Source organism: Misgurnus anguillicaudatus, chromosome 7 (genome assembly GCF_027580225.2).
Source record: "Misgurnus anguillicaudatus chromosome 7, ASM2758022v2, whole genome shotgun sequence".
Taxonomy (NCBI): Eukaryota; Metazoa; Chordata; class Actinopteri; order Cypriniformes; family Cobitidae; genus Misgurnus; species Misgurnus anguillicaudatus.
In genome coordinates this window covers 7,436,258-7,570,085 of record NC_073343.2, presented here as the reverse complement: position 1 = coordinate 7,570,085, position 133,828 = coordinate 7,436,258, and the positions used below count along the sequence as shown (strand labels likewise).

Genomic DNA, 133,828 nt, shown 5'->3' with positions numbered 1-133,828 from the left:
AAATGCATTAGTTTCTTTTAAGACATACAACAGTGAGTTTTCCCTCTTTGACCCAGAAAACACCATAATATTTTTATAAACATATCACTGAGCCCACTTGAGCATAAACACAAGACACTTTATTTAACAACCACACACAGCAACTTGTGGTGATGATAAAACCAAAATGAGTGAAATTGTTTATAAGCTATATGTTTATATAGTTTTTAGAATATACAAATTTGCAGAAAATTGCCACTTACTAACTAAATGCTCACCGTAGTTTTAAAATGTAAGAAGTTTTTTTTATGTATTTATTTTATTGCATGTTCACTAAACATTACATTAAAGAAAACATACAACATTACATAACATGTATAACAGGGGGAGACGCATTAAAAAAGTTAGTTTTGAAGTGAAAATGCATTAATGATAACAAAATATAAGTCTTTATAGACAGAATCTTGTTTATTAGGCTATTGAAGATATAGTATGCAGCGTATTAAGTATTTATGCAAAGTAAAACGAACAAGTATGAATATGCACAAAACAGACAGGGAACATACCTGTAAGGGAACATACCTGTATATAAGATCTTTTGTCGCTCTTTACTTTCTAGACTTGCACCTTTACCGTTACGTCGTCTTTCTAAACCAACAGAATGTGTGTACTGTGAGCTAACGTCGCATCAAACTAGATCTTTCTGCATGCCAGAGACTTACCTGCACGAGCACAGAGAGAGCGAGCGCACGCGCGAAAGAGAGAGAGACCTGCACCTCACTAGTGCTTATTATGAAATTCAGGAATGCCAAGTTGACAATGCGCATTTAATTGCATTGAAGTAAAACCTAAAAAATTGTGGATCCTAGACTTAAATACTCTAGGTTACAGAAGCTGAGTTAAAGCTGGTGTACCACATGGTTAAACACAATCAGCTATAAAAGTGCTGACTGCATTCACAAGCTCAACCAAAAAGAAAACCGTCTGCGCTTTTACTTGCTTACTATTATCATACCTGTGTCTATGCCAACCACTAGAGAAGTCTGTTGAGTTGGTTGACTCGATGCAACACTGATGCGCAGCAGTTACAGTAGGAACAATAGTGGTTATGCAACTAAATATTCGTAAATAAGTAGTTTAAAGTGAAGTTATTTCCTCAGTTTTGAAGACAATTTTGACACAGCTATTTAATATTCACTTTCTTTGCTTCCTTTAAAAGAACAAAACAGACATGATACATTGTGGTAATGCTTCGTTTAGAATGGAATGTGTAGTGTTTTAAATAAATTTTAAATTAGGAAATAAAATCTATTTATAACATTCCCAACTTTTTGAACTTTTATTAGTACACAGCTATTTTCTGAACACAACTGTACATTCAACATGATCTCACAAAGTTCCATGCGATAGTCACATAATTTTTTGCTCATTTTTCCGTGGCATTCTCACGGATCTCTGCATTTGTCCGTGGCCCTACCACAGACTGTATTTTTCCGTGGCATTCTCACGGATTGGGTACTCGACTGCTTTTTCCTATTTTCAAACCATTGTCGCTTCGGTCTAGGGTTAGATTTGGTGTTTGCGTTAGTAGTGTTGGTTGCTACTATTTTTTCTGCTTTATTCTTTTATATTTTCTAAACTTTAAACAATTGTCGCCTGGTGTTGGGGTTAGAGTTGGGTTTGGGTTTGGGTAAGGATGTAATTTTATGTAAATCTAACCCTAAACCGAAGCGACAATGGTTTGAAAATAGGAAAAAGCAGTCAAGTAACCAATCCGTGAGAATGCCACGGAAAGACACTTCGTGGCAGGGCCACGGAAAAATGTGGAGATCTGTGAGAATGCCACAGGAAAATTAGCAAAACATTCCGTGACTATCCCACGGAAATTCGTGAGTTGGAACATTCCTGGAATTAGCCTAGAGTAGACTCATGTCTTAGAAAGCCAATTACAGAAACAGCTCTTTCACATACAGTATTTATATCTGTAAATTACCATGAAATTACCAGAATTAGTTTACCAGTAAATACACAAATGTGTAGTTCACAAAAGCAATGACATTTCGCCTTTTACCAGTTAAAGAGTTCACACTTACAAATAAGTCAGATAGAACTAATGATATGCGTATTTGGCGTGCTGTCCGAGGAGAGGGCTCTGAGCTCGTTATTTGGCCCGAGCCCAGAGCACTCCCCCACAAAGAGAGGGCTCCGGGGCCTGTATTAGGTATTAGGCCCGAACCCAGAACACACCTTTGCGTGATTGTATATAGTGTGGCCATTAAAATACACATGTCAAATATAGCAATGAAAACTTAATTTTCTCTTTATTTGGAGTGACTGTTTATAGCGTCTGTTTCCCGAAGTCCTCTACAAGTGCGCAAAAACGCTGTTTGGAACTCAGCCTAAATGTGGAAGCTATGGCCAATGGTGACAGTCATGCAGTTCACTACAAAATAAGAGACTTTCTTACTTAGTTTTTGTCTTGTATTCTGTAGAATTATCAAAAAATTCTTAAATCAAGATGCATTTTCTTGATGATGAGATAAATGATTTAAGAAAATAAGTAGTTTTTAGACAAAAAATATCAAATTTAAGTGAACTTATGCTTAAAACGTATGCTTGCATGTTTCCTGGATTAAGTGTTTAAGAAAAAAGTTTACTTATTTCAAGATTTTTATTTTTGTTTTGCTTGTGTTATGCACAAGTTCACTTAAATTTTATATTTTTGTCTAAAAACTAGATTTATTTTCTTTGGGCATTTTGCTCATCAAGAAAATGTATCTTGATTTAAGAATTTTCAAATATTTGTACTGAAAACAAGACAGAAAGGCCAATAAAGTAATTTTTTGCAGTGTTGCTGTTAGTTCACTTACGAAAATTAGATGTGTTTTTGTTGTAACTATGGTTAATTTTCAGCAGAACAAGAGACAGCAAAGAACATGAAAGTAAAATATGATTAACAAAGCTGTCATTATGTAATAATATAACAAGACACATATCACAAATACAAACTAAATGAAACAAATTATCTTTCTATTTAAAGAGCAAAACAATCTTAAACCAGTTGTGTATTCCAGTCATAGGTTGCTCTTAAACACATAAAGGTAAAAAGTAAAGGTGCTTCACGATTCCATACCTTTTCTCTCTAAATGGTTCTTTAAAGCACCTTTAACATCGGAAGAACCTTTCTGATTCACAAAAGGTTCTTTACAGTGAAACTGGGTTCTTAAGATTATAAAAATGTATAAAAGAAATGGTTCTTTGAAAAACCAAAAAAGGTGAAGTATCTTTTAAAATTTTTAAGAGTGAAGTAAAATATAACTTACCAAAAGTACAGATTTTTACTTATATTCATTTGTGTTATTTCTTTTAGAAAAAAAGTATAGCTAAGTGTAGCTGATTTAGTTATTTATAATGGAATTTTAGAGGATCTCTAATATATTTGACCAGAGATTGAGAGAATAGGCTACTCACCTTCAATAGATGCAAAGTGAAAGTCCCAGTCCAAACACTGAAAAGTGTACTCTGCGAATCTGTCTTGTGGTTATATACTGTACAAGTACAGCTAGCTCCAAGCCTTGAATCTGATTGGACAAGAGTGTATTGGCAAAGTGTTTTGTCTTGTTTTTAGTACAAATATCAAAAAATTCAAGATGTATTTTCTAGATGAGAAAAAAATGACCTATAAACGTCTATTTTTTAAACAAAAAATATACAATTTAAGTGATTTGCCATTGGGGTAAGCATATTTTACTTGAATTTGTCTTGAATTAAGTGTTTAATATTTTTAACTTAAACCATTGGCAGATTATTATTATTATTTGCTTGATTTATGCACAAATTAATTTACATTTTATATTTTTGTGTTAAAACGAGGCTTATTCTCTTAGATCATTTTGCTCATCAAGAACACGCATCTTGATTTAAAAATGTGTAGATATTTGTACTTAAAAGAAGACAAAAATACTAAGTAAGAAAGTCATTTTTTGCAGTGTAAGATATTTACACTCTGTGAGAAAGTGGAAGTTTCCTCTAATCTCTCGTGCAGCGAAACCGGTGTTGTATTTGTAAGCAATGGTGGGTTTGTTGTTTTCACTTTTGTGGCTGACAGTCGTGCAGTTGTTCTTGACTTAACAACATTTTTTTAGATGTCTTCAAACTGTACTGTAGAGGAAAGAGTCGTTTTCTGCATCTAAAACAGCAGTAATGTTTACACATTACAATTTTCAGAGGGTGGGCGAATGAAGTAGGCAATTTGGCAAATAAATGGTAAGCTGATTTAAACAACTCTGGTAAAAATGTGGATGTTAACTTTAAGGGGCTCGCACACCAGGTGAATAAAGCCATGCAGGGCCGTAACCAAAACAGACATTTTAGGCAAGCACCAATGCTAACAAGACATGATCTGCCAATAAACAAGCAACTGTGCCGGTGTGTGTACAGATATAGTTCCCTTTCCGACGAATTGGGAACTCGCTTAGAGAGACCCATTTGATTCGTTTACTACTAAAACACCAATGAGGCATTGAGATATTTGCATAATGCTGGCGCCGCCCCGCCAGGTGCGAATATAAGCAGCAGGTGCAAAAAGTGAAATTAGTTTTTTTCACTTCGAAAGCCGGCAGTATCTGCTACTGAGAAGCTAATTTCTGCTCTTTGGGGAAACGATTGCTGAAGTTGGTTGGACAAGCAGTACCAGAGCGGACGCCGCAGTTTTTCCACTACTCTACAGCTTTTTTGTTTTGAGTTTTAGTGAGTGCGTTGCTGATCCCTGTGCGTATCATCAACTGAGCATCAAAGAGTGATTTCCTAAAAGAGTGATACGAGAGAGCTCTGTGTCTTGTTAAAGACAGCCACTCTCTTGTATATCCGGAGATCAGCGTCCTTTTCAGGATGGCTTTTCGTCCGTGCGATCTTGGGTGCGGCAAGTACATGGGTCCGAAGGACGGTCACGAGCGTTGTCTCTCATGCTTGGGCATCGAGCATGCGGAGGCTGCGTTTGCTGGGGGTGCATGTTCTCACTGCGAGGAGATGTCCCTTTTGGATTTGAGCAGACGGCTGTCGTTTCTCCGGGAATGGCGTCCTCGTCCGGTGAGTGCTGAATGCCGCCACGGTGCGGCTGCGAAGCTCTCTAAGGATGATCTGCGCTTAACTGTCTGAGCCGGTCGGGGGATTTGTCCTCCGGCTCTCAGCCTTCCCGTCCTCAGCCGGCAGAGGTACCAATGGATACTGCAGCGTTGTGTTCTATGATGGCTGCTGAATCCGTTGAGCCTCCCTTAGGATCCGCTTTGACCGCAACAACCGAGGGTGGGCCCCCTCTCTCCGAAGCTGACTTGGACGTCCTTCCTCCCTCTGGTCGGGTCGCGACGCCGGAGTTTGATCCAGAGATGGTGGCCGTGCTCGCTCGAGCAGCGGAGACCGTAGGGTTAGAGTGGGTTAACCCCCCTCAGCCCGAGCCGTCCCGCCTGGATGACTGGTTTTTCAGAGCTGCCCGGGCTTCACAGCCCTCTCCTCCAGTTCCTTTCTTCCCCGAGGTGCATGAGGAGCTGTCACGGACATGGAAGTCGCTGTACTCTACCAGGTTATGGCCGATTCAGCCCTCCCCCCTCACCTCCCTCACCAACGGAGCCTCTAAGGGTTACATGGGGATCCCTCCTGTGGAGCTTTAACAGCGTTTAACAGAGGTGCGCGTACAGTTGATCCTGACTTGCCTCGATTCATTTCGAGGGAAAAACGCGGTCCCTCTGAAACAATTTCAGAAGCTCCTGGGAAATATGGCAGCAGCCGCGGCTGTGACACCGCTCGGGCTGCTCCATATGAGACCGCTTCAGCGTTGGCTTCACGATCGAGTCCCGAGGAGAGCGTGGCGTGCTGGCATTCACTGTGTAACCATTACACCTGCGTGTTGTCTAACATTCACCCCGTGGTGTTGTGGATTTTTTTAGTGATTATGAAAAATAATTTTCAGCAGAGGGTTCCATTGCCAAAAGATGACTTTATTGCATACAACAATAAGGCCAAGTTGGTGGCCAATCAACTAAAGAGTATTTTTTCAGAATTCAACCTAATAGTTCTCTAAAAGTTGAAACTCCTCCCATGTAGTTGTTTTTAGCATGTTTTTATGTTTGACAGGTGTTGTGACTTCATTCCTTGCAAATGTCAGCCTATGAATTTTTAGCTCTGCTCTCAGTTACCCATATTTTAAACCCTGCATACATTTCAGTCTTTAAGACTGCTAGTCTTCAGCTTACAAACATGAGACATGTATACTTGCAAAACACATTTGAATCTGAATACCATGTTCACCAAATATATACCAAAAATCTTCTTCATTCCACCCTTTAAGACTTTCTAAGCCATCTTTCCCTTACCAATGACTAAATCATGCTACCGCACTTTGGTGAAGTGTGGAACAAACATCCTCTCCTTGGAGAAGTAAAAGAACCTGCTCCTTAATTTAACATAGCTTCATGATCCTGGAATATACTTCATTATGTCATTGTTGCTGTAAAATCAGAACTCAAAATTAAGAGTTTTGGTTCCAAAACGCAATAAATTCATTTTTACAAATTTTGGCAAAAACATGTTTTCTATACCAAGAAAGTGACAAGATGAAAACCACTATTTTCAAAACTTTCACATAGCATCTTTATGTTACGAAAACATAAAAAACTCAAATCCATAACTTGATTTTCATGAGACCGCTTCAGCGTCCCGAGGAAAGCGTTAGTTTGCATTCTGTCACTCATTGTTGCAAGAGGCAAAGCATCCAGTCAGTTCAGTTTCATGCTTTTGTCACAGGTTGGGGCGGACCCGAGATAGCTAAAGGGTCACGCCCCTTCCTAGGTTCCACCTTGAGGAGGTTCCCAAAGTCACCCCAATGACCAGACACACAAGGTGAGAGTAATATTAAAATATACTTTATTTAAAAGATAAATAGGGGAGGGAAAATGTGAGGCTTTCACGTTCGCTCTCTCTCTCTCCACAGGCTGCTGGCTGGGACACAGAAGATCGGTTATTTACACCGCTATTGGCTCGCTCACCTCTCCAGCTTGGGACAACGTACAGCCAGTACGGCACAGGTAAGATTTCCACATTCACTTTTTCTCTCTCCACAGGCTGCTGGCTGGGACACAGAAGATCGGTTATTTACACCGCTATTGACTCGCTCACCTCTCCAGCTTGGGACAACGTACAGCAAGTACGGCACAGGTAAGATTTCCACGTTCGCTCTTTCTCTCCACAGGCTGCCGACTATCACCACGGTAATATTCAGATGCAGGGACTCGCCCACAGCATATGCCAGGTACTAAAACGACTGGTACCGGCAGCACCAAACGAACTCCAAATAACAACTTCTTCGTGGTGGTCCTTTAAATGATCCACAGCATGCCTTTCTTTCGCCTCCTGCGGCTCTGTACTCTCTCCGCCCGCTTCCCAGTGATACCCGGATCAACAGAGCCTTCGGGCTCTTCAAAAGCTGCGTGTCTTCAGTCTGCCCTTGGCGGAAAAAGGAGCTTTCCCGAGTCAATCGCCCCCTTTTACTTGTGTTCCTGTAGAGCTATTTATGTGTCTCATCCACGCCCAGACTCCAATCACAGTTTGTTTCATTGATTCTTCGCACCTGTGTCTCGTAAGGCCCCGATTGTGTTGCCCTTGGAAACCAGGAAGTATTGGCCCGTGTTAAAATTTGGTCTGGGCGGAAACCATCTTCGGGCGGAACCAAGTTTCGCCATTCTCGGTTCCGCCCTATAAAAGTCACCCTGTGACACTTTCACATTTTTTGCTGAGTTTGACATTGAAAGGATGGTTTACTCTTTATGATTAAGGATGATATACACTATGGTCTTAGTCTTTCCTGAATTCTTTACTGTTGCAGTAATTGTTTTATCGTTTTTAAATGAATGCTGATACATTACCTAAAATGATTCCTAATAGTATTTTAAATCTAGGGATTACTTCTATCATTATTTTTATCATTACACTTGACACAAACTTTACCTGTTGAACAGAGATTTAACCAGTATTGCACTTAAATATGGAGACCCATTTACTCTTATTTTAATTTTAATTTTTTAATTTTTAATTAATACCTCTCCATATGCATCTGACATAAGAATATTTAATAGTGCAGCAAATGCAATGTTTTGTTTCTCATGTGAACATTTAATATTTTGTCTTTCTTTGCCCCCCTTTCAGTGCCACAAAATATTCATAACATCCTGCTTGTTCTTCTTTTTCTATCTTCTAATTAAGGCCTTTTTATTAGTTATATGAGTAATACTTCTGTTTGGCATTCTGAGGCTTCTTTAGCTTCCAAATCTGCTTTGTTGTTACCATTGATAACATTATCATTCAAGTTTAAAATTTTATTGCTTGACAATTACTTTGATAATATTGTAGCCAAAATTAAACCCCACTTGTTCAGTACTTTGAATATGTATTCCCTCATTCTTTTGAAAGCCTCTTTGTTCCTATACTGAATTGTATATTGTTTATTTTCATGAAAACATACAAATATTACTTCTGTTTGAATACTCAATATATAAAGCAAAGATCAATTACAGTATTTGTCATCTGGGAAAACATTTGTTAGCAATGCAGATTTGGATATCAACTTGTTATTCTTACAATGTCATTAATTGTATACTTCAGTTAGTACTTAGTTCCCTACATCCAGTCCCGGCGCCATGGGCGGGCTTTAGGGGGCCGGGCCCGCCCTGTGAGTCACTAGTGCCCGCCCTGGACGAACCTGCGGTCTCCCTTCACCTGTTCACCAGCTCCATGTTTTTATCAATAGGCCACTGTTAAAAGTTATTGTTTTGTACATATATAACTCATGAATAAAAATAAAAATGTGTTTGGTCTGATTAAAAAAAATATATATTTTAAACGAATTTGATTGGTTTGCCAGTAGTGAGCGCGGAAATGTTTGGTTGTTTGCTAAGCGCGCCACCGCTTAATGTAAGACACGATTGAGGGCTGCCTGCAGTGAGACTGACACGTTATGGTTCTGCTGTTATCTTTCACTATTTTCGCTGCTGAAACAACAAAAACAGTCAACATTGCGTCTAAAATGTAAGTGGCTTAATATTAATTACTTGTAGTGAACTGTCATTAAATCTGTCACATTTTCAACCGTGATGTGATGCTGCTTAACTGTATCATGTTATTAAAAAATCCACATTTTAACTGCAGTATGTTTAACTTACTTTGTTAACACACTTTGTGTTTGCTGTGCTTATTTGTTTAACTTTGCGTTTTTACATTATGCACTTTCGGTCGCTATTGATTAAAAGATGCAGAATCATCATCCTGTTTTGGTGATTTGTTATTGGCGTTTTTTTAATCAGACTAGACTACTTGTTCGGTCGAGCAAGTAAAATTCTCTTTCACTTGGCCTTTTAAAAAATCCACTTGTCTCTGATATTAACCGGACAAGCGTTGATGTCGAGCCCTGCGACGTGTTTTATTTGCGTTTAGATTGCTTCAGTAAGCTAGGTCCAATCTTTACGACTTCTCCGTATTGCGTTAATGGAGAGGTATGTTAGTTCTTCCTCGCTTTTTTGTCCACTTAATGCATAACTAATGATATTATGCATTGCAGTGACGTTGCTCTCATTTGTGCCCCCCCTAAAAAATGAAATGCCCGTCCGTGAATTTGTGTCTGGCGCCGGGTCTGCCTACATCTTTTTACAATTAATACACTTCTTAATCTTGCATGTTGTTAACATCTGCATTTATTATTTTTATAAAAACTCCTGTTTACTCCGCGACTGAAGCCTATTGGTTAACGTCTGTAGAAAATACAGACCAATGATGTTTGAGCCCGCGCGGGGCGTGGCACAGGTCCTTATATAAGCCCGGGGAAATACGTCAAGAGCTCATTATTTTCTCCTTCAGCGCGAACCTTCTCGCTGCTCCGAAGAAGAAGCCCTTACTCGACGTCGATCTGAGCACTGCAGCGGATTACTACACACCAGCGTGTTGCCCTGCCGCTTTCCGGTTGAGCATAAAAGAGCGAATTTCATCTAAAAGAGCAGAAGCGCGTTGAGATAATGTCGCTTTGGCATTGCGGCTCATGCCGAGTCCCTTTGCCAGTGGAGGATTTCCACAAAGAGTGCGTCATCAGTCTGGGTCCTGCTCACGCCTAGGCCGTACTCACCGAGGCGGGCTGCGCCCACTGCGAACGGCTTCCCATCGTGGTGCTGCGCTCCCGCCTCGATACTTTCAAGAGGAAGGCTTCCCGTGCCCTCCCGCCTAAACAGCAGCAGAGCCGTGAAGTCGAGAGGCACCCTGAGACCGAGTCCACGCTGGCTCATCCCCCGCATGCTCTGTCTCCCTGCCGTCGACCTGTCACCTTCGTCCATGAGGACCAACGCCCCCTGCCGAGTGCTAGCGGCATGGTTTCTTTTGGGTCCTGTGACACTGTTGAGATGATGTCATCCTCTGAGGAGTTAGAGGATTGGGCGGCTTCGGATGACGACGCCCACGCCGCCGCCACTGAAGAACCAACCGAGTCGCGTCCTCGCGACTCTGAGCTCATCCGCATTCTAACGAAAGCTACAGCGGAGCTCGACATTCAGTGGTCGCCGCCGTCAGAGCCTCAACTCAGCCAGCTGGATAAGTGGTAACTGTAGCCTGGGCGCCGTCAATCATCCCGCCAACGACAAGTGCCGTTCTTTCCGGAGGTTCACCAGGAGCTCACCAAAGCCTGGCGTGCTCCTCACTCCACCCGAGCGCAGAGCGCCATCTCCCACGTCCTCTCCGTAGTGGATGGCGCCGATGAACACGGCTACACTAAGATGCCACCGCTCAAGGAATCTGTGGCCGCCCACCTCTGCCCGTCTTCAGCCGGTGGATGAAGGGGAAAGATGAGCCATCTGTCAAAGCCCTGCCATCTGACATCAACCCTGGCGTCGAAGTCTTACACCGCCGACGGCAACGCCGCATTCGCTCTCCATACAATGCTGCAGGTATACCAGGCAAACTCCTCCGTGATATGGACGAGACAGGCCCGGACCCGTCAACCTTTAAAGATCTGCGCAGCGTGACTGACTTGGCCCTCCGCGCTAATAAAGTCGCCACTCAACCTGTAGGAAGAGCCATGGCCAGCCTGGTTGTTCTGGAGAGACATCTGTGGCTGAATCTGACGGAGATCAAGGATTCGGATCGGGTTGCCCTTCTTGACTCGCCCGTGTCGCCGTCGGGGCTCTTTGGCTCTGCTGTGGAGGGGTTCACCCAGCGCTTCACTGAGGCACAGAAATCGTCGCAGGCTATGCGGCATTTCCTTCCTAAAGGATCCGCCTCAGCGTCTGAGACCGGCCGCCCAAAACTGCCGCCAGCTCAATGCCCTAAGCCAGCGCCAGCTCAACCCCAGCAGAGAGCTGAACCGGAGGTCAAGCGCCAGCGTCCTGCACGATCGGCTGGTCCGCCTCAATGTCGCTGTCCCCGCCCTCGGATCACGCTGGACCCGGCACTGCCGCTGCCTCCCTGAAGAGAGTCTGAGGAGGAAAAGAGGCTCTGGTCCCGCTTGGGCCGGCCCGCCCTCAAAAGTTCTGCGTGTTTCAGTCCCCTCGGGCGCTGGACACCCCTGCTGTAACAGTGAAAAACTATTTTTTACCTTTTCACAAAAAGAGTTTTCTCGTTCCAAAGAAAGACGGCGGCCTCAGACCGATATTGGATCTACGCGTTTTGAATCGCGCTCTTGCCAAACGGCCATTCAAAATGCTTACAGCCAGACGAATCATGGCGCTAATTCGACTGGCCGATTGGTTCATATCAGTGGATCTGAAAGACGCTTACTTTCACATTCCGATAGCACCATGTCACAGGACGTTTCTAAGATTCGCGTTCGACGGCACAGCATACCAGTACAAAGTTCTGCCCTTCGGATTATCTCTGGCACCACGCACATTTACCAAATGTGCGGATACGGCTCTCGCCCCTCTCAGACAGAGCGGCATCTGCATATTGAATTACCTTGACGATTGGCTTATTCTAGCCCAGTCAGAGAGGGAAATTATTGTGCACAAGACCGTTGTACTCCAGCATTTGGAGAATTTAGGGTTCAAAATCAACCTCCAGAAGAATTTGCTTACCCCCACCCAGTGAATCGCGTTCTTAGGCATGACGCTCGACTCGTTAAAGATGCGGGCATGGCTTACACAGGAACTGCTGGGTCTGATGGCAGCAGCATCCCCACTAATACCGTTGGGAATGCTGTTCATGAGACCGCTTCAGTTTCGGTTGAAAGCAAAAGTTCCGCCCCGTGCTTGGTTGTCGGGCCGCTTATTATTCAAAATCACGTACAGCTGCGTGAAAGCGCTTTCAATACGGACATCCCCTCACCTTTTCCTCTCGGGCACGGAGCTCGGCTCCGGGAGCAGGAGGAAAGGGGTGACTACGGATGCGTCTGCGACGGGTTGGGGCACGCACTGCGACGGCGAACCCGCCTTCGGTACCATATCAACCACCTCGAGATGTGGGTGGTTATCTTAGCGCCATGACACAACTCCAACATCAATACGTTCTAGTGCGGTCGGCAGTATGACGGTGGTCTCATTCATAAACCACCAAGGAGGGCTGAGATCTCGCTCCCTATCCAGGCTGGCGAAACGGCTTTTATTATGGGCTCACGCGAACGTACGCTCGTTAAAGGCGACTCACAGACCGGGTGTAGCCAATACGGTCCGCCGCCGGGAGAATGGAGACTGCATCCTCAGACGGTCAAGAAAATATGGACCGTCTTCGGCCGGGCGGAGATCGATCTGTTTGCATCAGATGAGAATGCGCATTGCCCGATCTTCTTCTCGAGACACCACGATGCCCTGTCGCAAGCATGGCCGGCATGTCTTCTATATGCTTTTCCTCCGGTGGCTCTGTTACCACAGGTCCTGCGGAGGATAAGAGAGACGAAATGCGCGATAATTCTGACCGCCTCGCTTTGGCACAATCAACCGTGGCTCCCCGACCTATGGCAGCTGATAACATCAGCACCATGGCCAATACCGCTGAGGAAAGACCTCCTATCTCAGGCGAGAGGGACGATATGGCATCCACAGCCGGAGCTATGGAATCTACACGTTTGGTTTCTGAACGGCAATCGTCACGCCTTTCAGGACGAGTGTTAAATCAATCAATCAATCAATTTTATTTATATATAGCACACTTAAAACAACCATGGTTGACCAAGGTGCTTCACAGGTTCAATTTGACCAACAACAGATTACTACTACTACATTTACAACAACAAAACGTACGTAATATACATTAAATAAGATAAAATTCCCGGGAATTAACAAGCCTAACTCGAAGAAAAAGCCAAAGAAAAATAATAAGTTTTTAACAATGATTTAAAAGATTCCAGAGTTTGGCAAGTTCTAATATGGACTGGCAAGTTGTTCCATAAGTTAGGGGCAGCTACACTGAAGGCTCGATCACCTCTGGTTTTTTGTCTGCTTCTCGGTACATCCAAGAGGCCAAGATTAGCAGATCTAAGCGCTCTAGCCGGGATATGGGCGCACAAAAGCTCCGTTAAATATAGTGGAGCCAAGCCATTTAGACATTTAAAAGTTAATAATAAAATTTTAAAATCGATCCTATAATGAACAGGGAGCCAGTGAAGGTGGCGCAACACAGGTGTAATATGGTCCCTCTTTCTCGTTCCTGTCAAAAGACAAGCAGCCCCATTCTGGACTAATTGTAGACGCTGAATCGATGACTTATCTAATCCCACGTACAGCGAGTTACAGTAGTCAAGGCGAGATGTTATAAGGGCATTTATCACCCTTTCTAGATCTTTAGGCTGAAGATATGCCTTTACCTTGGCTATAGTTCTCAGCTGGAAAAAACATGATCTGACAGTGGCGGATATTTGTTTGTCAAACTTAAAAGCAGTATCTAACACAACACCAAGACTCCTCACAGTTGAACGGCTGTTTGAAGCCAAGGGGCCAAGATCATTTAAATCAAGAGGTTTAGGGTTTCCAAATACTATAATCTCTGTCTTGTCTTCATTTAAATTTAAAAAGTTTAAATTCATCCATGTTTTAATGTCTTTCATACAACCAAACAGAGACTGCAGGTTTTTTACATTCAAGGGCAGATAGATTTGAATGTCATCAGCATAACAGTGAAAGGAGACCTCGTACCTTTCAAAAATGGAGGCCAGGGGCAGCATATACAAAGAAAATAAAATAGGGCCTAAGACGGAACCTTGAGGGACACCTTATCGCCGGTCACACCGTGGCAAAACATGACCTTGTCATTAAATTTCTCTTCTCAGAGGCGCTCACAGATTAAACCCACCGCGACCTAACACGGTCCCGTCTTGGGATCTGTCCACGGTTCTGAAAGCGCTGCGCGGTCCCCCGTTCGAGCCCCTCGAGCAGGCTGACCTGCGCGCTCTCTCGTTTAAAACCGCTCTCCTCCTGGCGTTGGCATCGGTTCAACGAGTGGGTGATTTACATGCGTTTTCAATTGACTCGTTGTGTTTGGAATTCGGTCCTAACGATAGCAAAGTGATCCTTAGACCGAGAGCGGGATACATTCCTAAAGTTTTGACCACGCCATATAGAGTTCAGGTGGTTTCACTTCTCGCTCTCCCACTGGCGGATGGCGAACAAACCCTGAAACACGCTCTGCCCCGTCAGAGCACTAAGAATATACACGGACGGTTCTGCCTCATACCGCAAGTCAGATCAGCTGTTCGTAAGCTTCGCGCAACACTCTTTATGTATGCCGCTCACTAAACAGAGGCTATCTAAATGGATTGTCGAAACCATTGCTTTAGCTTACGCCTCCCTGAATGAACATTGTCCAGACGGTTTGAAGGCTCACTCCACACGTGGGATGGCTTCATCGTGGGCTTGGTCTGGATGTCCCTGCCTTACAAGCACAGGTCTTATTGGCTTAATGTTCACGCGACTGCGTTTCTGTATGCCTTCACTGTGCGCTGCGAGCTCACCGTCATAGCTACCTATTAATAAATCATGCACAGCTCGCGGCGCGCTCAGGGATCCCGCCGTCTCGTGCTCTGTTATATATGCATCATGATGCGTTTAGAAACTTCACTGTATGCGTATTTAATGTCTCATATATGGTGCTTTCACTTACGCTTGCTAGAGCTATGTATACGCTGGGTATAGGGCCACATGCAGTGTCTCTCCGGTAAGGGCACCTCAGCCCGTTGTGTATGCACGGCGGGATGGGATTACATTCCCCCATAGCGTCAGCAAACTGACGCAATGCGAAGTGAACCGTATTGAAAGGGAACGCTTAGGTTACTCACGTAACCCCGGTTCCCTGAAATAACGGGAACGAAGCATTGCGTCGCTGGCCATGCTACAAACGTCTATGCAGCGAGTGTTATTCGGCTGCGCGCTTCAGTCGAATAATAATGAGCTCTTGACATATTCCCCGGGCTTATATAAGGACGTGTGCCGTGCCACGCCCCGCGCGGGCTCAAACGTCATTGGTCTGTATTTTCTACAGACGTTAAAGAAATAGTCTACTCATTTTCAATATTAAACTATGTTACTACCTTAACTAAGAATTGTTGATACATCCCTTTGTCATCTGTGTGCGTGCACGTAAGCGCTGGAGCGCGCTGCGACACTTCGATAGCATTTAGCTTAGCCCCATTCATTCAATGGTATCAAACAGAGATAAAGTTAGAAGTGACCAAACACATCAACGTTTTTCCTATTTAAGACGAGTAGTTATAAGAGCAAGTTTGGTGGTACAAAATAAAACGTAGCGCTTTTCTAAGCGGATTTAAAAGTGGAAGTATATTGTATGCCGTAATAGCACTTATGGGAGTACTTCCACTCGGCGCAGTAACACCCTCCCTCTCCCATTATGAGAGGCAGAAGGGGAGCGGACTTTTCAGGCTAGTCGAAGTACTCCCAAAAGTGCTACTACGCCATAAAATATAGTTCCTCTTTTAAATCTGCTTAGAAAAGCGCTACGTGTTATTTTGTACCACCAAACTTGCTCGTATAACTACTCGTCTTAAATAGGAAAAATGTTGATGTGTTTGGTCACTTCCAACTTTATCTCCGATTGGCAGCATTGAATGAATGGGGCCAAGCCAAATGCCATCGAAGCGTCGCAGCGCGCCCCAACGCCCACGTGCACGCACACAGACGACAGAGGGATGCATCAACAATTCCTAGCCAAGGCAACAACATAGTTTAATATTGAAAATGAGTAGACTATTTCTTTAACCAATAGGCTTCAGTCGCGTAGTAAACAGGAGTTTCCCCCATAGCGTCAGCAAACTGACGCAATGCTTCGTTTCCCGTTATTTCAGGGAACTGGTACATGAACATAGTGAAAGTCTCTCTTGGCGTGGTCAGGCTTTTTGTAGTCCCCAGCATGTTTCTTTGTTTCTCCCAGTTCAAGTTGTTTTCTTTCTGCTTTCTGGGATGGTGATGCTGCATAGTCATTTATGATGGGTACAGGAGTCTGGTTTGCTTTTGGAGGAATTGCTGAAAGTAGCGGAACATGTATTCATAAGAATCATATGCAACTGGATTCTCTGTGTCTCCCAGTTTTCTCTCTGTGCTTTTAGAGTCCAAGCAGTGGCTGCCACACTGTTAGATGATATGTTCAAAAATAGTCCCTCATCATGTAACGTTAGTCCACAGGTCAGAGGTTTGGAGGATTTCTTTCATTTCTCCATTGCCACAACTTAGTCCTTTTCCCAGTCCCATGAATGCCTGAGGGTAAGTGATCAGCCTCCCAAGGTCCTTCATTTCATTGATTAAACTAATGAATTGTAAGGCCAGTAGCCAAGCCATCCTTTATCTTTTTCCCCATATCCACATTTCTCCATCAGATGACAACTCCTCTTTACTCTCCCTCTCTACTCTCTTCTTATTTAACTTCATTAATTCTTTTTAATGTTTTTTCTTATTTTTATTCTTTATGTATATCTTCCTACCTTATCCTACAATGCCTTTTGTCTTTTTACTCTACACTTTTTACTCTCATACACTTCCTAATAAAAAATGAAATTTCTTTTATTTAGTATCTTTCCTCATTTTTAAGTTAAACTCCCAAACCTGTTTTATTTACCTATTCTATATCTACTAATCCTTTCATTTACGTTTTACCTTTAATTTCCACAGTGCCCTTGACTATTGAAAATCAACCTTCTACAGTATGCATGATAAATATGTATTAACACACTTTCCTTTTGTTCCATTATCAACTTCCTTTAACATTTTTTCTATTCTATATTTGTTCCCCTTTAAATATGAATAATGCCAATGTTTTTTTCATCAAATCCATCCTTCTTTTCTTTCTTTTGATTTACTATAGATTTATTTACAATATCCATTTCTTTACAGATTGCCACATCAAATGTTCCCTTCATGACAATTTCTTAGACACATTCTATATCAGATCTCTGCCCAATAGATATTTCCACAAGAATAACAGCTATGACTTTACTCTACACCTGTTACTTCTCCATTCAATCTTTTCTATCATATTTAGCAATTTTTTAACTTTTTAACATTAGAAAATTAACAAATAAAAACACTTTTATTCCACTTAACTTTCAAGCTAAGTAAACGTCAAGCTTACCATTTTCTCTCCAATATTACTTTTTCTACACTGCAATGTTTTTTAAGCAGTTCCTTACTTAATTAATGTTTCTCTTTCAATTCAATTTGTTCTATTTGTCAAGTAATACTTTTTTTCTCCTTTACAATAGTATTAAACACAAATATTTTTTCATTGGATTAAGATATAAAATATAGATGTAAAAACCTGCTTTCAACCTATATATATCATTTACCTATAATTTTACCTATAATCTCTTATTACTTTATTATATAAATAATATATTATTATTATTATTTTACTTATATTAACCAGTATCTAACACCATCGCCGCTGCATGAGCGCCGTCTACTAGACACGCGTACGCGCTTAAATGGAACCTGTTCGTTGATTGGTGCTCTTCGCAACGCGAAGACCCCTGACAATGCCCTATTAATGTCGTGCTTACATACCTTCAACACCGGTTAGATGGTAAGCTGTCACCCTCCACCATTAAAGTTGATGTTGCCGCCATATCTGCAAATCACTCTTTAATAAACGGCAGATTGGTTGGCCAGCACGAATTATGAGATTTCTAAGAAGCGCACGAAGGCTGCATCCTTTGCGCCCTCCCTCTATTCCTCCTTGGGACCTGTACATGGTACTGAAATCACTGCAGGGACCCCTGTTCGATCCTTTGCAGTCTGGGAGTCTGAAATTTTTGTCAATGAAAACTCTGACCCTGCTCGCATTGGCCTCCGTTAAGAGGGTAGGTGACCTCCATGCATTCTCCATCGACGATTCGTGCCTTCAATTTGGTCCTGCTGTCTCGAGCGTAACACTCAGACCCAGACCAGGCTACGTGCCCAAAGTTCCCACCACTCCCTTCAGAGATCAGGTTGTGAGCTTGCAAGCGCTGCCCCCGGAGGAGGCAGACCCAACCATGGCTTAATTATGTCCCGTACGCACACTGCGCCTCTACGTGGATCGCACACAAAGCCTCAGGACCTCAGCTTCCGTCAGCAGAGCACTGCTTTTCTTACACAGCCACGGCTGTATATTACCTTAACTATGGCTGACTTTGCCCACCATCAGACCTTAACAGGGCGGTGGCTTCCGCAGCATTCCTATCCCACTCAGATAGGGCGCTTCCCAGTCGCTGGCACTACTGTGGGGTTAAAGGAACATCTAGTGCCCGGCCTTCAGCCTTAAATCCTATTCTCCATCTCCTTAAGTGGACCCGGAGGGCTTTTTGCAGACACTGGAAGAGGTCAGCCCCAGTGGCGTTTTGGTAGGGATTCCCAATTCGTCGGTCATGATGTGACGTTGTAGTGACCGACTGAAAGGGAACGTCTCGGTTACATATGTAACCCACGTTACCTGAAGGAAGGGAACAGAGACGTCACGTCCCGTCGCCACAGGGCTGCTCCCTGCTGTTTACGGCCGGGCACACTTTCCTGCTTTCTCAGCGAAATGAAGCTAATTTCCCTATTTGCACCTGCTGCTTATATATGCACCTGGCGGGGCGGCACCAGCATTATGCAAATATCTCAATGCCAAGGTCATTGGCGCTTTAGTAGTAAACTAAGCAGATTGGTTTCTCTAAGCGAGTTCCCAATTCGTCGGTCACAACGTGACGTCTCCATTCCCTTCCTTCAGGTAACGTGGGTTACATGCGTAACCGAGACGTTTCTTCAGCAGTATTTAACTCACTTACTTAAACTTAACCAATTATTACATTGAACAGAATAATATAACATAATAATATGAAACAATTTTATTTATAGTAAAAACATCCCCAAATTGCCCATATAATCCTATCGACTAAACTCAAGAAATAAAAATATATATAAAAATGTATAAAACAAAATGTTTTAAGACTCGTTTGCACTTGGGGTTTCCAATTGTCAACCCTAAGTACACATCCTTCAATATTTTTATATTTTGCTTTAGAAGTAGTTCTGTTTGAATATGCAGTTTGGTTGTAGTATGACATATCAGCCCAGTCTTACATGATTTTTTTTGAAAAAAAAAATTGGTGATAGTGTCACGAATGTCCGTGTTTTTTCGTGATCATATCACAAATTTCTGTTTAGCTGTTTTGTCCTATTTTCTTACCATTGTCGCTTCGGTTTAGGGTTAGATTTACATAAAATGACATTCTTACTCTAACCCTAACGCTAGGCGACAATGGTTTAAAAGTCAGAAAATAAAAAAAAATTTTTCGAAAAAATTGTATAAACCAATACTTAAAGTGACATCCTAATGCAAACACAAAATCTCTAAAACTCTAAACCGAAGCGACAAGGGTTTGAAAATAGAAAAAATCAGTTGAGTAACCAATGTGTGACAATTACACGTAAACAGAAATTCATAATACGATCCTGAAAAAACGCAGAAATTCGTGACAATATCACAAAAAAAGAATCAAAAAGTTACATGACTTTATCAAGAAAATGCATGCAGTCTTAAATTTTTGGCAGTTTTGTGATCATAATCAGCTCATAAAGCTTGCATTTGAGAAAATGTCATGAGCAAATGTATACATGAGTGGAAAGATGAAGCTCTAAGGAGAGACTTGCCGCTTTTAGCTATGGTATTTACACTTTAATATGGTACAGATGACGTACGTTTAATGCAATCTGGTATGTATTGATACATATAGCCCTGAATGTTTTGGTCGCACCAATATTCAAGCTGTGGTTACAACCTTTGTGAGAGAATTTGGGAGATTCATATTGCATTTATATTCTGTATTTGTTTTATTATCATATGGTTTTTTCATATGTGTTTTCATATTTTAAAGTTGAATATTAATAATGTGTCTTCTGTCACCTGAATAGAACTGTTTTGCTGTTAAGTTTTGGTTCATCAAAAGGACACTGAGTGCATTGCCCTTTTGAACTAAGTTCATTGCAAGTGCATGGTTAAGTTTCCAAGAAAAGTGCAGTTGCATTGAAACAAAAATAACTTGCTCTGTAGCAACGAAGCACACCTAATTGCTGATTGGTGGAAACTAAAAGGTTGAAAACTAAAAACCTGACAATTGGTCAGCTCAAATGACCAAAAGTGACAGACACAGAATTAGTAGCTGATGAAATGGAAAACACAGAGTCTGGTTTTAATAAGGTGTTAAAAAACAGGAAATCTGTGCGTTGCAAGCTTGCAATGAAACTATAAGAATATGAGTTGTGGTTTTGGGGAGGAAGTTCAGCTGTCATGTCTCTCTGATGATTATCAGGCTGAGCCAGTATGTGTTTATGATGTCTAGATACAATTCTTTAATAAAACAAATTACTTTACATATCTCTCTACTGCATCCATTATTCCATGTGGAAAATCCACGACACCTTGGTGCCGGCATTTAACATCTTTTAAATTAGAAGAACACATTACTTACCATGAATTTACAAACACAGTTGGCGTCTGTCCGCTAGGAAAACAATACGGTTAATGGGCTTTGATTTAAATGTGCCATACAATAAAAAACTGTATTTACATAGACACACCCTCATGAAATTTAATCATGGTTTTATTGTGGTAAAAGTGTAGTAACCATGTTTTCTGATGTATTGATTACAATCAGCAAAACCATGGTTTTACTACACTAACCATTTGGTTTTTAAAAACCATGGTTGGCAAAACTATGCTATCGCACGCGTGCAATAATGTGTACCTTACTTTACGAGGTACGTTTAAGTTTAGTCAGCTTTCACCCGTGACATTAGAGTTTCATTTGTGTTTTTTTCAGATAATCATATGTTTTAGTACTATTAAAATTGTATGAATTCATATAAAATGGTAATGCCATGTGAAAATGAGGCATGTTTGTTCCACAAGATTTGGTTGAAGAATACAGATGTTTTACTGTGTATCTAGCTGACTTTGATAAAGCTCTTTCATAGCGCTCTGAAAACAAAGGCACGATACACACACTTGGCACTGGCAGCTTCCATTTTCTGTCTCACTGAAAGTTCAATAAACAACAGCAAGATGAAAATGGTCTCTCCCACACATCTGCCTAACCTTATAGTCTATCTCATTGTGTTGATGGGCCAAACTGTGACAGCTAAGAAAGCAATTTTGTCCCATTTAAGAGTGAACTCCCCACCCAGCCCAGAGCCTTTGTTTCTGAAACACTTGCACACTGCAGTCCGAAGCCGCAGAAACATGCTGACGGGAAAGGTGGAAAACTTTCCTCCACCTTCTGCCGGTATGTTGCTCCCTAGCTGAACCAGAGTTATGAAAATGCTTTTAATTCCATTGAACAGCAAGCCCTATAAACGCCCTATATTCTATCAGAAGGTCTGCTGCTGTCCTGTCCCCACTGCACTCCAAAATAGGCAGGGAGTTTCTTAATAGAGAGCCTCAATAAAGCATCTTTTCATGCTTTGTAGTCCACAGCCTACATCTTTTCACATGGAACTTTGTTTTTACAATGTGGGGGCGCACAAAACATTGTTCGTTGATTCTTGCCTCTTTATTCTCTCGCTTACTTTGGACAAAGGTAAACATATTTGGCTACATGGGACTAATCCTCCACATATGGAGGGCTTTGATTGAGCCCCCGTGGTGGGTTCTCATAAGACATTGAACATTAGGCTCATTAGGTTGGATGATTGACAGGAATTCTGATTTACTGTGTTTGTTTCAACATTCCCCTATGCAGCAGCTCTGTGTGCTTGGAAGATAAAACCATATAAGATTTCTGAAGGACAAAAATCTTAAAGATAAAAACTAAAGCTTTGTGAATTTTGATGTTCATTTAATTGGACAGGATGGCGTAGAGCAAGGGTGGGGAACCCTGGTCCTGGAGGGCTAGTGCCTGCAGAGTTTAGTTCCAACCAACTGGTCTTTTTTAATATCCAGTTTGTCGTTCAGTTATCCACAAAAAAAAATTAAGGTTACAACAATCAAAAAGGCACAGATAAACGGTATAGTATTACCAGTTTTTTGAGCTGGATGATTTCCCAAAGTCCATGATGCTAGACAGGCCAAAACATTTTCACACTTGGTGAGTGCTTCACATTAAGATCCACAAACTTCTGCATAGATTAAGACAAAACACTCTTAATAAAGGCAAAGAACGCTGACAGACACAATGGGGACAAATCCACTCATCAATGTCTTGGATTAATTGGTGTGGATGCTGCCTACTGGCTTCTCTTTTACTGGCCTGTGTGGCTGAGAAAGAGAGGAATGACAAGGTTACTATTAAAAAGTTAATATATTTAAAATTTTTTAGCAAAAAACACCGCAGCAGATGTGTTGGCTACTAACCTAGAATTGCTTGTTCAAATTCAGACAAGATGATATCTTCCATTCCATGAGGTTTATGACCACATTACAGCGGTACTTGCAGAAGCTTTTGATTTGTGGATTTATTTCTGTGGTGAACGATGTTGCACATCACAAAGATATGCGTTGAGGGTGCCATGTTGATGAGAAAATAGTTGTTCTTCTGCAAGATTGCAATAAACTGCTCTACTGTTTGACTATTGAGCCAACCTTGTAGTTCAGGCTGATTCTTCGGAGTATGTGTTTGGGGTCTTGAGTTTGACTCATTAAGTTTGTCATAAAGCACATTGTGCTTGGAAGATCTGGTAAAATGGATGGCCTGTAGTATTCAAATTGTCTGTCTTTTCAAACAACCTGTCACGCAAGGGATGAAGACACTGAAGACAGATTACAAAGGACATATAACTTTAATGAAACTCAGGAACATTACATAACGTGCTCATAATAGACAATTCCAGAAAAAGACTGCAACTCAGGAGGGGGGGAAATACACAGGACTACAGGTGGAAACAATCATGGAAAAGGGATGTTGATTACAAACACAGGTGAGAACACTTTACACAATGAAAACTAACCAGAAGACAATAGTCCCTTTCACACATACAGTTTTTAGTGGTAATTTACTGGTAAATTGCCGTTAACATGTCATGTGTGAACAGAACCTTTCCGGTAAATCAGTGCTCCCAATTTACCAGTAAGACAGGTTGTAAGATTACCAGTAATTTACCGGTAAGCGCTGTGTGTGAACGAAAATTATAGGATTACCGGCATTTAGAATAGACGACGTCAGACCGTGCTGACAGCTTCGGGCCTATCATAGCGTTTTAATACAGATGACGCGTTTACCCCCGCAGTGTTTACTGACGTTTCCACACACATGCTGCTTGAAAGTTGAGCACACCTAAAGTTTACGTCCACATTTCTTCACCAAAGTTGTTTAAAACAGCTTACCGCCGAATTGCCGACGTCCTTAGCACGCCCTCTGTGAAGCCTAAAGTGCAAACTGTCACGATCGGGATGTAGAGACAGGACGCAAACGCAAAGTTCAAAATAAATAACATTTAATAATAAAGACACGAGGGCTGACATGGTGAATACAGGAACACAGGAAAACAGGAACATCCAACACAGGGAACAGACAGGGTAATGACAATAATCCGGCAACCGGTGTGACAGAAACAAGGCATATAAATACAAAGACAATTAAACATAAGACAGGTGTAGTGTATTGGCGTAATGAGTCAATGAGTGTCCAGGTGAGACGGATCAGTGCAATACACAAAACATGACACGGACTAGCCGTGACATAACCCCTCCCTCTACGAGTGGCTACCAGACACTCACATAAACACAAAACAAAAACAAAGTCTGGTAGCGAGAGTCCAAGGGAGGGGTGGAGGGCTTGGGGACCCTGGCAAAGCCGGCAGCCGCCGGGACGAAACCAACAGGACGGTGGGCCGGACTGCGCCAGGAGAACCGGAGCGATCGCTCCGAGACCCGAGGCAGACGAATTACCCCCCTTCTGGGAATCATCGACGATGAGGTGCCCCCCGGAAGTCATCTCCCGTCCCCTCGCGGAAATGGAGACCCTCACTCGGTAGCCACCCCGGGGAAATGATCGGGCGTGGTCCGTTCCGGATCCCCCTACGAGTGGGACGGTGGTCCTCCGAGGGACCGTCGACGACGACTCAACCGTTGGGGGACCGCCTGGGCCAATCCTCCTCCCACAGGCCCTCAGGAGCGAGCGATCGCTCACGGTGGTCCCCAAGAGACATCGGGGCTGATGGGGAATGAACCCCGATGTCACTACTCCCCCTCGACGAAACTCCTGGGGGAGCCGCCCTCCGTGAACTTGCTGCGTCCAGTTTGGCCGGATTATTCTGTCACGATCGGGATGTAGAGACAGGACGCAAACGCAAAGTTCAAAATAAATAACATTTAATAATAAAGACACGAGGGCTGACATGGTGAATACAGGAACACAGGAAAACAGGAACATCCAACACAGGGAACAGACAGGGTAATGACAATAATCCGGCAACCGGTGTGACAGAAACAAGGCATATAAATACAAAGACAATTAAACATAAGACAGGTGTAGTGTATTGGCGTAATGAGTCAATGAGTGTCCAGGTGAGACGGATCAGTGCAATACACAAAACATGACACGGACTAGCCGTGACACAAACAGTACTGTTGTTAAAAACGCATTTTCGGTTTGACGTCGTCTCATTCAATGTTGTATGGTCATGAGCAACTTTGCGATTGTTTACCACAGACGTGAAAACAAAAAAATACGGACCGTGGTTATGAACGACGTGGATTGTTTACAAATACAACACTGAGCTCGCCGCGTGCTACAGGCACTTCCGCTTTCTCAACGAATTTACCGGTATTTTGATACTGATGTGTGAATGATGTCTTACTGGTAAAATAACGGAACGCCACTGCGTGTGTGAACAGCACATTTTTGTATTTATTGGTAAATTCATTCTGGTAAATTCATTGTAATTTACCAGAATTACTGTGTGAAAGAGGCTAATGACAATCCTTAAAGTACTCTCCCCCTCCCAAGGCGCATCTCACGCCGTAACTAAAACATAGAAGAGGTGGGAGTGAGGGAACAAACAACAAAGTCTAAACAAATGAAGAAAGGGAGGAGCCAGGTGTAGGTCCCAGAGACCAGAGATGAAGAAGTCCTTGGGTGGAGGTGCTGGTGGGAGGAGCCCAGGTGATGAAGGCAATGCTAACCCATCATGGGGATGACCAACAGTGGCGGAGACCGACTGGGAGGGATCCAGGGTGGAGCCGCACGGAACAAGAGCCTGGGGGAACAGAGGATCCGGAGGGACGGGCGGAGCTGGTGGGTTTTCTGACTGTTGGTGGAGGAGAGGCTCTGGACCTCCGTAGTGGAGCCGGAGCAACCGAACCCCCAGGTGACATCGGGAGGCAGGAGGACACATGGGAAGCAAGGGAAATCCTTAGGCGAGGGCGGGACAACAAATGACCAGAGCAGAGCTGAGGGATGAGGAAGCCTGGTTGAGACTCAACGAAGGTAAGGGAGGAAAGACCCGAGGCAAGGCCGCTGGTCCGACGGGCCGAGACGACCTCCAGGTCTCGAGGGACAGAGGAGGAGAACAGGACAACTCCCCTGAAACAACTGGCAGAGAGCCACACCTTGGTTCGCACGAACCAGTGCTGCTAACGTGCTGAGGGTGAGCTGGGGGGAGTCTCTGTGCCATAAAGTATGGCATCTCTGTTGGTGTACTTTACTCCTCTAAGGCCCTCCAAAGTGTATATAGCCTTGAAAACTGATACATTATTCTGGAAAAGACATAATGGGAATCAATTAAATTATTTAAATAGCTTGACATGAACATGTGTTAGACACTGCACTACAAAGACAAGCATGTACACTGTGTCTTAAGAATAGACAAAGTTCAAGAATCAGGGGCATATGATTATTAAAGTTGTGGAGACCATCCTTTCATTCCTGGTACCTGTAAGCATGTTACACCCTAAGCATCTTCTGGCGTAAGTAGAAACGTCAAAAAAACATGAATGTATTTGGAAAAAAATTGTAATCCAGGAATATGAATAAATTACTTGCTCAGTTGTGAGATATGTATTTTAATGTGAATAATACTTACTGTCAATGACACTTTCCATGGTGACAATTTTAGCTTTTGGAGTAATCAGTAGTGGCTTGTTCAAGAGTGATTTCGTCACGGCCAGGGACTGGCTGTTCTAGGCTAAAGCCACGCCCCTTCTCAAATTCCACCTCAAGGAGGTCCCCAAAGCCAACCCAATGACCAAACAACACGAGAACAGGTAAGTATAAAACAATCTTTATTGAATTTAAATGTTTAAAATGTCTTGGGGAATGGGGAAAGGGGATTAAAACTAAATCTAGCTCTGCCCTCCAGGTGGGCCTCAGCCAGGGGATGACGGGAAGCAAGGGGCCAACGGGGGTCCGGGACGTGGGACTCAGGCTCCGGCCTGGCCTTAATAATCTGTGGCGCGCTCCTTCTTCCTCCTGGAGGCAGAATCAGAACCAGTATGAGTGTGGGGGATTATTTTATTGGTCGCGTACCTGAATCTTCCTCGGGGAGGCTCTCCCTTGTAGTTACACAATTTTCGTCAGGTTACTCACTACTCCTTTCCTTCTCTCCACAGGTATCGACTTGGACACAGAAGCACCGTTAGCTTGCTTTAAGATGGCTCTCACCTTTCAACTGGACTAGCGTACCGTAAGTACAGGTTTGGCTCGGCTTCTCCTCAGAATATTCACTCTTTCTCCCCTTCTCTCCACAGGTATCGACTTGGACACAGAAGCACAGTTAGTTTGCTTTAAGATGGCTCTCACCTCTCGACTGGACTCAGCGCACCGTAAGTACAGGCTCTTTGCTCAGTTTCTCCTCAGAATATTCACTCTCTCTCCTCTTCCCACAGGTATCGACTTGGACACAGAAGCACAGTTAATTTGCTTTGAAATGGCTCTCACCTTTCGACTGGACTCGGCGTACCGTAAGTCTAGGTTTTGCTCGGTTCCTCCTCAGATTCTTCCCCACAAGTCTACCGGATCCAGTGCATGCTCCGTCTCTATGGATTGACAGCGTAAGAGACTTAATAAGCACACAGGCAGCAGTGGTGGACTTACAGCATCGGCGCGACGTGCGATGGGGTAGGTAGTTCCTAGGTGGCGTCGGGGGCGAACCCTCACGACCGCTAGATGGTGGCAGAGGGGTGGAATATCCCAACGTCTCACCGGGCCGAGCGCTGCCCTTTCCTTGTTACCGTCAGGCCTTCGAACTCTGGAAAGGGGCGCCCCTTTGTAGAGGCCACGGGACGATGGATTTACGTCACCTCTCTCTCTGCGACAACAATGTTTATGCAATAGAAAATGTCAATAATAATAGCCCCAAATCGTACTCACACCTCTACTGTTTCCTCGGCTCTTCACTGCCACTTTTCACATCCGCCTGAGGTCTAGACGGGGGAAAATCGTTTCTGGGCACCGTACTATTTCTGGAGGCCCGAAGCACGCTCACAACGTATGCTGTAATGAACTGAGCTAAAGCCAGCAGCCTCTTTGTCTTCTCTCGACGAAGTACGTGAAGGCGGGGGTTGATCTGACAAGACACACAGCAATACACAGCAACCCACAGCAATATACAGCACCACGCCAAAAATAAAGGTTTCCACAGCACAAAGACTCACCCACCACTCCAAGTGTACGAAAAAGACGCCCGTCTTCCCTCACTTCGCTTAGTTCAGATATGGCGATGGAAATATGTGGCCCAGCTAGTGGTGTCGTTGTTGTGTCTGCTTGGGTAAGTATTTCCTCGGCTCACCCACCACGCTCTATGAGGGGTAGGGCCATCCTCCTTCTCCTGGAGGGAGTTAACATAAGCCAGGTTAATACACAAGACACTTTCAGCTAGATCTAGGTACTCACAGCGATGCCGTTTCAATCCCCTTTTTCACTTCGTCTCAATCCGTCATGTGTTCGTTCTCCTCACAACCTTTAAGGTTCGCGATGTCTTCACAATCATATAATTCCAGCCTGAGAGAGAGAGAGAGTTAAACAGCCACCAGCAGCGTACCAACTGGCACAACACAGTGCTTCCACACACACCAAAAAGGTCTGGTGCAGTGCTCCTTTAACTGTCTTGGCTACCGCACTCTTTCCTCGTGCTATAAGCGCTCCCATGGATCAACGGCGCCCTCCGGCTCCTCTAAGGACGGAGCGTGTGATTTTCTGCCCTAGGCAACAATGGAGCTCGTGCCCCAAACAACTCTCCTCCTGTGTGCTGCTACAGCTCCATTTATGTGGCCCGTCCTCATTTCTTCCTCTAATCAGAGCTGCTACATAAATTGGCTGCACCTGTGGCTCGTTTCTTCCTGATTTGTGTTGCCAGGGAGACTGGGAAGTGAAAGGTGCTTTTAAAAATTCTGTCCGGGCGGAACCTCTCCTCTCTCTTTTTGGTTCCGCCCTAAGTCACCCTGTGACAATTTCACCATGGCAGATCATGCAAGTTGCAAGTTCTTCTTATCATATATGTATTCCAGAGTATTTTTAGGTTGGTTGGGGACATGAAGATTTGCTCATCAGGCTGTGGACACAAAATATCACTTAATTCAGATGCCTTTTCTGTTTTAAATAAGCTTCTCTTCGTCTGAAACAAGTGCCATTTGGCAATGTTTTTGTGCACACAAGGCTTTACACAAGGGCAGTCCTAAGTACTAACAGTAGAATTGAATGTGACCATTAGTCTCCCAAGGCAATTATAGTGGTGAATAATAGGCTAATGTATAGACAGGGTGATCTGCTTTTGAGATTCACCAAGTTTCACCAACACTGAAAATGGAACATGTGCCGCCAGTGCTTGTTTTTGCCGCTAAAAACAAACTGCCTAGGTGATCCTCAAATGCGATGTCACCGTTGCAGAACACGTCAAAAATCTTGGGACTGCTTTTGCAGCCCACTGTTAGGCAGACAGCAAAGTACAATTTTTGGGCAATGGGCATCAATTTGAACGTGCAGGTGATGTCAACTTTTGCGAGCCAATCGTTGTGCTCAAAGGTTTTGATTAGGTTTATGGCTTGGTCAATGGTGTGGTAATGGAAAAAAAAATCTGGTTAAAACCGTATTTGAGCCCTGTCAAAAGATTAGTTAAAAAAGTTAGTGTCGGGTGTTGAGACATTTTTGCAGACAGATGGGAAATATTCACAAGAGTTGACAAATAATGCATTTTTATTTTGTGACTTTTATACAAGGCATATGATGCAGAATGGTGCATAAATCAGCAGTGTTGTCTTGTGCAATATCCTGTGTTGAAGTTATTACAGACTTGATTAGTGTAGGCGTGATTCTTTTTGGAGCTTGGGGATTTGAAGTTGGTGTTTGCTGCGAGCGGGACATAGCTGGTTGACTTTTATTAAGGGGAGTTTGGGCATGGGGGAATTGAAGGGTAATGAGCGTTCAGCTTGTTTTGGAGTAGGCAGATGACCTGCAGACCACACATGTTATGCCATCCTTAAAAGACTGTTGTGCAGATCCAAGTCTATTGCACTCCAGTACAGGCATTGGTACCATTGGGAAACAGGGACAGCGCATTTGGCTGATAAAAACTGGTGGTAAGTGTAGAAATGATAATTATTCATTTCCTGTCTTCTTTGGGGAAAGGCGGAGCAAATAATTTTGCTGTATTTATTTATTTAAGTTTATTTGAATAGGGACAAGTACATAAGCTCATGTTACATTCTACAACATTTTAGCCAAAGCTAATTCTCAATGTCAGTCCCTAGTGGGCCTTTACAACATTTAACAATATATAATTAAAATTAACCTTATAATGCAGTATTACACAATATCATCCAAAACGACAGTCAATGTTCACATTTTTGACCTCTAATTAAAAAGTCTTTGAGTTTATATTTAAAAAGGACCCAGTTTGATTCTCCTTTCAGTTCAGTGGGTAAACTATTCCATGCGTTTGTGCCTTGTACAGAGAAAATTGTCCAAATGAAGTATTACGTTTCGGGATCTGACAATTCCCGTTCAGAGCTCCCTTAGTCCTTGAACCTACAGTTCTAAGAGCAACTATACAATCACTCAAGACCAGTGGGGCTTGCTGATTTAAACATTTTACATCAGCTTCATTAAAGAAAATGTAATAAAATTTACAAACGATAAAATATTTAACTTCCTTAAACTAACACAATGATGTGACCTAATAGGTTTCCTATCTAGGATTTTAACAGCTCTGTTATAAATCATTTGGACTGGCTTAACTATAGTGGCAGTGGCCTGTGACCATGTGCAAATGCAGTAACCTATGTGCGAGAAGATCATAGCGTGCATGAAAGTGAAAGCAGCATGAAACGGCAGGCATTCTCTAATCTGTCTGAATGTATAAAGATTCGCTTTGGCAACTCGACATATTCGTTTAATATGACTTTCAAATGTAAGTCCAGAATCAAGTACAAGGCCCAGATATTTAACTTCTGAGACCTGCTGTATCTTATACCCATTTATCCATAAATTTAATTCTTCTGTTATGGACTTAAATCTTGAATTAAAGCAAATAGACATGGTCTTTTTAACATTCAATATCAGACCTGCGTTTTGAAACCACACCACCACATTTTGCAGATGTGTTGCAAGTTCTTCAGAAACAGCCTGCACATTTTTCCCTCGCACATAAACCACTGCATCATCTGCATACATTTGAAGTCCTGCTGTAGGACAAGAGTCCGGCAAATCATTAATATACAATGTAAAAAGCAATGGCCCAAGAATGGACCCTTGCGGTACTCCTGTATTTACTTTTAAAAATGTAGACATTTCATTATTAACCACCACACACTGATCTCTCTGTTTGAGATATGATTTTAGCCACTGCAAAGTTACTGGTGAAAAGTTAAAATTGCACAGTTTATGTATAAGAATGTCATGATTTAAGGTATCAAATGCCTTTTTAAGATCTAAAAAGACGGCGCCAACAATTTCTCCACTATCTATTGCAGATTTAAATTGTTCTACAAGAAAACAATTTGCCGTTTCGGTGGAATATTGTGGACGAAAGCCAAATTGTAATGGGTGTAGAATGTTATTAGATTGTATAAAAGTCATAAGCTGACCATACACAATTTTTTCCAACACCTTTGAAAATACTGGTAAAATGCTTACTGTAGCAGTTGAAAGTGAAACCCCTTTAAATTGAACATTACTTTCTTGTGTAATTTATATCATGAAACCTTTTGATCTGTACTTTCCAAAGAAAATCATGTAATTGGTGCAGGACTGTTTCCGCCCACTACAGGGCAGTTGAATTTTAGTCTAGATGAAAAAGCCAGCTGGACATGCACCCATGAGGTCAGAGTGATGTTCCAAAAAAATCACTTAATCTTGATATTTTTTATATTAAAATGTGTTAATCCTCTGCTTAATGATGTAACAAATCATTCAGGTTGGAAATGCATCCTAGCTCTGGTGAAAGATTTAACATGCGTTTCTTTATGAGAACTCTGATTGGGTTTTTATGTTTGGATTCTGATTCTGCATCGCGACCTACTTTTGATTGAGCCCTTTTTGATCTACACATGTGGAGTGAACCCACGCCCCCTTCTGGATTTACGGGATATAAAAGCTAAGCTGTGATCTCACACACTCTGTACACACTACCTGGGTAGAAAATATTAACAACGAGGCCTTTACACACATTCACGTTGAGAACTATAGTGAGGAGTATTTAAAAGCTCACCGCATGCAACTGTAAAAAATTGACTTTTGTGACTGACACACTTCTTGGCGCTATGACCATGACTCACAATAGCTACATCAATGTGATCAGGCCTCATGGTCAAACATACACCCCGCATTTCACTACAATCAGACAATGTATGCAATAGATTTGACACATTTCCTGTTTCTTGGATTTTGCCAAAACTTTGTTGTCTCGCCATGACAACAGCGTTCGAGATATCAAAATTCCGTTCACAATTCAGCATCTGCAATGTCTTGGCATCATGTGGACCAAGTTTTGGTGTCAATTGATGAATTCCCTAGGAGGAGTATTTAAAAGCTATCTGCATGCACTTTTTGCAAAATCCAAAATGTCCGACTTGCTGTTGGGTGGAGCTAATGGATGTCAGTTCAAAAGTTGTTTGGGGTCGATGAGAACTATATATTTATCAACTTTCAGACATGTGCGTACATGTATGCATGATCTGTGTATCAATTTTACTTTTTGCATAATAGGGGGTGCTACAGAGACCCCCTGCCATGCCTAGGTGCCAGCCTTAGCCTGGTCCTAATTAAAGCTTAGCCTGGTCCTAATTAGACCCTGCGGGCTGAGTCGGGCCAATATTTCCCACTATAGCCTTCCCCCTGTAGCCTAAAAATCGAGCACATCACCACCTGCGTTAAAATATCTGGAGCCACCCCTGGTTATAATGGCCTACATATGAAAAATGGTCAGGTTTAAATCTGGCTCGGGCTCATAATTACAGCGATGGTGTCAGGCCGGGCTCGAACACAACGTGCTCGGGTAGGGTCGGGCTTGATTTGTTGGGCCCGATCTAACATCTAGTCCTAATGGCCAACAATTTTGACATGTTTGCCAATTTTTAAGAGTTTCTTAGCATGTTTAAGGCCTTAAAACCTTTAAAAAAGTCTTATGAAAAATAATAGTACTTCCAATAGGGCATACGTACAATAGAGTAAATGGACCCCCAACAAAACAAAATAAATTGACAAATGCTCTTATTTTAATTCAGGTGTTAACATCAATAAAACATATATCCATACACTGTTGACATAGTGAGGGATTAAATAACTTTTCTGGATAGACATTTAAAGCAAATACTAAAAGATCCCACTGTTCCAATGACTTTTGTGATTTTGTTAGCCAGCTTCATTGAAGGACATTAACTTTTTATTTGGATTTTCTCTTAACTGCTTGGTTCAACGTTTTCAAAATGACATCTTTGTTGTTTAGGATGTTGTAGGAAGTGAGGTTAATTAACTTGTCGTAGTCCTCTGGTGTGTATGTAATTTTGCGAGTGACGTAAGGGGAGGAGTCACTGGTGAAGTTAACATTAACAGCTCCCTCCTTCAGTTCTTTTTCGCCAACTCTTTTCACACCTGCATCAAACACATGATTTTACTTATTGCAGAGGGGTTTTCAAGCAAGGCCTTAATCAGAATGTTTGAGGAATAATCAATATAGTGCTGCCTTACAAAAGCTGCATTATGAATCTGGATGGGATGCCCAAAGTGTTGGCAGTGCTTACCAGGAGCCTTGAATTGTTTGTATGTGATGTTGACAAAGGGAAAGTGAATCACTATAGGAGCCTCTGGATTTTCTTGATCCTCAAACACATAAACTTCCTTCATCGGCTCTGACTCCGCCTTTTTGAAATCAATCTTTGGAAATGGAATCTTGCGATCAATACAGTAGTCATATGTTTGCTTCAGGACCTGTTGGGTACATTCAAACATTACAAAACATTAACAACAAACAAATATAGAATTTTTATATTTTATCTTAAACCAAACATTTACCAGGCTTACAGCTATCACTTACTTTAAACTGGTCTGGGGTCCAGGAGTAGTTTAGAGAAAGAATGACATCTGCATGTCTTTGAGAGCCTAACACAGGGATGAATCCTGAATTTATGGCAAATCCACCATCAACTAAGCTAAGCAGGGAATCCACTGGAGTCAATGTGTTAGGAAAGGCATCTGCGTGTTTTTCTGCAGGTAAACCAGTAAGGTTGTGTTAGACTACTGTATGCCAAAACCAACATGATCTCACAGAAAGTCGTGTTATAGTCACAAAAAATTTGATTAATTTATTAGTGTCCATGGCACGAAATTCAGTGTCAGGATCCTGCCAAGGAGTCTCGTTTTGTATTTATATCTAGTTATGATGGCAGGGTTCTGGCAGTCCCATGCTCTATGTGGAGGTTCATGGCCTTGTTTATTGGGTCATGTGCCTCCGGTGTCTAGTCTCTTGTCCCCGCCCCCTCATTCTCCTGCTTATTAGTAATCATTGGTTTTCTCCCATCACCTGTTCTCCCTCGTTATCTTGTTTGTTTTTTTCTATTTAATGTCATTTTGTCCTTAGTTCTGTGCAGGTTCATTTTGTAATGTTCTTGTGTTTATGTGGTTTTCCAATCAAGTTATCTTGTCAAGTTTAGTGTTATCTGTCTGCATACCGTGTTTCATGTCATGTACCCCTTCGTGGGTTTTTGTTTTTTGTCAGTTAATAAAGTCCTTTCTGTTTTCCCCGATATCATCTGCGATTGGGTTCATCTGTCCCCTGACCTTGACATTCAACTTTTTTTTGCCTTGAGCAAGAATGTCTTTTTTGTGTCACCCGCCATTTCTATAAATAGTTTTTCGGGTCCGTGGCACTACTTTCTTTTTCTTGTTATTTTTTGTCTGATTTCCAGGTGCAAAAAGAATATATTTCATGTAATGCTAGCAACACTAAATGGCATTTACATGATCTAACAGACATGCTGCAACTTCACTGTATTATTAAATTATTATAGTAAATCTATGAGTGCTTAATAACTGGAAATTAATGACAAGTCATCAGTCTGCTTTGAATGTAATGGATTATTGTAAGCAAAGACTTGTCATTCCAACTAGGTAATTTCTTTGTGCAAAAATGAATTATAATGTTATGTGGGCATCAGTTGTAAAAAAGCTTACATATTCAGAACCTTTAGGATGCAAACATAACTGAAAGATATGCAGAAGTCACTTTCCAAGTAAATCTTACAATGCATTGGCTTTATTCACTTTAAAATGTTACTAAATCATTACGTTTATTTGAATTGAATTAACTCTATTTTTGTTAAACACCTGTTATAAGATCATTCTCAAAAAATTAGTACTTTGTTCCTCAAATATTGTTTTTAACATGTGACTTGACCTTTCCATGTGACGAAGGCAGAGTTCTGGCTGTAATCCCGGTGTAGCTGCAGACCCCTCAGGAAGTTGGACACCTGGCTGATGATTGGGCGACTGTTCATAAAACTGCTTACCATTTTAGCTGAGTCAGCCACTGGGCTCACCACAGACGTGCTGATTGTTTTTGGCTTATTATCAGTTTCTTTAAAAGATGCAGAGTGACAGATAATTGATACATAATCATTAACTCACCGTGTATAATCATGAACAACTGAAAAATAACATGTATACATTTTTTGGTTGGCATGGCAGCTAATTGTAAATTAAACCTACCTAATACTCAGTTACAAACTCTTACTTGTGTTACTCGCTTCCTTTTCAGCCACAGGGGTCCATGAGGGGGTGATGCCAGTTGCGGCACCCCAGATATTTGTCAGATTCAGAGAGAAAACACTGCTCCATATTCCTACATGTGCAAAAAAAAAAAAAAAAAAAAACATTTATGTGCATATTTGTACATTAACAGTGTATAGATAGCACAACATGCAGTTTTTAAATGAAGGTTTTTTTATTGTGAAAAGAAAACAAAATCCAAACCCAAATGGCCTTGTTTGAAAAAGTGCTTGCCCCCTAAACCTAATAACTGGTGATAACTTGCAATGAGTCTGTTTCTGCGCTGTAGAGGAATTTTGGCTTACTCATCTTTGCAGAATTGTTGTAATTCAGCCACATTGGAGGGTTTTCGAGCATGAACTGCCTTTCAAGGTTTAAGGTAGGATTCAGGTCAGGACTTTGACTAGGCCACTCCAGAGTCTTCATTTTGTTTTCTTCAGCCATTCAGATGTGTACTTGCTTGTGTGTTTTGAATCATTGTCCTGCTGCAGAACCCAAGTTCACTTCAACTTGAGGTCACGAACAGATGGCCGGACATTGTTCTTTAGGATTTTTTGGTAGACAGCAGAATTCATAGTTCCATTTATCACAGCAAGTCTTCCAGGTCCTGAAGCAGCAAAAGCCCAAGACCATCACACTACCACCACCATATTTTACTGTTGGTATGATCTTCTTTTTCTGAAATGATGTGTTACTGAGACATTACCTTCCAAAAATTTAAACTTTTGTCTCATCAGTCCACAGAGTATTTTCCCAAAAATCTTGGGGATGATCAAGATGCAAAACTAGCAAAACTAAAACGAACCTTTGTGTTCTTTTTGCTCCGCAGCGAGTTTTCGTCTTGGAACTCTGCCATACAGGCCATTTTTGCCATGTCTCTTATGGTGGATTCATGAACACTGACCTTAACTGAGGCAAGTAAGGCCTGCAGTTCTTTGAATGTTGTTGTGGGGTCTTCTTGGATGAGGCGTTGCTGTTCCACTGTTCCATGTTTTTGCCATTTGTGGATAATGGCTCTAACTGTGATTCACTGGAGTCCCAAACTTAAGAAATGGCTTCATAACATTTTCCATAGTAATAGATCTCAATTTCTTTCTCATTTGTTCCTGAATTTCTTTGGATCTCAACATGATGAGTAGCTTTTGAGGATCTTTTGGTCTACTTTAGTTTGTCAGGCATGTCCTATTTAAGTGATTTCTTGATTGCAAACCAGGGGCCTCATGTATAAAACTTTGCGTAGATTCCATCCTTAAAGTGTGCGTATGCACATAAGGCAGAATTTGCGTACACACAAAAGTTTTCAGATTTATAAAACCATACGTACTCCAGAAACAAAATTCCATTCATGAATCCCAGTGAGCGGAAGATTGTGGGTACGTGCGTCCCGCCCCCATCTCCTCCCCTAAACAACCATATATGGAGCGTACAAATCTTAGTTTTACTGGGCATAATGTGGTCTGCATGTCATTTTAATATGGATTGACGTTACAAAACGCAAGGAAAATATCGTCGCTGTCCGATTGAACCCTGCATTTCCAAAAACCGCTATTTACTCATACGGCAAAAAAGTATATTTATATATATATATATATATATATATATATATATATATATATATATATATGTTTAAATATATAAAATGCATTTTAAAGCATTAAAAAATATATTTAGCCCTTCATATATTTGAATATAAGGAAATATATTCACGTCGCATTGGAAGCAAAACTTTATGTTATGAACCTGTAAACAAAACAGTTTTAAAAAGGTTAAAATTAGTTTAAACTTAAAAAAAACTTTATAAAATTAACTTATTTTGCATATATTTAAAATATACTTTTGGCCAGAGAAATAAAAAATTTTGCCTTATGGGTTTTTATGAAATTATAAAAACAAACACTGGCATTGTCAAAGTTGATACTGGTTTCACATATGGCCAGACATATTCATAACATTTTAATGGAAAACAAACTCAGAGGGAGAGGAAATGTTTTTCACCAGCGGATGGCGGAGATCGTTTTGGGTCATGTTTGTCTTTATCTGAGGCGGCAAGTGCATCAATATACCACTGAACGCGACTTAATGCATTAAGACTGCAATATTATACCTTATAGAGAATAGGCTGCTATAGGCAAGTGGATGAGCCCAGTATATAAAAGTTTCGCGTAAAGTGTTTTCGCGTTAAAGGCTCTCTAAGCGAATCGGTGTGTTGATTTTTGAAATGTGTTTTTCAAACAAAATGAGCGTAGTTAACTCCTCCCCCTCCCTTCCGTACTTTTATGAATGCGCCCAAACTCAACCCCCAAATCCTTCTTGGCGTTTATTGGCTGGAACACTTTGTTTTGTTTTGTGGTGCAGGTTTGGCCATTGTGTTTATATTGAAGTTTGTAGAGCCGGGGCTGTCTACAGAGATCGTGTTTTTTTACAGCTTGATCAGCGGACAGGAAGCAAGCAGATAGTGAGAAGATGTTTGCTGTATGTAACAAAAAATGTTTTATGGTCTAAATTGCGTGAATTCGCTTAGAGAGCCTTTAAGTGTTTCCCATAATAAAACATAAAGACAATGATGTATTAAGCGGCGCAGCCAAGGCATTAAGATATATAAAAAAAGTTCAGTACAAACGAAAAGTTCAGTACAAACTTAAAAAAGCATATTTACAGGTAAGCAGATGAAACCAGAGTATGAAAACCAATGAGCTTAAATACTTGTTAGTGTTTTTCTTATATAAACCCGCATTGTAAGAACGTCTCTTTATTTTAGGCTAAACTTTAAATGGGCTACGTTATTAAATGTCCTAGTACATCACATTATTTTTCATCATCTTACAGGTTATAAAGTTTATTGTAGCAATGAAGGCACTCGGGTTTGTTTCTGTCATTTGGTCTAAGAAAATTAAAACTATTATTTTTTTTTATTTTTGTCTATGATTAGATGATAAAGACTAACAAACTACTTATCATTCCTCAAATACATGAAACATTAGCCTTTAGTGTTTGAGTGAAGAAAAGACTTATTCATATAGTTATTTTGCGTTTCAAACATGACAGATGTGTGTGGCACTCCATTCACCGACGTAGAGGCTTCGTCTTTTCAATACTTTTCATCTGTTAAATATTTGCAACTCAAAGGCAGGTGCGACTGCCTAGATGCAATTGGAGTGCTGATCTTCATGAATGAAACAAGAATATTACAACTAAATGTGTATAAAAACAAGAACAGAGTTTGTATTCTTTCACTCTGCTCAAAAAGAGTGCGTACGCACAGTGGAGAGCATCCGTACGGTGCGCACTTATTTACGCCAAGTTTATTTTTTATAAATCCCGATATGTGCGTGGAAAATTGCGTACGCATATTTCTTTGCCCATTTTGTGCGTACGCAACGTTTATACATCAGGCCCCAGGTGTTATAGTAATCAGGCCTGAGTGTGGCTAGAGAAACTGAAGTCAGCTGTTAAACCACAGTTATGTACACATTCAAACTCACCCAACAGAAAGGACACCCTAGTTTCAGGAAGTTTCTTGACCAGGTGACCAAGATAATATTCACTCCCAAAGTTCTGAGCAGGTACAAACCCACCATACTTAGAAATGCCAACTTCATATGGGGTGAACTCACACCATTCTAAATGTGTTAAAAACAAAAAACAAATGGGCACTGGGTTATACTGTAGGTTAAATACAATCCCATTCAAGTCAGAATGTTCCAGTAGATTATATTTGTGAACTGGGTGTGCTGGCAGTGCTCAAGTCATGGTTTCAATTCCCAGGAATACACATACTGGGAAAATTTATAAATTACACACTATATGTCGCTTTGGATAGAATCACCTTTAAAATCAGTTGAAGTTACATTTATATTTTTATACTTTATTTTATTCTATTCTAATTTTTGTTTGTTTTAAAGATATAAACTACCAGGTCATTTCTCCAAACAGGGTAGTATTCAATTTTCCAATAATTTTATAATTTTACATTTTTGAAATAAACATTTTTGTGTGCAATACGCTGTCAGATAAAAATTTTCCCAAGCTGTCAATGGGGCGGCACCCCTTTAAAAAGTACACTTTTTTTGAAAGAGTTCAAATTTGTACTGTACCTTAAAGGAAAATATCGGTAACAGATGTATTTATATCGGTACTTAAATAGAATATATTAGGGCCTTTTCAAAGGGTGCTGCACTGTAACAGTAACCATGGATGTGCCCTAGACTACAAAAAGAATGACAATTTTCTAGTATTTAGTGTATCTGTCCCTTACTGTACAATGTTATAATACATTGTACAGTATATAATATAGTACAGTACATACCGGCCTCTGCTGCACATTCTGAATTGCCGTCCTTCATATTAACAGCTGTGAAGATGGGTAAAGGGTTTTGGCCTTCTGACACTGCCTTTTGCATTTCTGTCAGTGTACCCAAGGGTTTCTATGAAAGAAATGTATTAAATCATCTACAGTAGTTATTTTCACTCTAAAATCATTCTTATAGATGTAACAGACTTACTATATCACTGACACATTTAACATTTTAGATAATGCCCCAATTCAAAAACTATTGCTATCCAACATCATAGTTCAACATAGCTACAAAATCATCCTTCTGTATTCAGTACCTTTCCTTGAATAAGATACTCTATAGCTAGACCCCACATGTCAATAAGAGAGACGGTATGCCCTTCTTTTTCTCTTTCATCCATCTGCTTTTTGTAGTATGACAGCTGCTCACGGGAAAATATACTGAATGTACTTTTAGAGATTTCTTTCTTTGAAGACTCTATGAACTTAATGATGTCACTTTTAGACCAGTTAGAGTCACCATAAAGAGAAGCTAAAGTCCTGAAAAACAGACAAAAAGGCTCTTAACAACAGATCTGCCAGATTCTTTGGAATAACTCAGATTCATACTATAGTGTGACCCATTGGCTTCTTTTGTTTTAAAATTAAGGTAATAATGCATATCTTTTTAGCACTCTTTTTTTACAATATATGTTTTCAGGATTTACACTGGCACACATCCCTGTAGCTTTTTTTTGCTTACCAGGTGGAGCCAGAAAGCCCTGTGATGTAGCTGACAGCATCAAGGAGTTGGAGCTTCTGCAGACCTCTAAGAGCACCATAGGTGCCCGTCATTGCTCGAGTCCCACCTCCTGTAGACACCACAGCTATAACAGGAACCTGAGGAGTCAAACACAAACATTAATCAAAATAACATCAGACTAATCAGACCAAATGTGCAATACAATTGGGCTTTTCAAGTAAATGGGACAGGGGGCATTGGGGTTTTCAATGTCATGGGATTGAGTTTACATGGAAATGCTGCACTTATGAAAGGTTACACTACTTAATAAATGTAGTATACTGTAGGCCTATTTAAACCATCTGATTACTCTGTAATACCTTGCTGGGTTCAGGTGTAGTGGTGAGATTCAGAACTTTCTGAAGTGCCTGTGAAACAACTTTACTCCTTTTTACCAAAAAAGTTTTTTCTTCCTTTGGTATATCAAAACCTAGACGTACATCGAGCTCTTCAGGAGAACTAAAACACACATAAACATTATAACTATAAGAACAGGATAGATTGAAACTAAAAGATGCTGTAACACAAAATCTGGTATCACATTGTTCAAGTCGGTCATTACGACGTCACGTCGTGACCGACAAATTGGGAACTCACTTAGAGAGACCGATCTGGTTCGAGTACTACTAAAACGCCAATGAACTTGGCATTGAGGTATTTGCAGAATGCCGGCGCTGCCCCGCCAGGTGCGTATATAAGCCGCACGTGCAGAATACGAAATTAGCTGGCAGTATCTGCTACTGAGAAGCTACTCTTCTGGGAATGGTTGCTGAAGTTGGTTTGACAAGCTATACCACAGCGGATGCCGCACTTCCACTGCTCTTCTTTATTGTTTTGAGTTTCAGTGTGTGCGTTGCCTCTCCCTGTGCGCATCATCAGCTGAGCACCTATAGATTTCCCTGAAAGAGTGATGCGGGAGAGCTTTGTGTCTTTTTAAAGACAGCCACTCTCTCGTATATATACGGAGATCAGTGTCCTTTTCAGGATGGCTTTTTGTCCGTGCGATCTTGGATGCGAGAAGTACAGGGGTTCCAGAGACGGTCATGAGCGCTGTCTTCATGCTTGGGCATCGAGCACTCCGAGGCAGCGGTCGTGGAGGGGTTTTGTTCTCTCTGTGAGAGCATGACCCTCTTGTATTGCGGAGACGACTGTCGTTTCTACGGGAACAACGCCCGCACCCTTGCAGTGCTGAACACTGCCATGGTGTGGCTGCGAAGCGCTCGGAGGACGCTCTTCGCATCACTGCCCAGCCTCCTCGTCCTCAGCCGGTTGAGGTCCCGATGGAGACCGCAGAGTCGTATTCTACGATTTTTGGCCGATCCATCAGACCTCCTTCTGGTCCTGCCACTTCAGCAGCATCAGAGGGGGGGCCCTTTCCCTCCGAGGCAGAGTTCGACCCGGAGATGGCGGCCATGCCCGCTCTAGTGGCGGAAGCGGTAGGGATGTCCACCATAGTGGTCCAAGAACGCCACCTCTGGCTGTGTCTGGCTGACATGACGGACGCAGACAAGAACAAGTTCCTGGATGCTCCAATCTCACAGACCGGCCTCTTCGGCGAGTCTGTGGAGTCATTGCCCAGCAATTCTCTGCGACGCAACTGAGGCGATCTCCAAGGTTATGCCCCGGCGGAGGGCCGGGTGGAAAATCCTTGGTTTCATTTTGCTGTTTCACCGGCTGTTCAGCCGGTACCCACATAACCACACTAAGAGTGCATTCCTCTTCCCTCTCCAGATCTCCTGAGGATCGAGAGAGCCGTGAGCGGGCACACACCAGCTCACCCTCCTCATCATCTATCCCCAGCGGGTGTTTTCCAGAGTCTGCGCAGTCTGTCTCTGAAACCAGACGACCATCACACCCCTTCAGCGTTCTCAGGTTAGACATCTGCAGTGCTGCTGGTTGGGCGACACCTAATACGTTAATTAGATTTTATAGTGTTCGTGTCGAGTAGGTTTCCTCTCGTGTTGTCACCTCACCTGGGGGAACACTGAGCACCGGCTCGCGTGTCGGCTTGCAGCCTCCGACTGACGCTACACGATAAGTGTCAGTATGGAAGGCCATCCGGTCAAAAATGCGTAATGGTTTGATTTGACCCTCCACCGCTGCCTTGGCAGCTGATGTTGCGGAGCATCGGCTGTCAGCCTCTCACTAGCTGCATCCTCGCAAACTTGCGTGTTAGGCTCGGGCCTCCACATTGCGTCCTCTACGCGGGGTTCCTTTCTGAGTATTTTTCCGTGGGGTTAATCCTACCAGCCCACGTTTTCCCTCCAGCAGAACCTGCTCTGCTTACACAGCTACGGCTGTCTATTACATCAACCACGGTTGACTATTATCCACCATTAACGCCTAATGGAGCGGTGGCTTCCGCAGCGTTCCTATTCTGCTCAGATAGGGTGCTTCCCAGTCACTGGCACTACTATGGAGGTTAATGGAACATGTAGTGTCCGGCCTTCTGCCTTAAATCCTATTCTCCATCTCTTTAAGTGGACCCAGAGCGCTTTTTGCAGACACTGAAAGAGGTCAGCTCCAGTTTTGGTAGGGATTCCCAATTCGTCGGTCACAACGTGACGTATGTAACCCTCGTATGTAACCCTCGTTCCCTGAAGGAAGGGAACAGAGACGTCACGTCCTGCTGCCACAGGTGCTGCTCCCTGCTGATTATGGCTGGACACTGATTCCCAGCTTTCTCAACGAAAAGAAGCTAATTTCGTATTCTGCACATGCGGCTTATATACGCACCAGGCAGGGTGGTGCCGGCATTATGCAAATACCTCAATGCCAAGTTCATGGGCGTTTTAGTAGTACTCGAAGCAGATTGGTCTCTCTAAGCGAGTTCCCAATTTGTCGGTCACTACGTGACGTCTCCGTTCTCTTCCTTCAGGGAACGAGGGTTACATATGTAACCAATTGTTTTACTAAATAACATAATTCATTAATATTATTAATTTAAGGTTTGTTACCGATCGTCCACTTTTAGCTCCACAACAACTTTTTCCTTTAAAAAAAACATTTTCCAATTTAGAAAAGTTTGTTTACATGCACACAACAACACCTATAATATGTCCACAAATGTAAACAATGATCTTGCTAGTTCTCACCTGTGCCAGGGGCAAAGACACTGTCATTTGGTAATTGGATGGTAGTGATTTTAAAGGGATAGTCTCAGTGTCTTTACTCTTTTGATTTGCATCATCAACTTGATTTTTCTTAGACTGGACAAACAACACAACAAGAAGTGCAGAACAAGAACAAAACATTAAACGTTTTTAAAAATCATTTCACATACTGAGTCTTGCATACTGATTCCAGGCTACTGTTAAAAGCAAAAGAATAAATGTAAACAAGGCATTTTTATTGTTATTACACTGTAAAAAAATTCTGTAGAAATTACAATATTGGTATTACTGGCAACTTGATGCAAGTAACTTACTGTAGATTTTACATTTATGTTATTTACTTGCACCAGTATGTTCAAAATTAAATGAACATGAAACATTTTTAGTCTTTATCTTCTACAGTAAGTTACTGGCAACCAGCTGCATAAGTACAGCAATTTTTTACAGTGTACTTATAGCAGCAAAAATGAAAAATACACAATTGTCACATGTGTAAACAATGCCTGTTGGGGTCGATGACGTACATTTTCACCAAAGATTACACCTGTTAGATTAAGTTCAGTTTCCAGGTTTCGGTTGATGTAATAACATAATGTCTTTAAGAATTTCTGATTCTCCTCTTGTGAGATGACATGATCCTCTTTATATGCCCCTTTCAGGTTCAACACCATATTACGTATCGCTGAAGGATACAAAACAAAGATCCACTTAAACCCAGGATCATATCATTAAAGTGAAAAATGCTCTGTTAACTTCATCCATTTTGTTTATTTTTATTCAATGACTATGCTGTGAATATCATTTATTTAATAAAGCTCAATACTTTTGCTTGTTTTCTATTACATTGTCTTTAGACTAACAAATATCTAGTCATTAATTGAATAATTTATGTGAAAATATTTGCATAGTAGTTTGCATGCAAATATCTGCATTTACCTCCAGAGTTCTTAAGAAGCTTGTCTACCCCCACCGTCAGCTCACAAAAAGGACCTGCCTGGTTTCACAGGATTACATAAAGCTTATAAGATTATCTATCCTGTATTTTCTGTTTGTATCTTAATACAAGAGATTGAGAAATAAATATGTATGGACATTAAAACTTCTAAAACAACAAGTCTGGTGGTGCTGGCCGAAGATTTTTGCACAGTACTGTATGTCTTATAAAAGCATTATATTATTGTAAAGATTCTGTAACACTTAAAACAGGTAATAAAACTGCAATATGGGTTCTTACCACCAACACCCCATTAGACATGCATGGGCTCGGCACCTCAGAGCTGCAATGGGCAGACAGAGGCAAGAACACTACTAAGTTCATATTTATGTTCATGTTTATTGAGAAAAACAGGGCATTGCTCCAAAAGTGCACTGTGCAAGCTGTGAAACACCACTCATTTTGCAAATAAAATCCAATTAAAGGCAGTCCTTACCTCTTTGTCATCTCAAACTCCACCCACAGCTCATCTTTGGTCTATGAGAAAAGGTGAAACATATACACATGTTAAATATCATTGAAGTTTTCTTTTCAATTGTATGCCATGATGTCTCCACATAGCACTGACCTTATCATTTAAAATGAAACATTTCTTCTCCTTCTTCTCTGGTGTGAGGTTATCAATGTCAAACAGGACAGTGGCAATAAGATCATCTCTCATATACGGGTCATTGTCATAGACTTGGAACTCCAATATATTCTGTTTAGTGGAGAAAAGAGGTGACATTAAACTCAATGTGTATCTTAAAGAGGAATGTACTTTTAAAAACAACTGTGCTTCATGCTTCATGCTTCATGATTACACAGAAGAACCATTTTTGCCTGAATTTTACTTTAACCAGATGGCATTCCACTAGACATAAGAAGAGATACAAACAGCTGCCTGTTGTTACCTTGACATTGCTCTGCAGCCTGAAGTGAAAGGTTTCATTCCATACAGGTTTGTTGTTATTATCAATTGTCTTGGTGCGATATGTACGGGCAGATGCCGTGGGTAAGTTCAAGATAACATAGCAGTCAGCTTCAGAAACTAAGAAAAAATTGGGATAGGCTTAGAAATATTAGGGTGTTGGCAAGAAGATTTAACTCCTTTCATTCACTTGACCCAATGCACATAAAGTAAGCTGAAATTGAAGAAGCAACATAAAGTACAAGGTCTCTCACAAACATAGAGCAAGTCGAAATGATAGCACAGCGGAAAACGTCTCAGTTACATATGTAACCCTCGTTCCCTGAAGGAAGGGAACGGAGACGTCACGTCGTGACCGACGAATTGGGAACCGCTTCGCGGGTGACCTATCTGCTTCGAGAAACCTTTAAAACGCCAATGAACTTGGCATGCAGATAATTGCATCTGCCGGCGCCGCCCCGCCGCACAGGTATTTAATGAGCGGCAGGTGCAGTTATCAAATCAGCTATTTTTTGCTGAGAAAGCTGGACAGAAAGAAAAGTGTCCGGCCGATATCAGCAGTGGAACAGCAAACTGTGGCGACGGGACGTGACGTCTCCGTTCCCTTCCTTCAGGGAACGAGGGTTACATATGTAACCGAGACGTTCCCTTTCAGTCGGTCACTACGACGTCACGTCGTGACCGACGAATTGGGAATCCCTACCAAAGCGCCACTGAAGCTGACCCTTCCAGTGCCTGCGTAAACCCTCCGACTCTCCTCTTTTAGGGAACGGAAAAGGGGTTGAAGCAGAGGCCGGTCACTACTTGTTCCTTAACCCACGATAGTGACTAGGCGAACTGGGAAGCGAACTCGTCAGGCGGGACTAAGATCGCTGCGGAAAGAAAACCCTCTAGGGGTCTACCACTAAGGTGATGGATAAAAAGACACGAGGTCTAAAATATACACTCTCTTAGCAACACTAGAGAGGCGCGGAACGAACTCCGCTAAGGGAAACGTGGTAAATCAGAAACTTTCCACGGAGATACTCACAAAGAAACCACTAGGGGGCGCAATGTGGGCGCTAACCTCACCCAGATTGTCAAGGGTACATCTAGTGAGAGGCTGGCAGCCGATGCTCCGCAACATCGACCACCAAGCGGTGGAGGAGACAAAAAACAGTTTTTGTAACGTTTTTGCCTTAACTGCCTTCCATACTGGTGCGGTTGCGCAGCACCGAAAAGAAAGGCTCCAAGCCGACACAGGAGCCGTTCCTCGATGTTCTCACTGATGTTCTCACGAGAGAACTCGAGAGGATACCGGCTCAACACGAACACTGTAGAATCTAGTGAATGTATTAGGTGTCGCCCAGCCAGCAGCTCTGTATATGTCAGTTAGAGAGGAACCACGAGCCAATGCCCAAGATGATGCTACACTTCTCGTAGAATGTGCACGCAGATTAAACGGGCAAGAAATACCCTGCTTTTCATAAGCAAGGGTAATAGTGTCCACAATCCAATGGGACATCCTCTGCTTGGTGACAGCATTCCCCTTCTGCTGACCACCGTAACAAACAAAGAGCTGTTCTGAGGTTCTAAAGCTTTGCGTCCGAGTTACATACACACGTAGCGCACGCACCGGACATAATAAAGCCACGGCTGGGTCTGCCACCTCCGGGGGCAGCGCTTGCGAATTCACCACTTAGTCTCTGAATGGAGTAGTGGGAATTTTGGGCACGTAGCCGGGCCGGGGTCTCAATATTAAAATGAATTCAGCGGGCCCGAACTGTAGGCACGAATCGTTGAACGAAAATGCATGAAGATCCCCTATCCTTTTTATCGAAGCCAAAGCAAGGAGTGTTAAAAATTTTGAAAGTTAGAAAGTCTACACTCACAGAATGCAGAGGCTCAAAGAGGCTGTTTACACTTGGCATTAACATGTGTTTTCGTCGATCAGATCACAAGTGGACGACGTTAATGCCAGGTGTAAACGGTGTTCAAAACGTTTTGAGCTCGTCCACTTTCGACCACTTTCAACCACATCCAGAGGTGGTCGAAACCACTTTCGATCGGATCGCTTTGGAGTTGCGGAACGCGCATGTGGTTGAATGCGTTCGAACAGCCACACGCGACCGCCTTCTCTCCACCCATTTATCTAATCTGAGGTATTAACACATGTTTTACGTCTTTTTTGACTTCTGGAATGAACATTCGGTGAACAGCGCTATTTTTAGCCTTTCGTTGATAAAACTAAGCGGCTGATCTCCGTAGTTTCGTTTTGAAAGCGTGTGAAAGTTGCGCGATCCTGTTTCATCAATTGCGCTGAAAATTCAAAGAAAGTACATACTCATGTACAAAACACTGTGCAGCATGTTTACTTGCTAAACAAGCAGTGCACAGCGACATAATATTAGTTTGCGTCCATATAAACTCATAATTACTCCCGCTCGGGTTTGAATGACAGCAGAGAGACTCGCCCACCGTCTCACAGACCACCCCCTCATAGTATTCAGCATATAAGCGGTCGAAAGTGGACAAAAGAGACGGATTTTTAAATACCAGGTGTAAACGTAATGTGTCTCTCTCGTCCACTTGTGATCCGATCGATGAAAACACATCTTAATACCAAGTGTAAACAGCCTCAAAGTGGATGTCCTGTATAAGCTTTCAGCACCACGGACAGGTCCCAAGGAGGAATAGAGGGAGGACGAGAAGGATGCAGCCTTTGTTCGCCTCTTAAAAACTTAACAACCAGGTCGTGCTGACCCACTGTCAGACTGTTTATCGGAGCGTGGTGTGCGGATATCGCAGTGATATCCATTTTAATGATATAGGGAGACAGCCTTCTGTCCAAGCAAAGGAGATAAATAAGCACGAGTCTGATCGAGCATTTTTGGATGTCTTCTCGTGAGAAGCACACCAATCAACGAACAGATTCCATTTTAGCGAGTACGCCTGTCTCGTAGACGGGGCTCGCACTGCAGAGATGGTGTTAGATACCGAGTGTGGTAAATCACCTAAAACCTCCACGCCCCGTCCAGAGACCACACATGGGGGTTCCACAGATCGGGGCGCGAGTGCCATAATGTGCCAGGGAATCAGCCAGGGAGGGACTGACGCGAGGAGAGTGACTCTGTAAAACCAATTCCTAGTTGTCCGATACGGCGCAACTAATAGAATGCGCTCCTCGTCCTCCCTGACTTACACAGTGTCTGCGCAATAAAGCTTACTGGGGGGGAAACCCCGCGGCCAGCTGTGTTACAGTGCCTTCACGCCGAGTGTTCCCTCGGATAATGAATAAAAAAGGCGACAATGGGTTGTCTCTGAAACAGCAAACAGATTTAACTGCGCTCTGCCGAAACATTTCCAACTCAGCTGCACCGCGGGGGGGGAATCGCCACTCGCCAGGGCACGCTGCTCGTGAGAGCGCGTCTGCCGCTGTGTTCAGCGACCCTGACATGTGAATGGCACGAAGAGACCTCAGATACTTCTGACTCCAGAAGAGGAGAGACGGGCGAGATGCGACAGGTGACGAGAGCGCAGACCGCCTTTGCGATAGATATACGCTACAGCCGCAGTTTGTCGGTGCGCACTACATCTTAAGCATCGAATCACGTTGATGAAACGGACGAGCGCAAGATATACAGTGCACAGCTCGAGGCAATTTATGCTAGTTTCGCTGGAATGTCGACCAGACCCCCGAAGCGACGAGCACGCCGTACGTGGCTCCCCACCCCGTGGTAGAGGCATCTTTGCCAACAATAGCATGCCTGGAGACCTATCTCAGTGGCATCCGCACAGTAAGAAACGCTGGGTCTGACCACGGGGTGAAAGTGTGACGGCACCTTGATGTAATTTTAATACTGTGAAAGCTGGTGAGCCACGCTCTCCTCGGGACTTGGTCATAAAGCCAACACTGAAGCGGTCTCATATGGAGCAGCCCGAGCGGTGTCACAGCCGCAGCTACTGCCATATGCCCCAGAAGTTTCTAAAATTAATTTCAGTGGAACCGCAACCCTGCCTTTAAATGTTGAGGCAAGCCAGAATTTACTGAACACGCGCTTCTATGAGACGTGTTGTTAAATCGACCAAATCCCGTTACATTCCAAGAAAAGAGATCCTCTGCATGGGGCAAAGTTTACTCTTTCCCCAGTTGACCTGAAGACCGAGACGAGCGAGGTGTTTAAGTACACGATCTATGTGTGTGCACAGCATCTGACGAAACTGAGCTATTATGAGCCAATACGCCAAAACGCGAACACCGCTCTCTCTCTCTCTCAAGGGCTGCAGTGCGCCATCCGCAACTTTCATGAAGACACAGGGGGAGAGAGAGAAAGCCCGAACGGTGAGACTTTGTACTGATATGCCCTCCCCTCGAACACAACGCGGAGAAACGCCTGTGTCGGGGGAGTATGGAAACATGAAAAGTACGCGTCCTTCAGGTTGAAGGCTGCGAACCAATCCTATGGGCGGATGCATTAAAATATGTTCCGTAAACATTTTGAACAGCATTCTGTGAATGTGAATTCTGTGAATTCTCGATTCAGTACGCTCAGATCTAGGATCGGACGCAACCCGCCACTCTTCTTGGGTACAATGAAGGGCTGTAAAGCCCCGAATTTATCTCGGCTGGAGGGACCGGCTCAATCGCGTCTTCGCCAATAGGACGGTAATCTCCGCACGCAGTACGTGCGCATCGACAGCCTTCACCGTGGTGAAGCGAATGCCTGAATATTTGGAAGGTAGCCGGGCAAATGAATGCGTAACCGAGACGGATCGTGCGTAAAAGCCAACGCGACGGGCTGGGAAGCTCTTTCCCAGGCCCCCAGATACCGAGCGAGAGGAAATTAACGGCACGATATGTGTACCCGTGGCGAGCGGAGACGGGGAACTCAACGACGCATGCTCTTTGGCCGCATTGTGAGATGATGTGTGTAATGAAACACTCACCTGAAACCGCTGATGGATGCTGAGCAAAGGCTCCTTTGTAGATGTCCCGCTCGATACATCCGCTGGCTAATGAGGAAGAGGAGAACGTAGGGTTTTGAGCCCGTCCGAAACTCCTGTATGCCTCCGGGGATCTGGAGAAAGAAGAGGAATTCGCTCTTTGAGGTTAGTGGGTGCCGATTGAAGTCGGTGGAACACAAAAACGAAACCAAGGATTCTTCACCCGGCCCTCCTCCGGGGTGGGGGGGGAGAATGATGTTTTCACCATCTCCTGAAGAGCGATCCCCTCCATCTTCAGATCGCCCGACTCAGAGCCGCTAAGTTTCATTTTCCACCTCTGTAGCAGGCTGAGTGGGCGGGTGTACTGCTTACGAGGAACCTGCCGGGATGAAGGAACAAAAAAGCCGTAGCAGGACGCCCTCGGCGAAAAGCAGACCAATATACTGACGTAACGGAGGGGGCAGCTAGGCTCCGACGTGGCATGATGCCTCAGTCTGCTCTAAAGCGGCCGATCATTGTTGGACACTCTCAGCCGCGTCGCCGAAATGGCTGGTCTAAAATGGAACATTAGGACGATTACTAACGACCTACTTAATGCCCGCAAGACGCAACCAGAGATGGCGTTCCTGGACCACCGGGGGTGGGCATAGCACGTCCGGGGGCCTGTGGGGTGAACCCAGTCGCTCGTAGCGCTAGGTCAGAGCCACACAGGATTCTTTAGTTGCCGGACCGTGACCTCGCCTGTGCAGATCCTTCAGTGCCTTAGCCTGGCGGACCTGCATTACGCCATGGCGCGCACGGCAGAGGCCGCCTCTCACAAGCCCGTGGGTCTGTGAGGGGAGGGAGGCTGGTCTCTTGGAGCAGCATAACCCTTAGCGGCCCCGCCGTCAGGAGAGGTGAGAGGTGATGGCTGAACGGTCGGTTCCGGGAGGAAAACGAGTTTTCCATGACCGTGTCAACCAACATGCACCCCGGGAAGAAAGGCACAGAAGGTTGGGGCTGTTCTTGCAGTCCTGAAGTGCCAATCATCTAGGCGGGACGGTGCGGTGGGGGAGGAGCTCTCTGCTCCACACAGACCGTCTCTGCGCTCCCGAGCGTACATGGCCGCCACTCGGGGTCGAGCACGGGAGCCCCTACCCAACCCGAAGGCGGGAGTGGGTCCGAGTCGGCGACCGAATAGACGACCCTTTCTCCGATGCTGTGACAGACATAGAATCCTCGTGAGGACTGAAAGAGGACGAGAGCGCGTAGAACACGCGCCACCCGTCTCTCACCGCACCTCTGGCTGTGGATGGGGGTGCTGAGAGTCACTGGACGCACCAGCTAACCGATTCAGCACCGTTTATACGGAGATAAGATTTCCGGAGTTTTGCCACCGCACCTTTAACGGGGCTCCGCAACGGAAAAAAAGGGGGTGACGTTCCCGGAGGTACGAAACCCGTCTCCGCCATCCAAAAGGGTTCATGCTCTCTTAGGAGTATGAACCCTCCACGATCGCAGCCTCAGCATGCACTCTTGCGCACGAGAGAAAACGATCGTTGCCACCCGGGGACCCATACATTTGCCGCATCCAGAAACACGGACGGAAAGACATCTTTAAAAAGACGCTCCCGTCTCAGTGCAAGTGAAATGCTGTCTTTAAAAGACGCAGAACACCGCAATACTCTTTTAGAGGAAATACTCTTTTAATGTGCTGATGTTGATGAAGCACACAGGGGAACGGCTACGCACACACTCAACTAAGAGTGAGAAAAAGTCAAAAAATTAAAAAAAGAGGTGGAACACCCGCGAGCCTCCGCTGAAATGCCTTTGCCCAACCAAATCGAACACGCAGAGTTCTCCAAAGAGCAGAGAGTAGCTTCTCGTGAGCAGTCAGTCTGCCAGCTTTCGAAGCTAAAAAGCTGATTTGATAACTGCACCTGCCGCTCATTAAATACCTGTGCGGCGGGGCGGCGCCGGCAGATGCAATTATCTGCATGCCAAGTTCATTGGCGTTTTAAAGGTTTCTCGAAGCAGATAGGTCACCCGCGAAGCGGTTCCCAATTCGTCGGTCACGACGTGACGTCGTAGAGACCGTCTGAAAGGGAACTGTAAACACATAAGTTTGAACCTGTTGTAATAATATTTTTCAAAAATAAAGTTAAAGGCGGAGTCCATGATGTTTGAAAGCCAATGCTGATATTTGAAATCACCTAAACAAACACGCCCCTACTCCAATAGAATCTGGACCTTCTGTTGATAGACCCGCCCCACACATATGCAACCCGGCATTTGATTTGATTTGATTGGCTATAAGTGTGTTTTGGTAGTCGGCCCGTCTCCTTTTCCAACGCGTTTTTCAAACATCGTGGACTCCGCCTTTAAGGCAACACAAATTAAGTTAATATGTTGTCGTTTGGATGCCGATAAAAGGGTTCTTGACTTACAGTAGTCGCATTTCATTTTGATATTCCCATGTAAAACTTTGACTGAAAGATTCCAGTAAGGCTTGACTTCTTTCTGTTGAACAAATACACAGTTTAGAAATAAGCAGTAATTATAATTCCCATGCTTGAGAGAGCTTTTGCAATAGTGCAAATATTTATCTATTACAATAAATACTTTTATTTCAGAGAGGAAACATCATTAGCTTACCTTAAGCATCGTTGGATCCAGATATCTCTTGAACCAGCAACTGGTGATGTTGAGGAGAGTGCTACAGTATATGGCAAACTATGCAAAATGTCGAATGTTGACAGCTTGACAAGCTAGTTTTCCCTCTTGTCATACTGTATTATACATTTGTAGAATTAGTCCTTATCTTATGAAAACCAACCAGAAAACTTTTCATATGGATGTCTTTTTTCTTATAGTAACTGTAAATGATGATACCGGATTAAGAGACAAAACAGAATGCTCAATACGTACTTATATATGATAAACAAAGCTGTGAGTTTATATAACAATAAAAAAACAAGACACGTATAACAAATACACAGAGGTGTAATAAAGTACTTAAGTAATTTTTGGGCTACTTTGTACTTGTACTATCAAAAATATAAGCAACTTTTACACTCTACTCAATTACATTTTTGATTGAGTTTTTGTACTCTTTCCTCCACTACATTTGAACTGACACTTACCGTTACTCGCTACATTGTTTATTCGTCAACAAATAAAAATGAGACGAAAATGTCAGTGAGTGAGGTACAGAATCTTTGTGTGGTCGCGAGGTTACGCACACACACAACTGAGGGACTTCATGTGGCGCTACGCAGGGCAATCGTATGAAATCAAAGTACTACGAGAGCAAATCAAATGCATATGGAGAAGTCTGGTCTCACGGTACTTTGATGTCAAACACCGAATGGCTTGCATTGAGCTACCGTAGCGCAAAATATAACACAAAAATCTACTTGACGGGACATCAGCTTGCTGCGTATGTTATAAACTGTAAGTTAGTGTCTGGTCTGAGAGAAGAGATAGAGCAGACATATGGATGCATATCACATTTGATTCTGTCAAGGGACCCTTTGTTAAACTTGTGATGCTACAATTAAATCAAAAGTGAAGCGCGATTACAGGAGAGTCAACCCGCAACTCAAAGGCAAGCACAACTGTTTTATATACTGATGTTTATTAGCTAACCTAAGCTGGTAGATAACTTGATATAACTTACTATATAAGCCAAAATAAACCAGCGATGTCCTGTACTAATTGCCTGAGTAACTTAAGTACATCATAAGATTGATAATAAGTGTACAATTTCACTGTCCTCACATTTAATCAAGTATGCTGTAGTGCATTTACTGTATAGAGGGATGCACGACTGAAGAAATGTAGTGCACTTAATAGGGGTTTTCACACTGCGCTTAACCCTGGGTTATCTTCATTCTAAACCCTGCTTTTAACCCTGGGTTAAGGAGCGTTTCACACCTGTAATTTGAAAGCGGTGTTAGCACCGCTTTTTACCCAGGGTTATGAAACCCTGCTCTGGAGCAGGGTTAGCACCGCATTTGTGGTGTTAACCCCGCATTGTGGTGCCAAACGCATGCAGTGTGAAACGAAGCAGGGTTAGAATGTTATGACCCTAATTAAACACAGCTGAAGTAGCTAATCAAGGCTTGATAATTACAGACAGGTGTGTTGAAACTGGGTTGGAGACTCCTGACCCAGGGTTTAGGAATGCACAGTGTGAAACGTCAAATTATGAATACCCAGGGTTATCTCTTAACCCCTGGTTAAGTTTGAACAGTGTGAAACATGAAAAAAATAACCCAGGATTCCGTTAACCCTGGGTTTAGAATAACCCAGGGTTAACAATTTCAGGTGTGAAAAGCCCTACTGTGAGATAGTGGTGTTACGTCTACTACATGTGTTTTCAATTAATCTTTCAAATGAACAACTTTATGTTTTAAATATGCATTATCATATTTCTGTTACTGTATATTAACTGTAACAACCTACTGGATTCTAATACTGGAATTTTTGAAATATTAAGATTATAACTTTTTTTGGATAGGCCTATATAAGAATGTTTATATCACAACAGTTAGGCTACATATTTGTCAGCATGACACATTCAAGTACACAATAGGGGTTTTCACACTGCGCTTAACCCTGGGTTATCTTCATTCTAAACCCTGCTTTTAACCCTGGGTTAAGGAGCGTTTCACACCTGTAATTTGAAAGCGGTGTTAGCACCGCTTTTTACCCAGGGTTATGAAACCCTGCTCTGGAGCAGGGTTAGCACTGCATTTGTGGTGTTAACCCCGGATTGTGGTGCCAAACGCATGCAGTGTGAAACGAAGCAGGGTTAGAATGTTATGACCCTAATTAAACACAGCTGAAGTAGCTAATCAAGGCTTGATAATTACAGACAGGTGTGTTGAAACTGGGTTGGAGACTCCTGACCCAGGGTTTAGGAATGCACAGTGTGAAACGTCAAATTATGAATACCCAGGGTTATCTCTTAACCCCTGGTTAAGTTTGAACAGTGTGAAACATGAAAAAAATAACCCAGGATTCCGTTAACCCTGGTTTTACAATAACCCAGGGTTAACAATTTCAGGTGTGAAAAGCCCTAATAGGGGTTTTCACACTGCGCTTAACCCTGGGTTATCTTCATTCTAAACCCTGCTTTTAACCCTGGGTTAAGGAGCGTTTCACACCTGTTATTTGAAAGCGGTGTTAGCACCGCTTTTTACCCAGGGTTATGAAACCCTGCTCTGGAGCAGGGTTAGCACCGCATTTGTGGTGTTAACCCCGGATTGTGGTGCCAAACGCATGCAGTGTGAAACGAAGCAGGGTTAGAATGTTATGACCCTAATTAAACACAGCTGAAGTAGCTAATCAAGGCTTGATAATTACAGACAGGTGTGTTGAAACTGGGTTGGAGACTCCTGACCCAGGGTTTAGGAATGCACAGTGTGAAACGTCAAATTATGAATACCCAGGGTTATCTCTTAACCCCTGGTTAAGTTTGAACAGTGTGAAATAACCCAGGATTCCGTTAACCCTGGGTTTAGAATAACCCACCCACCCAGCAAAATCTGGTTGAAAAGACGTCGAAACGACGACTTCTCCAGACGTCTTAATGACGTGAAATTCTGGTTGAAAAGTGAAAGGTGAAAAGACGTGTTTTTCATGCCGTTGAAAAGACGCCTATAACTCGACGTCTAGAAAAAGGCTAAATTTGGTTGAAAAGTGAAAGGCTAAAAGACGTGTTTTTCATGCCGTTGAAAAGACGCCTATAACTCCACGTCTAGAAAAAGGCTAAATTTGGTTGAAAAGTGAAAGGCTAAAAGACGTCTTTTCATGGTCGTTGAAAAGACGTCTATAAAAGGGCTAAATTTCTATATTATTTCCTAAGTCTTTCCAAGGGTTTATCCTCATTTTAAGAATGTATTATATAATATTAATTATACTAATATTATTATTATTAGGCTAATACGCATCTCAAAATAGGACAGCTAACAAAAAGTTAATACGAATTTATATGTCAAATACAGATATGACATGAATATTTCATTAATTGGTTTGTTTTTTCAGCCATAATATATCCCTCACCTGGCATGGTTAAGGTTCTTACCTTCATGATCAGTTATCCTTGTTGTCCCACTTTTTGACTGCATTTCTAATGACACAGAAAACCTTTTGTGTTCTGCTATTTATACCAGAAACTGCCTTTTAAATGCATATGATCTGAGAGAGGCATACACGCATATATGGAATTGTTTTAAAATTCAAATACAAAATACTATCACAAATTTACAGAAATCACAAATACAAAATACTGTGTGGAAAAATGTATTTAAATACAAATACGTGGGAAAAATGTGGGCACAATGGATAAAGTGTGGGCATACTGAGGGAAAATTGTGGGACCACTGGGCATTCTATGGGCGAATTCTGAGCACATATCAGGGTCTTAAAACCCATAAAAGCTGTTCATTTCTTAAAGTACAAAATAAGGTTGGCTGAATAATTAGACTTGTTGAAAGTAGCAGTAACAAAAAATGGCAAACAAAAATATTCAACATACATTTCTTTTACCCCTGGGTATAAAAATGTTAGAGGGGTAGTTCACCCCAAAGTGAAAATTCTGTCATAATTTACACACTCTCATGTTGTTACAAACCCGCATAAATTTCTTTAGTCTGATAAACACTAAGGAAGATATTGTGAAAAATGTTTGTAACCAAACTGTTTGTGTAAATGACAGAATTTTCCTTTTTGGGTGAACTACCCCTTTAAGAAAATGTAGGAAATTTAGCTTGTGGGTTGAATATTAAATTACTTTTATTTAACCACATAAAACCACTTATTACTAAACAGAAAAAGCAGGTCCAAGAACAATGTCTCCTCATGGGCACCAGTTGATATTTTCTCGTCCGATTCTTTCTTGATCCTGCTCTTGGTCACTCCAGGTGTGTTGTCCTGGTTGCTTTATGGTTACAACATCTAAGTGAGAACATAAAAAAATTAAATGTTAACATTAAAAACAGGGGTTGTCTTAACAAAAAGTAAAGCATGATCAATCCAATTAGGTACACTAATATTAAAAGGAATTTATATTTTATTTTACCTTTGTTATTTAGTCCCAATTATGTATTGCTATACTCCATTTAAATACTTAAAACGATATTTCAGACCGATTTTAAAATTATCCCATGATGTACTCACACTCAGTAACTCGAGATACACGTGTTCAGACGAACACATTTGGAGAAATTTGAGTCATTTTAGTAAATGTCCAAGCTTTTCCGAGCTTAATATGGGAAAAAACATGGATCAGGGTACATTTTCTGATTTCCCAAAGAAGTGCAGCCTTTAAAGAAGTAATCCACATCGCTACAAGGGGTTAATAAAGGTCTTCTGTGGATAATCGAAGCTATATAGTAAGAAAAGATAATGTTTTACACTTTATAAACTAAAATAACTAGTTTCCGGCAAGATGTCTTGGAGTCATACGATTCAATGCGCAATGAGTAAGGTTGGGTACCAAAACGAAGCCTATATGGGCGGTACCTTCCGGATAGGGCTGGGCGGTATATCGGATTTAGGGGATATATCGATATGGGTTCCCGACGCGATGCGGAATTAGCCAATACCGTTCATATCGATATGGTTTAATGCAACTCAAGCGCGCACACACGCGCTCTGCGCGAGCCCGACCGTCACAGCAAGTACGCGACATGAAGAAGCACGCAGAAACTCTGTGACGCTAGGATGCGCCTCATGAATGTGGACATTCAAAAACTGCGGCTGCATGCACTCGGAGGATTGTAATAAATGAGTTAAGACTAAAATAAAATGTCTCCTCAACCTGCTTTTACTGAGAGATCATTGGAATTAAGTTACCGCTGCATATGTGTGCTTTCATCCCAACAACATGTCTGACGCTCCATCACAACACCTATTTATCTAATACACTATTGCAGTTATTCCTCATCATTATTATAGCAATATCAGGTGAGTGATACTGCGTTTATACTTTAGTTCGACGGGACAAGCGCGTAGATAAAACAGAAACTCCGAAGGAGTTTTATTTTGTGGTGAACTTTCTCCTCAGATTGAAAGCCCAGTATAACAGCCACAAACAAGTCTCCGTTATTTAATTTTAAAACGTCACTTTAGAATTAGTAACGAATGATTGTGCTGCTTCAGTGAAGCTATTAGTGTGAATTAATGAGATTATTATTAAGAAATAATAAGGGAGGATGTGTGTGAATGAAACAAAGACAAACGTGCTGAATGTGTGCGCGTTATAGTTTCAGTTTGCACTTAGCCAATCAGATTCCAGAACCACATCTGTTCTATAAACTTAATTATTTTGGATCATATGTTTTTAAGTTTTGTCCATTTTTGTGACTGAATACACTGTAAGGACAAATGGACTGTGACACCCCCTTCTAATGAAGAGGTTTGACTACTTTAGTAAATTCTGTGAACACAAATCTTAATGCTACAGACAGTTCAGTATATTCATGAGAATTGTGTGTTTCTAATTTTATGGATAATAATTTCAATAGTATGGGCAAGACAATTTTCTATAAGTATATTATAGATTAAAGATCATATTACATGATAATGCCCATGTGCACAAAACAAAGTAAAAAAAAGAAATGATTAAGAACTTCACTGGTTTGTATATAAAGTTAACTAAACCCAGCTAAACAACTTTGGTATGACAAACATTTACCACCCGCCAAGGACATGAGCATACAGCCATTTCGGGGTAAGATAAAGGCTCTAACAAAGATGATTTTTTTAATATGGTACTGCATGGTATATAATTTTTGTTTTGATTTGAGATGGAACAGATAGTTTATTAGGGAGTGTTTACAACTTTATGGTACAACAACTTCAGCCACAAAGATTATAAAGGCTTTGACTTTCAAGTAACATTTTTATCCTTTTTGTAAGAAATACCGGATATATATCGGATACCGGCATTCCAAAAAAAAAATACTGGGATATGAATTTTTGCTCATACCGCCCAGCCCTACTTCCGGACCGAATCAGAACACAGATTTCGGTGCCTCATTTCGGTGCCTCTTAATGCATGAACGGTTGACTGAAGTATTTTGCTCTCTGTAGCGCAAAAAGCATAATCACACAAGCACAGCACAATCGCTAGTTAAATTATACTGCACTCATATGGTGTAAATAATTTCCTCACTTACAAAATTCACGTGAATGTAAAAGTCGGAAAGATTTGATAATACAGAGGATTCAAGTTTGATTTCTTCTCTTAACTTAGGTGAGTTTGTTCATATTTTACATTATTGTAGTTTTATATTGATTAAAAAACGGAAACCAATCATTTGTTTTGAAAAATCTAAGGATCTTAGATTTATTTATGTTATAGGGCGGATAAAATGTTTACCGTCTATTCGTTTTTGTTAAACGTTAAGCGAGTCATTTTACATTTTTATTGTTGTTCTGTTTTAATAAAAAATAATAATGAACAAATAAGCATTCGTAGTAATGAAAATTATGTCAATTACATCTTTCATTTATTTGTGTTTTAACGCAGATACCATCCGTCGAATTCGTTTTATTAATAAACAAGCAATAGGTATAAGCAAGTTTGTCATTGGAGCTAATATTTTATTGGAGTTGAGTTTTTCGTTAAGAGTAATAATGAACAAACATTTTAAAAATTAATTTTATTAATAAATGGAAATATTAAATAATCTAATGTTAAACATTAAATAGCCAACTTTAAACTTCTTTGCCAAATATATTTTCATTTAAAATATGCGCTGTGTTTAATAAGTTTAAAATGTAAAAAAAATCCTCATCTGCACATCCCTAATAATACAAATCGAACAAATTTTGTAAGAATATATGTCCAGGTTATTTTTATATTCTGACTTAAAAGAACAATTTGGAAAATGAGATCCTCAGAGGAGCGCGTGAATGCCGCAATTGATCTGACGGCAGCTTATTTTATATTTTATATGGTTTATAAAAAAGGGAATATCCCGCACACTATTAACTTGCAAAAAGCATAATTTTGCAAGTTAATAGTGTGCGGGATATTCCCTTTTTTTTTTAAATGTTTGGTGGACTTCATTGTCTCTTCATCCAACGCACCTAACCGGAACTAACAGGTGTGCGACATTGTTCTTCTATTAAATATTTTATATGGTAACATTCCTTCAGAAAATTTGCTAAAACGTATTACCTCACTAATGTTTTTATTAGTACTTCGGCTGATATTGGCCTGAGATGAGCCGCGGCAGTCACGAGTGTCAAGTTCATCGGAGACAAGCAGAAAGCGTCAAAACGTGAATGGTTTTACAAGCCGATAAGAAAATATTTTGGGTGAATTCCAAATGCCGTTTTGCGCCATTGAAGGGCACTTCACGAAGAGGATTTCGCATGAACAGTCGATCCAAATAAAGAGAAAAAGACGCTGTATTTTATTGCTCTATTTGCCAAGTGTGTTCAATTAGCCACACTATCAGGCCCGGCGCCACGAGGGGGCAAAAGGGGGCATTGACCCCTCAGATCTGATTTGTGCCCCCTCTGTTTAATTTTTGTATTTATGATTACAAATAAAATGTTCAACCTTTTGAGTTAAATAATAATTTAACCTTATCCCCATATGGGATTTAGAATGTTAAGTGACGTGATATTACTGCCAGATTCAAACGTCTTTCGCGTTGATTGGCGCTGAGCCAGACGGACGAGCTCAGCGCTGTCATATATCAATGCAGTGTTTTCAACCTCATAATGTTTATTTTAGATTTCAGGCATTTAAATACACATGCACTGGTAAAACAATAGTCTATATTTAGTTTGTAAAACTAATGATGTCTACACCCTGATGTCTGTGGACGCAGCAATAAAAATCTATTCAAATAAGATAATAATCTGCAAATAATAAATAAATATTATTTTCAAATAATAATTAGTGTGTTATTCATATCAGACAAACACAGTGGAAGCAACTATAAAGTTTACTCTTTTGTTATAAAGGTTATAATAATATCTGTTTGAAAGACCGAGATGCGCACCTGTCAAGCAGCTATTACATAACAGAGCCAGGCCAGAGACGAACGTGCTCTTAAACAGGAATTAATATATGGAATAATTTGTGCATCTTTGAATAACTGTAAGAATACATTTTCTTTAAATATAATGTTTGTCATATAAAGTTTTAAGAGATAATAATGTTTTATCCACCTTTATTGCTTATTTAAACTTGCGTTTAACAACAGCACGTTTGGCGCATTTAGCCTACCTCAGAGTTTATTTCAGTAATATTGCTGTTTTTCCGGTAATAATAATACAATTTACATGTCAATCATGCTTCCTTCTCTGTTTATTCATTTCATTGTGCTGTTATGTTAAGTTATATGTGGAAATGTATTGCAATATAAGACGTCCATTGCTGTTATATAAATAACTTTTGTCAACGTTTTGAGAAATAATGTTAGGATATTTATTGCAGACGTTTTGTGCCGTTGAATAGCCTACTCTCGTCTATAATGGAAATCACATAGGACATATATAATGTGGTATACTGAACAGTAGGGATGTGCCCGAAGCGCCCAATACGTTATTCGGAAGGGCACGGATAATGGCTTCAAAACGAATAACGAATTCATCCGAATAACAGAGAAAATATTCGGCCGGGCATAATCACGTGTTTACTGGAACAGCTGTAAATTATAAACCCCTTAAGGCGGGCGTACACGGTGCGATTTTTGCTGTCGTAGGAGCTCGCATGCGATTTTTTTTTCTCAGGACCAAATCGTTCATGCTCGTATGGTCGCGGCTCGCACCGTGTGAGAGGAATTACGAGCCGAGCCGAGCAGGTTACGAGCACCTTACGACCTCCCGATAATTTTTAAACATGTCAAAAAAGTTCGGGAGCTGTCGGTATAAATTCGTAGTGTTGGTGCGGGTGAACGAGACGATCTGGCAAAGCACTTGAAGTTGACCAATCAGAATGTACAAAACACAGAAGAAGAAAGACAAATGTGGCACTGCTACCTCAAATCTGGACGACAACTCTATAGCTGGCTATATGTTTCGCGCACACACACACTCCGGTGACCGGACATCATGACAAATATGACAGGTCCTTCAGTGACGACCTCTTGATCAGCTTCTTTGCCTGAAAAACCTGTCATACGTGTTTTTGTGATGTCCGGTCACAGCTTTGGACGTGTGCGGAAACAGGAGAGAGTGTAGATTAAGCTATAAAACGAGGGTTACTTTTTGATATTAAAACTTTTTTGTTTTACTTTGTAATACTGTTGATTTTTCTTTACTTGTTAATATGTTTATCATTATTTACAATCTAAACATAAAATAAGCCAACTAAAATATGTAATAAATAAATATAAAAATTATTAGACTCCGTGCAGAGACCACTGGTTTAAACAGTATAGGATGGACAAAGAATGTCGCAATTTTGTGTAATCCAAGCTGTGCCAAAGTCGCTGTAGTACAGTTTCATAAATGAATGGATATTAAAAGGGCTGGCGTGACAGAGAATAAAAAGCAACGGAATGTCCATGTTTAATAGGCTATAAGATATGCATTTATTGTTTTACACTTTTTACTCATATAATAAATGCAAAATAAATTGTCAATGAATAAGAGACTATATTAAACATGATGATCATACGCGGAGACGACGTTTTCCAGATTATTATGGAGCTTCTGCTTTAACAAGAGCTTAAACGTTTTTGTTCGGTGTTTTTTACCCATATATATATTTTTTACATATTTTCGACCAAAGGAACACATGATATAGCCCAATGTACGTTGTTATGGTAGCCTAAGCTTGTTCTGAAATGATGAGAATATTTAAATGACTAAAAATGTAGGCTATCTCTGAAACTTTATTTAAATAATGATTAATTTGTTTTCATACTATATTGGTATTGCTATGTATTAATTTACATAGGCCTACTGAGAAAATGCCATATATTAATATGCAATGCCTTCTGTATGGCATTTATTTTGTACATTTACATGAGCACAAATGCTGCGTGCTCACTTTTACTTCAAGACCCCGCATTGACCGAGGGTCCGCGTACATTTGCACTAGACAATGCAAACAAGCCTAGACAATGTGCTTAATATTACATTAAATGATTTTCGTTTTACAAATTAATATTTGGCTGTAGATGTATTGTCTAAATAATTTAATCATAAAGGGAAAGACGTGTTACGTTATCTTACCTTGCGTTTTACCTCAATTGCTCCTCATTCTGCATTTACAAATAAATAAATATGCCCACTGAATTTGTTTTTAAACGGTCATATTTATAAAAAAGCAACAATATATGTAACATTAATAATACCAATATAGATATTTACTTGGCACTACAATCATGATATATTAAGAAGATAAAACCGCATATGCGCTAGCAAGAAAAACCACTGCCAGAGAAATTCCTTCACCGCCACAGCACTAGACCTATATTGCAATTTCGGAATGCATAAATAGAAATACAAAAAAAACAGAAACAGTTTTCTGCACAAAGGCCAATATCTTTGCCGTATTATTCTTGTTTTATTTTTTGTACATTCTGCCACTCACAGGTGCGAAATTGCTTACGTCAGAATTCCTCAAGTCCTACAGTAAAATCTTGTCGTGTGTGACTGCGTACGAATTATTTTCGCATAAACTCACTCGTGTCGTGTGCGAGAGCTCACGACGTTCCGACCGTCAGAATTCGCACCGTGTGCGCCCAGCTTTAAAGCACGAATAATGTGAGTGTGAAGTGAATGAGTGCAATCTATAAAATGACATGAATGACATTTTCGGCGCAACCCTTATTTAGAAACGCGAGTTGTTTTGGAATTAGTTTAAAATCGTAAAAACGCTGTTGTATCAAACTTCTTTAAACCCAGCTTTAAAAAAAAATGACCCTTTTAGTTTCTTTTCGTTTTATCTAATTACACAACACCAAAAAAGCTTAATAAAATGCTGAACTCTAATAATAAAATATTCGTTAATAACTCCGTGTCTCTGACTCCGATATGATCTTTTAATTATTTCTAGTCCAAGCAAGCTTTATTGTCAATCTTGGTGAATATAAAATAAATAAGTAAATAGCTTAAAATATGAAAATAACATTTTAAAAGCAAAATTTAAACTGAAGATTACTATGACTTGAATTGCAATTAACATAAAAATAAGCAAATAACAACTGCATTTGAATTAAATCTTTCTAAATTACCTTATTGTTTAAAATCATGTTGCTTGTTTTGAACTAAGTCAAAACTGCATACTGTTATTTGAAATACTGTTATTTGAAAATTTAAACGAATATCTGATTATTTATTTATTTAGATGAAGATTAATAATGAGAGAGTTTTTTTTAAACAATTCGTTATGTTCGCGCAAATGCTATATGGGCATAGATAATAACTCAGTAAGTTTGTTGTAATGGTTATATGCTTTCATAAATTCTTGTCAAAACAGATGTTTTTGAACTATTCTATATAGTGCGGCGCACTTGCGTGTCTCTGCGTTGCATTTCGGATCTGTCAGTCAGCGCGAGTTTGTCGATCTTAATAACTTTTTAACATAAATCAGTTCCCGAACTTTATCTCCCTTAATAACTCTTTAAACATCAAACAAGTCTTGCATTTTATTTTCAAATTCCTGCATGTTTTTAAACCGAAACCAAGATGTCAGACATGTGGATGTATGAGTAGTATTAGGTTATATTTCACTCAGCAAACTTACAAATAACGATCATTTTAGATGTTTAATTATTTGAATCGCTAGACAAGGGATTAATGTAGGCTACTTTTTTTTCTGAAAAATATCACACTCATTTAGACAGAATCTCAAGGAACTGTGCTGACAGGCACAAAAACGTTTAAAGGTGATGTAGCCTACAGTTTTGTCAATGTGCTCTCAAGTTTGTTATTTTAATGCTACAATACAATGATGCATAGCACATAGGCACAAGCTGGATAAGGCTTTGGAAATAAGATGTTTGCTTTCCATGTGTATTAGTAACAAGAATCAAGTTATTTGTCTTTTTGATTAAAATTTTGTATTATTATTATTAATAAATATTTACAGTTATTTAAGTTATACAGATACAGATAATTTTAAGACTGTTACAGATACAAATACAGATACAAATACTGACTCTGCTGAACACCCCTACTGAACAGTTACCCTGCTAATTTTAATTTATGTGTGGAGAAATAAACCTTTGCAAATATGCTGATTTAATCCATTCATGTCCTGATTACCAGCCTAGAGATTTTAAACATCCTTAATCCACATTTACTTGTCTATCAAATAATATCTCATGATCTATCATCATTAGTGAGTTTCTGGTTACCTGTGCTGTGCAGTTGCATATGGAGTGTTTTATTGAGTGCTGCATTTAAAAATATGTCTTTCCAAAGCAAGATCTCAGTGTATCATTGTTGGTATAAAGTTAAGCCCCCTCAACAATTTCACATGCCCCCTCAGTCATTTCATCCTGCAGCCGGGCCTGCACACTATGAGACACACAATTGCGCAACTTTCTCTAGAGTTCAAGAGATCTGATCTTCGAAGGGAATAGGACATTGATCACTTTCGATTAGAACTCGCCGTTTATCTTTTTGTGAGCGGCAGCCGCGTAGGCTTTAACCAATCATTGAACAGATTATTAACAACCAATCATAGAACATTTTTCTGAGCTCAAAGTGGAGTGTTGAGAAGATTTTATTTAATTCACAAATCAAAAATTTCATAAAAAAGAAATGAAGAATGCAGGTTTTAAAAGATGATGGTGCTTTAGGCAAATCATTAATAAACAAATGACAAACAGAGAAGAATTTTCATAGTGTTTTATGCTGTACTTTCATCTACCATCTTTATGTGACTCTTTTTTTCAAAGTACCGCTTTAGGCACCGGAACCGTTTTAAAAGTATCGATTTGGCACCGGTATCGAAAAAAACCCCAAACAATACCCATCCCTAGCAATGAGTGGCAATATTTGAGTATGGATTACCTCTGTGAAGGATGAATGCACTTTATTGAGGTTTAAAGTCAGAAGTTGTTCCCTAACTGTTGTTTTCTACCATTATAAAGCTTGGAAGCGCAAGTAAAAAAAGGGCTATTTACACTTGGTATTAAGATGTGATGTTGTCGATCGGATCACAAGTAGACGATGCTAAAGACAGGTGCAAATGATGTTCAAAACATCTTGAGCTCGTCCACTTTTGACCACATTCAGAGGTAGTTGAAAACACTTTTGATCGGATTGCTTTTGTAGTGTAAGCGCGCATGTGGTTGAATGTGTTCCAACAGCCGTAAGAGAATATCAAAGAACGCTTTTACATATAAATGTACAAAACACTGTGCAGCATGTTTACTTAAAAGCAGCAGACTCTGGCATAATATTAGTTGTGTCCATTTAAACCCGTCATTACTCCTGCTCATGTTTAAATGACAGCAGAAGGAATCGCCCACAGTCTCCACAGACCATCCCGTAAAAGTATTCAGGACAGAAGAGGTTGAAAGTGGACAAAACTGACGGATTTAAAATGTGTCCTTCTCATCCACTTATGATCCGATCGACAAAAAAAACACATCTTAATACAAAGTTTAAACAGCCCCAAAAACACAATCACTTCACCAAAGTGTGTCATTCTGCTTATAAAAGAAATGTGCATGCAGTGAGCAAAGACGTCTCTCATGATGATGACGACTCACCTTCATTGATTCAGTCTTGCATAAGCCATGTGACACGGAACAGGAATTTGAAGAAATACTGATAGGAAAGGAAAGAAACTGAAGTTAGTTTAAAGTTAGACAACTGTTCCCATATTTATCAAGCTTCTGAAAGTGCCATTTTTGTCTTAAGTACGAAGAATTTATGAAATATATTCCTACTTTCAATCTTAAGTATAAAAGCAAGTTGTCAACTTTCTTAAAGCTAAGAATCACTCTTAGGGGCCAATCACACCAAACGCATTTATGGCAGTTGCAGGCGGTTTTTTGAATGATATTCTATGGTCAGAGAGCGTTTGCGTGCTGTTTATGCGCGCCGAAACCCTTTCATTTTTTGCCACCAGCCGCAGCACACGCTTTTGAAGGAGCGCTGAGTGCGGAAAAGCAGCCGACGTCATGCGCACCTTTCCATTGTCCAAACGAATGGGGGGAGAGGCGGGCCTTACGGTGTGATGAGTGAAGTTTAAAATTGCTTTGAAGAACCGTATTCCACTCACTCACCCTCTCCAGCGTGTTTCTGCACCTCTCACCCTCAAACAAGGTCAGAGCAAGCGTCCTCTTTTTAAAGTTTCTGCTAATATGACAGTTAATAGCAAAATAATATCACGCTTCAATATTTGATTGACAAGACAGCTGACTCGTTGGCTGCTAGCAATATGAAAAGCCGCGTCACACTCCTCTTTTTTTAAAAACGCAGTGCGTCGCGCCTTGCATTTCCAAGCATTTAAAGCGCGTTTGGTGTGATTATTCGAGAAAAATAAAACTGAATTCGGGACAAATTAAATAGACTTCATAGGGTCCTACTAGATGCCGCTCCTCCACGGCTTTAAAGAATGATTCTACAGCCCTAGAAATATGACATCAAACACGGAACAGGAAAGGAGATTCCTGTGGCAGACACCCTCTCCAAAAAGTCCATAGCAACAAAACATGACAATCTCATCAAAGATATGGACATGTAGATTCACTTAAAGGAATAGTCTACCCTTTTGCCATATTAATCTATGTTATTACCTCAACCTAGATGAATTAATACATACCTATCTTTTTTCAATGCGTGCACTGTACAGCGCGTTGTGAATGTGTTAGCATTTAGCTTACCCCATTCATTCCTATGGTACCAAAAAAAAGTTGTATTTTGTGGCACCATACTTACTAGTATAACTCCTCATGTAACAGTCTTTAAATAGGGAAAACACGGAAGTGTTTGGTGGCTTCCCTGTTTGGTACCATAGGAATGAATGGGGCTAAGCTAAATGCTAACACATTCACAACGTGCTGTACAGTGCACGCATTGAAAAAAGATAGATATGTATTAATTCGTCTAAGTTGAGGTAATAACATAGATTAATATGGCAAAAGGGTAGACTATTCCTTTAATTATAAAAACTTACCAGTCAGTGACACAAAGCTCCAACAGATCCGTACCGAGGCAGTTTTCAGCAGCTCAGATAGATGATCTTGGATGGATGGCCTGCAAAGAGGAGACAATTTCCCACATACATTATTAACTTTTAAGACAAACTTTCATTGACCAGTGAAGATAAGAAAATAGTCATATCTGACCTGAGATATGCGCACACGCTGAGAAGTCTAAGCTAAGAGCACGAAATGTTATTCTGGCTAGGAATGTGTAAGTAGATAGAACACATGATCGAAAGATGGAGTACTTGCCTGGTTCAACATAATTCAAATACCAAGGAACCCATGATTCCTCATGAAATACCAATCAGACCGTGGCAGGTATTAGCTTCAGACCTCTTCACCTCGGACAATGAATAAATGGTTAATGTAGATGTACCATTTACCATTTCTTCCAATTAGACAAACTCAACACTACTATGTCTGCCACTGTCATCAGCAAGCGTAGTCACTTTCGCGAGACATGACATACCAGTGAATTTAAAAGGTCCACAAAATCAACACAAAGAGTTTAAAGACTTTGCAAAAACATTAAGTTTCACACACATTGGCCCACATGACTGATCCCTCTCTCATTTTGGTAGAGTATAGGAACACACCTGTTGACAACCTCTTCATGTCTCCAGACCAGCTCCTCATGAATCGCAGACCGTGATCCATACTGCCAACCACAAGCCAGCAGCTCCTACCTGAGATTGTCAGTTTCACAGAGACATGCTACAATGGAGTAAACAGCAGCATCAGAAAAAGTATTATTATCGTAGTTATACGAGCAAGTTTGGTGGTACAAAATAAAACGTAGCGCTTTTCTATTTCTTTCAAACGAATAGCGATGTAATATTCACGTCAGTACTAAAAGCTCAATTTGTACTTACTCTAAGTCTCCTTATTTGCACTACAAAAAATGAAGAACAAGACAGAAGCAATAAGAGAAGTGCTTAGGATACCATAATTCATATCTACACTGTACTAGTTTTTCTTACCCCATAACAAGTATGTTTACTGCTGTAACTGTAGATGTTTTACTGGCTCCTGAAAGATTATCTTATAGTTGTCTTTGCTTTATATATCTCTATGCTTTTATTGCTACACTGTAAAAAATTTCTGTAAATTTACATGGAAATTCAACAGCAAAATGCTGTTTTCATGTAATAACAGTAAGTTGCTGTTTTTTACAGTGCATTGTGGGTAGACTTTCTCACTTCAGGTCGGTTGTCGAGCAACAACAGAATGTCACTGTTATTTAACAGTATTATAGCATATTTTTCGTTGTGCACGCCATTTTGGATTGTCTGCATGAGGTAGGTCTGCAACTTTACCGATGCTTGTGCTATTTTAAAATTACATATTACTTTTAAATATTGCATTTTATTCAGTAAAGCTTTTAAAAAAATAAATCAGATTCCATTTCCTATTTTAATCAGGCAAAGCAGGTACTCTACCATCACATCAGTTACACTCACATTAGATCACAGGTAAGAATTCACCAAAGTTTTATCCAACCTGTTTATTTTACTAAAATCTGTGTAAAAGATGAATGAGGAACGATCAAAATCAGTTATGGGTTTTGTGTCTTTACATTTTTAATGTGTGCATTCTGTCTATGCAAGTGAAAGATACACTTGTGTTATCTGCAAATTCGCCTGTTTTTTGTATTATCTTAAAATCCTTTTAAAATCCTTTGTTACCAAATATATCTACAAATAACACTAAAAAGATCTGGTATTTATAAATTCATTACATGCTCGTTAGCTGGTTGAAACATCCTGTTGTATGTGGCACGCTTTTTTTGGTGGTAAGACACATTAAGTTTATAAAATGGACATATCCTGGCTTCATTGTATACAGTAAGTTAAGGTAGGTGGGGTATATGAATTCGTAGTCTGATTACACAAAAATTAAACAAAGGCACCCTAATTCATAAGACTTGAGCAGTCAAAATGGTTCTTGGTGAAAAACTGTAACTCATTTCATTCACTGTGCATCTAGAAGTCTTTGTTGCAAACATGATTTCAAACTTGTTAAGTCATTATGCATCAAGTACAAGAAAGTGCAGTCAAACTTGAATTTATGATTATGGTTAGAAACTGATGTACATTAAAAAGTGTTACAGTTTTGTATGTTGCAAAACCAATTGAATCGCATCAAAAGATTACTACTTGACTTATCTGAATTACTTTTATCCTCCATGTAGGGTTATTTTGGTGCTTTGGTGCTATTTTGGTCCCTATTCCCTTTTCGTGCATTGTATAGACCAACAAATATTACAGATTAAGGTGAGTAAAAGGTGAGAGAGTATCATTTTTTATAACCATTCATGTTGTGAGTAAAATGTCTTTGTTGCCTCTGTAAAATATCTTTTGTCTTTTTGCAGATGTTAATTATCATAAATTATTATCTTTGCTAATAGATGTGTGCCACTCCTGCTGACTTTGAGAAGACTTGTGACACCTCGTTTGATCCTGTTTGGTAAATATATGAAATTTGACATTTTTTACTAAACAAGGCCCACACTCCAGGCTGACACAACCATTTACTATCTTTCTTTCTTTCTTATTCTTTATGCCATTCCAGTATCTTTGGCTATATTCATGGTGAGAACTGGTTAATCCATACACAAGTTTTTAGTCACACAAGTCAATCCAGACACTGGTTGGGGTAGAGACAATTTGGCATCTATGGGTACCCAGAGTAAACCCACGCTGACACAGGGAGAACATGCAAACTCCACAAAAAAAGGCCACCTGACCTAGCCGGGGCTCGAACCGGGGACCTTCTTGCTGTGCCTATTACTATCAGGAGAACATCAAGCTTTATGTGCCTCATTCTGGAGGCCACTGTATTTGAGAACACTGAAACTGAGAACACTTTTAATATCAGACTTTACACGGACACTAAATGAATTTGTGATTTTCAGTTTACCTTTAGAAACATTAGTGGCCCTCAATTACTATTCCTTTAATTGTATCATGACAATGGCCTCTGAAAATAACATACTGTTAGGTTGAAGGACATGGCACTTTGTGTCTTTGCCAGTGCTTGCATATTCTTCTCACTGCCTTTTCTACACTTAGCTCTCCAGATATTAAGGATTATACATTAATCTATACATTCATTTGGTCCAGGTGATTCTCAGGGACAATGGATTAAACAATGGATGATCAGCCTGAAAGCCAAAAGGGTGTTCAGCCAACGTGTCTCACTGGACTTGCTGCATTGTTTTCTTTGTATTACATCTTCATCTTGCAAAAAGTGAAAGCAGCATCCACACTGAAAGTCCTTCAAAGGTAACAAGTTATTTTAAAAAAAAAATTAAAAGGAATGGTTCCACATAAAATAATGATTTCATTAACGTAACTTAATTTTAACTTGTGACTGTCTTTAAAGGTTGAATTTGTAACTTTTGAGGAGGCAATTTTGGTAAGGCTTCACAATAAGGTCTCATTTGTTAAACGGGATAGTTCACCCAAAAATGAAAATTCTTTCCTCATTTACCCTCATGTGGTTCTAAGCATGTGAGTTTATTTTGTTGAACGCAAACTGAGATATTTTGATAAATGATGGTAACCACACTGATGACAGTACCCAAGTCAAGGGGCAGTGCCAACCTTGTGCTTACCATCATTTATCAAAATATCGTCTTTGGTATTTAACAGAATAAAGAAACTCATACAGGTTTAGAACTTATGAAATAATTAGTAAATAATAGAGTAAATAATGAAATAATTTTCATTTTTGGTTAAACTATCACTTTAACATTAGTCAATGTATTAGCTAACATGAACTAACAATAAGCAGTACACAGAAGTATTTAGTAATTTTTGTTAATAATAGTTTATAAAAAGTAATTTGTTGTGTTCGTTAGTTCACAGTTCATTAATGTGAACAATTCCAACTTTTAATAATGTCTTAGTAAGTGTTAAATTAACTCAAAAGGGCTGTGTAAGTATTGTTTATGTTAATTCATGTTCACTAAAATAGTTAACTTATGTTAACTAATGACACATTTTTGTAAAGTTTTACTGGAAGTTTGATTAGCTAAGTCAGAGTTTTAAATCATTGTTCACTGAAAATATTCTCTTTTTATTTTCCAGATGCTTGATTAAAATCAAACCGGGAAACAAGGGTGCAAAGGGAAAAGTGACCTCTAAAACAGGAAAACTGCAAAAGAAGACCATCAACAGTCAGTCTCAAACTATCAAATCTTTTAAAAAAGACTTTTGGACTTTGAGTGGTACTTCATTTAAAATGTAGCTGACACTTCCCACCAATACAGTTTTTTTTAAATATGGTGGGCTGCAGTGATGGCAGGTGACTTCTCCGAGGAGGCACGAATACAAAGCTACCCAAAACATTGTCATGTGTGTGGCTCGTCACTTCAAAATGTGTGTTTGGCGCGTCATGTGAACCTGTGCATGGCGTGTCGTGTCAAAGTGCGTGCCTGCTCCAGACGCTTTGAAGGGGATTATAATAAAAGAGATGCTCGCTTTTGCCATACTAGCTTGTCTAATCTCATGTGTAATCAGAGTTTAGTGTTAAATGAGTGTCTTGCGGGTATCATGTGAATGTCTCTTTTATTCTTTGTCATATTCGGGGCGTTTGCGGGAGGCACGTGTTTTGACATGATGTGCAATGCATATAGATTCACGAATCGCATTACACCCCAAACACATATTTTGCATCCTGGCCACCACTGGTGGGTGGTGTTTTTTTATACTGGTTTGTATATTATAGACCATGTTTTCATATTTAAAATTGGGCTGGTGTCTGTTAAAGAATAAGCAAATTAATGTTTTATTGAATCCTTTTAAAAATGTGCTGTTTTTACAGTTGTGAAACTTTTGTGCTTTTTTTGAAATCTAAATTTTAAACTACATTTGTATTTTAAGTAAAGATAAGGCATCTCAATATTGTTCTTTGTTTGTTTGATTTTTTTGTATTTTAGTATGTTATTGGTGCGTTTTTGTTGCACCACAGTTTATGCACTGAATATTAAAATATATCTGCTTGTATTTCTGCCTGTTTTATGGCATAACAAACATAGCATAACAGTCAATCTGGTGTTGAATAGAATAAAGAATAAAAAATTCATAACCTGGCCTTTTTTGTTCTATGTTATCCACTTTGACAAATATAAAATGCAGGGTATAATAGCTATTAAATTAAAAAATAATGGAGTTGTGACTAATATGTACTGTAAATTAACAGGTATATAATGCTTAATAACAGTTTTATGCTGTAGATAACAAAAACAGTATCATGCTATTAAATAACAGCTGTATTCTGTAGGTGACACAAACAGTACCATGCTGTTAAAATAACAGTTGACTGCTGTAGGTAACAAAACAGTATCATGCTGTTTTTTCTAATAACAGTATCCCGCTGTAAATTAACAGTGCAATGCTGGCAACCACAGCTTCCAGCATAATACCGTTTTTTTACAGGGAAATTTTTTACAGTGTATAAAAAAAAAGCAGACATGTCACTGTTTGATTTGTATGAATGAGCTGTGTTTTGACCTCGAGCAAACTGTACATAAAGTCAAAGTGAGATGTGACTATTTCATTAGTTATACCTATTTTATCATTAGTTATACCTATTTTATTTATCATTACATTTAAGAGACCAACATGCTATTTCACTTTTGAGCACTTACTTCTGATTCTGGTGGCTGTGAAAATATGAACAAAGTAATACTTACTCTTTAGCCAATAGAAACACAGGGTATCTGCACATTTTTTAACAGCAAATGTAATGACTTTTAAGACCTTTTTAAGTCCTCTAAAAAAAAAATTTAAGACTATCATAAAAAACAGGAAAATGTTCAGCGCGACACGACACAGAATTTTGTGTTTAAGCAAAGCACCGCACAGCCCGCCTGAACCAAACTCAAGACACATCACAGGGAAACAACAACTTTTATACTAAGTGCTAATTCGCCTAACAATTCTGACATGGTTGACTGTGTATGTAAAAATCTGCCTTTAAGGTACTTCAGTTAATTTCTAAATTCTGGCCCCTCTTAGCATTTTGAAAAAGACATGGAGGACAGCCCAGAACATTACAAAATAGGGGTGTGACGGATCACAAAACTCATGGTTCAGATCACATAACGGTTTTTGAGGCACAGATCTGATCATTTTTCAGATCAGCAAAAAAGGGGTGGGAAAAATTTAGTATCAAATTAAGAAATTACAAACATTTATAAAAAGAACAAAGTTGCACATTAGGTAAAGTCTTTGTATAAATTAAATATGATAATTTTTTAGAGCTACAGAAGTGATTTTCTCTTTGTCTTGGTTTGTTTGATTAACATTAATGACAAAGACTTAAGTAGGTTAATTGAGTTATATTGTATTTTAACACAACTTAATTATATTTTTACATAATCTGTTTTGTTGTCGGACATGGATATCAGGGCTCTCAAGTTTTACCAAAAGTTTGGAGTGAGATTTCAGGAGAGGGGTATTTGCAACAGTGACCCCTCGGCCCCACCCAATTCTCCGGTTTTTGCTAACTGTTTAATTTTACCTAATGTTAGTAAACAAACCGTTAATGGGCCCCATTGAATTTCATATTATACTTTATCCTACTATGGAAGTGAATGGGGCTCACTTCCCTTTAAAGTGCCCTATTTTCACAAAATAGTTTTGTACATAATACAAAGTTTATACTTTAGTACTTAAGATAATCTTAAAAACATCTAAGTGTCATTATCAGTGTTATTTTGAGATTACATTAATATGAACTGAAATGCATTTAACATATCTCGTATTACAAAAATGTACCACTTGAAGTTAACGTGTACTCATCTTTCATACAAAGATAGGTTCACATTTACTACAAGTGGTACCTAAATACATTTTTAAATTACATTTTAGCATATTTCATATTAATGTACTAAAGAACAAAAACATGTAGGCTATATTAGGCTAAGTACAAAATTAGTACATGAAAATAGAGCACTTTAAGTGGATTATAGAATTGTACTCTTTTAACTTGAGCTTACTGTACACATACAGTATTGCAGAACATTTAATGATGAAAGGGCCATAATAATGAAATGCATCTCTATTACATTTTATATATTTTAAGAAGCCTCTAGTACTTTTCTTAATTCCAGGTAACTAAAGCTTCTGGTTGCAAAGCTGTTGGAGTTTTTGACTGAATCAATAATAATTTAGCACGAATTTGGCTTTATTCCCCAATATTAGCTTTCATTGTCTTTGATCAAAGGCAAGGATTTCGTCCAGGAATCGTGAAATCAAAATGCTTAAAAAGTGGGTTATATCTACCGGATTCATCGGATCTTGCTCATCCAACTTCCACTCCGTTAAATCCATGTTAGTAATGAACGTGCTAGCAGCGGGATAACATCACCAGAAACAACTTCTCGTTTATTTTTGATTGCCTGGTAGGATGCATTGTGTGAACGACTTCATTAGGCGCTGCAAAAAAACGACAAGTGGATGACATCACAGTAACGCGAGAGCGATTTGAAATCAGCCTCCTTCGCAAGATTTCTCGCGGTACCCTGATGTCATCTGCGTGTCGGTTTTGTGGCGCTCGAAGGATGCAGCTAAACTCGAATGAACTGCCATGCGCCTCGTCCATTTATTGAATATAGCAGGGCAATTTATCTCTTACTTCTCAGCGTGATAAATACAAGGTGTGGCCTGTGAGTGTGCGAACTGACTGAAATGCGTGGGTCTCACGGTCAATGCGTGAGACTTGAGAGCCTGTGTATATAAATACGGTTACTGACTAAAAAATAGTAACTAAACACGACCCAATAAGTTAACACGACCCTCGTGTTTAATCCAGCTACGTTACTTACTGCTTAAATCCTGATTTATAGCTAAACGCTTCTGACAATATCCCCATATATTTACATTTAAGAGCTGATATAACATTACGAGGTGATTTTGGCTACATTACCTGTGTCTCATGCAGTGCAGAGCTTTACCGTTGCTCTTCCCCAACAAACATTTGGACGTGTGATGACCGTTGAAAAGACGTCCGTTCGTCACGTCCCGTCCGCGTTGAAAAATATATCCAAAATGAAAGTTGAGCCGACGTCTTTGACGTCATCTGGCCGTGAATTACACGTCTTTTCTGCACGTCCCTGGACGTCTAAATGCGCCGTATTTTGGATGTTTAAATGTGTTCCTGCATAGTTTAAATATATGTTTTAAGCCCTCATATAGCAAACATGTGGACGTTTTATGACCGTTGAAAAGACGACCCTTCGTCACGTCCCATCGCGGTTGAAAAATACCCTAAATTAAAGTTGAGCGGACGTCTTTGACGTCATTTGGCCGTGAATTACACGTCTTTTCTGCCCGTCCCTGGACGTCTAAATGTGCCGTCTTCTAGATGTTTAAATGTGTTGCTGCATAGTTTAAATGTATGCATATGAAATGAATATACACCCATTGTGTAACATCGTGAAAGGCAATCAATTGTATTGAGGTTTAACACATATTCACAAAGGTTCAAAATCAGTTCAAAATTGGTCCAGTCAGACCTGAACGTCCATAAACCGTTTTAACCACGTGTACTTCACAAACACATTAAAGAATACATTATTTGTGGCCATAACAAAAAAAGAAGCATGTTCTGATATAGCACTTTTTATTTTTTTTAACCATTTAACTATAATAACAACTTCAAAACACTTTCTATAAAGGGATAGTTCACCCAAAAATTAATATTTAGTAATTTATTCCCTCTCATGTTTCAAACCTGTATACCCTTCTATGTTCTGCTGAACACAAAGATTTGTGAAAGAATGTTTTTAACAAAGCAGATCCCAAAACCCATTACTACAATTGTAAAAAAAATATTGACAGTTAATTGGTTGTGAAGTTACAAACATTCTTCAATCTTTGTGTTCAGCAGAAAATATAAAGGTATACAGGTTTGAAACATGTGGATAAGAAAATTATAACAATTTTCCTTTTTTGGTGAACTCTCTCTTTAACACATCACAGCTGTTTGGCTTTTTTGTATCCACCACCCCCAGCTCTTCCTGGAGCGTGCTTGAGGTGGTCTGCCATAGCTGCATCTATTTCCGAGTCTGTGGCATTTGGGCTCCACCTCTTCACAGCATCTGAAGGAAGAGAAGAATATGTTTCTTTTTCAAATAAATACAATTAAAATTTTGAGGTAAATGACATGCACTTACTTTCAAAATCTTTATGGTCTACAGCTAAAATGATATATTAATATTATATATATTATTGTACAAAATATGCTCTGCTTTAAATAAGTGTTAGATCAGTTGTGGGGGATACAGCATTTGTCCCCTCCCTCTACAAAACCACTGTGGTGCCCTTGAGAAAGACCCTTAACTAGGTGTGTCAAAAAATGAACAGGATATTTCTGATAAAGTCAGGTGAGCTGTGATGTCCCCTGAAGAGATCAAGCATAACAAGAAACTTACAATCAATATACAAGAACAAGTTTTTTTAGATCAACATTCCCCAAATTACCTTGAATAACATAATACAAAGGTGTGCCTTTAAAAGACTTATTTTCCAGATGTCCACCACCCCTCATATTGAACTTTGCTATAAGACAATTTGACATCATTCTGTGAAAGAAATGTAAGATTACTTCACCTTAGACAAATAACCTAAAAGGTCAATAAATCACAATTAACAGTAATAAGCAATTGCATACAATGTTTAAACATACACTATGTATTAACACTTCACAACTTCACTTGTTTCATCTACCATGTAACAAGTGCTATGAACTATATCCTCATCCCTAACTTTGGGTGACAAGTAATGGCTTACACTGAAATTATGTTTTGATTTCTTGTTTTCAGTATGGCTGACTGTTTAAGTCATTACGAACATTAAAACTTCTCAACAAGTGATGTGTGACGGATTAAATCCTGAATTGAAGTAATATAAATAGCTGGGTTAATTATGGTGGTAATCAATATATATTCCTTAAATATTATGCAGGATTACACAAATCAAGAGAAATACATACCTGTTCATAACGTTGTTCACGCAGTCTCTGACAGAATATCCACCAACTCAGACAGTTGCTGGACTTAAATGTGAAAACAATTGAAATAATGTTATAGAAAGATAGATGGAAATATATATACATATTCTTTATGTCACAACTTACGCAGATCACCTTGTTATCAACATATTTGATGTATTCATAATGCACAATACACAGTCATATAGCATTTCTTACATGTTGCATTTGAAGCTGAGGCCATAGGTGAAGAATCAGGTAGTCTCCATCCGATAATTTTTTCGTTGTGTTACCTCACCTGTACAAATAGAGTTAATTATATGGTAGTGTAAAATATTAACAGTAAATCACTTCACAGTGTAATACTGCATTAGTTATGAAATCAGCTGGCTGTACTTTTAGGTCTTTGTGGTTGAGCAATGACAGACATTATAAGCTCTGTATTTGTAACTATTAACTCAGATTCAGAGAAATGTAAATATGTTTATACTCTTAGCTTTGTTGTCACTAATGTAAAATCTTGCATGACACCTTGCATGTAATTTCATTAAGTACAATAAACATACACATGCACAATGTATTTTAAAAAATACATAGTAGTGTAAAATATTAAAATAAATCACTTTTTATATCAAAGTTTTTGGATATTATGTTGACATTCAGGCAAAACCCTGACTCATGGAATACATTTTTACCTAAAAATGAGAATGACATTATAAAAGGCAAAAGTGTATGCACTTAGGAGCCAAGCAATGTGTTTGTATAGTGTGGGAATGCACCAAAAAAAAGCATCAGTAGCACGTACGTCTCATAGTGTCACAGCTTATTCTAGGGTATAGATCAGGGATGGGCAACTTCGGTCCTGGAGGGCCGGTGTCCTGCAGAGTTTAGCTCCAACCATAATTAAACCCACCTGAAGCAGACAATTAAGGTCTTTCTAGGCATACTAGAAACTTTTAGGCAGGTGTGCCGAGGCAAGTTGGAGCTAAACTCTGCAGGACACCGGCCCACCAGGACCGACGTTGCCCATCCCTGGTATAGATCAATCACACCATTGTGATACCGATGTTTACTGTCATGAAGTGTGCCTGTGTAAACAAAATACACCAAAACAATTTATATACATTTTTGAGTTTCATATCAAAATATATAAAAGTCATTTTTGAAAGAATCATGTTTTTTCATAGTATTAAGCAAAAGCAGTCAAAAACTTACAACTTAATGTAGGGTAGACAAAGTCAGGGGTCGGGCACGCCTCATCTAAGTGTGGTGGACACAAAACTTGATCTTTAGCACAAACAAGGACATATGAAACATTAGAACATTAACAAATGTGTAGACTGTTTAAGTCATATTTACAAAAATTCATATCTACAGTTTCCATACCTTTTTTTATTGTTTGTAGAATGCACATCTTTATTTGATTTTTCAGATAATTTACTTTCTGAAAGAGACTTTCAAGAGGCTACATTAATAAGTTACTTTGACTGTATCCTTAAACATACTTTATACCATGTATAAGCTCAAAGTACGTTAGCTTTTAGCCTTCTAGCTAATTATTGCAATACTCAGTGTGGACAATTCTGGCAACGTTTATTTCGGAGCCTTCGTGTCAAACAAGTAAAACTTAAGCACGATAATCAAATAATACACAATGTACTTACCCAACAGTAGATTTTGAATGATATATAGACAAAACTCCCTCGTAATCGCTCCTCGTGTTTGAATGTGAACTTCCGGAAGAACGCGTGACGTCACCACTATCTCGCGAGATAATCTGTTCTATCGCGGGATTTTGTAATATCCCCAGATTTATTACTATATTTCTTAAATTAATAGCACAGTTTTTGAAATTACATCCAACTCAGACCTAAATGGTGACCGGATATGTATCTGTTTTACATTTATATGCATACATTCAATAATAAAACAGGTTGGAATAATGACTAAAATGCAGTGTGGCTTTGCAATCACACCGGGCACTTTTTGATTATAATTTATTTAAACAAGATAAAGTTAATATATTTACTTTGTATACAAATCGTGTATTTCATAAAGATTATCCTGTTTTTTCCTACTAGTCTAGTCTAGACGTGTAAAAGACGTCAGTGGACGTCTATTCACAACCTCTTAAAAACCTACTTTTTGCACTTAAATTAATTATTGCAGTATTAACCAAGGTGTAAGCACAGCATTTGCATATTTCACAATGACTTTATAGAAGGTTTATGATTTTTATAGAGGGTCATGATGGACTATAAATGCACGTGTAAAAGACGTCACCTAGTGACGTCCTCTTACAACCGATTCACAACAGGGTATAAATATTGAAGCACGCGTAGTAAAAGTCAAAGTAACAATTATACATGCAACCCCATAGAACTATAGACATGTACAAATGTATCTGAATGCATTTTTATGAAATGTTCTGTGTTACATATTTTCACCGATTTGTGCCGTCATACCGCAACTATTTTTGGCCAGGGACACGACGTTGCGGTCGGACCAATGTTTGCTGGGTCTCGTCTTGTTGTGTTATAAGCGCTTTTAAAAGTAAAAGTATTATTGTAGATCGCGTATATATAAAATATGAGAGAATAAACACTGCCAACTTTTAATTCCTTCCCCCACGTGTCATGTGTGAGGTGAGGTGCTACACACGACGCAGCATGAGAGAGAGAGAGAGAGAAGCACGCGCACATGAGAGAGGCGCCGCTGAGCGCTCGAAACAATGAATTAAGCCGTTTGAATACTTAAATATTACAATTATAATACTACAAATACATGTAAAAAATCTATGAAATATAACAATGTATGGGAAACACTGGATGATGAGTCTGATATGAAATTTAAGACCTTCTTAGTGGAAATTCCAGATTTTAAGACATTTTAAGACCTTAAAATAGGTATGTTGCTAAAATTTTCAAAATGGTTAAATGCTAAAACGAGTTGTTCAGATAGAAAGAGCTTGAAAAAAGCTTTTAAATGAGACCAAGATTATGTATATGGGTTAAAGAATAACAAAATACTGGCCATTTGAAACTCGAAAATCATCACTTTATTTGGTCCCATGTTTTCCATTAAAATTCAAGAAAATGTGTGACCGAATCATGAAAATTATGAAGTTTTTAGCTATAACTTTTTAAATCGTTAAGATATTGACCTGAATCTTTCAGGATAAGCTGTTTGATATATCCTCTACATATTCCACTTCTGAAAAGTCAGATATATAAAAAAACAAACCACTAATTACACCAAATAACACTCTTTATTCAGTCTATATATACAGATATCATCTACATGGCTATACGGCTGCGTCCCATTCTTTACCATTCAAGCAGATTTTGGTAGAGGTAAAACCACCTTTGGTAGTCGGTCAAATTTCTTAAAATTTCGTTCACTTGTAGTTTAGCAATTAAACTAAATGTCTTTACAATTTCAAGAATGTCTTTACTCAACTTCAGCAAAAACAACGACTATTTTTCAAACAACCGACTTTGGCGAGCTCGCACGGCCAGTGGTTAAACATGAAAGGTTGTGACTGAAAACGAGAAGGTACCTATGGTTCTTCCGGTGGTGTTAACAATAAAAACTCAGAAATTTCGCCATCAACAAACCAACAGAAGCATTATTTTCAACAGCACCGCGCGCCGCCTGAGAAAATCTTGAGTTTCGCTGAGTGGAACCAAAACGTCAGCCGCGACAGCGGAGTTAGCAACATGCCTACTTAAAAATCGAAAATTTTATTTAAGACGTTTTAAGACTTTTTAAGGACCCGCGGGGACCCTGAAACATCAAGACACACCAAGAAAATGATCTGAAAGAAGTAACAATAAATATACAACAGTTATTTATTCAGAATGGCCTTTTAACATTTTAAAGTAGACTAGTTAACGTAATTTTGATAGGGAGCTGAACAAAGCACACATACATTGCAATACATGGAGTAAACTTGCGATATAATTTGTTTAATACATTTAAGAAAAAAGCACAACACGTTTTTATAAAAGATATAAAACAAATATCCATTAACGTTAACTGCTAGCTCACAGCTGTGCCACGCTCAATCAGGCTAACTGTTAGCCGTAAGCTGAAAAAAGCCCACACTACAATACTTGGAGTAAACTTGCATTATAATTAACTAAACAATTTACAGTACATTTAAAAACAAGCATAACACGATTATATAGAAGATATAAAGACAAATAAAAGATTTCTATAAACTGACCTGCTCGTCACCTGCGCGACGAGCTCAGTCAAGCTGACAGCGCTCGAGCTAACATTACTAACAAACGATAAACATTCAAATTGATCATTTATTAGTCGTATCGACATATACTGACAACTGAATTAACATCCATGTGAACTAATTTCAATAAAGTAACCACGAATTTAAGGAAACTTACCCCAGAATCGACCACAAAACAGAAACACTTGTCTGAGGAGAAAATCGATAAATCCAGGACGCGCGTCTCCCCGTTGAATAATCACGTGATCACAAAGCACGAGACGGACGCGCGCCTCTGCCAATAATATCATATTAAAAGAAAATAAAGATATTTGTTAAAAGATGAAAATGAAGTGCTTCTATCAGTGCTGTACAGGACCGAAATGACCTGTTTAGAGCACATTTAACATGTTTATTTAATTAAAATAAACAGAAATATTAATAGACTTTAAACAAAGCATGTGTTCCATTATCGTTCAATGTGCTCAGTATTTATACATTCATGCATATTTTGTCAGGATTATTATTGAATGGAGACACGTTGAAAAGTGGTCCGAAAAAGACGTCTAATTTTAGGCTAAATTTGGACTGAATTGGACGGACCAAACAAAGACCAGTTTTCAACGTCGTTTTTTGGACTAAACGAAGGTCATGACGGGCCGACGTGATTTAGCCCAAAAAACAACGTCTAAATGACGTCTTGTGCTGGGTGGGCAGGGTTAACAATTTCAGGTGTGAAAAGCCCTAATGACACTATACTAAAAAGGGTTTAAATTTAATTTAATGTAGATTTCCTCGACTAAAATGTCATGGCATTTAGTTGACTAAAACTAGACTACAACTAAATCAATTCAGATGACTAAAATATGACTAAAACTTAATTAAATTTAAGTCAAAAGACTATGACTATGTTTAATTTATGTTTGTTCTGCCATGTCAAAATATTGAGTTGTTTGATTTCTGTTTGAGTTGTTTCTCATGAATAAACTTTCTTGTTTTTCACTGACCTACAATATCCCTTTGTGTTGAGGACTAGTGCATCTTTGAGCCAACATTTAGTACGAGTAAAATACTTAAGTACTTTTAAATTGGGTTACTTTAAAACTTTTACTCAAGTCGTATTTAAATTGGTGACTTGCAACTTGTAGTGGAGTAATGTTTACAGTATAGTATCTGTACTTTTACTCAAGTATGGCTTTCAGATACTCTTTACACCTCTGCAAATACAAATGTAACTACTTTTCTCTGCAAGTAAAACCGCATGAGAAGAAACAAACTATTTTAGTATTAAGAAAATTTATAGAACTCATGGATTAGCCATTACACAACTATTACAGTCAGTAATAGTCAGTAACTCATACAGTTTGGGCAGTGCATTAAAGTCTCCACAGTTACATTTGCATTTTGGCAGACACTTTTATCCAAATGTTCAAATGTTTGTATTACACAAAACATACACTGTAAAATGCTGGGTTATTTTTGGGTGTAGCATATGATACAGTTTAGTTTTTGACAGTTTAAAACCATTAAAAAAGACTTAACATGCTTCCTCTAGGCCTTGCTGGATCATTTACAAGTGGTTTGCTGGCTGCTGTCAGCGACTACTGAGAGGGGCCCCCTTGAGGGGGATCCCGATAACAGTGTCATTGCACTTTACTGCATTGACTATTAATGGGGTGCTCACACAGTTTGTCGTTTGCATTTTATTCTTAACCAGTCGTTGTCTGTTTGCTTTGTTTGCTTGGCTTGTTGCGACATGCCTGTCCTTGCCATGCCCAGGTGCCAGCATTAGCCTGGTTCTAATGGCCAACAATTTTGACGTGTGTGCCGATTTTCAAGAGGGTTTTTTTTGCATGTTTAAGGCCCTAAAACCTTAAAAAACTCTTATGAAAAATAATAGGACTTCTCAATGGACTCCCAACAAAACAATATAAATTGACCAACGCACTTATTTTTATTTAGGTGTTAACATCAATAAACCGTATATGCATACACTGTCATATGGCAAAAAAACATTTAAAGGGGCCATGGCATAAAAACTTCAGCCCTGCCACTCTGTAGGTGCGAGCAAAAATGTGTAGTTTTGAGTGTGTCCTTTAACATGCAAATTAACGGATGAAGTGCAAACACTGATCACAATGATGGTTTAATGCAATTCAAACTCAATTTTGCTGTCAATTATTTTTTCTCTCTCTCTCTTTCTCTCTTGACTTAATGGCAGTGCTGTGGTTGGATAGTGCAGATTAATGGGTGGTATTATTATAATAAGATCTCCTTGTGACATCATAAAGAGAGCCATATTTCAATGACCAAATTTTTGCTCACACCTACAAAGTGGCAAAGCCAAAATGTTCATGCCATGGCCCCTTCAATACATTTAAACACTGTTGACATAGTGAGGGATTAAATTACTTTTTCTGGATGGACATTTAAAAGCAAATACTAAAAAGATCCAGATCACTGTTCATATGACTTTTGTGATTTTGCTAGCCAGCTTCATTGAAGGACATGACCTTTTTATTTGGATTTTCTCTTAACTGCTTGGTTCAGCATTTTCAAAATGACATCTTTGTTGTTTAGGATGTTGTAGGAAGTGAGGTTAATTAACTTGTCGTAGTCCTCCGGTGTGTATGTAACTTTGTGAGTGATGTAAGGGGAGGAGTCACCAGTGAGGTTAACATTAACATCTCCCGCCTTCAGTTCCTTTTCACCAACTCTTTTCACACCTGCATCAAACACATGATTATTATACTTATTGCAGAGGGGTTTTTGAGCAAGGCCTTAATCAGAAAGTTTGAGGAATATCAATTTAGTGCTGCCTCACAAAAGCTGTATTATGAATCTGGATGGGATGCCCAAAGTGTTGGCAGTCCTTACCTGGAGCTTTGAATTGTTTGTATGTGATGTTGACAAAGGGAAAGTGAATCACTATTGGAGCCTCTGGATTTTCTTGATCCTCAAACACATAAACTTCCTGTATCGGCTCTGACTCCACCTTTTTGAAATCAATCTTTGGAAATGGAATCTTGCGATCAGTACAGTAGTCATACGTTTGCTTCAGGACCTGGAGGGTACATTCAAACATTACAAAACATTAACAACAAACAAATATTGCATTTTCATATTTTATCTTAAACCAAACATTTACCAAGCTTACAGCTATCACTTACTTTAAACTGGTCTTGGTCCCAGGAGTAGTTTAAAGAAAGAATGACATCTGCATGTCTTTGAGAGCCTAACACTGGGATGAATCCTGAATTTATGGCAAATCCACCATCAACTAAGCTAAGCAGGGAATCCACTGGAGTCATTGTGTTAGGAAAGGCATCTGCATGTTTTTCTGCAAATAAACCAGTAAGGTTGTGTTAGACTACTGTATGCCAAAACCAACATGATCTCACAAAAAGCCGTGTTATAGTGACAAAAAAATGTGATTAATTTTGTTTGTGTCCATGGCACGAAATTCAGTGTCAGGATGCTGCCAAGGAGTCTTGTTTTGTATTTATATCTAGTCATGATGGCAGGGTTCTGGCAGTCCCATGCTCTATGTGGAGGTTCATGGCCTTGTTTATTGGGTCATGTGCCTCCGATGTCTAGTCTCTTGTCCCCACCCCCTCGTTCTCCTGCTAACACTCTAAAAAAATATTTAACCCAGGGCTGGGCAACCACAGCACAGAACACATCTCCGGGCCAAAACAACCCATTATTTTAGTCACTCTAACCCAGAAATGTGTTCTGTCCTATAGTTACCCAGCCCGGGGTTAAAAACAACCCATTTCTTTTGAGTGTATTATTAATCATTTTCTCCCATAACCTGTTCCCCCTTGTTATCTTGTTTGATTTTTTCTATATAATGTCATTGTGTCCTTAGTCCTGTGCAGGTTCATTTTGTATTGTTCTTGTGTTCATGTGGTTTTCCAATCAAGTTATCTTGTCAAGTTTAGTGTTATCTGTCTGCATACCGTGTTTCATGTCGTGTACCCCCTCGTGGGTTTTTGTTTTATGTCAGTTAATAAAGTCCTTTCTGTTTTCCCCGACATTGTCTGCAATTGGGTTCATCCATCCCCTGACCTTGACATTCAGCTTTTCGTGCCTTGAGCATGAATGTCTTTTTCGTGTCACCCACACAAATTTCTATAAATAGTTTGTCGGGTCTGTGGCACAACTCTTCCTCGTGTCACCTTATCGTCTTCTAATTTTTCCCCCATCTCTATATCATTGTTGCTTGGGGTTGGGGTTAGATTTGGGTTAGGATGTACTGTTATGTATTGGTTTCTACATTTCTTTTTCGCTTTTAAAACTATTCTTGCCTGCAGTTGGAGTTAGAGTTGAAGTTTTGGTTAGGATGTCTAAACATGTAACAGAAAGTGATTCTAACCCCAATCCCAGGGGATAATGGTAAGAAATAGGAAAAAACAATGAGAAAACAATACATAAAAAGAAACAAAAAAGAAAGTTGTGCAACGGACCAGAAACTAGAAATGTGTGTGAGTGACACGAAAAAGACATTTGTGCTCAAGGCAAGAATAAAAAACATTCGTGATCAAGGCACAAAAAAATTTGAATTTCGTGCCATGGAAACGAATAAATGAATAAAATTTTGCATGACTATAACACGACTTTCCGTGAGTCTGGCCAAAACAGAATCCGATTTCCAGGTGCAAAAAAATTATATTTCATGTAATGCCAGACAGCACTAAATGGCATTTACATCATTTAACAGACATGCTGCAACTTCACTGTATTATTAAATAATTATAGTAAATCTATGAGTGCTTAATAACTGGTAATTAATGACAACTCATCAGTCTGCTTTGAATGTAATGGATTAGTGTAAGCAAAGACTCCAGCTGGGTAATTTCTTTGTGCAAAAATTAATTACACTGTTATGTGGGCATCAGTTGTAAAAAATGATAAAGCAAACATATTCAGAACCTTTATGAAGCAAACATAACTGAAATATATGCAGAAGTCACTTTCCAAGTAAAGCTTACAATCCATTGGCTTTATTCACTTCAAAATGTTACCAAATTATTGTTTATTTGCATAGAATTAACTCAATTTTTGTTAAACATCTCTAATAAGATCATTCTCAAAATATTAGTACTTTATTCCTCAAATATTGTTTTTAACATGGGACTTAAATACTTTAACACTTGTGTTCAGTGATATGTATGCTCTTGACCTTTCCATGCGACGAAGGCAGAGTTCTGGCTGTAATCCCGGTGTAGCTGCAGACCCCTCAGGAAGTTGGACATCTGGCTGATGATTGGGCGACTGTTCATAAAACTGCTCACCATTTTAGCTGAGTCGGCCACTGGGCTCACCACAGACGTGCTGATTGTTTTTGGCTTATTATCAGTCTCTTTAAAAGATGCAGAGTGACAGATAATTGATACATAATCATTAACTCACTGTAAATAATCATGAACAACTGAAATATAACATGTATTATCCTGAAATCTGAATTTGTAAATATTTTTGGTTGGCATGGCAGCTAATTGTAAATTAAACCTACCTAATACTCAATTACAAATTCTTACTTGTGTTACTCCCTTCCTTTTCAGCCTCTGGGCTCCATGAGGGGGTGATGCCAGTTGCGGCATCCCAGATATTTGTCAGATTCAGAGAGAAAACACTGCTCCATATTCCTACATGTGCAAAAACATACATTTATGTGCATATTTATACATTCACAGTGTAGATAACACAACATGCAGTTTTTAAATGAAGTTTTTATTGTGAAAAGAAAACAAAATCCAAACCCAAATGGCCTTGTGTGAAAAAGTGCTTGCCCCATTAGCAGCAACAATTGCAATCAAGCATTTGCAATAACTTGCAATGAGTCTGTTATAGTGCTGTGGAGGAATTGTGGCCAACTCATCTTTGCAGAATTGCTATAATTCAGCCACATTGGAGGGTTTTCGAACATGAACCGCCTTTTCCAGGTTTAAGGTAGGATTGAGGTCAGGACATTGACTAGGCCACTCCAGAGTCCTCATTTTGTTTTCTTCAGCCATTCAGGTGGACTTGCTGGTGTGTTTTGGATCATTGTCCTGCTGCAGAACCCAAGTTTGCTTTAACTTGAGGTCATGAACAGATGGCCAAACATTGTCCTTCAGGATTTTTTGGTAGACAGCTAAATTCATAGTTCCATTTATCACAGCAAGTCTTCCAGGTCTTGAAGCAGCAAAAGCCCAAGACCATCACACTACCACCACCATATTTTGCTGTTGGTATGATCTTCTTTCTCTGAAATGTTGTGTTACTGAGACATTACCTTCCAAAAATGTACAATTTTGTCTCATCAGTCCACAGAGTATTTTCCCAAAAAAATTTGGGGATGATCAAGATGCACAACTGGCAAAACTGAAACAAGCCTTTATGTTCTTTTTGTTCAGCAGTGGTTTTCGTCTTGGAACTCTGCCATGCTGGCCATTTATGCCTTGTCTCTTTCTCTTATGGTGGATTCATGAACACTGACCTTAACTGAGGCAAGTAAGGCCTGCAGTTCTTTGAATGTTGTTGTGGGGTCTTCTTGGATGAGGTGTTGCTGTTCCACTGTTCTGTGTTTTTGCCATTTGTGGATAATGGCTCTAACTGTGATTCACTGGAGCTTCATAACATTTTCCATAGTAATAGATCTCAATTTCTTTCTTATTTGTTCCTGAATTTCTTTGGATCTCAACATGATGAGTAGCTTTTGAGGATCTTTTGGTCTACTTTAGTTTGTCAGGCAGGTCCTATTTAAGTAATTTCTTGATTGCAAACCGGGTGTTGCAGTAATCAGCCCTCATTGTGGCTAGAGAAACTGAGGTCAGCTGTTATAAACCACAGTTAAGTTATGTACACATTCAAACTCACCCAACAGAAAGGACACCCCAGTTTCAGGAAGTTTCTTGACAAGGTGACCAAGATAATATTCACTCCCAAAGTTCTGAGCAGGTACAAACCCACCATACTTAGAAATGCCAACTTCATAAGGGGTGAACTCACACCATTCTAAATATATAAAAAACAAACAAATGGGCACTGGGTTAAAAAATACTATACTGTAGGTACAGTACTTTAAATACAATCCCATTCAAGTCAGAATGTTCCAGTAGATTATATTAGTGAACTGGGTGTGCTGGCAGTGCTCAAGTCATGGTTTCATATACACATACTGGAAAAATGTATAAATTACACACTATATGTCGCTTTCTATAGAATCACCTGCCAAATTTGATGGTTACTTTTATACAGACTACAAACAGAACGACAATTTTTTTTTTTAGTGTATCTACTGTATACCTTAATTCAAATGTTACAATACATTGTACAGTATATAATATAGTACAGTACATACCAGCCTCTGCTGCACATTCTGAATTGCCGTCCTTCATATTAACAGCTGTAAAGATGGGTAAAGGGTTCTGGCCTTCTGACACTGCCTTTTGCATTTCTGTCAGTGTACTGAAGGGTTTCTATGAAAGAAATGTATTAATTTATCTACAGTAGTTATTTTCACTCTAACTCATTCTTATAGATGTAATAGACTTGTTTACTTTATCACTGCCATTCAGTGTTGTGCCTGAACGATTTCATTGAACGAAAGTTCATGAACTAGTTCATATTTCTCGCCCGGAAAACCCCCTTGAAGCACGTGGCTAGCCTTTCAAGGTATGTGCAAGCAAATACAAAAATTAAAAGACAGTCAATGCTCGTAAACCCTGGTTGGATAAGGGTTTAAAGTTGGATATGAAGATGAAATCTGATGCTTCAGTGTTAAAACTGATAAAATAATTCCTGTCTGTGGTTCTATATGGGCTATAATGGCAATATTTTTTTTTAAAATAATATGGGGGAAAAGAACTATAAATTAGTTCATTTTTGGAACTGTGAACTAGTTCAAAATTTGGAAATATGAACTATGAACTGAACTAGTTCATTTTAAAATTTGTGAACTGTGAACTGAACTAGTTCATGTAGAAAGTGAACTTTCCCAACACTGCTGCCATTTACACATTTAACACTTTAGATAATGCCCCAATTCAAAAACTATTGCTATCCAAGATCATATTTCAACATAGCTACAAAATAATCTTTCTTTATTCAGTACCTGTCCTTGAATAAGATACTCTATAGCTAGACCCCACATGTCAATAAGAGAGACGGTATGCCCTTCTTTTCCTCTTTCCTCCATCTTCTTTTTGTAGTACAACAGCTGCTCATGGGAAAATATACTGAATGTACTTTTAGAGATTTCTTTCCTTGAAGACTCTATGAACTTAATGATGTCACTTTTAGACCAGTTAGGGTCGCCATAAAGAGAAGCTAAAACCCTGAAAAACAGAGAAAAAGGTTCTTAACAACAGATCTGCCAGAGTGTTGTTATAGTGGTTCAATTTAATTATTTAGAAAAACTGAAATTCATATTACTGAATCATATCAGGGTGACCCATTGGCTTCTTTTATTTAAAAAATAATCTTATAATCCATTATAGATATCTTTTTAGCAATCTTTATTTTACAATGTATGTTTTCAGCTTTTTAACCTGCACATTGTTGTTGTGCATGTAGCTTACCAGGTGGAGCCAGAAAGCCCTGTGATGTAGCTGACAGCATCAAGGAGTTGGAGCTTCTGCAGACCTCTAAGAGCTCCATAGGTGCCCGTCATTGCTCGAGTCCCACCTCCTGAAGACACCACAGCTATAACAGGAACCTTAGGAGTCAAACACAAACATTAATCACAATCACATCAGACTAATCAGACCAAACGTGCAATACAATTGGGCTTTCCAAAGTAAATGGGACAGGGGGCATTGGGTTTTCTAATGTCATGGGATTGAGTTTAAATAGAAATGCTGCACTTTACACCTTTAAAGCCATCTAAATAAATGCATTTGACATAAATCTTTAATTCAAAGCAGCTTACAGTGGTATTGGGTAAACTTTTTCATCAATCAGTCCATGAGTTTCCTATGGCATTCTTCACTCCATGTTCTAAACTACATGCTCTGAAAACATTACTTTTGAGCATGTTTGAGAAGTTCAATGATGTGTGTAAGAGTGAGATTATGAAAGGTTTATAATAAAGTTACACTACTTAATAAATATATACTGTATACTGTAGGCCTGTATAAAGTATTTGAATACTTTGTAATACCTTGCTGGGTTCAGGTGTAGTGGTGAGATTCAGAACTTTCTGAAGTGCCTGTGATACAACTTTACTCCGTTTTACCAGAAAATTCTTTTCTTCCTTCGGGATATCAAAATCCAGACGTACATCGAGCTCTTCAGTAAAACTATAACACACATAAACCTTATAAATATAAGAACAGGATGGATTGAAACTAAAAGATACTGTAACAAAGTCTGGTATCACATTGTTTTACAACTAAATAACATAATTCATTAATATTATTAATTTAAGGTTTGTTACCGATCGTCTGCTTTCAGCTCCACATCAAGTTTTTCCTTTTTAAAACATTTCCATTTTAGAAAGGTTTGTTTATATGCACACAAATACACATACAGTATGTCCACAAATATAAACAATGCTAGTTCCCTTTCAGTCAGTCACTACGATGTCACGTTGTGACTGACAAATTGAGAACTCGCTAGAGAGACCAATCTACTTCGAGAACTACTAAAACGCCAATGATCTTGGCATGCAGGTATTTGCATAATGCCGGCGCCGCCCCACCAGGTCCGTATAGACGGGTTGCACGGCGACGTCACTAACTGGTTGCGCGCGCAACCGAGAGGCAGAAAGAAGAGACGTGCATTGTGTTGTATGCTAGTAGCGGTGTCTGTAAGTCAAAATGCCAAGGAATTTTTGCGTGGAAAATAGTACCAACAGAGTCAGTGCTGGGTGCCTGATGTTAACATACCAGTAGATGCGACTATTACGTTACTAGCATTAAAATTATAACATTATAATTCATACATGTATCACAGTAACACTGCAAAAATAAAGACAGAAAAACAGATCCAACTAAAATCAAGTATTATTTATATACAAACAATAAAGAACGCTTCAATAATTAAGGTTGTTGCAGTAGCAGATCAGCTCACCAATCGGGCTTTCTGCCTCCTGGATGCGCGCGCACCCTGCAATGTTTGTAAACTTGCAACCCCTCTATATAAGCAGCAGGTGCAGAATACCAAATTAGCTTTATTCGCTTCGAAAGCTGGCAGTAGCCATTTCTCAATGTCAAGGTAGGATCCGTCGAAGGACTGTTCCAATGTCAGGATCCTCGGAATTTCAGCTGAGAAATTAGTTCGAGAAATATCCCATATACAGGAAAGGATGCATATGTGTATCGCTGAAATCACCCACAATCCTATGCGCGCAGGGACGATAGCATACTTTTCATTGACGCAATGATGTGCACTTGCTAGCCTGTTCCATTTACGTGTTCTCCGAATGCTTAAGAGGAGCCTCGCCTAGCCTCTGAAGGAAGTGACTTGTAAGGACTATTCCTGCCAAGGAAGTATCCTTGACATTGAGAAACGGCCAGTATCTGCTACTGAGAAGCTACCCTGCTCTGACGGAGTACACCATTTGCTGAAGTTTTGCCCTTGTGAGTATTTTCCGTGGGTATAATCCTACTAGCCCACGTTTTCCCTCAGCAGAGCCCGCTCTGCGTCTCCCAATATGTCTTATTACTGTCTATTATTCGACCATCCGTTTTTTATTATGTACCACCCATTTACCCCATCAGGGGGTGGCTTCCGCAGCGCTCCTACTCCGCTCAGTCAGGTCATTTCCCAGTTGCTGGTTCCCTTTCAGGGGTTAAGGAACAAGTAGTGACCGGCCTTCTGCGTTAAATCCTATTCTCCATCTCCTTAGTGGATTCGGAGGGTTTTATTCAGGCACTGGAAGGGTCAGCTTCAGAGGCGCTTTGGTAAGGATTCCCAATTCATCGGTCATGATGTGACGTCGTAGTGACCGACTGAAAGGGAACGTCTCGGTTATGTATGTAACCCTCGTTCCCTGAAGGAAGGGATCGGAGACGTCACGTCCCTTCGCCACATTTTGCTGTTCCACTGCTGATTACCGGCCGGGCATTGATGCTCGGCTTTCTCAGCAAAAATAGCTAACGACCACCAGCTGAACCAGTTTAATCCGCTTACCGCTTCTATCCCTACCGTATCTATATATATATATAAATATATACATTTCTCCCAAGGGTTTTTGTCCTTTTAGGAGTTTTTCCCACCGGGTTTTCTCCCAGGGGGTTTTTCGTCCCAGGGAGAGTCAGCCAACTTTGGCTTAACTTAGCACTTTACTGTATACGTTACATTATTAATACGCTTGCTTGTACGGTTTAACTTTAGCCGCTATATTCTACTGCTTATAATATTTATTGATTTTCTGTGTTCTCCTTTACATCTACTCATGTAAAGCTGCTTTGCAACAATAAACACTTGTGAAAAGCGCTATATAAATAAAATTGAATTGAATTGAATTTGGTATTCTGCACCTGCTGCTTATATACGCACATGGCAGGCGGCGCCAGCATTATGCGAATACCTGCAAGCCAAGTTTTTGGCGTTTCAGTAGTTCTCGAAGTAGATTGGTCTCTCTAGCGAGTTCCCAATTTGCCGGTCACGACGTGACGTCTCCGTTCCCTTTCTTCAGGGAACGAGGGTTACATACGTAACCAAGACGTTCTCACCTTTGCCAGGGGAAAAGACACTGTAACTTGGTAATTGGGTGGTAGTGCTTTTAAAGGGATAGAAGTCTCAGTGTCTTTACTTTTTTGATTTTTCTCAGACTGGACAAACAACACAACAAGAAGTGCAGAACAAGAACAAAACTTTAAAGTTGGAACATTTTTAAAAAATAATTTCACATACTGAGTCTTGCATACTTATTCCAGGCTGCTGTTTAAAGCAAAATAATAAATGTAAACAATGCATTATTACTGTTATTACTTATGGCAGCAAAAATGAAAAATACATGAGGGCACTTCCCACAATTGTCACATGTGTAAGCAATGCCTGTTGAGGTCAATGACGTACATTTTCACCAAAGATTACACCTGTTAGTTTAAGTTCCGTTTCCAGGTTTCGGTTGATGTAGTAACATAATGTCTTAAAGAATTTCTGATTCTCCTCTTGTGAGATGACATGATCCTCTTTATATGCCCCTTTCAGGTTCAACACCATATTACGTATCGCTGAAGGTTACAAAACAAAGATTCACTTAAACCTAGAATTGTATCATTAAAGTGAAAAATGCTCTGTTAACGTCATCCATCTTGTTCATTTTTATTCAGTGAGTATGCTTTGAATATCATTTTTTAATAGAGTTCAAAACGTTTGCTTTTTTCTATTACATTGTCTTTAGACTAACAAATACCTAGTCATTTATATATTGGTTGAATAATTTATGTCAAAATATTTGCATAGTTTGCATGCAAATATTTGCATTTACCTCCAGAGTTCTTAAGAAGCTTGTCTACCCCCACCGTCAGCTCACAAAAAGGACCTGCCTAGTTTCACAGGACAACATAAAGCTTATAAGATTATCTATATACTTTTGGTACTTGAAAATGTTAGTGGTGTGGTATATATTGAAACTAAGTACTTATAGTTGATGTCACACAAATGACACATTTACAGTTTAAGAGCTGTAACATTGCATTTGAATATATATATATAGTCTTATGCCACCATGCCAGAATTAGATTTGTTGTTTTTGCAATGTTATAGTGATAAAGTATAATTGTTTCTCAGTCTCTTTAATAGAATACATCCAGAAAATACAGGAAATGTGTATATAGTATTAAAAACTGTAAACTGATGTGTAAACTGATGTGTCAAGTTTTTAGGGTAAACTACCCTTCCACTTGATCCGCAGGACAATATGTCTTATAAAAGCACTATTATTGTAAGGATTCTGTAACACTTGAAACAGGTAATAAAACTGCAATATGGGTTCTTACCACCAACACCCCATTAGACATGCATGGGCTCGGCACATCAGAGCTGCAATGGGCAGACAGAGGCAAGACCACTTATAGTTATATTTATGTGCATGTTTATAGAGAAAAACAGGGCACTGCTCCAAAATTGCACTGTGCAAGCTGTGAAACACCACTCATTTTGCAAATAAAATCCAATTAAAGGCAGTCCTTACCTCTTTGTCATCTCAAACTCCACCCACAGCTCATCTTTGGTCTATGAGAAAAGGTGAAACATATACATATGTGAAATATCATTGAAGTTTTCTTTTCAATTGTATGCCATGATGTCTCCACAGCACTCACTGTATCATTTAAAATTAATAAAAAATTATCCTTTTTCTCTGGTGTGAGGTTATCAATGTCAAACAGGACAGTGCCAATAAGATCATCTCTCATATATGGGTCATAATCATAGACTTGGAACTCCAGAATATTCTGTGTAGTGGAGAAAAAAAATTGACATTAAACTCAAGGACTCAATGTGCATCTTAAAGAGGAATGTACTTTCAAAATAGGTGCTTCATGATTACACAGAAGAACCATTTTTTTGCTTGAAATTTACAGATGGGATTCCACCAGACATGAGAACAGATACAGACAGCTGCCTGTTAGTTTACCTTGACATTGCTCTGCAACCTGAAGTAAAAGGTTTCATTCCATACAGGTGTGTTGCTATTATCAATCGTCTTGGTGCGATATGTACGGGCAGATGCCGTGGGTAAGTTCAAGATAACATAGCAGTCAGCTTCAGAAACTAAGAAAAAATTGGGATAGGCTTAGAAGGGTGTTGGCAAGAAGATTTAAACCCTTACATTTTCTTTCACTTGCTTACATAAAGTAAGCTGAAGCGGCTTAAAGGTTTTTTTAAAAGTGAAAGTGAAGAAGCAACATAAAGCACAAGGTCTCTCACAAACACAGAGCGAGTCGAAATGATCGCACAGCTGAAAACTGTAAACACATAAGTTTAAACCTGTTGTAATAGCATTTTTCAAAAATAAAGTAAAGGCAACAAAAATGAAGTTAATATGTTGTTGTTTGGATGGTGATAAAATAGGCCTCCTGACTTACAGTAGTCGCATGTCATTTTGATATTCCCATTTAAAACCTTGACTGAAAGATTCCAGTAAGGCTTGACTTCTTTCTGTTGAACAAATACACAAAAATAAGCAGTTTAGAGATTTTTATGTTTGATGTGTTATTCACATTATGAATCAAATGATTTACATTGTTTACAGTAATTATAATTCCCATGGTTGAGAGAGCTTTTGCAATAGTGCAAAGATTTATCTATCAGAATAAATACTTTTATTTCAGAGAAAAAAACATCAGTAGCTCACCTTGAGCATCGTTGGATCCAGATATCTCTTGAACCAGCAACTGGTGATGTTGAGTAGCGTGCCACAATATATGGCAAACTTTGCAAAATGTTGAATGTTGACAGCTTGACAAGCTAGTTTTCCCTCGTCATACTGTATCATACATTCGTAGAATTAGTCCTCATCTCATGTCTTAGAAAACCAACCACAAAACTTTTTATATGGATGTCTATTTGCTTACAGTGACTGTGTAAATGATGATATCAACTCATTGTATACAGTTTGGGCAGTGCACTAAGTCTCCACAGTTACATTTGCATTTGGCAGAAACTTTTATCCAAATGTTCAAATGTTTGTATTACACAAAACAAACACTGTAAAAAATGTTGGGTTAATTTTGGGTGTAATATATGGTACAGTGTAGTTTTTGACAGTTTAACCCTTAAACAGGCAATGTGCACCACGGGATACACTCTCTTCAGTGTCTTGTTTGGGGCATAAAAAAGATTTTTCAACCAAATCCTTCTATCAGTTATCAAACCTTGGTCTGTCTTGAATATGTGGGTAACATTATTTGCTTCAAGTTTATTTTATTGATTGGTCAGCCCGACCTAAATCCAACATGGCCACCGGTTTTGCAGGACAGTCAGATTTTGTGGTAAGAAAATTAATATTAATCTTACTTTTCTTCTTTAAAAAAAATATTAATACTGCTAATATTAATTGTGAACATTGTCTTAAGGTGCTGAAGAAGAAAATTCGGTTATATGTTGTTTATATTGTTATTTAGCACATTTTTAAATATACGTATCCCCTGAGATACATTGCCTGATTAGGGTATAAAAAAGGGATTAACCACAATATTGCCTATCTTTGTATTTTGAGTTGAAAAATTGTAATAAATGATCAAATTTGCAGGTTAAACTGATATTCGTATATTTAGGTGACTGCATCTTAGCATTTTAACTGGATATTTTCTTTCGCGGCTTCACAACAGCTGATTTTATGGTATAAGGAATGATAGGGAATATGAGTTATAGAGCCAATACCAATGAATTCTTCAGATTTTGAGAAAAGTGATGAAGATTAAATTTTTTGTGACAGTGCAGTGGTGTATTAGAACCAAGAAATGTAGGTAATTTTCCTCATGCAAGGCATGCATCCCTCTAAATTGCAGCCAATAAGAGGCCTCTGCATGAAACACATATAGACACATATAGTTTACATTGAGGGGTAGTTCAGGTAGTATGCAAAATTAATCAATTCTTAAATAATTTACCAAACTAGTATTATCTAAAAAATATATATTTTTTGCAGGTGGAGCAGAAAAAGCACCAACGAAGCCAATGAAGACATTTAAAAACTGCTCATTCTTAGTTAGGCCTACTTACATTTAGTTGTGTTATTTACATGCAATGTTACTAGTAAACCTGTTGTTTACACAGTTTAAAATGGATGAAAAAATATATATATGGCATGTTTTAGAGCAAGAGAGGAAGTCCAGGCCAGCTCAGGGCCCCAAGCAGTTGCTTGGTTTGCTTGCCTTGTCGCGACATGCCTGTCCCTGCAATGCCCACACTCTTAGAATGGATGTGTTAATTTTTTACACATCATTGTGCGGTAAGCTTTTAACACATTATGTGTAATTTTAACACATTATGTGTCATTTTGTGTTGATTTTGTGTTCAAGTATAACACATGTTGTGTTAAAAGTAACACAAAATGTGTTGTTTCAATAATAACACAGAGATGAGTGGATTCCAGGACGACGCAGTTAGTGTGTTGTCCCAGAATCAACACTAATGTGTTGTTTTTAACACATTCGTTCTAAGAGTGCAGGTACCAGCCTTAGCCTGGTCCTAATGGCCAACAATTTTGACGTGTGTGCCAATTTTCAAGAGTTTTTTGCATGTTTAAGGCCCTAAAACCTTTAAAAAAGTCTTATGAAAATAATAGGACTTCCAATAGGGCATATGTACAATAAAGTTAAATGGACTCCCAACAAAACAATATAGATTGACAAATTTTCTTATTTTTATTCAGGTGTTAACATCAATAAATCATATATGCATACACTGTCATATGGCAAAAAAGCATTTAAAGGGGCCATGGCATGAAAATGTTAGCATTGCCACTTTGTGGGTGAGCAAAAATGTGTCTTTTTGGGTGTGTCCTTTAACATGCAAATGAGCAATAAAGTGCAAACACTGATGACTCAATTGTGCTGTCAATTATTTTTTCTCTCTCCATTTCTCTCTGCACTAAATAGCAGTGCTGTGTTGGATAGTGCAGATTAAGTGGTGGTATTATTATAAGAAGATCTCCTTATGAAATCATTAGGAGAGCCATATTTCATGACCTAATTTGTGACCCGTCACGGAAACCAATGACACAAGTCGGCAGCACAAGTTTCGAGATAATGAGAAACAAAGTTTTTGAAGCCTCTCCATGTTTGAGATTTTTGTATATTTAAAAGAGTACATTTTGCGGTTGAAATCGGCTTTTTTTCCCGGAGATTCTAGCATGCAGCAGGGGCCGTCATTGTCTGTGTGTATTTACATACTGTATAAGTGTGCCCCCAAAGGGAACAGCGTGACTACTAAATAAAGATAGTTCGCCCAAAAATGAAAATAATGTCATTAATGACTCACCCATATGTCGTTTTAAACTCGGAAGACTCGTTCATCTTTGGAACACATTTTAAGATGTTTAACGTTAGATTTAGTCAGAGAGCTTTCTGTCCCTCTATTGAAAATCTATCTACGGTTTCCATGTCCAGAAAGGTAATAAAAACATCCTCAAAGTAGTCCATGTGACATCAGTGGGTCAGTTAGAATGTGTTGAAGCATCGAAAATACATTTTGGTCCAAAAATAGCAAGAATTACGACTTTATTCAGCATTGTCTTCTCTTCCTGCTTTGTTGTGAACCACGTGAAGTCACGTGACTGTAGTGACGCAACTGTTCCTCAGACATATTTGTTAAGTTTTTTTTTTTTCAAATTTATAGCGTGCGTCTCCCCAGACTGTAAACGAAGCTTGGGCGCACAAAACATAAGAAAAATAAAAGAAGCTGGGGCGGAACAGATAACAGTCCGCCGCGCTGTATTTCAGTCGTGACATTGACTTTATGCGGTGCCGCAGTCGGATGACATCAAAGTACCGCGAGAGCTCTTCAAGAAATCTTACAGAGTAGTTTAATTTCGACTCGCTCTCGCGGTACTTTGACATCATTTGTCTCTCAGCTCTTGCAGCGCAGCATGAAGTCAAACACACACACAAAAAGTCACACAGAGATCGTTGAAGTCTTTATATAATTGGCTACATGTTTTGTCTATCAATATTTTCCATGAAGTCATTGGCTGATGGAGGAACGAGCGAGCAATTGGTAACATCTCTACAGGACGTCATGTTTTCAACAGCACTGTTTGGATTACCTATTATACTATCTCCCTATTTTAAATACAAACTTTGAAGGCGGGTTCATGTGTTTAACGGAACGTAAATTTCCGGAGTGTAATCTCATATAATAATCTCATTGTATATTATATTCTATTACCAGACGTTCATGCGAAATCTGATGTAAACAATAAAACTATATATCTAAATTTCACGGATTATACGCATTTGTGGACAAAAATGGTCATTGGATGATTTACACATCTGAAACAGACTGGATTCGACTTGGGATCCCCACAAAGGGTAAAAAGTTCTGTTTATTTTTGAATGTTGTCATCCGGACTACTGTCACAAAATACTACATGATGCTAGAACATCTGTATCTCAAAACGGCTTTACAGGGGGTATGGCTTAGCTAAATGAGCCCTATTGTCTCTCCAGGCAAGGAAAAGGGAAAAGTGTAAACTTTTCTTTCTCAAATTTCTCGGCATTCTCTTTCTTGAATGTGTTATATTCAAATGGTCACAACTTCTCCAAATCTTATCGGATTTCAATGTGTTACACATCGTTGGAAAGCTTAGAAACTGCACTTTCAGAATCTGTGAATAACTCAAAATGCCCCATATCCGACTTGTGTCCTTACTTTCCGTGACTGGTCACATTTTTGCTCACACCTACAAAGTGGCAATGCTAACATTTACATGCCATGGCCCCTTTAATACATTTAAACACTGTTGACATAGTGAATGATTAAATTACTTTTCTGGATGGATATTTAAAAGCAAATACTAAAAAGATCCAGATTACTGTTCCTAAGACTTTTGTGATTTTGCTAGCCAGCTTCATTGAAGGACAGGAACTTTTTATTTGGATTTTCTCTTAACTGCTTGGTTCAGCATTTCCAAAATAGCATCTTTGTTGTTTAGGATGTTGTAGGAAGTGAGGTTAATTAACTTGTCGTAGTCCTCCGGTGTGTATGTAATTTTGCGAGTAATGTAAGGGGAGGAGTCACCAGTGAGGTTAACATTAACATCTCCCTCCTTCAGTTCCTTTTCGCCAACTCTTTTCACACCTGCATCAAACACATGATTATATTACTTATTGCAGAGGGGTTTTCAAGCAAGGCCTTAATCAGAAAGTTTGAGGAATATCAATGTAGTGCTGCCTTACAAAAGCTGTATTATGGATCAGGATGGGATGCCCAGAGTGTTGGCAGTGCTTACCAGGAGCCTTGAATTGTTTGTATGTGATGTTGACAAAGGGAAAGTGAATCACTATTGGAGCCTCTGGATTTTCTTGATCCTCAAACACATAAACTTCCTGTATCGGCTCTGACTCCGCCTTTTTGAAATCAATCTTTGGAAATGGAATCTTGCGATCAGTACAGTAGTCATAAGTTTGCTTCAGGACCTGTTGGGTACATTCAAACATTAACAACAAACAAATATTGCATTTTCATATTTTATCTTAAACCAAACATTTACTAAGCGTACAGCTATCACTTACTTGAAACTGGTCTTGGTCCCAGGAGTAGTTTAGAGAAAGAATTACATCTGCATGTCTTTGAGAGCCTAACACAGGGATGAATCCTGAATTTATGGCAAATCCACCATCAACTAAGCTAAGCATGGAATCCATTGGAGTCAGGGTGTTAGGAAAGGCATCAGCATGTTTTTCTGCAGATGAACCAGTAAGGTTGTGTTAGACCACTGTATGCCAAAACCAACATGATCTCACAGAAAGTCGTGTTATAGTCACAAAAATTATTAATTTATTTGTATCCATGGCACAAAATTCAGCTTGTTTTGTGCCTTGAGCACAAATGTTTTTTCGAGTCACCCACACAAATTCCTATAAATAGTTTTTCGGGTCCGTGGCACGACTTTCTTTTTCGTGTAATTTCATGTATCGTTTTCTAATTTGTTCCCTGAATTTTTAAATCATTGTCGCTTTGGGTTGGGGTTAGAGTTGTAGTTTGGGTTAGGATGTCTAAAAATGTAACAGAAAGTGATTCTAAACCCAAGCGATAATGATAAAAAATAAAAAAAGAGAAAACAATACATACACTGCAAAAAAACTATTTTCAAGAAAAAAAATGTCTTAGTATTTTTCTTGATGAGCAAAGCGACCCAGGAAAGTGAGTCTGGTTTTTGGACCAGAAATGTCGAATTTGGGTGATTTTGTGCATGAAACAAGCGAGGGAAGACTGCCAGTGGGGTGGGCAAAAAATCTTGAACATTTTACTTAAACACTAAATTGAAGAAAATTTCAAGAAAAATTTGATTACCTCATTGGCAGATTTTTTTGCTTGTTTTATGCTCAAATTCACTTAAATTCGATATTTTTGGTCTAAAAACTAGACTTATTTTTTTGGGTAATTTTGCGCGTCTTCTGAATTTTTAGATATTTTTACTGAAAACAAAACAAAAATACTAAGAATTTTTTTCTAGAAAATATTTTTTTTGCAGTGTAAAATGAAACAAAAAGAAAGCCATGCAACAGACCAGAAACTAGAAATTTGTGCAAAGAGAAACAGATTTTTAGGTGCAAAAAGATTATATTTCATGTAATGCCAGACAACACTAAATGGCATTTACATCATCTAACAGACATGCTGCAACTTCACTGTATGTAAGCAATAAGGTACGAGAGGCTGTGCTGTATCGTGAATAAGTAACGGCTGAAGGGCGTTGTTAGGCACGACGCGAAGCGGAGTGCCTGCAACCCCTTCAGCCGTTACTTATTCACGATACAGTAGGGGAGAGCGGGGTATGTTGTCACACTTTTCACACTGTCTAACATTTACTGAGCACCATACATCAAAATGGTATAAATCTCATACCAAATGAAAGAAGGAAGTCTTGGGCACATATGTTGTATTCATAACATCTTTATATCTTATCTCATTACAGAGTTGTAGACTGTTGAATAGTGACTGTGCACTTGTGACAATTTGCCCCATCGGAGGGTAAGTTGTCACACTAGGGCGGGTAAGTTGTCACACTAGATTATCTAAAAATAAGAACACAACTACTTAATTGTGAATATTGATTTTAATTTTTAAACTCAAACCAAACTGGAAATATAAACATCCGTGCCTGGAGAATCTGGAAAAACAATTATTTCAATCCAAATAATGCACATTTCAATTAAGTGGCAAGACCACTTTACTCTGAACTTTGGTTCAAATGTTCTATGGCTTTCACATAAAACCAGATAACTGAATGGAACGCTGCAGATAACTTGCTTAACTTAACATGTTGAACCTCTGAACAAAACAGATGCCCTGTATGACTAATAGGACTCATCTCCAGAATCACAATTCTGACACACATAAATTGCCTGGCCTGAGGTGCAAGCATCATGGGCCCAATTGTTGCATTTTACACATTTTACCCAGGTCTCCTTTGGACGACTCTTTGAAAATGGCTCTACACAGACGAGGCAGAAGCACTCTTCATCATCTGATGATGACTCTTGCATGATTTTTCTTCTTTTAGCTGCCTTGTTTTTCATAGGTCCAGATTTCTGCTTCCCTTTCTTTTGAAACAGCTTTTTGCTAGATTGAGGCTTATTCTTTTCTATATCATGTTTTCTGAGCATGTTCGATGTGTTTGTTTGTACAGGGGCAAGTTGTCAGATGTGACGACTTGCCCCAAAGTCATTGAGACAACTTGCCCCATACTTACTTGTGTGCTAATGTTGTCTAAATCTCAAGTTTAGCTCATCATATCACTTTAGCTAAAGTATCAAAAGACACTTTACGGTCTCCTCTATTTTGTGCAAAATAATCATTTTAAACATTCACACCTAACAAAGTTGTATTGCATAAAATGTAAAGTGATTTTTTTTTACTTTTTAAGCAGAAAAATAAGAAAATTGTGCTAACCTCAGATTACAGTGATCTTGACCACATGTGAACAGGAAGTTGACTATAGAAGAAGAAGTCACATAAAGTGGCTATTTGATTTTTGAGATAGAGCCTCTAGTGTTGGAGTTATTAAAAGTGTGACAACTTACCCGTGTGACAACTTACCCCGCTCTCCCCTACTTGCCTCGAGTACCTTATTGCTTTTATAAAACGGTTACCACACAATATTAAAGTAAAAAAATATTAGTGCAACTTTCATGAAGTTAAATCAATAAAAGCATTCCTTCTGCTAGAAGAAATAGTCCCTGACTGCGAACAATAACATGAAAGCTCAAATAAAAACAACAAACTGTTCTCAGACTATAGAGACTATAGCTGTGTCTGAAACCGTTCCCTCGATCACTCATTCACTATTCCCTATATGGGGAATGACAGTTGAGTCCACTATATGGGGAAGAAGCAAATGAAAATGAGTGAGCGATTTCGGACACTGACGCAAATATCATGCGTCAGAGAGCTGTCGCAGAGATTCATCATAAACACCTGTGTGGCTTTATTGATTGTGCTGTGAAATGGTAAAGTTTACTTTCTTACTGTTTTTCACATTTGTCATGTTTATTGTATTAGTTGATAATAAGAGAACAAAACAACTGCTTATAATATTTATTTACTGCTGTTTATTTATTGTTTGATAAAAATGTGTATTAGATTTTAAATAAAAGATAACGCAGTTATTTTTCATTTGTTTTTTTTTAAAAGTAGAAAATAACTGACAACAAGAAAATGTTTGGTGTTTACTTTCAGTATCCTTCAGCTGATTCTAGTTATGCGTGTGTCTCCCGTTGCATCATGGGAAATAGTGAGTGTGCGAGTGTACACCGAATGTACCCTCAAAATCAGAGTGCATTATGGGTAAAAAGTAGTGAACGAATGTAGGGAATGAAGTTGTTCACTCAGGTTTCGGACACCACTACAAAATGGCCGACACCCGATATAGTGCACTATATAGTGGATAGGGAGCGGTTTCAGACACAGCTTTTGTCTCATTATATGTTTATGTGTTGCTAAGGGTGTTGCTAAGGGCGCAGTGATATTAAATAGAACTGTTGGGTGAAGCGGTCATAGCAGTGTTTTATCGTGAATAAAGCACACCTATTGACCAATCAGAATCAAGGATTGGAACTAACCGTTTTATAATATTAAATAATTGTAGTAAATCTATGAGTGCTCAATACTGGTAATAATGACAAGTCATCAGTCTGCTTTGAATGTCATGGATTAGTGTAAGCAAAGACTCCAGCTGGGTAATTTCTTTGTGCAAAAATGAATTATACTGTTATGTGAGCATCAGTTGTAAAAAAAAGCATACATATTCAGAACCTTTAGGGTGCAAACATAACTGAAAGATATGCAGAAGTCACTTTCCAAGTATAGCTTACAATACATTGGCTTACTGGCTTTATTCACTAAAATGTTACTAAATCATAATTTTTTTTGCATAGAATTAAATTTATTTTAGTTAAACACCTGTTATAAGATTTTTTTTGTTAGTACTTTATTTTTTTTTAACATGGGACTTAAATACTTTAACACTTGTGTTCAGTGATATGTATGCTCTTGACCTTTCCATGCGACGAAGGCAGAGTTCTCGCTGTAATCCCGGTGTAGCTGCAGACCCCTCAGGAAGTTGGACATCTGGCTGATGATTGGGCGACTGTTCATAAAACTGCTCACCTTTTTAGCTGAGTCGGCCACTGGGCTCAAAAAGGCCATGCTGAGTTTTTTTGGCTTATTCTCAGGTTCTTTAAAAGATGCAGAGTGACAGATAATTGATACATAATCATTAACTCACTGTGTGTAATCATAAACAACTGAAATATTACATGTATTATCTTGAAATCTGAATTAGTAAATATTTTTGGTTGGCATGGCAGCTAATTGTATATTAAACCTACCTAATACTCAATCACAAACTCTTACTTGTGTTACTCGCTTCCTTTTCAGCCCCTTGGGTCCATGAAGGGGTGATGCCAGTTGCGTGTTGCCAGATACTTGTCAGATTCAGAGAAAAAACACTGCTCCATATTCCTACATGTGCAAAAAAAAAAACATACATTTATGTGCATATTTCTACATTAACACTGTATAGATAACATAACATGCAATTTTTAAATGAAGGTTTTTATTATGAAGATAACAAAATCCAAACTCAAATGGCCCTGTGTGTTGAAGTGCTTGCCCCTAAACCTAATAACTGGTTGGGCCTCCCTTAGTAGCAACAAATGCAAACAAGCATTTGTGATAACTTGCAATGAGTCTGTTATGGTGCTGTGGAGGAATTTTGGCCCACTCATCTTTGCAGAATTGTTGTAATTCAGCCACATTGGAGGGTTGTCGCGCATGAACCGTTTCAGGATTTTGACTAGGTCACTCTAAAGTCTTAATTTTGTTTTCTTCAGCCATTCAGAGATGGACTTGCTGGTGTTTTTTTGATCATTGCAGAATCCAAGTTCACTTTAACTTGAGGTCACGAAGAGATGGCCAGACATCTGGTAGGCAGAAAAATTCATGGTTCCACAGCAAGTCCTCTAGGTCCTGAAGCAGTAAAACAGCCCAAGACCATCTCACTACCACCACCATATTTTACTGTTGGTATGATGTTCTTTTTTCTGAAATGCTGTGTTACTGGGACATACACCTTCTAAAAACTTCAAATTTGATCTCCTCAGAGTATTTTCCCAAAAGTCTTGGGGATGATCAAGATGCAAAACTGAGACAGGCCTTTATCATCTTTTTGCTTTTCGTCTTAGAACTTTGCCATGCAGGCCATTTTTGCCCAGTCTCTACCTTATGGTGAAGTCATGAACACTGACCTTAACTGAGGCAAGTAAGTCCTGCAGTTCTTTGGATGTTGTTGTGGAGTCTTCTTAGATGAGTCATCGTGGAGCTCTTGGGGTAGTTATGGCCAACCACTCCTGTAAAGTTTCACCAGTGTTCCATGTTTTTCCATTTGTGGATAATGGCTCTCACTGTGGTTCGCTGGAGTCCCAAAGCTTTAGAAATGGCTTTACATTTTCCATACTGATAGATCTCAATTACTTTCTTTCTCATTTGTTCCTGAATTTCTTTAGATCTAAACATGATGAGTAGCTTTTGAGGATTTTTTGGTCTACTTCAGTTTGTCAGACAGGTCCTATAAGAGGGTATGCAATGACGTCACTTTTCCACGTGACCAATGACCCTGTTGAGTGGCAAAAAAATTTAACAAAAAGCGGCAGTATATGATATGAGGTTTAAGAAGGAACCCAAATGCAGACAGATGTAAACAAAACACTAACTTTTTAATAGATTAAACAGAAAAAAAAAAACATGAGGGGGCAAAACAACTGTTATGAACTCTGTCTGTGTACCCTGTCTTGTACTCTTATTTTGAAGTCATGTCTGTGTCATCCATGTCTGTAGTTCTTTTGTTCATTGGTCTGTGTGATGATTGTTCCCCAGGTGTGTCTTGTTTTCCCTGATTACTCTGTGTATTTAAGCCTAGTGTTTCCAGTGTCTGATGTCGATCGTTGCTCAATGTTATGGTGTTTTTTCGTGTTCCTGTCTTGTTGGATTACCTGCTATGTTTTTGTTAGTTTGTTGTTATTTTTAATAAATCTCACTGCATTTGGATCCGCATCCTGTCTTACCTGGATTTATCCGTAACAGAACGATCGACCACTCAGGATCCAGCAGTAATTCCTCGTTCCCGTGTTTTTCCGAGTTCCCTGGTGTGTCCCTAGTGTTAGTATGTCCATTTACAGCCGTGCAGATTTTTGTGTTCCCTCCCCCACCTCTGACAAGGAGTTCTGGCAGAGGCGTAACAAACTTGCTTCCCTTCGTCCGCGGGGCCAACCAGTGGAGGATTTTGCTCAGAGGTTTTGGGCAGAGTCACAGGGTCTGCGTCTCAACGAAACAGAGATGAAAATCTGGTTCAATCACTGCTTGGGTGAGCCTGTCTCGATGCAGGAGATTTATGAGCTTAAGGTGTTGGACTTTTTCACTTTTGCCCGTCATGCGGACTTGCGTAGCAGAGGGCATGTGCGATTCAGGCCGGAGTTGCCCGAGGCAAAATCTGCAGCCTCCGCGCTACAGACTCTCGTGCCAGTGGACGTTAACCCCTCACGTTGCTCACGACACCGGCGACGGAGGAGGAAACCCATGCCCGAGCGAGCTACTGTGAGCACGGACGCTATTCTCCCGAGTCCTGTTTCCCCTGTGTCACCGCCCGTGCTGAAGATGGCCGCCACGTCATCCCACTCCATGCCTCAGTTCGCTGATGTTCATCCTGCCCCAGTATTCGAGTTTGCCACAACTATACCAGCCCCGACTTGTCAGAAAGCCACCATCATCACCGTTCCAGTAGTTAAAGGTGCAGTAGGAACACCCGCACCCATTCTGAAGATGGCTCCCATACCCGAACCAACTCATAGAATGACTGCTACACCCACTCCACTTCACCAAACTGCTTTGATGAACTCTCCAGCACTGCCAAAAATCCGACAGTTAATCACCAGTCTGATGGATGTACCATTGGTATCCGTACGGGTGGCCGGGGTGCCCCGTCCTGTGATTTCCAGCTCCGTGGTTCCTACCAAGTCTGAGGTATGTGCTCTGCATTCTGTAATTCCCATATTTGGCATGGCTGTGTGGTGTGTGTGGTCCGCGTACTGCTCCTCTGTCTCCTGTGATGCTTTCCAGGAACCCATTGAATCTCCCGAGTCCTCTGAGCCGAGTGAATCTCCCGAGTCCTCCGAGCCGAGTGAATCTCCCGAGTCCTCCGAGCCGAGTGAATCTCCCGAGTCCTCCGAGCCGAGTGAATCTCCCGAGTTCCCCGAGTCCCCTGAATCTTCTGAGTTCCCCGGGTCCTCTGATTCCCCTGAGCCGAGTGAGTCTTCTGATTCCCCTGAGCCGAGTGAGTCTTCTGATTCCCCTGAGCCGAGTGAGTCTTCTGATTCCCCTGAGCCGAGTGAGTCTTCTGATTCCCCTGAGCCGAGTGAGTCTTCTGATTCCCCTGAGCCGAGTGAGTCTTCTGATTCACATGAGACGAGTGAGTCTTCTGATTCCCCTGAGCCGAGTGAGTCTTCTGATTCCCCTGAGCCGAGTGAGTCTTCTGATTCCCCTGAGCCGAGTGAGTCATCTGAGCCGAGTGAGTCATCTGAGCCGAGTGAGTCATCTGAGCCGAGTGAGTCATCTGAGCCGAGTGAGTCATCTGAGCCGAGTGAGTCATCTGAGCCGAGTGAGTCATCTGAGCCGAGTGAGTCATCTGAGCCGAGTGAGTCATCTGAGCCGAGTGAGTCATCTGAGCCGAGTGAGTCATCTGAGCCGAGTGAGTCATCTGAGCCGAGTGAGTCATCTGAGCCGGGTGAGTCATCTGAGCCGGGTGAGTCATCTGAGCCGGGTGAGTCATCTGAGCCCCATTGGTCAGCTAGTGTGGTCACCGCGATGCCCCAGAGACTCTTTGTCGTCACCAAGACTATGACCAGTGCTGAACTCTCTGCATGTCCCAAGATGACTGTCCCCAAGCTCTTTGCCCTCACTGTCAGGTCTGAGATGTCTATATTTGAACTTACTGCCCTGTCTAATCAGGCCCAGAGGGCCTCTCTCTGTTCTCCTGTACCCAGGTTCCTGATACCACCAGCACCACCCTGGTATCCAGTCCTCCTTTGGCCTCAGGCTCCGCCCTGGCTTCCCGCCCTGCCGGCTCCGCCCTGGCTTCCCGCCCTGCCGGCTTCGCCCTGGCTTCCCGCCCTGCCGGCTCCGCCCTGGCTCCAGCCTCCGCCCGCGGCTCCGCCCTGGCTCCAGCCTCCGCCCGCGGCTCCGCCCTGGCTCCAGCCTCCGCCCGCGGCTCCGCCCTGGCTCCAGCCTCCGCCCCCGGCTCCGCCTTGGTTGCCAGTTCTGGCGGCTCCGCCCTGGTTGCCAGTTCTGCCGGCTCCTCCTTGGTCCCTGTCTCCGCCTGCGGCTCCTCCTTGGTCCCTGTCTCCGCCTGCGGCTCCTCCTTGGTCCCTGTCTCCGCCCGCGGCTCCGCCCTGGCTCCAGCCTCCGCCCCCGGCTCCGCCTTGGTTGCCAGTTCTGGCGGCTCCGCCCTGGTTGCCAGTTCTGCCGGCTCCTCCTTGGTCCCTGTCTCCGCCTGCGGCTCCTCCTTGGTCCCTGTCTCCGCCTGCGGCTCCTCCTTGGTCCCTGTCTCCGCCTGCGGCTCCTCCTTGGTCCCTGTCTCCGCCTGCGGCTCCTCCTTGGTCCCTGTCTCCGCCTGCGGCTCCTCCTTGGTCCCTGTCTCCGCCTGCGGCTCCGCCTTGGTTCCTGTCTCCGCCTGCGGCTCCGCCATGGCCCTTGGACTTTTGTGGCCTTGGCCCACCATCCCTCCCCCGGGTCCACCTCCATGCCACCACCCTCCTAGACTGTTGTACTTTGGGGTTTTCTGGGGGGCGTCTGGAAGCCGCCCTTTGAGGGGGGGCTATGTTATGAACTCTGTCTGTGTACCCTGTCTTGTACTCTTATTTTGAAGTCATGTCTGTGTCATCCATGTCTGTAGTTCTTTTGTTCATTGGTCTGTGTGATGATTGTTCCCCAGGTGTGTCTTGTTTTCCCTGATTACTCTGTGTATTTAAGCCTAGTGTTTCCAGTGTCTGATGTCGATCGTTGCTCAATGTTATGGTGTTTTTTCGTGTTCCTGTCTTGTTGGATTACCTGCTATGTTTTTGTTAGTTTGTTGTTATTTTTAATAAATCTCACTGCATTTGGATCCGCATCCTGTCTTACCTGGATTTATCCGTAACAGCAACATAAGCAGGATAACAAAAGAGATGATATAAACTCTAAACTGGACATGATACTAGACTAGAACACAAAACCAGATAACACTTAACAATAAACTAGTTGAACAATAAGTATACAAGGAACTAGACTAGACTAGACTTGACAGTGTACTCACAGGCATGGAATAACAACGAACAAGCACAGAGAAACAAACACTAATGAGGACAACAGGGGCCCGTTTCAATAAGGAGCTTCAACCAACTCTGAGTTTAAACTTGAACTCTGAGTTGACTTACTCTGAGATAGGAAACTCTGAGTTTTCGGTTACAGAAAAGCTGATCTGAGTTAGTTCAATCAACTCTGAGTAGGTTGACTCTGAGTTAAGTGCGTGCACAGCCACAATTAAAAGCCATCATCAATGGAGCTCAGATATTACGATTTACCATGGCAACAGCACGTGACAAAGAGGTCTTAATCATTTTTACTACAAAAACTGAAAGTGTTGCTGCAAGTGTACAGCAACTACAAGCATATACTTTAAAGAAAAGAGTTGTTTTTGTAAATTGCTACTCTAGTAAATGCGTACATTTAATTTTTCATCACGGTTAAAATATCTGAAGTAAATAAACTGAGGACTGTACGTTATTATATTCATTTACATGCAGATGCAATCCCATTGACAAAAAGATGACAGCAGCTCAGCTAAAAATGAAATTAAGCATAATATTTTGTCATATAAGGCTACGAACTTTACAAATGTTTGTCATGAATAAAACAAAAATTCGCCGAGCCGGGACTCGAACTCCGATCGCCGACAGTACATCTGCCCTAATTACGGCATACAGCACTACCCACTAGACCAGCTATAATGACGAGTGGATACATAAGAAATGTCAAGGCAACTGTATAGATGTAAAAGCACCACAAAGACTGATATTAGTCATATAAGAATATTTATATATCTAAAATGACTGCAAAAAAATAATAATTTCGCTCACATAAATGTAAGTGGATATGACAAAAAAACACTCGGGGTCTCAAAATCCTCTCGCAACATAAATCTAACTTTCTACAAATGAATGCAACATCATCATCTACAAGATTCTCTATAAAATTACATGACATTTTAGTCACTAAGACGGTCTCTGCACCTAAGTATATCATATTAGCTTTACAAGTCATATCAATTTACTGTTTTAATGTTTTAGTTGAAAGTTTAGTGTAATATATAAAAATATAAAGTAGTAAGTTAAAATGGTTTGCACTGGCAATTTAATTATAACTTTAAAATATTTTACAGTGTACATAATAAAAATGTGCGCAATGAATGAATGTACTAAAGCAACTAACAAGATTAAACACCGCTACTCCTTTAAAAAAGGGGAGGAGACCACAAGAAACTCAGAGTTTACAGGATAAAACCGGGTGTGCCTCATAAACCTTGAAAAGTGAAGCCTCTGGCTCTTTGATCGCCCCCTGGTGGCTGGCTGCAGTACAAGTCATAACCCCGCCCTCTCCATTCAAATGAATGGGACTATGCTCTAAATAAAAAAAATATTTACACTTCCAATAAAAGTTTTCGAAAGATGGTTTTGGTCCTTTCAAGTAGTTGTTATCACGCTGGTATATGTTCAAGTGTTCATTTTTGTGATAAGTTTCATTTTAGCTTGTAATTTGATGCTATAGAAACGGGGTGTGCCGTTATGATTAGCGTGGTTCAATTGGGCGCCCGAGCATTTGGGCATAAGTTTGATACTGCGGCTCCGCCTCTGGCTCCACGGACGATTCCTTCTGCGCATGCCTTGGCTCCAAACTGACGTTTTTACGTAACATGGCAGCGACCATGGTCGGACATTTTTGGCTTCAATTCATTACAATGGTGGGAGGCGACGTCGCGTCGTCCATCTTTTTTACAGTCTATGGATAAAACCTGCTCCCGACCAGGTTAGGTTCAGAGAGAAAGTTACCCCGTAAACAGAATCATAAGTATAAGTTACCTCTCCTTCTGAAACAGGCTTGACTTACCCCGCTGTCTCAGGTTCAGCCTGCCTCCCTTTTTGAGGCAGGAGGCTCGGGGTTTCCCTCATTTCGGGGTTAACAAACTCAGAGTTTTCACTTAACCACCTTTCTGAAACGGGCCCCAGGTGACATGGGTTAAACAATAAAGATGAGAATGACAAGGGAGCAGGGTAAAAGTGACAAGACACAGGGAACACGTGGTCTAGTAAAACCAATACTTAGACCACGTGATCCCACACAAAACATGGGTCTGTCATGATCCTGCCACAAGACAAGATTAAACAAAGGACAAGATGGCAGAATCATGACAGTATAACTGACAATTATCCTCTTTATTTTAGTTGGCCTTGACAGCAACCCTAACAACTTGCCAAACAACCATTAGTCCGGGAATTTTGGCATGTGACCAGACATTTATTTTGCTGACATATACACTCACCTAAAGAATTATCAGGAACACCATACTAATACTGTGTTTGACCCTCTTTCACCTTCAGAACTGGCTTAATTCTACATGGCATTGATTCAACAAGGTGCTAAAAGCATTCTTTAGAAATGTTGGCCCATATTGATAGGATAGCATCTTGCAGTTGATGGAGATTTGTGGGATGCACATCCACGGCACAAAGCTCCCGTTCCACCACATCCCAAAGATGCTCTATTGGGTTGAGATCTGGTGACTGTGGGGGGCATTTTAGTACAGTGAACTCATTGTCATGTTCAAGAAACCAATTTGAAATTATTCAAGCTTTGTGACATGGTGCATTATCCTGCTGGAAGTAGCCATCAGAGGATGGATACATGGTGGTCATAAAGGGATGGACATGGTCAGAAACAATGTTCAGGTAGGCCGTGGCATTTGAATGATGCCCAATTGGCACTAAGGGACCTAAAGTGTGCCAAGAAAACATCCCCCACACCATTACACCACCACCAGCAGCCTGCACAGTGGTAACAAGGCATGATAGATCCATGTTCTCATTCCGTTTACGCCAAATTCTGACTCAACCATCTGAATGTCTCAACAGAAATCGAGACTCATCATTTTTCCAGTCTTCAACTGTCCAATTTTAGTGAGCTTGTGCAAATTGTAGCCTCTTTTTCCTATATTTGTAGTGGAGATTCTGCTATTGTAGCCCATTCGCCTCAAGGTTGTGCGTGTTGTGGCTTCACAAATGCTTTGCTGCACCTCGGTTGTAATGAGTGGTTATTTCAGGGCAAAGTTGCTCTTCTATCAGCTTGAATCAGTTGCCCTAGAAATGGTTGTGCTTGAAAATCCCAGTAGCTGAGCAGATTGTGAAATACTCAGACCGGCCCGTCTGGCACCAACAATAATGCCCCGCTCAAAATTGCTTAAATCACCTTTCTTTCCCATTCTGACATTCATTTTCAAGTTCAGGAGACTGCCTTGACCAGGAACACACCCCTAAATGCATTGAAACAACTGCCATATGATTGGTTGATTAGATAATTGCATTAATGAAAAATTGAACAGGTGTTCCTAATAATCCTTTAGGTGAGTGTATTTTTGTCTTGCCTAATACTACCAAACGATATCTACAAATTCTTGTTGAATCTGTTTGCACAGTCGATCAGACAACAACTTCCATCATTTCAGACACGTTTTTGCTTATCTCACGCCACATGCTAATGCTGTCGCGCAGACTTTTTGCCACTCAGTGGGCATAATTGCAGTCACTTTTGCCGAAGGTGACATCACATGCATACCCTCTATTTAAGTGATTTCTTGATTGCAAACCAGGTGTTGCAGTAATCAGCCCTGAGTGTGGCTAGAGAAACTGAAGTCAGGTGTGATAAAGTTAAGTTATGTACACATTCAAACTCACCCAACAGAAAGGACACACTAGTTTCAGGAACTTTCTTGACGAGGTGACCAAGATAATATTCACTCCCAAAGTTCTGAGCAGGTACAAACCCACCATACTTAGAAATGCCAACTTCATATGGGGTGAACTCACACCATTCTAAATGTGTACAAAAAAAAAACCAAATGGGCACTAGGTTAAAAAGTCATATGCTGTAGGTAATTGTATTATATTCTAATTTTTGTTTGTTCCAAAGAAATAAACTACCAGCTATTTTTTCTGACAGGTTTATATGCACTGTTTGGTGAACAAAACATGGATGTGCCCTAGACTACAAACAGAATGAAAATTTTCTAGTATTTAGTGTATCTGTCCCTTACTGTACAATGTTATAATACAGTATATAATACAGTAAAGTACATACCGGCCTCTGCTGCACATTTTAAATTACCGTCCTTCATATTAACAGCTGTGAAGATGGGTAAAGGGTTCTGGCCTTCTGACACTGCCTTTTGCATTTCAGTCAGTGTGCCGAAGGGTGTCTATGAAAGAAATGTATTAATTTATCTACAGTAGTTATTTTCACTCTCATTCTTATAGATGTAATAGACTGTTGTTTACTATATCACTGACATTTAACATTTTAGATAATGGCCCAATTTAAAAACCATTGCTGTCCAACATAAACAATATTTCTCTATTCAATACCTTTCCTTGAATAAGATACTCTATAGCTAGACCCCACATGTCAATAAGAGAGACAATATGCCCTTCTTTTCCTCTTTCCTCCATCTTCTTTTTGTAGTATGACAGCTGCTCACGGGAAAATAAACTCGTTGTACTTTTAGAGATTTCTTTCTTTGAAGACTCTATGAACTTAATGATGTCACTTTTAGACCAGTTAGGGTCACCATAAAGAGAAGCTAAAGTCCTGAAAAACAGAGAAAAAGGCTCTTAACAACAGATCTGACAGATTCTTTAGAATAACTGAGATTCATACTACAGTATAGTGTGACCCATTGGCTTATTTTATTTTAAAATTAAGCTAATAATGCATCTTTTTAGCATTCTTTATTTTACAATATATGTTTTAAGGTTTTACACTGGCACACACCATTGTTGTGCCTGTACCTTTTTATTGCTTACCAGGTGGAGCCAGAAAGCCCTGTGATATAGCTGACAGCATCAAGGAGTTGGAGCTCCTGCAGACCTCTAAGAGCTCCATAGGTGCCCGTCATTGCTCGAGTCCCACCTCCTGAACACACCACAGCTATCACAGGAACCTGAGGAGTCAAACACAAACATTAATCACAATCACATCAGACTAATCAGACCAAATGTCCAATACAAATGGGCCTTCCAAGTAAATGGGACAGGGGGCATTGGGTTTTCCAATGTCATGGGATTGATTTTACATGGAAATGCGGCACTTATAAAAGGTTACACTACTTAATTTATTTAGTATACTGTAAGCCTACATAAAGCATCTGATTACTCTGTAATACCTTGCTGGGTTCAGGTGTAGTGGTGAGATTCAGAACTTTCTGAAGTGCCTGTGATACAACTTTACTCCGTTTTACCAGAAAATTCTTTTCTTCCTTCGGGATATCAAATTCCAGACGTACATCAAGCTTCTCAGGAGAACTAAAACACACATAAACATTATAACTATAACAAAATGATGGATTGAAACGAAAAGATACTGTAACACAAAGTTTGGTATCACATTGTTTTACAATTAAATAACATAATTTGTTAATATTTTTAATTTAAGGTTTGTTACCGATCGTCCGCTTTCAGCTCCACATCAACTTTTTCCTTTAAAAACATTTTACTTTTTAGAAAGGTTTGTTTACATGCACACAAATACACCTATAATATGTCTACAAATATAAACAACGATCTTGCTAGTTCTCACCTGTGCCAGGGGCAAAGACACTGTAGCTTGGTAATTGGATGGTAGTGCTTTTAAAGGGATAGAAGTCTCAGTGTCTTCACTCTTTTGATTTGCACCATCAACTTGATTTTTCTCAGACTGGACAAACAACACAAATGAACAAAACATTAAAGTTGGAACTTTTACATTTTTAAAAACCAGTTCACATACTGAGTCTTGCATACTGATTTCAGGCTACTGTTAAAAGCAAAATAATACATGTAAATAATGCATTTCTACTGTTATTACTTATAGCAGCAAAAATGAAAATTACGTATGTGTAAACAATGCCTGTTGGGATCGATGACATACATTTTCATCAAATATTACACTTACAGAGGTCAGATTAAGTTCAGTTTCCATGTTTCGGTTGATGTAATAACATAATGGCTTTAAGCATTTCTGATCCTCCTCTTGTGAGATGACATGATCCTCTTTATATGCCCCTTTCAGGTTCAACACCATATTACGTAGCGCTGAAAGATAAAAATGATTGACTCAAACCTAGGATCATATCATTAATCCTATTGTTTTTAAAAATGAAAAATGCTATATTAACTTTATCTATTTTGTTCATTTTTATTTAATAAGTAAGCTGTGAATATAATTTATTTAATAAAGCTCAATACTTTTGCCTGTTTCTATTACATTGTCTTTAGACTAACAAATATCTAATCATTAGTTGAATAATTTATGTGAAAATATTTGCATAGTAGTTTGCATGCAAATATCTGCATTTACCTCCAGAGTTCTTAAAAAGCTTGTCTACCCCCACCGTCAGCTCACAAAAAGGACCTGCCTGGTTTCACAGGATCACATAAAGCTTATCTGGAAAGATTATCTATATATTTTTGATACTTGAAAATGTTAGTGGTAAGAGAACCTGTGGCCTATAATATTGAAACTATAAGTACTTAATCTAATGTCACACAAATGACACATTTAACCAGTTTAATAGCTGTAACATTGCATTTGAATATATGAAGAGTTTGGTTCCAAAACGCAATAAATATTTTTTGACGAATTTTGGTAAAAATGTGTTTTCTATACCAAGAAAGTGACAAGATGAAAACCACTATTTTCTGTTACAAGCTTTCACATAGCATCTTAATTTTATAAAAACATAAAAAATTCAAATCATAATTTGATTTTCAAAGATTTATTATATATACAGGGAGTGCAAAATGACTAGGCAAGTTGTATTTTTGAGTATTTCTTTTGTTATTGTACAACTACAATGCTCTTGGTCAATTCAAAATGTTAACAAACCCTCAAACCTGAACATTTAAGTAGTAAAAGTTAAATTTTGGCTTTATTAAGAGAATATTTCTATGTACATCATTGTTGGGCAACTATTGGTGTGCAGAATTATTAGGCAACTAAATGAAAAACAAAGATTTTACCATCTCACTTGTTTTTTTTTCAACTGTTAAAGTGAGAATAATAAACAAACTCTACATTTACAAAAAAAATTAATAAAACAATAAAAAATAAAAAAATATATAGACTCAGTGACCAATATAGCCACCCTTCTTTTCGATAACAGTCACAAGCCTTCCATTCACGGATTCAGTCAGTTTCTTGATCTGGTCTGAACCAACATTTTGTGCAGACGCAACCACAGCCTCCCAGACACTGTTCAGAGAGGTGTACTGTTTACCTTCACTGTAAATGTCCTGCTTAAGAAGGGATCAAAAGGTCTCAATAGGGTTTAAGTCAGGTGAAGAAGGGGGCCATGTCATTAGTTTTTCATCTTTAAGGCCTTTACTGGCCAGTCATGCAGTGGAGTACTTTGATGTATGTGTTGGAGCGTTGTCTTACAAAATAATCAGTCTTCTTGAAAGATGCAAACTTTTTCCTGTACCACTGCTTGAAGAAAGTGTCTTCTACATTACAGGCAGGCAGGCACAGACAGGTATTATTAAACATGAGCTTGTTGGACCTTTTTGGGTTGAAAATGGAAATAAAAAACAACTCTCAGACCTACTGCCAATTTTTAGAAGACACTTTCTTCAAGCAGTGCTACAGGAAAAAATCTGCATCTTTCAATAAGACTTTTTTATGCAAGACAACGCTTCAGCACATGCATCAAAGTACTCAACTGAGTGGCTGGCCAGTAAAGGCCTTAAAGGAGAAAAACTAATGCCATGGCCCCCTTCTTCACCTGACTTAAACCCTATTGAGACCTTTTGATCCCTTCTTAAGCAGGACATTTACAGTGAAGTTAAACCGTACACCTCTCTGAACAGTGTCTGGGAGGCTGTGGTTGCATCTGCACAAAATGTTGGTTCAGATCAGATCAAGAAACTGACTGAATCCGTGAATGGAAGGCTTGTGACTGTTATTGAAAAGAAGGGTGGCTATATTGGTCACTGAGTCTATATATTTTTTTATTTTTTATTGTTTTATTAATTTTTTTTGTAAATGTAGAGTTTGTTTATTATTCTCACTTTAACAGTTGAAAAAAAAACAAGTGAGATGGTAAAATCTTTGTTTTTCATTTAGTTGCCTAATAATTCTGCACACTAATAGTTGCCTAATAATGATGTACATAGAAATATTCTCTTAAGAAAGCCAAAATTTCACTTTTACTACTTAAATGTTCATGTTTGAGGGTTTGTTAACATTTTGAATTGACCAAGAGCACTGTAGTTGTACAATAACAAAAGTAATCCTCAAAAATACAACTTGCCTAATAATTCTGCACTCCCTGTATATATATATATATAATATAAACATTTTTTTTAAAATGTTATAAATCTTTTGAATCAATATATAAATGTGCATTCATATTTGCCATGTTATATTTATTTAGTTGATTAGTGGTATACACTGATTAAAAAATAAACATTAATGGCATTAATCAGAACACTTACTTTGTCATATTAAAAACACTGTCATTGCTGCTTACGTCGTCGCTGAACTTTTTTGACAGCGATCAGCTGTAAAATGTTTTGGTCCCGTTTGATTTTCGCTGGCTTCGCATAAAATGGAAAGTTTTTCATAAGATCCCCTGAGGTCAATGTGTTAACATGACAGAAGCTTAAGGGGCCAGTCACACCAAAAGCGCTTTAAACGCTTGCAAACGCAAGGCGCGACACACTGCCTTTTTAAAAAAAGAGCAGTGAGACGCGGCTTTTCATATTGCTAAGCAACCACCGAGTCAGCTGTCTTGTCAATCAAATATTGAAGCGTGAGCGCTCTTTTGCTGTTAACTGTCATATTAGCAGAAACTTTAAAAAGAGGGCGATTGCTCTGACCTTGTTTAAGGGTGAGAGGTGCACAAACACACAGGAGAGAGTGAGCGAGTGGAGTCCGGTTCTTCAAAGCAACTGTAAACTTCCCTCAACACAACGTAAGGCCCGCCTCTCCCCTGATTCGATTGGACAATGGAAGACGCGAATGACGTCATGCGCTTCTCCGCTCTGAGCGCTCCTTCAAAAACGCGTGCGCGGGAGGCGGCAAAAAACCGCAAGGCGCTCGGCGCGCATAAACAGCGCGCAAACGCGCCCCGCCCATAGAATATCATTCAAAAAAGGCGCCTGCAACTGCCATAAACGCTTTTGGTGTGACTGCAGCCTAATGCTGTCAGGAGAACAAGCAACTGGCATTTTCTGTCTCCCGAGTGCCTCTCGCATAAATTATTATATGTTTATGGCTTACGTTTCTTTTCCGTCACAGAAAACCACCACAAGTTTGTCAATGCCATTAAAGTATTATCTCGTTTTTGTTTGTTTGTTGATCACGAAGTACAACCCGAATTCCAGAAAATTTGGGACGTTTTTTAAACTTTAATAAAATGATAACTAAAAGACTTTCAAATCACATGAGCCAATATTTTATTCACAATAGAACATAGAAAACATAGCAAATGTTTAAACTGAGAAATTTTACAATTGTATGCACAAAATGAGCTAATTTCAAATTTGATTTCTGCTATAGGTCTCAAAATAGTTGGGACAGGGCATGTTTACCATGGTGTAGCATCTCCTTTTCTTTTCAAAACAGTTTGAAAACGTCTGGGCATTGAGGCTATGAGTTGCTGGAGTTTTGGTGTTGGAATTTGGTCCCATTCTTGTCTTATATAGATTTCCAGCTGCTGAAGAGTTTGTGGTCGTCTTTGACGTATTTTTCGGTTAATGATGCGCTAAATGTTCTCTATAGGTGAAAGCAGGCAGGCCAGTTCAGCACCCTGACTCTTCTACGACGAAGCCATGCTGTTGAAATAGCTGCAGTATGTGGTTTTGCATTGTCCTGCTGAAATATACAAGGCCTTCCCTGAAATAGATGTCGTTTGGAGGGCAGCATATGTTGCTCTAAAACCTTTATATACCTTTCAGCATTCACACAGCCTTCCAAAACATGCAAGCTGTCCATACTGTATGCACTTATGCACCCCCATACCATCAGAGATGCTGGCTTTTGAACTGAATGCTGATAACATGCTGGAAGGTCTCCCTCCTCTTTAGCCCGGAGGACACGGCGTCCGTGATTTCCAACAGGAATGTCAAATTTGGACCATAGAACACTATTCCACTTTGAATAAGTCAATTTTAAATGAGCCTTGGCCCACAGGACACGGCGGCGCTTCTGGACCATGTTCACTTATGGCTTCCTTTTTGCATTATAGAGCTTTAGTTGGCATCTGCTGATTGCACGGCGGATTGTGTTTATCGACAGTGGTTTCTGGAAGTATTCCTGGGCCCATTTAGTAATGTCATACAATCATGGCGATGAGTGACCCAGTGTCGTCTGAGGGCATTCAATAAAGGTCTCCGGCCTTGTTCCTTACGCACAGAGATTTCTCCAGTTTCTCTGAATCTTTTGATGATGTTATGCACTGTAGATGATGAGATTTGCAAAGCCTTTGCAATTTCACGTTGAGGAATTTTTTTTTTAAAGTATTCCACAATCTTTTTACTCAGTCTTTCACAGATTGGAGAGCCTCTGCCCATCTTTACTTCTGAGAGACTCTGCTTCTCTAAGACATACCTTTTATAGCTAATCATGTTACAGACTTAATATCAATTAACTTGATGTTCTCCCAGCTGAATCTTTTCAAAACTGCTTGCTTTTTTTAGCCATTTGTTGCCCCCGTGCCAACTTTTTTGAGACCCGTAGCAAGCATTAAATTTTAAATGAGCTAATTAACCCTTGTGTGGTGTTCGGGTCTGTGGGACCCGTTTTTAATGTTTACTAAACGAAAAATTATGCAATTAATTGTTGTTTCAACCTCAGATTCATTGGCCTTGGCTCATTTTCTATAAAGAACATAAAAATAAACAACTTTATAATGACTGTACACTGTACACCCCCCCTACACATTTATATTACATATGTGGTGTTCGGGTCCACTGGACCCGGAGGTAATAAGAGAGTGAAAATTGAATGTGCTATGTAACTTCACTTTGTTTTTCTCTTATCTGGGACTCCTGTGAGTGCATGAGTGTGTTTGTATATATTTCTGGACATATGTGATGGATGCATGTCAGAGCTTTGTCCTTCGGCACTTGCTGTAACAGCGCAAAGATACAACATGTTATATATCATGCATGAACACTTGTCTGCCCCCACTGTCCCAAACACTTTACCTTTTGTCTAACAGGAACCATTCTACATTTTACCATTATATCCCTTTCAAAAAATAACCATGGTTGTATTATAGTAAAAGTGTAGTAATCATGGTAAATTAGTGTATTGATTACTATTTGTAAAACCATGAGTTACCACAAAACCTATGGTGTGTGTGTGTGTGTGTGTGTGTGTGTTTGTGTGTATGAGTGTGTGAGAGAGATAGAGAAAAATAGGGAAAGTAAAATTTTATATCCAAGCATTTTCATAATTTTAGGTTGTAGCCAAAAGCAACACATTGTACTGCAGTGTGTGTGGACATAAGATGGACAGGAAGACACAGTATACATCTATAAAATGCAAGAAATGCATATGCAACACAGCTACACAGTAAAAATCTGCTTCTTATGTGTTGTGCAGGCTGGCATGAACAGGTTATGTGTTCAGTGTGGATAATGTGTTATGATACCGCATCTTTTCAGATGGGGCTTGTGCTGTGTAGACGGACACAAATGTGTACAATTTCAAACTAAACTATTCAAAGAATTAAACATCAAAGTGATGAAAAACTTATTTGAGATGAAAAAGTGATGAAAATACTTATTTTAGATAAACATCTGGGGGAGAATAGAATTTCTTCTCTTATTTCATATTATCACAAAAACGAATAGCACTTTAATCTATAAATAGTCCTATATCAGTGGTAAATGACAAATATTAACCATAAATTCTGTCTATATTACTTGCAATGAGGCTAAAGTAATCATCTGTAAACAGTTATACATAAATTTGTATGACTGCATTGGTTTAAGATACAAATAATACAGTGGGTCCACTAGACCCACAAACATTGTCTAAGTAACAGAAATATGAACACCACACAAGGGTTAAGTGGATAAAAGTGTAAAGTTTCTCAGTTTAAACATTTGCTATGTTATCTATGTTCTATTGTGAAAAAAATATTGGCTCATGTTATTTGAAATTCCTTTAGTTTTCATTTTATTCAAATTTAAAAACGTCCCAACTTTTCCATAATTCAGGTTGTACAAAATGAGGAAAACTAGGATTCCTTGTGTATTCAAAGGGCCGCCATTAATGTTTACAATGTGTGGAATGGTGCGCTATGATTTGTTGAGCAGATTTATTGCATTCTGTAGAAAAGGAGGAGTGGCGTTTATTGCATTTTGGGAACAATGGGAGAAAAATATTGGATATTGGATTTTGAGTGAAATTAAGAATTAACTGATCAGATACAATACTGATTTTGGCAGTGACTCATATTCTATGCCGTTTATCGCATTTTGGAACCAGCTCTTCATATACATATATACATATATATATATATATTGAATATATTATAATCATACAACAGTTCTCTCTGGTTCTCGAATCTGAATGGCTAAGAGCTCTTCCCAACTATGCGATATTCTACTGATAATGCCACAGTAACCACCTCACTGTTAGCATCATTCCGCCACTACCTACTGGTCATTTTAGAATTAGAAAGGGAAGCTTCCTAAACACGTGAGTCACTCACACACACGCACATCCACGGCCTCAAACGCACTGTTGTTAAACACTTTATGTGTGTCTCAAGTTCCCTAGCTTGTAAATCAGTCTGTGAATCCCAATCGGAAGTGATTATCCCTAAGACTGTCAAAGATCAACGCTCTTGGATGTAAACTTTCGGGGATGTAACGTTACCACAATAATGTCACATCGTGTGGACGAATAAAATACATTTGGAATAAATAAATGAAAACAATCAATTTCTCTGGACCGATTTGTTTACGCATTTCTCCCCCATTAAAAGTATGCAAAAACACCATTTGGAACTGCAGGTAAGGATCCTTACATTTGCTAATGTAAGGATACTGTAATGTAAGGATACTTACATTACACTTGATTATTTATTTTCACGTGATGTGACTATTAAAACACATTGTGAGATATCACCACTGATAATTATAAGCAGAAACATATCTCTGACTTATAAAAACTGGTTAAAATATAAAACACACTTAATTGTTCTGTTTTATGTAGGACTGACAAGAACAAAGTCCAGTAAGAAAGCGAGTGCTATACCGCGTTAAGATGAAAAGGAAATCAATAGTATATAAATATAGTTTTATTAACTTTTACCTTGCGCAAAAACAATAACAACACAAAATACATTAAATATGAATAAAAAACAAGGAATAGTTTCATGACACCAAATATTGCTGGTTTGATTTTATTTTTGACAATCAAACACAGATCAAACTTTGGGTCTTGTCCTAATCTTTCTGAGCAAATGTTCAAATAAGCACTATCTTTACTAATCGACTGCAGATTTGGATATTATACAAATATATTCTCAACTGAACTAATCTTAAAGTGCCCATCTTATGACTGCTTTTCCACAAGTTAAATAGGTGTATGAGTTCCATAAAACATGTTTTAAAAGTTGTTTGCTCAAAATAACTTGTAGGAAAAGATTGTTACCCATCTCTAGGAGCCTCTGTTTCAGTGCATTTCAGATTGTGCCGTTTTGAGGTGGTCATTACATATTTATGAGCTGCTGCTCCTTTGATCACGCCCCACTACTAACGTCATGTGCGCGTGCTCAGTGGTATCGTGAGCAGTACAGACCATACTGTGTTATTTTTATATATTATTATTAACTGTTTATGTTGCCAACAGACAAATCAAGCAAAAAAAGTATCACTAATAAGTAGACTCCAGGAGTAGAAACTCATGACTCGCAATGATTTCAGAGTAAATTGTGATGTAGCAGTCTCAACAATACACCCGTTTTCCCTGCTAACATAGTCCCGTTATAAAACATTTTCAAACGCATTATTTTCGCAAATGACAGAAATTTTGACCCGGGGGGGGGGGGGTGTATACTGCTTGTGAGCCGCGTGCTAATTGCTAAAAGCTAGCGGGAGGTCCGGACCGTATCTTGGGAAAGTGATAGAGACTCGGGGGTACGTTAGCCTCGTCAGAAAAGCCAGGTCAGTAAGGCCCGGCCTCGGTTAGTTTGGCAAAACACTTTTAGTTTAGCAGAGCACAAGTACTTAGTTCATGTAACGTTAGAATTGTAAAATAATGCCGTTAAATATTTTTTTTAACTTTTGAAACTACGCTGCAAACTATCTATCCTGCAAAAAATATCTATATAGCCAACTGTCTACAAACAATAATATTCACATTAAGTTACTATACATTTAAAAGGTATAATTTACAGGATTAGCATCAATGTATGGTCTCTGTTTTGAGATACAGATGCTCTAGAATCATAAATGTAGTATTTTGTGACAGAAGATGACAACATGCAAAATATAACGTGACTTCTTACCTTTTGTGTTGATATAACGATCGCGAATCGAATCAAGTCTGTTTCAGATGTGTGAATAATCCATGAAAGTCCAATAAAATCAAATGACCATTTTTGTCCACAAATGCGTATAATACATTAAATATAGATACATAGTCTGTTGTTTACATCAGATTTCGAATGAACTTCTTATCGCCTACAATCTGAGGACTAATTGCGTCGTAACACACTGTATATAAGATTACTCTTTAGGTTCCAATAAACACGCGTTAAAACTTTGTTTTTAAAAGTAGGTGGGAGTATAATCCATAATATCCAAATAGCGCTGTTATTTCCGTGAGACATGATAACAACATAGAGGGTATCAGCGAAGTGACTGCTCTGTGCTCTCTAACTACCTGATGGGTGGAGACCTGCGAGGGTGGTGGGCGGGTAAATTCAAACAGAATGTGACAAAATGGCTAGTTACGTCACAACGGCGTACTCATGCAATCTGAGACTCGAGGCAGAGGACATTCAGAAACGTGTATCTCACTCAAAACAGCATGGATGGATTTTTTTCCAAGTTTGTATGCGTGTGGGAGCATCAGAGACACAAATGAACACCCCAAAACCCAGAAAAAGTGAGTTTTTCATAATATGGGCACTTTAAAACTACACTTTGTGACCAAGAAACGTTAATATTAAGAAACGGATATTTCGTCCATTGAGTTATTATGACATTCAAAACAGCCGAAAGTGTTACCTGTCATTCTGGCCAAAAAATGTGTGGTGGAAGAAAGTAGTTTCCCAACAAAGAGGCTTTTTAAATAACTCCATTGTTGTTTTCTAGTTTTCTTTTTTCAAATGTGTGCCATCGAACTGTTGTATAAAAGCAATATCGCTCTCAGAGTCGTGTGATATAGCTCTATATCATCACAGCTGCGGCCTACGGACTTGTGCCTAATCACAGCCGTGATGATATAGAGCAGAATTCCTCAAATCTTACAGTTGAGGTCCGAAGCACTGCAGAGTTTAGCTCCAACCCTAGTCAAACTTACACACCTGGGATTTTCTAGTGATCATGAAGACCTTGATTAGCTTGCTCAGGTGTGTATGATCAGGGTTGGAGCTAAACTCTGCAGTGCTCCGGACCTCCAGGGTAAGATTTGGAGAAGGGGGATATAGAGCTATATCACACTACTCGAGCGATATTGCTTAAATATATATTATATTATAGAAGCACTAAGGATTCTGAAACACTTAAAACAGGTAATAAAACTGCAATATGGGTTCTTACCACCAACACCCCATTAGACATGCATGGGCTCGGCACCTCAGAGCTACAATGGACAGACACAGGCAAGAACAACACTACTAAGTTCATATTTATGTGCATGTTTATTGAGAAAAACAGGGCATTGCTCCAAAAGTGCTCTGTGCAAGCAGTGAAACACCACTCATTTTGCAAATTACCACTAAAATCCAATTAATGGCAGTCCTTACCTCTTTGTCATCTCAAACTCCACCCACAGCTCATCTTTGGTCTATGAGAAAAGGTGAAACATATACACATGTTAAATTTCATTGAAGTTTTTTTTTCAGTTGTATTCCATGATGTCTCCACAAAGCACTGACCTTATCATTTAATATGAAACATTTGTTCTCCATCTTCTCTGGTGTGAGGTTATCAATGTCAAATAGGACAGTGCCAATAAGATCGTCTCTATGCTGGTCACTGTCATAGACCTGGAACTCCAGAATATTCTGCGTGGTGGAGAAAAGAAGTGACATTAAACTCAAGGTGCATCTTAAAGAGGAATGCACTTTTAAAAATAACGGTGCTATATTATTACACAGAAGAACCATTTTTGTCTGAATTTTATTTTAACCAGATTCCACCAGACATGAGAACAGATACAGACAGCTGCCTGTTAGTTTACCTTGACATTGCTCTGCAACCTGAAGTGAAAGGTTTCATTCCATACAGGTTTGTTGTTATTATCAATCGTCTTGGTGCGATATGTACGGGCAGATGCCGTGGGTAAGTTCAATATAACATAGCAGTCAGCTTCAGAAACTAAGAAAAAATTGGGATAGGCTTAGAAATGGTAAGGTGTTGGCAAAAAGATTTAAACCCTTACATTTTCATTTACTTGACCACATAAAATAGGCTGAAATTTGCTGAAGCGGCTTAACGAAATGTGAAAGTAAAGAAGCATTAAAAAGCACAAGATCTCTCACAAACACAAAGCAAGTCGAAACAATAGCACAGCTGAAAACTGTAAACACATACCGTAAAACTTCAAATAATAGCCCGGGCTTTAATTTTCCCAAACCTATCATCACACCAGGCGTCTAAAAGAGACAGGCGTCTATAAGAGACAGGCTTTTAATTTAATTGTTCCAGCATGACAGCAGGAGGTTACCACATATTACGTTTTATTTTTAATTTGAATGTGTTTAACAAATTAGTTTGTGTAATAACAACAGTCTTAAATTATTGGCAGTATAAATAAAGCAAACAATGATATGTTTGTTTTTTTTTTGGTTGTTGCGTGAAATCTTACCCAGATACAACAGTGCTATTTTCTGATTGGCTATTGTGTAGCCTCTTTCTTTTTTTTGTATTGGCTCGCTCGACTAGAACTCTAGGGAAGACTGGCTTGATAGAGAGAGAGAGCAGTGCGGCCAGATACATTTTAGGCGCTGCAGCATATTAAATATGATAGTGTTTCCGCGTGAGAAATACAATGTGTGGCGGGAGTGCATGCATGACAAAAGACTGAAAGCCCGGCTATTATCAGCGGCCCCAAAACACTACCGGCCCACCGGGAAAAGTCCTGACTCTCCCGATTGCCACTTCGCTACTGTCATCATCACCTCAATCCTGGCGACGAAGCGTGTTGTGTTGTCATAGTGATGAGTACAGGAACGAACGCGTCTGTCACGTGACATCTACTGGTAAGGGAAAAAAAACTTTAGCGTGTTCAATCTGCACCATAGAACTGTCATAAACAGACTATCTGACGGGTTTTAGAAGATTAAATACAACCCGAAACTAAAAAACAGACCAGGCCTTTATTTGAGACAGGCGTTTATTTACCCAAACCTGTCGTCACACCAGGCGTCTAAAAGAGACAGGCGTCTATTTGGGACTCGGCTATTATTTGAAGTTTTACGGTAAGTTTGAACCTGTTATAATAGCATTTTTCAAAAATAAAGTAAAGGCAACAAAAATGAAATTAAATGTTGTCTTTTGGATGCTGATAAAATAGGCCTCTTGACTTACAGTAGTCGCATTTCATTTTGATATTCCCATTTAAAACCTTGACTGAAAGATTCCAGTAAGGCTTGACTTCTTTCTGTCGAACAAATACACAGAAATAAGCAGTTTAGAGATCTTTAATTTTTATGTTTGATCTGTTATTCACATTATGAATCAAATGATTTACATTGTTTACAGTAATTATAATTCCCAAGGTTGAGAGAGCTTTTGCAATAGTGCAAAGATGTATCTATCAAAATAAATACTTTTATTTCAGAGAGGAAACATCATTAGCTTACCTTAAGCATCGTTGGATCCAGATATCTCTTGAACCAGCAACTGGTGAGATGTTGAGAAGAGTGCTACAGTATATGGCAAACTATATGCAAAGTGTCGAATGTTGACACCTTGAAAAGCTAGTTTTCCTTGTTGTCATACTTTATTGTACACTTATAAAATCAGTCCTTATCTCATGTCTTAGAAAGAGAATAAACAAAATAAAAGTGAGATGCTGCAACTCATTGTATACTCATCTTAACTAAATGTGATGTAAGTTTAGAGGGTGATGTAATTGTTTTTTGGCTCCCAGGATAATAGTGACACATGCACACTTATAGTAGCATTGAAAACATACAGTAATTACAGGTTGACTTTAGTTTATGCCACTTTTAAGAGATAAAGTTTGGGGAAAAGGTAATCGACCTTATGAATCTTTGTTCAATGCAAGGAAACATTGCTGCAGAAACTAATAGACTTATCTTTGTAGGTTTGTGAAGGCAAGTTAAAATATTGTAAAAATAGGAAAACATTTTCTCACATTATGTTCTCTTAAATGAAAGCTGGCCTTGTTACAGAAACTGCACATACATTTTACTGAGACATAAAAACAGTTTACTGAATTTGTATAACAGCATGCTTGTATTGTCATGTTCTCCAAGAAATAGATCGATTTAGGTTTGCAAGGCAAAACATTATGCAAAAATAATACTGAGAGTAAAATGTATGGGCATTCTGGTCTTTTGCTACTGTTATAATTATGGTCATTCTCTTGTCCAATCAGATTAGAAGATTCTTGTCCTATCAGATTAGAAGATGGCAGCTAACTGTCCTGATACAAAACAGAATCATACAAAACAGAATCACAGAGGATACTGTTCAGAAGCTGGATTGTCACTTTCTATACATTGACATGAGTCTGAAACTCTGGGTAAGAAGAGATCTAATGATCATTTAAAACTCCTGATGGTCAAGATGATGTTTTTTCTCTTCAAGAGGATACAGTCTGAAATGACCCAACACCCTATAACTTTACTTGTATTCTGAAAACATGATCGTAATCCCTTCTTAGAAAAAATATCATCACTAAGATGCTTGTATTTGTCTGAAACACAATGTCTGATTCAAGATTGCCCTTGATAGTTTTTATATAACCATTATACCAACAAGAAATAAATATATTTTTTTGCTTTTGCTTTTTTTGCTTGTGGTATCTTCTTGCAACATCAGGAATGTTTGATGTCACAATTGTTGTCCAATGATCGCTGTGCCCATTACTCAACTGAGTTTAAAGAAACAAGAGCCTACCAAGGCCTACCAAGTATGCTAAGAAGCACCTTATTGATCTCAAAAGTTGGAGATTAAAGGTAACAAGCCAATTAAAGCAAGCCAGTTTGGGCCGTGCACTAAAAAAGTCTCCACAGTTACATTTGCATTTGGCAGAAACTTTTATACATTTTTGTATTAATTTAATTACACAAAACATCCACTCAAAAATGATGGATTGTTTTCAATTTTCAAAAAGGACGAACCCAACCCTATGATGTTTTAACCCAGCTGGCTAAAAATATAAAAAGTTTCTGTGTTAATTTTGGTTTTGTCTGACCCAATGCTTGGTTTAAAATAGCATAATTTAGTATACTGAATCAATATAAATGCTCAGCCTATTTTAATGTTTTTCAATGTAAGATTCAACATATTTATAAACTTAGATTTTCACTGCTATTCTACATTCTCCATCGTTCAAATACATTGGACTTGGTCATTTTACAAATTGATAAAAGTTAGATTTCTAGTTCTGTTAATACAGTGTAAATTTAACATATGGCTACCCAGTCTCACAAGGTTTCGTAATATAGTCACGTACTTTTTTTTATTCTTTTTTTGTGATATCACAAATTTCCGTGTTTTTTCGTGATCGCATAACGAATTCCTGTTTTCGTGTGATTATTACGTAATGGTTTTAACCGGGGTTTTTTTTCTATTTTTAAACCATTGTCGTTTCGATTTAGGGTTAGATTTGGTGCTTGCATTAGAATTTCACTTTATACACAATTTTTTATACACTATTAGGGTTAGAGTTGGGTTTGGGTAGGGATGTAATTTTATGTAAATCTAACCCTAAACCGAAGCGACAATGGTAAGAAAATAGGACAAAACAGTTGAGTACCCAATACGTGACACGAAAACAGGAATTCGTTATACGATCACAAAAAAAACACAGAAATTTGTGATATCACGAAAAAAAAAATCAAAAATTATGTTACTATTTAATGAAATTTCGTGAGACTGGGCTGGTTAATGCAGAGGTCCTTCTACTCTAACAAGCTTTACATATATTTTTTTAAATATTTGAAGTTTTATTCATTTCAGCCATCCAACCAACTGTATCAGAGCTTTGGGTGTAGTACAGTCTTGTTCAAATTAATAGCAGTACAATGTGACTAACCAGAATAATCAAGGTTTTTAGTATATTTTTTTATTGCTACGTGACAAACAAGTTACCAGTAGGTTCAGTAGATTCTCAGAAAACACATGAGACCCAGCATTCATGATATGCACGCTCTTAAGGCTGTGGACTTGGGCAATTAGTTGAATTAGTTGAAAGGGGTGTGTTAAAAAAAATAGCAGTGTGGCATTCAATCACTGAGGTCATCAATTTTGTGAAGAAACAGGTGTGAATCAGGTGGCCTCTATTTAAGGATAAAGCCAACACTTGTTGAACATGCATTTGAAAGCTGAGGAAAATGGGTCGTTCAAGACATTGTTCAGAAGAACAGCATACTTTGATTAAAAAGTTGATTGGAGAGGGGAAAACCTATAAAGAGGTGCAAAAAATGATAGGCTGTTCAGCTAAAATGATCTCCAATGCCTTAAAATGGAGAGCAAAACCAGAGAGACGTGGAAGAAAACGGAAGACAACCATCAAAATGGATAGAAGAATAACCAGAATGGCAAAGGCTCAGCCAATGATCACCTCCAGGATGATCAAAGACAGTCTGGAGTTACCTGTAAGTACTGTGACAATTAGAAGACGTCTGTGTGAAGCTAATCTAATTTCAAGAATCCCCCGCAAAGTCTCTCTGTTAAAAAAAGGCATGTGCAGAAGAGGTTACAATTTGCCAAAGAACACATCAACTGGCCTAAAGAGAAATGGAGGAACATTTTGTGGACTGATGAGAGTAAAATTGTTCTTTTTGGGTCCAAGGGCCACAGGCAGTTTGTGAGACGACCCCCAAACTCTGAATTCAAGCCACAGTACACAGTGAAGACAGTGAAGCATGGAGGTGCAAGCATCATGATATGGGCATGTTTCTCCTACTATGGTGTTGGGCCTATTTATCGCATACCAGGGATCATGGATCAGTTTGCATATGTTAAAATACTTGAAGAGGTCATGTTGCCCTATGCTGAAGAGGACATGCCCTTGAAATGGTTGTTTCAACAAGACAATGACCCAAAACACACTAGTAAACGGGCAAAGTCTTGGTTCCAAACCAACAAAATTAATGTTATGGAGTGGCCAGCCCAATCTCCAGACCTTAATCCAATTGAGAACTTGTGGGGTGAAATCAAAAATGCTGTTTCTGAAGCAAAACCAAGAAATGTGAATGAATTGTGGAATGTTGTTAAAGAATCATGGAGTGGAATAACAGCTGAGAGGTGCCACAAGTTGGTTGACTCCATGCCACACAGATGTCAAGCAGTTTTAAAAAACTGTGGTCATACAACTAAATATTAGTTTAGTGATTCACAGGATTGCTAAATCCCAGAAAAAAAATGTTTGTACAAAATAGTTTTGAGTTTGTACAGTCAAAGGTAGACACTGCTATTTTTTTGAACACACCCCTTTCAACTAATACCCCAATTGCACAGCCCTAAGAGCGTGCACATCATGAATGCTGGGTCTTGTTTGTTTTCTGAGAATCTACTGAACCTACTGGTAACTTGTTTGCCACGTAGCAATAAAAAATATACTAAAAACCTTGATTATTGTGGTTAGTCACATTGTACTGCTATTATTTTGAACAATACTGTATATGGTACAGTGTAGTTTTAGACAGTTTAAAATCGATGTAAAAGACTTAACAGGCTTCCTCAAGGATCATTTACAAGTGGTCAAAATTTTCAAAAGTTTTTGAGCATGTTTAAAGGTGCAGTGTGTAAATCTTACCGGCATCCAGTGGTGAGGTTGCCAATTGCAAACAACGGCTTAGTCCACTGCCCACCCCTAGCTTTTGAAACACAAAGCTGCTATGGTAGCCGGCGTCGAACA

At 39.6% G+C, this 133,828-nt stretch overlaps 2 protein-coding genes, 3 long non-coding RNA genes and 1 pseudogene across 9 annotated transcripts; 1 reads left to right on the top strand and 5 right to left on the bottom strand.

Annotated features, from left to right (window-relative positions):
- Positions 1-32,438: 32,438 nt before the first annotated feature.
- LOC129417600 (cytosolic phospholipase A2 zeta-like) lies at positions 32,439-53,638 on the bottom strand. The gene is made up of 20 exons (XM_055172415.2): positions 53,300-53,638; positions 53,092-53,164; positions 45,726-45,862; positions 45,401-45,532; positions 45,269-45,309; positions 45,073-45,115; positions 44,775-44,832; positions 44,363-44,520; positions 43,821-43,934; positions 43,683-43,717; positions 41,046-41,184; positions 40,687-40,823; positions 40,262-40,484; positions 39,957-40,074; positions 39,133-39,270; positions 35,616-35,723; positions 35,280-35,459; positions 33,921-34,090; positions 33,628-33,814; positions 32,439-33,478 (listed from the first exon to the last, which is right to left on the bottom strand). The coding sequence occupies exons 1-20, from the start codon at positions 53,306-53,308 to the stop codon at positions 33,270-33,272; spliced, it is 2,409 nt and encodes an 802-aa protein (XP_055028390.2). The 5' UTR covers positions 53,309-53,638; the 3' UTR covers positions 32,439-33,269.
- A 3,663-nt stretch (positions 53,639-57,301) lies between these two features.
- Positions 57,302-69,876, bottom strand: LOC141365245 (uncharacterized). 3 transcript variants are annotated; one of them, XR_012370444.1, is made up of 7 exons: positions 69,774-69,876; positions 69,666-69,685; positions 69,390-69,507; positions 69,043-69,128; positions 68,763-68,842; positions 67,351-67,408; positions 57,302-57,607 (listed from the first exon to the last, which is right to left on the bottom strand). It is a non-coding gene; the product is annotated as an uncharacterized lncRNA (long non-coding RNA). The 3 variants fall into 3 exon arrangements; XR_012370443.1 differs by having other exon boundaries at positions 68,763-69,128; XR_012370445.1 differs by lacking the exon at positions 69,043-69,128.
- A 449-nt stretch (positions 69,877-70,325) lies between these two features.
- LOC141365246 (uncharacterized) lies at positions 70,326-73,919 on the top strand. 2 transcript variants are annotated; one of them, XR_012370446.1, is made up of 4 exons: positions 70,326-71,066; positions 71,201-71,259; positions 71,916-72,077; positions 72,885-73,919. It is a non-coding gene; the product is annotated as an uncharacterized lncRNA (long non-coding RNA). The 2 variants fall into 2 exon arrangements; XR_012370447.1 differs by having other exon boundaries at positions 70,326-71,077.
- A 3,281-nt stretch (positions 73,920-77,200) lies between these two features.
- On the bottom strand, positions 77,201-79,780 carry LOC141365244 (uncharacterized). Of its 2 annotated transcripts, XR_012370442.1 has the most exons (4): positions 79,598-79,780; positions 78,796-79,090; positions 78,285-78,385; positions 77,201-77,902 (listed from the first exon to the last, which is right to left on the bottom strand). It is a non-coding gene; the product is annotated as an uncharacterized lncRNA (long non-coding RNA). The 2 variants fall into 2 exon arrangements; XR_012370441.1 differs by lacking the exon at positions 79,598-79,780 and having other exon boundaries at positions 77,588-77,902; positions 78,796-79,578.
- A 5,203-nt stretch (positions 79,781-84,983) lies between these two features.
- LOC141365247 (cytosolic phospholipase A2 beta-like) lies at positions 84,984-97,554 on the bottom strand (annotated as a pseudogene).
- Positions 97,555-99,329: 1,775 nt separating this feature from the next.
- LOC129417755 (cytosolic phospholipase A2 zeta-like) lies at positions 99,330-129,658 on the bottom strand. The gene is made up of 20 exons (XM_073869344.1): positions 129,576-129,658; positions 129,301-129,373; positions 127,952-128,088; positions 127,647-127,775; positions 127,515-127,555; positions 127,309-127,351; positions 117,881-117,938; positions 117,476-117,615; positions 117,122-117,238; positions 116,987-117,021; positions 116,709-116,847; positions 116,350-116,486; positions 115,912-116,134; positions 115,628-115,745; positions 115,225-115,362; positions 106,544-106,651; positions 106,186-106,365; positions 102,199-102,368; positions 101,916-102,102; positions 99,330-101,764 (listed from the first exon to the last, which is right to left on the bottom strand). The coding sequence occupies exons 1-20, from the start codon at positions 129,582-129,584 to the stop codon at positions 101,556-101,558; spliced, it is 2,391 nt and encodes a 796-aa protein (XP_073725445.1). The 5' UTR covers positions 129,585-129,658; the 3' UTR covers positions 99,330-101,555.
- Between the last annotated feature and the right edge of the window lie 4,170 nt (positions 129,659-133,828).

What these genes read in the sequence shown, in the direction of transcription:
- LOC129417600 (XM_055172415.2), bottom strand. An exon ending in GAGTTTGAGATGACAAAGAG is followed by an intron (nt 45,116 to 45,268) that starts GTAAGGACTGCC and finishes TGCCCATTGCAG; the next exon opens with CTCTGAGGTGCCGAGCCCAT. An exon ending in GTGTAATCTTTGGTGAAAAT is followed by an intron (nt 43,935 to 44,362) that starts GTACGTCATCGA and finishes TTGTTTGTCCAG; the next exon opens with TCTAAGAAAAATCAAGTTGA.
- LOC129417755 (XM_073869344.1), bottom strand. An exon ending in CTGAACTTAATCTGACCTCT is followed by an intron (nt 117,239 to 117,475) that starts GTAAGTGTAATA and finishes TTGTTTGTCCAG; the next exon opens with TCTGAGAAAAATCAAGTTGA. An exon ending in AAAGGAAGCGAGTAACACAA is followed by an intron (nt 106,366 to 106,543) that starts GTAAGAGTTTGT and finishes CATCTTTTAAAG; the next exon opens with AACCTGAGAATAAGCCAAAA.